General features: G+C 52.6%; 6 protein-coding genes, 1 long non-coding RNA gene and 5 other non-coding genes across 16 annotated transcripts; 3 read left to right on the top strand and 9 right to left on the bottom strand.

The window, feature by feature from the left end:
* Positions 1-5,898: 5,898 nt before the first annotated feature.
* Positions 5,899-5,972, bottom strand: TRNAN-GUU (transfer RNA asparagine (anticodon GUU)). The gene has a single exon. It is a non-coding gene; the product is annotated as a tRNA-Asn (tRNA).
* A 735-nt stretch (positions 5,973-6,707) lies between these two features.
* On the top strand, positions 6,708-13,773 carry PSMB3 (proteasome 20S subunit beta 3). The gene is made up of 6 exons (XM_059670828.1): positions 6,708-6,866; positions 7,196-7,380; positions 9,713-9,820; positions 10,913-11,090; positions 12,747-12,841; positions 13,658-13,773. The coding sequence occupies exons 1-6, from the start codon at positions 6,864-6,866 to the stop codon at positions 13,704-13,706; spliced, it is 618 nt and encodes a 205-aa protein (XP_059526811.1). The 5' UTR covers positions 6,708-6,863; the 3' UTR covers positions 13,707-13,773.
* Positions 13,774-14,636: 863 nt separating this feature from the next.
* On the bottom strand, positions 14,637-41,729 carry PIP4K2B (phosphatidylinositol-5-phosphate 4-kinase type 2 beta). Of its 3 annotated transcripts, XR_009449327.1 has the most exons (11): positions 41,459-41,729; positions 31,365-31,462; positions 29,207-29,303; positions 26,772-26,924; positions 25,382-25,528; positions 24,078-24,116; positions 23,465-23,578; positions 19,972-20,230; positions 19,238-19,341; positions 15,062-18,630; positions 14,637-14,975 (listed from the first exon to the last, which is right to left on the bottom strand). XR_009449327.1 is itself a non-coding variant. In XM_059670825.1 (10 exons), exons 1-10 carry the CDS (start codon positions 41,615-41,617, stop codon positions 18,550-18,552), a joined length of 1,251 nt encoding a protein of 416 aa, XP_059526808.1. In that variant the 5' UTR covers positions 41,618-41,729; the 3' UTR covers positions 14,637-18,549. The 3 variants fall into 3 exon arrangements, 2 of the variants coding, with proteins under 2 accessions (XP_059526808.1, XP_059526809.1); XM_059670825.1 differs by having other exon boundaries at positions 14,637-18,630; XM_059670826.1 differs by lacking the exon at positions 41,459-41,729 and adding an exon at positions 35,897-35,917 and having other exon boundaries at positions 14,637-18,630.
* An 836-nt stretch (positions 41,730-42,565) lies between these two features.
* Positions 42,566-55,177, bottom strand: CWC25 (CWC25 spliceosome associated protein homolog). Of its 2 annotated transcripts, XM_059670829.1 has the most exons (10): positions 54,984-55,177; positions 52,891-53,063; positions 50,183-50,419; positions 49,480-49,549; positions 48,649-48,776; positions 47,923-47,986; positions 47,115-47,326; positions 46,363-46,461; positions 44,741-44,902; positions 42,566-44,011 (listed from the first exon to the last, which is right to left on the bottom strand). In XM_059670829.1, the coding sequence occupies exons 1-10, from the start codon at positions 54,999-55,001 to the stop codon at positions 43,897-43,899; spliced, it is 1,278 nt and encodes a 425-aa protein (XP_059526812.1). In that variant the 5' UTR covers positions 55,002-55,177; the 3' UTR covers positions 42,566-43,896. The 2 variants fall into 2 exon arrangements, with proteins under 2 accessions (XP_059526812.1, XP_059526813.1); XM_059670830.1 differs by lacking the exons at positions 47,923-47,986; positions 48,649-48,776.
* Positions 55,178-56,109: 932 nt separating this feature from the next.
* Positions 56,110-59,106, bottom strand: SPMAP1 (sperm microtubule associated protein 1). Its single transcript, XM_059668288.1, has 3 exons — positions 58,900-59,106; positions 57,178-57,277; positions 56,110-56,331 (listed from the first exon to the last, which is right to left on the bottom strand). Exons 1-3 carry the CDS (start codon positions 59,104-59,106, stop codon positions 56,174-56,176), a joined length of 465 nt encoding a protein of 154 aa, XP_059524271.1. The 3' UTR covers positions 56,110-56,173.
* Positions 59,107-61,572: 2,466 nt separating this feature from the next.
* On the bottom strand, positions 61,573-65,542 carry RPL23 (ribosomal protein L23). Its single transcript, XM_059670831.1, has 5 exons — positions 65,456-65,542; positions 64,831-64,914; positions 64,407-64,535; positions 61,834-61,947; positions 61,573-61,707 (listed from the first exon to the last, which is right to left on the bottom strand). The coding sequence occupies exons 1-5, from the start codon at positions 65,466-65,468 to the stop codon at positions 61,625-61,627; spliced, it is 423 nt and encodes a 140-aa protein (XP_059526814.1). The 5' UTR covers positions 65,469-65,542; the 3' UTR covers positions 61,573-61,624.
* On the bottom strand, positions 64,665-64,800 carry LOC132219453 (small nucleolar RNA SNORA21). The gene has a single exon (XR_009449462.1). It is a non-coding gene; the product is annotated as a small nucleolar RNA SNORA21 (small nucleolar RNA).
* Positions 65,543-67,740: 2,198 nt separating the features above from the next.
* On the bottom strand, positions 67,741-74,757 carry LOC132218931 (uncharacterized). Its single transcript, XR_009449328.1, has 3 exons — positions 74,691-74,757; positions 73,378-73,511; positions 67,741-68,189 (listed from the first exon to the last, which is right to left on the bottom strand). It is a non-coding gene; the product is annotated as an uncharacterized LOC132218931 (long non-coding RNA).
* TRNAC-GCA (transfer RNA cysteine (anticodon GCA)) lies at positions 69,562-69,633 on the bottom strand. The gene has a single exon. It is a non-coding gene; the product is annotated as a tRNA-Cys (tRNA).
* Positions 72,399-72,470, top strand: TRNAC-GCA (transfer RNA cysteine (anticodon GCA)). The gene has a single exon. It is a non-coding gene; the product is annotated as a tRNA-Cys (tRNA).
* TRNAC-GCA (transfer RNA cysteine (anticodon GCA)) lies at positions 74,097-74,168 on the bottom strand. The gene has a single exon. It is a non-coding gene; the product is annotated as a tRNA-Cys (tRNA).
* Positions 74,758-74,857: 100 nt separating the features above from the next.
* Positions 74,858-114,811, top strand: LASP1 (LIM and SH3 protein 1). Of its 2 annotated transcripts, XM_059670834.1 has the most exons (7): positions 74,858-75,070; positions 82,511-82,605; positions 91,236-91,320; positions 97,084-97,191; positions 108,190-108,337; positions 108,916-109,019; positions 111,800-114,811. In XM_059670834.1, the coding sequence occupies exons 1-7, from the start codon at positions 75,002-75,004 to the stop codon at positions 111,971-111,973; spliced, it is 783 nt and encodes a 260-aa protein (XP_059526817.1). In that variant the 5' UTR covers positions 74,858-75,001; the 3' UTR covers positions 111,974-114,811. The 2 variants fall into 2 exon arrangements, with proteins under 2 accessions (XP_059526817.1, XP_059526818.1); XM_059670835.1 differs by lacking the exons at positions 74,858-75,070; positions 91,236-91,320.
* The last annotated feature ends 4,992 nt before the right edge of the window (positions 114,812-119,803 follow it).

Raw genomic sequence — 119,803 nt, forward strand, 5'->3', positions numbered from 1 at the left:
CCTGGGAGGGGTCACAGTCTGGCCAAAGATGACAATCAGCACACATTCTCACCTTGAAGTACGGAGAGGGAGCACAGTCCTCATCCCCCTTCCATGGGGCAGATGGGGAAACTGAGGCTGTCCGGAAGCACAGCGAGCCAGAGTGCACTGTCAAGACTCAGACCCCAGGATCTAGGAGTCCTTTCCTCTCCCAACAGTGTAGGTGCAACTGTGTGAGCCCCATGCATGTGGGAGGCACGTGGGCATCCACCTGGGAGCACGGTCAACCCCTCGATCTTCCTGGATGAGGATCTGCTCTCCACCAAGAGCACTAAAAAAAAGGCTTCTAGCCTCCTGGTGCTGGGCTCACTCCATCCTCCCTCCCTTCCCCACCTCCTAGCTTCCGAAGATCAAACAAAGACAAAAACCCAAAATATACACACACAGCCAGACACACCTCCTCCATCTCTCTCACACTCACTACACACAAGGCCAGAGACACAGCACGTGCGTGCGCTCGCACACACACACAGCCAGACAGATACTTGGCCAGACACACGCACAGACACACCCCATCACACAGGGCCAGACCAGAGCCCGGCCCACGTTGGCCAGATGCATATAGCCACCTCCACCCCCATCCAGGAGCACACAGTCTGACAGCCATCCCCGGCTGAAACCAGAGCTGCAAACACACACTAGCCCTTTGTGCATCCCTGGCCCACCCAGTGTAAATTATAACACAGGTCTCCTGGCAACAAAGACAGTGCGGCTCCTCACCTCCACTCTGGGGGCCAGAGCCTGGAAGAGTGGGGTGGGCATCTGACCTGCAGGAAGATATAACCTCTTCCTGTTCGGATTGTCTCCATTCCCATGGCAACAGCTCCATCCACCAACATCTCTCGGGCAAGGCCAGGGCAGCAAAGAGCCCCCTTCCTTCCTGCCCCCCCCCCAGGACTTCAACTTGAACCCCAAGCTACACAGTGTCTGGATGCTAAGTCCCAGGTCTGTTCCCTGCCTCATTCCAAAGACGGCTCTAAGAACGAAGGCAACCCCCAACTCCAAAGGAGGGAACCCCTGGGAAAACCTCACCAACAGAGCTGGCTTTATGCTTCTTTTCCAAGTGCTAACACCTTGGAACAGAGTGGAAGGGGGAGGAAGGCGAGAAAGAGTTTCAGGAACAGATGCAAACTGCAAGAGGCCCAGAGAGGGAGGCATCAGAATGAAGTGGGAGGCGACCAAGGGACGCCCCCTCCCCTCCCCCCTACAGGAAGCCCTGGAGAGACTGAGGCAACAGGGGTGAGGGTGGGGGATTAAGGGGAAACTCTTGAGAGACAAAGACCGGGGCACTTCCACAATATTTACAGGCAAATTCACCCCCCCCCGCCCCCCCCCGCCTCTTCCAGCCATCGGGGAGATTCTGGGCAGTTGAGGGCCTGGGGGAGGGGGGAGGCATGCCTGGGCCCAATGCGAAGACGGGAAGGACAGGGGTGTCTACTCGCCCGGGCCCCCCCCCCCCCCCCCCGCACCCAGCTAGCAGCAGGAGGGCCTGGGGAAGGAAGGGGCAGTCGGTCAGACCCCTCCCGCCTCCGCTGGCGATAGGAAAGGCCGCGATCAACCTTCCCCCGCATTTCCATTCTACCCGCTCCGCCCCGGCTGCCCCCGGGAGGACCAGAGACCCCAGTGGCCGGGGGGCCGCTCGCGTCCTCCCTGGAGCCAAACTTTGCGCGGGGCCCAGCTTAGGGGGTTGGGCGGGGGCGGGGCGCCCAGTCCAGGGATTGGGGGGAAAGGGACCGGCTGGGGGAGGTGCCCGAGAGCACCGGGCCCCGGGCAGGAAAGAGCGCCCTCCCCCGGCCCCGCAGCCATAAAAAAGCATGTCCCCTTCCTCCCGGCCTCAGGTCTTCGCGCGTCCACGACGCCCGGGGGTCCCCAAGAAAACACAGAGAGCGACCCCTCCCCGGGCCGAGGGGGGCCGTGGGGCAGAGCCGGGTCTCGGGGAGGGCCAGCCGGGCAGAGACCCACCCCACACGGAGCCCCAGAGCCTTTGTGGCTGCCCCGGACCCTCCCCCTCGCCGCCTCGGGGGCAGGTTGAGGACGCAGCGGCGGCACAAAGAGGTGGTGGTCCAGGGAGACGCCGAATCGCGAAAAGGGGAATCGGCTTCGGCCATCTTGGAAGGGAAAGAAGGGAAAGGGGAGAGAAAAACGGGAGAAAGGAAGGCGGGCCGCGCGAGCCGGACCAGGGCCGGCGGGGGTGGGACGCAGACCGAGCAGCAGGCCCGGCCCGCGGCGCCCTCCTCCCGCGGGGATGGGGAGAGGATGCGCCGGCCCCGGCCCGGCCCCAGGCGGTTACGGGGTCGGAGGCGGAAAGGGAAGGGCAGTCCGTGTCCGCTTACCTGGGTGCGGGGTCTGTGGGTCTCGGGGAGGGGGGATGGGAGGGAGGGAAGGGAGGGGAGGGGGACCCCAGCCGTGCCGCTCGCTCCGGCGGCGGGAGGGGAGAAACCTTCGGTAAGAAAGGAGTTTGCGAAAGCGGCTCGGGGTGGGAGGAAGAGAGGGGAGGGGAGGGGAGGGGGAGGGGCGGGGGAGGGGGAGGGGAGGGACCGGGGCTGGGGGGGGGGGACAAAATGGCTTTTTTCCTCCAGACAAGAGTAGGTCCCGCCCACTACCCACCACGTGACCTCATTCCTTTAGGGTGTTTGCGGAGAGGGGCTAAGGAGGAGGGGGTAGGGGCTCTCGCGGCTGCACCCCCCATCCCCGGGACCAGGCTCCCTAAAGTAGGACAGCCCTTTACCCTTCCCAGACAGCCCGACCCTGGAGGAAGGAGCCTCGTCTCTGCAGCTCACTCCTCCTCCCGGGAAACGCGTGTGCGCCCCCCACCCCCTGACCCTGCGATCCCCACCCCTAGTTGGGGCGCCTAGAAAATGGTGACATCAAGACGGGGCTCCACGCGCTGTGGCTCGCTTTGCCGGCCTCCTGCCTCGGCTAAGGGGCGCTGGGCTCGGGCGAGGGACGCGACGCCTCCGCGTCCACGCGTCTGGGCCCTTTCCATTCACTCGAATAAGATCCCCTTAAAAATAACAACTGCATCTGCAGGCGCGCGTCCTCCCCGCCCTCCTCGCCCCTCTCGGCGGCCCGGTCGCCGGCTCTGAAACGCAGCACCCGGGCCCCAGCCGGGGCGCCTCGAGGGAGCAACCCGCCTGGGGACAGAGGGAGAGGGGGGGGGGTGGGGGCGGCCTCGTAGCGAGGGGCTGGGGCGCCGTGGTGGAGGCTGGCGCCCCGGGTGTGGGGGAAAGTGGGACGCCACCTGGGCGGGGAGACTCAGGCCCCGGGCCCGGGACTCAATCACCGGGCCGAATGCGAGCGGCCCGAATAAACGAGAAATCCCGGCGCCGGGCTGGAAGGTGGGCCCGCGCGTTTCCCCGCCTCGCGCCGGTGCCCGCAATGTGCGCCGCGGCGGGGACCGCGCTGCGCGCTCGGCGCGGTGGGTGCGCCTCCCTCCCGGCGGCCGCGACCTCGCTCCCGCCGAGGGTGCGGGCTCCGGTCCCCGGGGGATCCGCGGGGGGGTGGGGGGGAGGAAGGCTTGGACCAGCCGGGAAGGGGGGCGGCGTTGGCGCCGGGGAAGCTAATCGATACTACGTTGCGGCGACGCCCGCGGGCCTGCCTCATGAAGACGGTCGATTCGCTTATTCGTTCGTCGAGATTTGTTGGGGATGGTCACTGTGTCTGTCCCTCCAAAGAGCGCGATCCTCCGGCCAGAAACGCCATTAAGTGCGCTGGCGGTGGCTCGCTCGAGTTAGCAAATTGGGAGACGACTCTTTGGAGCGCCTGCCTCCTCCTCCCCTTCTCGCTCGCAGGCCAGGCCGCCCCGAACCTGGCGTCCGCGGGCTGCATGCTTTCACTCGCTGGCCAGAGACCAGGGTCACCCTTTGGCCGCCAAGTGACCCCAGCTTCAGCCTTCAGCCCACCCTGGCCGAGTGGGGGCGGGGAGAGGAGGGCGGGGGGCGGGCCTGGTCACCTGCTCCACACTGTTTGCATGCAAAGACCAGGAGTTCGCCGCCCCTCTGGGAAAGGGGGTTCTGGGGACGGATGCACCCCCTGTCCCTAGGGCAAGTGTGTCGCCTGAACCTTGGGGCTCTGCCAGGGAAGACCCAGGCATCCTCTTCTGTCCCGGAGTCGCCCTTTGGGGAGGGGAGCGCAGCAAGGACGCTTGGTCTGCCACTCCTTTGGGGCTAGAAGATCCGGAGCAAGAGCAACCTGTAGGGGCTTCGATTTCTCAGTCCCACCCTCAGTGCACACGAGCACCCAGGGGCTGCCCTTGGTTGCGTGTGTATTGGCTGGGGCGGGGGTGGGGGGCGTATCTGCTACTGCCTCTGAGTCCTACTGCGGTTCTTTGATCCTGGGGTGCGGCTAGAAGGGATACCGGGCTCGGTGCTCACCTGGGATCCATTCACTTATTCCTCAATTATCAAGCACCAGCCAGGAGCAAACCGCAAGACAGAAGGAGCATGCTGAAGACCCCATTACTCACGAAAACTTGCATCATTTCTGTCCTAGGCAGCAGGTCCCCATACCCCTGGCCTTTCTGGTTTAGCAGGAGAATCTTCTGACTCAACCTTCCCCACATCTGAATGTGTCTAGGGTTCGGACAAAGAAGCACCTGTCATGTGTCAATGCAAGCACTGCGCTGGGCACAGGGCACAGACGCTGATGAGCCGGGCTCTACCGGGCAGGGCACTCACAGACCCACGGGGGCAAATCCGGAGGGTCACACAGCCCGTCTGGTGAGCTCCCGTGGCACTGTGTACCCTTGGGTGTCCCCCACCAGGGTGTGAGAGCGGGGCAGGGAGGGTGCGCACTGGCAAGGCCTTCAGAAGAGGCCTCCTGTGAGCCCAGTCTTGAGAAGAGACCAGACATGGAATAGAATGGCTTGAGAGTCCTTTGCTTAGCTCTTTCATAAAAATGGGGGCTCCAAAAGAGTGGGGGCTCCTATCCCTGCCCTTGAACGTGCTTCTGGGAGAGGTCAGGCGCCAATTCTTTATCTCAATCGTGGTTGTAGTATCGCGGGTGATCCTCCACCTGACAAGTACTCATCAGAAGAGTCCGCTTCCAGTGGGCAGGGACCCCGGAAATCCGGGTGATCATTTCTGGCACATTCCAAGAGCTATTGCCAGGTCAGATCCCCTCGAAGATGAGGACAGTGGTAGGAGAGAGTGGCTCCTCTCAGGATTTTATGACTGCCTTCCCGGTGTCCTTTCCTTCTGTCCCTTTCCTTCCTTTACCAGTGTCTCCCCAAAACAGTGTCCTTTGTCAGTTTCTGCTTCTATTTCCCAATCCTCCTCACTTATGTGGGTGTATTTCTAGAAAAAAACTTTTGTTGTTTTCCCTTTTCTAATGCTTCTCATATTAACTGCTCTTTTCCTTCTCTCCATGTCCTCTGGGTCTTCCTCTGACCTCGCCTATTTCCTCTGTCATATCCCCTCTTCCTGTGTCCGCATATCACAGCGATGCTCTCCCTTTCTCTCCTTTCTCTTCATCCCTCGGTTTGTCTCTGCCTTTCTCTCACACGCTTTCTCCCCTTCCAAGTGTAATAGTTTGAGATTGTAACAGCGACTGAGGCCGACAATGGAAAACTATCCCACCTCCACTGGAAATTCGTTCTTAATCCTACGAAAAATGCAACCTGGAAGGTATTGGTATTGCCCGGTAAGAGAAAAATCTGTCTGTTATTCCTGCCGTCCAGTTTTGGGGCAGAGTGGTAGAAAAAAGCGCGGAGAAATTACCCCATCACTGAGTAAACAAGAAATTTCCAATCACAATGACCCTCTGAGGTGCTATAGAAAAAGTGTATCTCTGCCATTTCCACACCAAATTTGGGGACTTTAGCAGTTGGGATAATTACGCTTAGGAGGGAGGAAAACAGAGCGTCCCTGGGTGGGCTCGAACCACCAACCTTTCGGTTAACAGCCGAACGCGCTAACCGATTGCGCCACAGAGACTGTCGTGGCTAGTAGGATGGCGGTGAGTCGAGTCAATAGGAGTGAGCTTGCGACGAAGCAGAAGTCAGAACAGAAACCCTCGCAGACGTGCAAAAACGGACCCGCGGGAGAAAGGGAAGGGTCTTGATGCGCGGAAGAAAGCTGGCAGGACAGGCACGCCTTCCTCCACTGGCTCTGGAGGGGTGGGCGCCGGCTGCCTCCGGATCTTAGATAAGGGAAAGCTCGGAACGTCCCTTTTTAGAGTGAGCTGAGATTTGGGATACTTGAAATCGACCCGAGACCAATGTTCGGCCTCCAAACCTCCCCTTTGCGGCTGAACCCCTGCAGCTGAATACTCGCGACGCCCACCTACTGCCCTCCCCTCCTCGCATTATTAAATGTGCACTTGATGGCGCCTCTTAAACACCAGGCACCGGTAATATCCAGAGCCTAGTGCTTGGCACACAACAGATGTAAGGGTTTCTGGAATAAAGAAATGAAACCAGCTCAGATGAGTGATAAGCTCGACAAGCAACACTGCAGCCCTTCAGCTGCGGCGGCAGCCGCGTATCTACGGCTTCAGCAGCCCAAGCGCACGCACGTAGGTCCCGTCTCCAGTCTGTCGGGTCCCGAGACCGGGTCCGCCGCGATCCCAGCCTGCACCGCGACGCCAGGTCCTTCCGCACTCGCGGTGACTTTTCACTTTCCGCTTTACGGTCCCTGGTTTGACTTCTCAATCAAACTTCCCGTGCCGGTGACTGACAGAGACGTTCAGCCAATAGAAAGCCAAAATATCCCGGAAAGACCGGCCTTTCAGCCAATAGAGAGAGAACAGCGAGGGTGGTTGCGCAGTGAGGTCCCCGGCCGGTTTGCTGGAATTGTGGCGGTCGGAGGTCCTACTACACCGCAATCATGGTGAGATGGGAGCGAGGAGTAGGGACTCGGGGTAGCGATTGAGAAACGGGGGTCATGGGAGGTTTGGGAGGCGAAGAGGGCCTGGTGGTCGACTGAAGGAAGCGGCTCCAATTTGAAGGGGGGCGCATCGCGGTGAGGACCATGGTGGGTGAGGCGAATGCGGCTCCTCGCAGCCCCGTAGGGCTGATCTCAGATCTGGAGTTCGAGGCCTCCAGGCGCCTCCAGAGTGGAGGACGGTGTGGACGGGAGCCTCCGGATCAGGGGCTGGGCCGGGGTCTATGGCCGCCTTTGACCTCGCGCGCTGAGCCCTTCCCCCCTGTCTGCCCCAGTCTATTATGTCCTACAATGGAGGGGCCGTCATGGCCATGAAGGGGAAGGACTGCGTGGCCATCGCTGCCGACAGGCGCTTCGGGATCCAGGCCCAGATGGTGACCACGGACTTCCAGAAGATCTTCCCCATGGGCGACCGGCTGTACATCGGCCTGGCCGGGCTAGCCACCGACGTCCAGACCGTGTAAGTGTCGGGGACCCCCGCCCACATCCCGGCCTCTCCATGGACCAGCCTGGCCTGGCGTCGTGAGTGGCCCGGGTGTCAGCCGTCTCCCCAAAGTTCCAGTGAGTTCGATCCTCTGCGGGACACCATGCGTGACAGAGCTGCGTGCCAGTGCCTTACACCGGCATTGACTCTGGGCCAGGCTGTGGAAAGCACCTGACCTGCGTGGGTTTGTTTAATGACATCACCGCGGTGCCGTCCGTCCTATGTTGCAGATCAGGGAGCCGAGGGTCTCAGAGAGCATCTTGCCCAAGATGCAAGCTGTGAAGTTCAGCCAAGATCCCACACACCCCTCGGAAGCGAAAGCCCCGTCTTTGAAAAACTTCAGGTCTAGTTGGGGGCAAGGCAGGCATACAGAAAGAGAACTGACCCGGGTGCCAATGGGCTGCTCGGTTAGCTCTCTGGTTGGCAGTGGTTCTGTGATTTGAGACAAGGGAGGGTCTAGGTAGCCGTTGGGATAGTCCAGGTGTGCTCCTTGTGGTCCTGATGGGAAAGGAAAGGAAAGCATTTCTGAGAGTTGTTGCTGGCCAGCCGTGGCGGCTGCTTGGATAGTGTGAGGCCAAAGAGTCCTTCATTGAGGTGTGGTTCCTCCCTTTTGTCCTTACTAGCGTCTAAGCTAGTACCAGGCATGTAGGCCGTCCAGAAATGTTGTCAAGATGATTTCTGTGTTGGGCCTGTTGACTGACACCTGGGAATTGGGAGGACTTGCAGTGGTTCTCAACCTTCCTAATGCCGCGACCCTTTAATACAGTTCCTCATGTTGTGGTGACCCCCAACCATAAAATTATTTTCGTTGCTACTTCATCACTGTAATTTTGCTACTGTTATGAATCGTAATGTAAATATGATACGCAGGATGTATTCTCGGGGTCGCGACCCACAGGTTGAGGACCGCTGTTTTAGAGGGAGGTGACGGCTTTGATTTTGACACTAATTTTGAGGGGACAAGGCATGCCAAGTGGAAACATCTTGTGAGCATTTGGGGTATGAAACGATATCTCGGGGCTGGAGAGGTGTTGGTGCGCTGGTAAATCTATGGGAACAGGCTTCGGAGAGACAAGGGGGACAAATAATCTGAACTGCATAATGTTAGCAGTGGGGTCAGATGAGAAGCCAGAGGAACAGAATCGAGATTGGGTTCCAGAGGGAAGGTGTGGCCATAGGTGCCGGGTCCTGCAAGAAGCTGGCGGCCTAAGAAGCAGCGGTTCCTGGACTTTGTTTCTGGAAGACCCAGGGACCAGTTCGCCAATGTGGGGGACGCTTGGCAGAAAACGTTCTCTGCCGTGTCCCTGAAAGCCCCCTGAGTCCAAGAACACAGAACTTGGAGATGCCTCCCGAGATCTGACTGCACCTGACGACCTTTTTCCGGTTCGTGGAGTCTGGGATGATAGCTGAGAGTTCCAGTGGGTGTGACGCCCGCCAGCCGTCCCCCTCCAGCCCCTGCGTCCTCCCCACACCCTTTCCTTTTCCTCGGGAGGTGTTCTCACCGACTTTGCTTGTTTGTGGGCGGCAGTGGCTCACCTGGCTAGGCCTTTGCTTCCTCTGTCGGTTGAACTAAGGTCGTGTCCGAGGCTCCTTGTCCTGGGGCCTGGGTGGCTCTTTGCTTTGCTTCCGGCAGGGGTGGCATTAGTCCGTCCCCGCAGGGCCCGTTCCCGGGCTCGCAGATGGCACTGGAGGATTTGTGGCCTTTTTTTCTTAGTCACTTTCCGGTCCCTTAGTGTGGCTGCTGCTTAAGACATCAGACTTTGCAGTTTTCCAAGCACCGTGTCATATATATGCCTGTACATTGTCTCACCACCGGGTGATTGACTTTTTCCTCATCTTGAGGATGAAAAAATTAAGGTGGAGGATGAAGGCTTAGCCCAGGTCAGCTCTCTCAGTCCACTGCTCCTTCTGCTGTGCATTTTATTGGGTTTGATTCCAGTCAAGGGCACATGCCTGGCTTGCAGGCTCCATCTCCAGTAGGGAGCGTGCAGGAGGCAGCCAGTCAGTGATTCTCATCATTGATGATGTTTCTGTCTCCCTCTTTGAAATCAATAAAATATATATATATATGGAAATCTCCCCTCTAAAAAGTACTGGGCGGGGGGGAGGTTATTAGAGTGGTGTGTCCAGGTGTTGTGTTGGGCAAGTCCTGAAACATGGACATGAGGTTGGACTTCTGGTGAGAAAATCCCTAGGAGGGGAGGGGAGGAGTCATGGCAGGGCCCAGGTGGTGTCTTCCCATGTCCCTCCTGACCCCCACAGGTTGGACACGGGGGACAGGGGCTTACTAATTCTGCTCCTGCCGCAGTGCCCAGCGCCTTAAGTTCCGGCTGAACCTGTACGAGCTGAAGGAAGGCCGGCAGATCAAGCCTTACACCCTCATGAGCATGGTGGCCAACCTCTTGTACGAGAAACGGTGAGTGGAAATACAGCAGGTCCTGGGGTGGCATTTTGCTCAGCGTCCCTTTGTCATAACGATGGGATGCCATAGGAGCTTGTTTGTATCAATTGATCTATGGTACAACTGGTTTTGTTATATATCATTTCACTGAAAGTCACAGGATCTATCAATGATGAACCACCCCGGTGCATATGGTAGGCCTGCCTGGTGTCCCTCACCAAGGCCTCCTGAGCACAAGTTCATTTCCGCCATGTTGGCACAGTGCGTTCCTAGCTGTTTGGTAAAACATTAACCCAGAAACTAGGTCACATAAAACTTATTGAAAATGGAAAAAAAAAAAGAAGAAAAAAAAAAGAAACATCAGTGATGAGAGAGAATCATTGATTGTCTGCCTCCTGTACTGCACGCCCCACACTGTGGATCAAGCCCACAACCCGGGCATATGCCCTGAACGCAAATCGAACCATGAACTCCTGATTCATAGGTCGACGCTCAACTACTGAGCCACGCTAGCCAGGCAGGACTACCATTTTGTTTTTAGGCATAAGTTCATTTCCTCAGCTGTGAACTGTCTGGTATATATGGTAACCACATTTATCAAAATCCCACATTGAGAAAGGCTTAACAAAAGATTTTTTAAACTGATTCATATGAGGGGGCTTTATAAAATTTAACTCACATTAAGGTATATATTTAATGGCTCATGTTTATTAAAAATAATAAAAAGGCATCGAGGTCCAGCCAGTGTTGCTCAATGGTTGAGCATCAACCTATGAACCAGGAGGTCACGGTTCGATTCCCGGTCAGGGCACAGGCCTGGGTTGTGGACTCGATCCCCGGTGTGGGGCGTGCAGGAGGCAGCCGATCAGTGACACTCTGTCATCATTGATGTTTTGCTCTCTCTCTCCCTCTCCCTTCCTCTCTGAAGTCAATAAAAATATAAGTAAATTTTTAAAAAGCTGGCCACGGGAAAAGGCGATTTTCCCAAACAGGCCCTCTGTTTTCCTCCCTGGGTCTGGGTCTGGGCCAGGGCCTTGTCTGGACTAGACCTGAACAGGAAAGTACTTGTTCTTCAGTTCTGGTTTCTCTCTGCTCCTGGCCCTACAGGTTTGGCCCCTACTACACTGAGCCAGTCATTGCTGGGTTGGACCCGAAGACCTTCCAGCCCTTCATTTGCTCTCTAGACCTCATTGGCTGCCCCATGGTGACTGACGACTTTGTGGTCAGCGGCACCTGTGCCGAACAGATGTATGGGATGTGCGAGTCCCTCTGGGAGCCCGACATGGTGAGTTGGTGGCGTGAAGTGGGGCTGGGATCGGAGGTGGCCTCCTCTCCTTGACCATCAGGGGAACATGTGTTTGCCTTGCAGATACTGGGGGAAATGGTGTGGGTAGGGGAGAAAGCCACAGCTGCTGAGCCAGAAACTCCATCCGCCAGGGCCTTGGTGTGGGCTGGCTGGCTCCAGGGACCCCAATTAGATATTTGCTACAACAAATAATTCCTCACACTGTGTTTTCAGGGTTCTCACATTCATTCAATTAACAAACATTTAACAAAATGTAAAGTGTAGTTTTAGAGGCAGCTCAACAGAATGGGTTCTGGGTTGGAATAGCAGCTGCACCAACCGCTTAATGAGTTCTGCTCTTGGGTAACTCGATGTACTTCTCTGCCTCCATCTCCTCAGCTGTAAAATGGGGTAATAATAGAACCTACCTTATACATGGAGGTGCGAGGAAACACGAGAAGATGGAACAGGGCCTGGCAGGGAGGGTTGTCTGCTGTGCCGGCTTGGTCAGGCTCTGGGGAAACCAGGAAGTCTGTCTGAAAGGGCTCACTGCAGTCTAATGAAGCAAGGCAGACACCCAAATTCTTGTTAAAATGCGTTTGCTAGGAAGAGGGGGATAGAAAGGGCCTGGTTGGCAGAAGGAACAGCTTGTGCAAAGGTGTGGGAGGGCCCCGTGGTCAGAGACAGAGCTCGCTGTGGCCGCTGGAGTGTGAGCGGGATGTGGGGCGAGGTCATGAAGGAGAGTGAGGTTGGGCTGAGACTGTGAAATACCTTGAATGCCGTGCCCAGGAGTTTGAACTTTTTCTTCTGGTGCGGTGTCAAGGGCAGGAAGGAACCTTCGGGAACCAGAGGCCTGCAGGTAGAAGGGACAAGCTGTTGTGGTCACCGGCAGGAGGCTCTAAGGTCCTGAGCAAAAACCGTGGCAGCGGGAAGGTGAGGCAGCCATGGTCTAGAGCAGTGGCCGGCAAACGCGGCTCGCGAGCCACATGCGGCTCTTTGGCCCCTTGAGTGTGACTTTCCCACAAAATACCATGTGCGGGCGCGCATGTACAGTGCGATTGAAACTTCGTGGCCCATGCGCAGAAGTCGGTATTTTGTGGAAGAGCCACACTCAAGGGGCCAAAGAGCCGCATGTGGCTTGTGAGCCACAGTTTGCCGACCACTGGTCTAGAGGACTTAGTCATTTAAAACAAATGAGGGAGGTGGAGATATTAAGGACTCCTGAGTTTTCTAACTAAAACATCAAAGATAGAGAATGAAGAACAGGTTTGGGTGGAAATGTGATGTCATGGCTGGACAGGCTGAGTTTTGAGTACCAATGGGACACCCAGGCGGAGAGTCCATCAGACAGCTGACAGAGCACATGGGAGCCAGATGGGGAGTCTTCTCCCCACTTTACAGGCGAGGAATTGAGGCTTAGTGAAGGGAGGTCTGACTTGCCCAAGGTCACACTGCTGATGAGTGGAGGAAGTGCAGGGCTTGAACTTCCCCTTATATAACCTGCTCCCTTCTGGGAAGGAACTGAGGGGCCTTTCACTTCAGGCAGAGGAGGGCCACAGCTGGGGTCCTTGAGCCTAGAAAAATAGGGTGCTAAGGAGCCAGACCACGTTGGCGTCCGAGGTTCTGGGGATTGAAAGGCTTCTGCTCCGTTGGCAGGATCCAGAACACCTATTCGAAACCATCTCACAAGCCATGCTGAACGCTGTGGACCGTGACGCCGTGTCAGGCATGGGAGTCGTCGTCCACGTCATGTGAGTATGAGCTGCAAGTCCAGAGCTTTGCAGACACTTCCCTCTCCCCTCCCACACAAACACCCCCATCTTCCCAGCGCCCTGGCAGATGCGGGAGAGCAGAAATCCCTAAGGGTGGCAGCTGGGAGCCTACCCAGGTTCCCCTGGGCTCAGTCAGGTGAGGCTCCATGACCCGAGTCTCCCCTTGTTCACAATAGACATTTCTTTCTCCCTTTAAGTGCCCCCAAAATCTCAGGGACCTGTGTGGTGATGAGCCACAGCAGAGCTGCTGCAGACAGACTGAAATACTGGGTGGCCCCCTCATCTCTCCCAGTTCCCACCAGTGTGGGACTCAGTGTGTGAAGTGCGACGCCCTGGGAACTGTTTTCCTGCCCTCTGCCTGCCACCCCCTTTTCCCTCTTAATTGTTTGGGGCTGTCACCAGGGACCTAGCTGGATAGGTGTCCTCCCAACTGCTTCCCTTAGGTACAACCAGAACAAGTATCTGGACCCTTTCGTTGCGGGAAAGCCTGCTAATCACCGTGAGAAACCGACGGGACAGACAGTGTTATGTCCGTCCGTGAAACCCGTCGCGTGTCCTTCCTAGTTACTTGTTCTCTAGGCCTTGGGGGAGCGCCTTCCTTTCTTTGGACGGCGTCTCAGTCCAGCCCCGAATCACCTCACCTCCTGATGGTCCCACCTACGGAGCTTTCACCAGTTTCCCCACTTCTCCACGCTCCCCTTCCTCAGCTCGGGCTACACTAACGTGCGGGAGCCAAACAGTCAGACCCAGTTAGGGCGCCACTTGTTCTGCAGCCGTATGCTTCTCTCCCCGCAGCGAGAAGGACAAAATCACCACCAGGACCCTGAAGGCCCGGATGGACTAACGCCCGTTCCAGAGCCCGCTGTTGTGTGTGTTTTTGTTTTGTTTTTTAAGTAAAAGTCTTTCTTTCCCTCCTGTTTCCTTGATCTCTCTGCCCAGCTGGGAAGTTACAGATAGGTTCTCGGGGTCTCGCTCAGCCCGCAGGTGGCCTTGACTTACAGCATCTCCACCGACCAGAGGGGATAATGTCTACCCATCACTCGAGTGCCGGCTGTAGGCCCAGCACGAAGTGCTTTACACATGTTGGAGCTTAATCATCACGGTGACTTAAGGGAGGTAAATAACCTGCGCACGGCCCGTGTGGCGAGTGGTGGTGCGAAGGTGTAAAACCCGCACTCCATTTGCCTTCAAAGACTAGGCTCCTTTTCACTCAACTCAACTAGAAGCCCCTTAAATCTTCTTCCATTGTTTCAGGTAGAAATTTGGCCGAGTACCCACAAGTACTCTCCTGTAGATCCGTGTTTCCTAACCGTGGCTGCACATTAGTCACCTGGGGAGCTTCTAAAACAGATACTTTGATCCCATCCCTCAAGATTCTTAATTGGTCTTTTAAAGGGGCCTGAGCACCTGTCTTTTCTGAGTTCCCCAAATGAAAGAGTCTAGACTGAACCTCGGTACAACATGGAGGTGACTGGTTCAAAGCCAGCCTTACAGCTGGTGTGTCAGGTGTGTGGGTCTGCACAGCCGGAGAAGGGAGGGCGGGGTCTGTCCATTTCCCAGTGTGCGCGGGAACGACAGCGGACAGACCAGCTCCAGTGCTTGCTCTTCATAACCACGTCTGCAAGTGGGAGACCAGAATCGAGTCTTTCTCCAAACCAAGCCATACATTAATTTAGCCCAAGCAGCCTCTGACACTGGGACCACAACCTTTTAATTTTGAAAAAAAAAAGGAATGAAAGGCTCATTTCCGAAGGACTCACACATAACAGATGTGTACACAAAGCTTTTTAAGTTTTATTTTCCTCGGGTTGAAGATTCATCGTAACACGCATGCATTTTAAAACAGTAACAGGGTCTCGAACTGTTCCGAGCAGACATTAGACAAGCACAGGGGGGCTGAAAATTCCTATTTAAAAAATGGAAATTGCAGTGGGGAATGGAGGTCACACACACATGGTGGGGTGATAGTTTATCCTGCTCCCCCCGAAATTGAATCTATACTTAATTCACATTTTTTATTATAACGGCCTGACCTGGTGCTTGGGGTGCTGAGCGGCACCAGGCCTGCCCCCGAAGGTGGTTGGTTCCTACTTCCTCTGAGCAGGAGGAGGGGCTCCTCCGGAAGATTCCTCTCCAGCCTCCGAGGATCTCAGCACAACCCACCTGCTGGGAAAGCCAGCCTCTTCCCTTTGGACGCACCCTCATGAGTGGCGCATCTCAGGGAGGGGAGGGCCATGTCCCTGCCCGCTCCAGACCGTGCAGATGGCTGGTACGTTGAGGGGCAGTTACTTGAATGTTTTCCCTTTGATTCCTGTGCTTAGAGTGGACTCCGCCTCCACACATTTCTGACAGAAAGAGGTGAGGTCCCTTGACTTGGAGGGACCTGTGCTGAGGGAGGCCAGAGCTCTAAGGGTTGTTGAAACACTCCCAGCCCCTAGCCTTTTAGTAGCTCGAATGCTGGGGAGTGCTGAAGTCTTTCTCCCAACTTGAACTGGTAAAAAGACAACTGGGGGGTGGAACTGGCTACTGAGAAAAGCCCTGGGTCTTTGGTTCACCTCCCCAGGGCAGATCCTGGCAGCCTGTGAAGAAGGGAAAGCACTAGGGCAGGAGTCTGCAGTCCCCAGTCCTGAGTACTACCAGGGGGCCTGCTTGAGACCTAACGCACAGGCAAGAGGAACAAGGGAAGTAGGAAGAGCTGCCTGTGATGGGAACGTAGGGAGTGCCTCTGAGAATAGCCACAGGGGCGACTGTGGCACCCGCCACAGACCAGTAGCTCCTGAGCAAGATGAGGCACGATGGAGCACTGCTGCAGCTGTGCTCCTGGACCTGCGGGCTTCCCAGCCCTCCCGTTACTCCCACTGCGGGGCCTGGGGAGGAGCGCCCACCGGGAGGGTAAGACTCAGTGGTTCATGAACAGGAACAAGGGCCAGAGGCCTTCATCTAGTCGTCTCAGTGGAGCTCTCGGACAACCCCTCGCTTTGGCTGGGAAACCTGGAGACTAGTCTCTTAGCTGTAGACATTCAGAACAGGTGCAGGATGGGAGAGACTGGGATACAAGTCCTGCCCTCCAGGCCTCACCCAGTCAGCCATGTCCTATTCTTACACCTTTGCTCTTGGGAGACCCAAAACTACTCTAGGATGCCTGCCATAAGGCAGGTGAGTTTCATAGCTCCAAAGAGTGAGGTTGAGGGTAGTTACATCCCCCTCAGATGCCTTCTGCTCAGAAGGGGAATGGTGGGATTTGGGGAAGAAAAGTGGGGACAGACAAAAGCGTGGGGATCAGTTCACTTTCTCTACATTCAGACCGCAAACCAAATATAATATCTTCATCATTATAAAAAGAAGAGAAAGAAAACTTGCATAAACCAAGATAAATAGCTTTTAGACATTTGAATGCTGAAAGAATTAGAGGGCCAAACCCAAGGTTTTGAAAATAGCACAGAATGACCTTTTAAAAAAAAATCTACAATTCACCAAACCACACCTTAATGTTCCGACCCAATCAACAACACTGTCAGAAACACAAAAGAGCATTTGCAATAGGATGCTACCTCTCAAAATGTAAACAATATACAAAAAATAAACCGCACAAAATCACAAAAACTCAATGTTAAACAAGTCATACTTGGTAGCTCATCTTTCACTGATAGGATTATTACATGATTCATACACATCATGGCAACATGATCAGACCAGATGCAGGGAGCCAGTGGGAGCCCGAGACTACGGAGGCTGCTGGGAGACAGCCTGCCAACCTTTGGAGATGCTGGGCCTATGAGCAGATCCAAATTTCTATTCTCGATTAGAAGGTGGGGAAATCAAGTCCAAATGTTATTCCTGTAATCCCTTCCTAAGCCAGTTTTGTTTTCTCCACGTGCCATTTGGTTTCAAGTCCTTCCTCGAGTCCCTTCATGGTCTCACTGCTGATGTTCAGAGCTACCTATGGCCCCGTCCTGGGCCAGGGCAGTTGTCTGACCATCTGCTGCTTCCAGAAGGGTCCCCGGCCCCAGAGGAGTCCAGAGTGCTGTCTCCATTCCCTCCTGACCCAAATGCTGCAGGCAGGGCAGAGACCGGGATGGTTCCTGTCCCAGAGGCTGAGCTTGGCCAAGTTTGGAAGGAACCATAGGAAACCAATCCATTCATTCAAAATGCTTCCACAAACTTCCTTCGAATCCGTGGGGTTACCTACATGTTTAACATCTCTCATCCTAAATCCCGTTCCCGACGAGGGGCTGAGAAGGTGTGGGAATGTACCTCCTCCAGCACAGGGCTGCTTTCTCCCCTGGCCAGACCAGACGGCTCTGATGTCACCACCGGCTCTGATGTCACCACCGAATGACACAGCTCAATTCTGAGGCCTGGATAGCAAGGCTCAGAAGGTGGGTGGAGACCTGAAGGAAGCCGCAGGATGCCACTCCTCAGGACGCCTGTAGGTGGCAGATCTGTTAAAATCTAGATGGGGCACCGAGGAAGGATCCAAATCCAACCCCACCTGCAGCCTCCACATTGGATTCCGCGGTCACATCCTCAAGCGATCCAGAAACGACCTCAGGCTTGGGTGCCACAGCCAAGGTGGGAGGCATCACTCCCCGCTGGCCGTACCATCCAGGGACAAACACAGGCACGGGGAGTCAGGTTACCTGCATGGCAGCCCTGGGACCCAAGGAGGAATCTCAGCCAGAAGCACCCCAGGCACCTGGAGATCTGCCCCCAGCTGAAAGCTCACCTACAAGTGAGGGTGCCTGGGAAAGGTCAACAGGAAGGAAGTGGATGGAGGGCACAGGCCCTCATTTGATACTCATCAGCTTCTGGGGTTTCTCCAAGGGGAAGAAAACCGTTTAAGCGCAAAGGTCCTTTCTTGTTCCTCTTGACCAAGTGGGAGGCAGGCTTTATCGAGAAGACATCGGAACTCCAGGGGCCCAGAGAGCCCAGCGGCTGAGCGACGAGCCCGGGTTCTCTGAGAACCAGCAGTCAGAGCCCCGCAGCAACCCCCGCCCTCGCCAGCCCAGGAGGACGAACTCACTCCCCGCCGAGGTCTGATTCTGATCCAAAATGACCAGTGCTGGTCTGGAGTGTTCCTTCAGGAGGACAGCGTTTAGGTGGAGGCATCACTTGGATCCGAGGAGGAAAGGTGAAGGGGGCTGTGCACAATACTTCATAAAATTAAAAGTTAATCCAGGAGGGATGAGGCGTCTGACCTCTCCTCTGGTGTCAGAGCACTTGGCTCTGAGAGGACCCCTGGCGGGGTCTACAGGGTGCCTCTGTCATTGAAGGGACTAGGGCAGGGATGGGAGGGTGGATAGGGTGATGACATACATCATTATAAATAGCAAACCTAGGGCAATGACATTTCAGAAAAACCCAAATAAACCCACAGTCACCTCTAGCCCCAAGGCATTTTAAAAGGCTACAAGGTAACAAAAAGGAAACCCCTTTTTAACATGGGTCAAATGGGGTGGGGGCGTCAAAGGTAAGAAGGAGGTGAGGCTACATCCTGTGAGCATGAGCGCACAGCACATCCCCCTCCTGAGAACCTTTCAGTGTCACAGGCTGCAGTCTCACTGCTAAAGCCCTCCCGGCCCCCCACTCTGCTCCCACCCCTCCATCAAGCCCAAATACACCCTCTCCCCCTTCCGATCCCCAACCCCACATCTCATTCTCTGGCTGTGGCTGACGGCAGAAGGTCACTACGTCAGGATGTTGGACATGAACTCGTTGAAGCGCTTGGAGTACTGCTCAGGGTTCACAGTCGAGATCTCGGCCCCCGCCTGTAATACAGAGACTGATTCAGGTCCAGCTCCGGGGCCCTCATCAGCAGGCTGCACCTGGGACAGGCCTGGGTGTTCAGGAGCCTCTGGATCAGCACTAGAGCTGAATACAACCCCTTGGACTAGAGAGGTGGCAGCTATGTCTCAGAATTGCCCTGGCCCCCTCCTCTCATTCCCAACCCCAGGGGCGCACCCACTGAAGCCGAGGCAAGTGGTGGGGAGGTAGCAGACAGACTCCTGATCTCTGTGGGAGCCGTTGTTTGGAGAAGAGTAGCTTGAAGTCTGTGGGGAAATGGGCCTCTGGGGCGAAGTGTGGACATGTAAACAAAGCTATTACTGGCAGTCAGCAGGTGCACCACATGCCCAGAGCCCTCGGAAGAGGCACCAGTGGGCTCGGAGTCCCGAGGGCAGAGAACAAAGGGAAAAACAAGTTGGCATATTACCCAGGGGTGGATGTAGACGGCAGAGAGTGAACACCAGGCAACCAGGCAGGCTGCTCTTCCTGTTCCCTGGCCTGGGAGGGGGGCGGGGGAGTGTCTCCTTAAAGCAGGAGGCCTGAGAGTCAGAGGGCCCACCCACTGGGCCTGGCTGGAGACGGAGAACTCACCCCGTGTTTCACTGTTTTGGCTGCATGTGCAGCTTTCTTCTTAGCGTCGTATGGGGTGAGGATATCAATGATGGCCATGAAATAGACCTCCTTCTTGGGGGAACCTGGAGGGGAAACAAGCAAGGAGGAAGGGGTGGGTCCATAAACCTTCAGGCAGGAGATCCAATTCGATCCCTATCATTGTGGATCCGAGAGAAAAAAATGGTTACTGGAATCCTCAGAAGCTTTCATCGCTTTTTAAAATTATTATTATTGATTCCAGAGAGAGTTCAGGAGAAAGACAAACATCAATGTGGGAGAGAAATACCGATCAGCTGCCTGACTGGGAATCGAACCCTCCACCTTCTGGTGTATGAGACCACCCTCCAGCCAACTGAGCCACACTGGCCAGGACCTCATAGCTCTTATCTTATTTGGTCTTCACAGCTCCCTGTGGGGTTGACGTGAGAGTATTTATAAAGTTCTGTCCATCCCATGAGTCAGAGAACTATGCCTCAAATATCCAGGACAAGCAGAGAGGATAAGAAAGGCCTAATGGAGAAGAACCCCAGGGCCCAGAAGACAAAGTTACTGGTGATGACTCAGTGTGGGAGCCTGGAGGCAGAAAGAGGCCCAAGTCAGCAATTAATTAATGAGGTGGAAACCCAGAGACCCACAGGGACAGCTACACAATGGGCCCAGGTGGGAAGGATGAGAGCCAGCCGTGGGCAGGACAGACACAGGCTCCAACTTACTTTCATGGCTTTTCATGGCATAAACATCAACAGAGGGATCGAATTCCCCAGGACCGAAGAACCGAGGAAAGCTGAGGAGGTTGCCGGGGCTGTCCGGAGGTGTGCCGTAGGAGCAGAGCAGGTTGCCGCTCACCCCGTCATTCTCACACTCCTCGTCCTCTGCCCGCTCCTCCACCTCCATCTCCTCCTGCTCTGCCCGGTCCACATCGTGGATGCCCACCAGCAGACTGTAGTCCATGATCTTCAGCTGGGCCAGGAACTAGGGGAAGGAAGACAGAAGAAGTTATACAGGGCATCTCCGGGGCATCTGGAAAGGGGAGACAAGGTGTTCCTTTCAACTCAACTCTCCAATTTGAAAACACAATAGAGAATGAGACATCAGAGTGGGGAAGACAGCCATTCCACAAGGGCACGGAGCTGCAGGGTCCACGGCAGTGGAGAGAAGGCCTCCCTGGGAAAGGGCTGAGACTGAGCCTGGCGGATGAAGGAGAGTCAGGCAGGCAGCGGCTGTGGAAGGAAAGGCAGAACGGGCACTGCAGGAAGAGGGAACAAGGGAACATGCGTTCTGGGACCAAGAGGCCATGGCCAGTGTGCGGGAAGACATCACGGAATGCTGCACATCATGGCATCTGCACTGTGGAAGAGGCTATGGATGCAACATAGCAGCGTCTTTCAAATCATCAATCTCAATCCATTGAGTCCTAAATCCAATTTAGTGGGCTGAGACTAGGACTTTTAAAATTATTATTAAATATTATAAAGTAGAAAAAAGGCTCTGGCCAGGTATCTTAGTTGGTTAGAGCAGGGGTCCTCAAACTACGGCCCGCGGGCCACATGCAAATACAAATATTGTATTTGTTCCCGTTTTGTTTTTTCACTTCAAAATAAGATATGTGCAGTGTGCATAGGAATTTGTTCATAGTTTTTTTTTTAAACTATAGTCCGGCCCTCCAACGGTCTGAGGGACTGTGAACTGGCCCCCCGTTTAAAAAGTTTGAGGACCCCTGGGTTAGAGGATCATCCTGATACGTCAAGGTTGTGGGCTTGCTCCTCAGGCAGAGTACAATACAAGAAACAACTAATGAATGCACGGATAAGTGGAACACAAATCAGTGCTGCTCGCTCTCACTCGCTCTCCCTCCCCTCTACCTCCATTCTGCTATCTATAAGATGGATTTAAAAAAAATTAAAATATAGTGAAAAATAGAGTACATAACATGAAGTAAAGGTAGACAGTATTTCATTGTGTGTATGTATGTGTGCATGTGTGTGTGCATGTGTGCGTGTGTGTGTGTGCGTCCAAATCCTCCATGAACCAGCCAGCAGCCACCAGCAGCCACGTGCCAGGCGCTCTACCACGGTCACAAGCTGAGCCCGCAGCACCTGGAAACTGTCGAAGTGACCACTGTGACTGTGGAACGAGGAGGAGAACGAGAAGAGGACCAGAGAGGCTCTGCACCGGCCCAGACAACAGCTGAAAGCACAGGAAGCCCTGACGACAGCGACCAGCAAACTCTCCTCGATGGAGAAAGATGGGGGCACCATTCCAAGCACCCGGACAAAGCCTTCCCCAGGCCGGGACCCCGAAGAGAGAGAGTCCCTGAACCACACCCCTCCCATCCACTTGAGAACATTTATCAAGCAACATGTACGTGAAAACAAATGAACTCTGTAAACTGCCTTTAAGGAGAAAAGCAGAAAAGGGAGGAGAAAGACTGAACCAACGGAACATCAGAATAAAGGCACAAACAGAGCAGGGAACAATTAAGGAAAAGCTCCCCAGCAAAAGAAGTCTATTAAACCCACGTTCACAGCAGCATTAGTCACAATGAAGCAACCCAAGTGTGATGGTTAATATTATGTGTCAACCTGACTGGGCCACGAGGTGCCCAGACAATGATCAGATGTTACTCTGAGTGTGTCTGTGAGGAGCTTATGGATGAGCTGACATTTGAGTGGGTAAAGTGAGTAAAGGAGATTGCCTTCCCTAAGGGGGGTGGGTCTGAGGCCTGAACAGAACTGAACGGCGGATCCTCCAGCGAGTAAAAGGGAACTTCCTCTGCCTGCCTCTCAGCTGGGACACCGTTTCTCCTCTCTTCAGACGTGGACTGAAACATCCGCTCCTCTGGGCCCGAGCCTGCCGGCCTCCAGGCTAAACCAATACCCGCAGCTCTCCTGGGGCCCGACCTGCCAAATGTGGGTGTTGGGACTTGTCGGGCTCTGTAATCATGTGAGCCAATTCCTTATAATAAACATCTTTCATCCGTCAATCAATTTGTCTATCTACTTACACTCTACTGGTTCTGTTTCTCTGGAGAATCTTCACGTACCGAATGGCCACTGGTGGATAAAGGGGTACAGAATGCACCAGTGCAGTCAGGACACACACAGTGGAGATCCTCAGCCTTCAGAAGGAAGGCCGTTCTGACACATGAATAAAGAGCAAGTACTGCATGAGTCCACATTTACATGAGCTTCTAGGAGTCCATTTCATAGAGCCAGGAAGAATGGTGACTGGGATTAGGGAGAAAGGGAAATGGGAAATAATGTTTAATGGGTACAGAGTTTTAGTTTGGGAAGAAAAAAAAGTTCTGGAGATGGATGGTGATGGCTGAACAACAATGTGAATGCACTTAATGGCACTGAAATGTACACTTAAAAATGGTTAAGCCCTAACCGGTTTGGCTCAGTGGATAGAGCATCGGCCTGCGGACTGTAGGGCCCCAGGTTCGATTCTGGTCAAGGGGCATGAACCTTGGTTGTGGGCACATCCCTAGCAGGGAGTGTGCAGGAGGCAGCTGATCGATGTTTCTCTCTCATCAATGTTTCTAACTCTCTATCCCTCTCCCACTCCTTTCCTCTCTCTAAAAAATCAATAAAGTATATATTTTTAAAAAGGTTAAGATGATAAATTTTATGTTACGCATATTTTACCATAATAAAAAAGTCAAACTAAGCAACTTTTTAAAAGTGTATAGGGTTTGGTTTTAATGAGCAGGCTCCCAATTTATTTAAGTAGAGGAGACTGGGTCATCAGGTGGTCCAGATAGCGCAGTCACTATTGAGCACATGTCCTCGGAACTTCGCCACCAGTGCCGTCCTAATCAGGTTACTGGGTAAGTGTAGAGTCAGAGCCAGTAACAGGCGTGGCTGGTGGATCTCACGGGCTGGCTTCCTGTTGCTCCGATGGCTGGCTGCCCCCTCCACTATGGGAACCACCAGAAAGGAATTCTGAAGGAGTTTGAAGGTGTTGGAGCAGATGAGGGAAAGCATTCCACACTAAGTCACCATGGTTCTACTGGCACAAATTGTGTCCCCAAATGGAATGTTCATTTGCACTGGCTTTAGGTGCAAGTAACTACCCACCTGCTTAAATCCCCACTCCTTCTGCCTACACTCTTGGAAAGCAGTGAATTCAATTTTTCTTAAAGAGGCGCCTGCTCTGGGGACCAGAGACCCTGCTCAACCCGGGTGGGAACGAGTCGCTCAGTACCTCCACGTCCCGTTTCAGCTTCTCCAGGAAGTTCTTCTTACTCTCCTCGCCCACCCGCAGCTTCTGCCCTTCATTGAGGAAGTCGTTGTCTTTAAATGTCGGCAAGTCCTTGGCCTGGGGGGACAGCCGCAGTGTTAGCTGAGCAGCCGATTCATTCACCCCAGGACCCCTGCTGGGGGCCATGGCACAGAAAGGGGAAGGGTCTACCCCGCACAGACGGTCAACCTGCCCAATCAACAGCTCAGCACAGGAGGCTGCAGTCCCAGGCTTCGGGCAGACAGGGATGGCAACTGCGTGGCATCGCCCAACGAGGACCGACCACAGCCTGCCTTCTGCTGGGCCCGGCCTGCCGCAGGATGGACCATGACATGGACACCGCCAGCCCTCCAGGACGATGACGAGCCCAGCAAGGCCCGAGCTAAGAGGCTGGAGACCAAGGCGAGGCTGGGCTGAGGCTGAGGCTGAGGCTAGGCAGGTGCTTAGAGCTCTGGCAGCCTGCACGTCTGGGAAGTGGACTAGGGGCTGTGATGGAGGAAGGGACAGGATGGCCAATAGGTGATTCGCATTCCAAGCCAACCCATTCTACGCTTGATCAGCACCGGCCCCAGCATACCTTCTCCTTGTCACTCGCTTCTCGGGCAACAGTAGAACCCTGAAAGGATAAGAGGCATCAGAAGTCCAGCCGAGGCAAATTCCATTGAGCGAGAAAACATGCCCCAGTCTTTGGGGAGCGGCAGCAGGTGAACGGAAGGAGGCTGGTTAGAACCCTAGAGGGGCCAGGAGGCAGCAACTGGGTCACAGAGCTCTGACTACGCCCACGTCCTGCTCAGCAAACAGGGCTGTGCCAGGAGTCTCCGTGCCTGCCCTTGAGGAACTTCTTCCAACAGGGGAGACAGGCATTAAGCAGTAGCTACACATGAATTAGTCCATGAACCACAATGGTGCCGAGGGGTCCAGGAGAGGACACAGGATGCTCAGAGCCCGAAGCACAGGGAGGGGCCTGGATGGGAGAGGGACGGTGGCCAAGGCCTGCTTCGGGAAACAAGCGATACCTGCGCCGAGCTCAGAAGGGTGTGGGAAGTAATGAGATGGGGAAGGTGGAGGTAGACAAAGGGCAGGGAGAGAAATAATTCGGGCAGCCTGCGTGGCACCTCGGGGAGGAGGGAGCACCAACTCTGCAGGGATGGACCAGAAGCCAGTGCCGCTGCAGCAGGGGACAATGGTGCAAGGCAACTGGTGAAGTCAGGAAGTGAGGTGCCAGCACAGCGAGCACGGGTTCGCGGGCAAAGCGTGCTCCCTTCAGTGCCTAGAAAAGCACTTGTGCTGTCAGTCCACGGGGCCTGGGCAGATGCCAGTGTGTGTGCATCTAGAACAGCCTGTCCTGTCCCACTGCCAGGAGTCACAGAGCATCAATCTATATATATAAAAGCCTAAGCAACCAGCCGACTGGCCAACTGGCCAGTAGCTACGACGTGCACTGACCACCAGGGGGCAGGAGCTCAATGCAGGAGCTGCAGTCACTTGGCAGCTGCGGTTCTTGGGTGATGCACCCGGAACCAGAGAGGAGGGAGCCCGATTCCGGGGTGCGTCACCCGAGAACCACCCTCTCACAATCCGGGACTCCTCGGGGGATGTCGGAGGGCCGATTTTGGCCAGATCCCTGCCGACCAGGCCAAGGGACCCCACCTCTAGTTGTTACATAAACGTGGTACAGTGAGGGCTTAAGTAACCTCCTGTCACTGTCACCTGGACGTCACACAGCCTTTGGCCCACAAGAACTAGACATCATCACCTCCAGAGCTGCCTGTCCATGCCGCATGTGTTCTGGCTTTCCCATTACGTAGCAGTTGGAATCGCGGCCCTTCCGAGCCCCGGGGGGAGAGCAGCCACAGAGCTGGGAAACGCAGACCCCTTTACCTTGAGGTCATACTTGCGGTGTACAGTGAGCCGATGGCTGAACACGTTCCTGGTGACCACCATGTAGGTTTCCACACCATCCACGGTCAGGCGGTACATGCCCAGGAACTGTGGCAAAAGGGTGTTGCCGTGACACTCCACTATGAACTAGAAAGGAAGGCAGGAGGCTAAGGAGCGTAGGAAGGTGCCAGGATGGACGGGGCTCTCCCCAGGCTAAAACGCTCCCTGTCTGGGACTCTAAACTGGGTTATGTGAAGTCACGGGGTTCCTCAGACTTACACAGGCAGCAGCCACCCCCACCCTCAACTGGCATAACAGAGCGGGAGGCTGAGCAAGCAGTGCAGAGCCTGTGGTTTCATATTGCTGGGGTTCCTCTGTAGGAAAACCACTAGTCTAGGCGGCATCTCCCCTGCAGCCTGAAACGGGGAAGCCACAGGGCAGAGCGGGGCTGCAGAGGCCGCTGTGCCTGGCTGTCTGGGAAAACAGAATGCTCCCGACCACACGCTCTCACCCCGGCCCGGCCCCAGGGTTTCCGGCTGTAATTCCCCAGAAACTAGACGTCCCTGTCACCACTTCCCAGGTGCCCCAGAGAGCAGCCAGCTTTCCCCGAAGACGCAGGCAGGCCTGGGGCAGGCACTCGGATCATGCCTCCGCACTGCCCGCTTCTCTCATGGACCCGCTCCAGACGGGTGGGGAGGAGGAACGGGAAGAAAAGCAACCCTGCTGGGCCGACGGGACCGCTTTCAGAAGAAATGCGTGTGAAAACTTCCCAACTCTGGCAAGAAGCAGCAGAGCCAAAACCGGTTTGGCTCAGTGGATAGAGCGTCGGCCTGCGGACTGAAGGGTCCCAGGTTCGATTCCGGTCAAGGGCATGTACCTGGGTTGCGGGCACATCCCCAGTAGGAGGTGTGTAGGAGGCAGCTGATTGATGTTTCTCTCTCATTGATGTTTCTAACTCTCTATCTCTCTCCCTTCCTCTCTGTAAAAAATCAATAAAATATATTAAAAAAAAAAAAAAGAAGCAGCAGAGATCGACCAAAGGACTTGAATGCATGCATATAAGCATAACCAGTGGACACAGACACCAGGGGGGGGAGGGCATGAGCGGTGGGTGGGGGTAGAAGGGGGATGAGGACACATACGTAATACCTTAATCAATAAAGAAAACAAACAAACAAAAAAGAAGCAGCTGTTCAGCTGGGACAGAGTCAGGAACATGCCTTCGTCCTTCCCTTTAAACTTCTCCTCACAGACATGGGTCCAGGAGGGCCATGTGCCTGGCTGTCAGGAAGCATCTCCATCACCAGAGGACCCGTCTCTCCAAGAAGCTCCCCAGGGCCCGCTCCCTCTCCCAACCCACCCTGCGGTCCAGGCTGGGGACTCACCATACCTGGTGGTACTTCTTTAAGATGTTGTGCATCTCTGCCACATCCTCACTGGAAACCGTCTTGATGACGAAGCGCCGGTCATAGGTGGTGAGGAAGCGCGTGCCGCACCGGCCCTGGCTGTCGCTGTTGATGGGGGCGCTGCGCGTCACTGAGTTCTGAGGGACCGAGACAAAAGCGAGCCGGTCTTGGGAGGGGAGCAGGACTCTGACTCTGAGTCTCCTGTTACGGGCCGTTGCTCTAAGGCCAATGACACGGAGACAGATGGGACCTTACTTGCCCTTTTACTCATGGGAAGGTCATATCTCTCCCAAAAGTCTTCCTCAAGAGTGACGAGAGCTGGTCCCCATCTTTGACTGGGATGGGAAGAGGATTTACTGTGAAATACTTCCTTTCTTCCTGATCCCAGACAGCTACCCCCGACGGTAGGGACCTGGGTTCTAATCCTGCCACTCGCATGTGATGTGACCCATGGAACTTCTCTACGCCTGCGTTTCCTCACCTGGAACACCAGGAGGCAGAGCGAAGTGATTTTCCGGTCTCTTAGGATGACAAAAACAAAGCTCAGGAAATGATGGAGAGGCCTCGCATAAATCAACGATAGGCAGTGGTCTCTCTTCCCTGTGTGTGCCCTGCAGCTAGGAAACCCTTCCCTACGCAGGACAGGACGCGGGTCCCACCTCTGCCCAACACCTCTCCCTTCGCCTCACACTCCTGCTTATCTGCGCAGGGCGGGGCGTTTCTGGTCTGTACCTGCTGCTCCTCGAGGCCCCGTCCCATTAGGCTCAGAGAGCTGTGGGAGCCTCAAGAGGAGTCGGGGAAGGTGAGGCAACCCACGGGGATGTGTTCACCAAGCAGACGCTGGGAAAGGCCTTTGGGAGGCAAGGCAGGGAGGGAATGCCAGGGAAACACAGGTCTGCTCGCAGACACGCCTCCTCTCTCAGCCCTTTTCTCGTCTCTTACCTGGAACCGACTCTTTACCTTCACCTCAAGCCTCCTCATGAGAGGGGAGCACCACTCAAGTCTGGAGTGGTGAGGGGCTCTCTAAACTAGAGGAGCACACCCCAAAACAGGGTGTCCCAGCCCTACGTGACTGAGGGCCTCGCTCTCCCAGCCTGGTCCTCCACCAGGAAGATGGAGAGGCCTCAAGCCCGGTGGGAAGACTAGTGTATCCCTGCCTCCTTCTCAGGCAGCGTTTCTGACTCTAAATCACTGGCAGTCCCAGAGGACAGAGTCCCTCATTGAACACCATCCTCCCTGCCCTATTTCACTTGTGAGCACAATCTTTTGCCCACGAGGCTATTAGAGAAAAAATGCAGACACGGAGAGGACGTGGTTAGATGGCCAAGGGGAGGGGAAGGAGCCACAGTGGGAGGAAGAGGTCCGAGCAGGTTACCTGGGTTGCAACTATGGCAAGAAGTTTTCAGAAAGTCTCAGGCTCCAATCGGTCATGATTTCCTTTCAGATTTGCTCCTAGCCGAGGGGTCTGGAGGGACCTCCCAGTACTTCTTAGACCTTCCTGCTCGCCCAAGCCCCTGGCATCTCCTCCTCTCACATGCTCTCACCCTCCCCTTCAGGACATATCTTTGCAGGAGGCCTTGCAGCGTGGAGGAGAGAGGGGAGGGAGACTCACGCATCTGCTTGTCCTGAACTACGCTGGGGAAGGCGGACTGGGCGTGGGGTGGAGGACTTACAGTGTTTTAAAAGACTGGGGCAGCCATTTTAGATTTCCCCAGGCTGTACACTCCTTTTCCCCCAGACAATGGAAAGTCAGCTGAACGTCTTACTGCTACAAAAGTGAAGGGGAAGATTCTCCACCAAAGGCTGTCTACCGAGGGAGGAAGGTGCAGGGAAGGTGGTAGGTGGGGAAGTGACAGAAACCACAGACTGTCAGTTACACTCAGATGTCCCTGGTATTGGGATTCATTCCTCCCAAAAGGACCAAGTCCTCCGTGACACGACCACCCCCTGAAGAGGGCAGTTTCCTGCCTCCCAACATCAGGACAGGGGACAAGTTCAGGAGGTGGCACTCCGATCTGGCAAGAGATTACACTGCCCTTAAAGTCTCCCTCTTCTAATGTGTCTTATGAGCTTTAAGAGGCCTCATCTCCCGCTGGCAGCAATTCTCTCTCTGTAAGTCCAATTGTGAAGGAGAAGGCTGCTTCCGTCTCCACTGGGAATGTCAGGCCAACATGAAGCAGCTCTGCAATCCCTCTCCTCCAACAAGAGGGTCCTGAGCCTGTGAGGCATCGCAGGAAGCACGTCTAAGGCCCTCCCCCTCCAAGAGCCACCAGCACGGAAAGAAGACAGCCTGGGCTGGGGCGAAGCATGACCGGGAGGCACAGCCCAGGAACAGTAGACACTTTTGCTCGACTTGTCCTGTGGCTTCCTGGCCCCACCCCACTCGCTAATCCTTCCGATTTTGCAAAGACACCTGTACCTGGTAATCCTGATCGTCAATCCCAAATCTTTCCCGAAGATTTCGAAACACCATGGGGCAGTACTCCTTGAACTTGAAGCGGCTGGGGAGGTTCTCCCTGGGGAAAAGCAGAGGCAGGTCTTTGTGAACATCTTGCTTATCTTAATTCTCACATCAGAACTCTCAGTGTGTGGTTCATGGACCACCGGGATCTGAACAATCTGCAGTGTTTAACATGTAAGGTTCTAGCCTCCAGAAATTCAGGAGCTGAGCCTGGAAAGCTTCTTTTTTTTTAAATTTATTTTTTAAAATATATTTTTATTAATTTCAGAGAGGAAGGGAGAGGGAGAGATAGAAACATCAATAATAAGAGAGAATCATTGATGAGCGGCCTCCTGCACACCCTCCCATTGGAAATTGAGCCTGCAAACCAGGCATGTGCCCTTGACTGGAATCAAACCTGGGACCCTTCAGTCTGCAGGCCGATGTTCTATCCACTGAGCCAAACCAGGTAGGGCATTTTAAAAAATGTAAACATTTAATCCTCAGCCAAAGATATGTCCTCACTAATTTTACAGATAAAGGGAAAGGGGGAGAGAGAGAGAGAAACATCGATGTGAGAGGAACCTTGATTGGTTACCTCCTGTTTGCACTCCAACTGGGAATCAAACCCACAACCTAGTTATGTGCCTTGACCTTTCAGTGTACAGGACAATGCTGCAACTAACTGAGCCACAACGGCCAGGGCCAGAAAGCTTCATTTTTAACAAAAACTCTAGGTGATTTTGTGCATGTGAGTTTATTTATTTATTTATTTATTTTTAAATATATTTTTATCATGTGGGTTTTTTTTGAGAGACAGGGAGAGCAAGAGAGAGACAGAAACATCGATGAGAGACAAACATCAACATCCATCGGCTGCCTCCTGTACGCCCCCAGCTTCTAGAATAAGATGATGTTATTACTACGGCAGAAAGAGGTCACTAAGGGACATTTTCAAATCAAGCTTCTCCTCCCAGTGAACAGTCTGAGACTGGTGGGGTGACAGAGCCCCGCTGGTGAGGTGGTGAGGACTGTGGAACAATGGAGAGTGAAACCAGGATTCAAATGCAGAAAGGAAGAGAGTGTGAGCAGAAAACAGTTTCTGAGATGACCCATCTATATATATATATATATAAAAGCCCGATATGCAAATTGTCCCCTCAGGAGTTCGACCCAGAGACCAGAAATTCGACTGCTTGCTATGACATGTGCTGACCACCAGGGGGCAGTGCGGAATGAAGGAAGGCCCCTGATAGCTGGCCAGGCCTAGGGACCCTACCAGTGTATGAATTTCATGCACCAGACCTCTAGTAGTAGGATAAAAAGCAAGGTCTCCAAAGGGCTTAGAGCAGTGGTCAGCAAACTCATTAGTCAACAGAGCCAAATATCAACAGTACAACGATTGAAATTTCTTTTGAGAGCCAAATTTTTTAAACTTAAACTATATAGGTAGGTACATTGTTATTAACTTAATTAGGGTACTCCTAAGGCTTAGGAAGAGCCACACTCAAGGGGCCAAAGAGTCGCATGTGGCTTGTGAACCGCAGATTGCCGACCACTGGCTTAGAGTAGACCCCAATCTGTGCCAGGTGAGATGGCTGCTTCCACATAGCCTGAGACAACTTTCAGGCCCTAATGTTAATCCAAGAAGCCACAAGGAACAAAAATGGGAAGAATTACTTTGGATAGCGCCCTCGGGCACCATGCTCAGCCTGCTGATCACACACAGTTGGAGAGAAAAGAGCTTGGGTGCATCCCAGGCCAGAATCGTGGCAGGCAGCTTCTTGCCTCAGACTGAGATCAAGATAGGGCCACTACTGTCCGCCTCATACGAGATACCTCAGCTCCTGGGCAGCTCACTTCTCAAACTGGCCCTGGATGAATCACGCTGGGCAGAGCCACATGCCCTGAGGGACCCTGGAGGTAGCTGATAAAGGAGTGAGATGACAAGACAACTGGGAGAGAGGTCCATAATGAATGCGTTTTTCCAGCCAGTTTTTCAGCTCTGTCATCCAGGTGTCGCTATTACACCCTGCCAGGTGCTGGCTTGCCCTGCCTTACACAAGGTTTCAGAAGCTCTTTGCTTTAAGGGAAAGGATTGCCCACAAAACTTGAGTCCACTCAACAGGCAACTTACTTATTGAAGAGATGATTATCCACCTTGATCTTGCTGTACGCTTTGAAGTCATCTGGCATCAGCATGACAGGAACAGGGACATTGCTCAACTCATTGATCTGCAAAGCAAAGGAAAAGTGAGGTCCGCAGCTCGGAGGCCTCCTCCCTCAGACAGATAATATGCTACAATGTGGATGCCACCATCGCACCAAAAAAACATGTCCAAGGATTCCCTCCTTGTCTTTATTTCTGCTCTTCTCTCCCCAACCTCATCTCCATCTACTGAAATTCTCCCCACCTGATAGGGTCCAGCTCAAAAGGCACCTCTTCCATAAATCGTTCCATGATTCTAGACCATAAATGTTCTTTCCCATGTTAGAGTTCCTGGTGTGTCCATCTTTTGGCCATCTCCCAGCCTCCCTCATTTGTAGTTAATGCTTATAAACCTCATAAGTCTGCTAGACTATAACCTAGGCAAGACCGTAGTATTGATCTTTGTAAGCAAATACCACCTAACTGATCTTTAGGGGCTCTGTAGTACTTGGTCCCAGGATGTGCATATAGCAGGTACTATATAAATATTTGTCAAATGCAATAATGGATCAATGAATAAATGTCACCCAACCTATGTGAGTATTGAGGCCTTTGAACACCTTCATACAAATTGTGGGTCACTCAAGAGATCAGCTTAGGCCCTGGCCAGGTAGCTCAGTAGTTTAGAGCATTATCCTGATATGCCAAGGTTTTGGGTTCAATCCCCAGTCAGGGCACATACAGGAATCAACCAATGAATGCATAAATAAGCGGAAAATGTCTTCCCATCTTCCCCCCCCCCCCCCCCCGCACACACACACACTCTCTCTCTCTCTCTTTTTCTGAGAGGGAGAGGGAGGGAGGGAGGGAGAGAGAGAGAGAGAGAGAGAGAGAGAGAGAGAGAGAGAGAGAGAGAAATCAGCTAGGGCAGGAAAAGAACTGGGTATAGAACTCATCTCCAAAGTAAAGGATTCAATTTACAGTGAGCAGAAGAGGTAGAGATAGCTGGCCACTGTCTCACTTTACTCTCCTGATTAAAGCAGGGCCAGTTCTTAAAGCTGTGTCCTGCCTTATGATAATAGGGGGGGAGATGGGGCGGGGTGCTTTGCCCCCACTGCAAACATACCTTCTCATCGTCTTTCATCCCCCTTGAGGGAGCTGCAGCCAGGACAGGGAGCTGGCTTCCCATTGGTGCAGAACTGAGGGCAAATCCTTCACTTCCCCACTCCCAGTCTGCCAATTAGTGGGCTAATCAGCCACAGATGTCCTCTCCCAGCACAGCAGAGTATTTGACATTTGACCCTCAACTCAGTTGCCACTAATGCATTCATGATTTACAGCGGAAACCTCAGTCCTGACTTAATGGATGGGGGGGAGGGAGAGCATAGCCGGGGTCTCCCAGATACTTCCCTGGCAAATCCCATTATGTCAATGAGGCCCCATGTGGCAACCAGGGAAGAACCTAGAGTCATTAGGGCGCCTCCAGAACCATAAATGGGGGGAAATGGCATTTAATTTGCTGCCCCTTTTATGTTCCAAACCATTTTTATTTAGAAATATCTGAAGAGAGAGAGGAAGTTCAAGTTAATGCAGTAACCGGGCTGGTGAATACCTTCCTGGAGTTGGTGAAATATCCGATTGACAAGTGGGGAAATTCAGAAAGGCAGAGGGTGTGTGGGGGGGGGGAGGGACCGTAGGGTGGTGGGAACTGGCAGTGGGGCAGAGAAACAATGAACTGCTGGGGAAAACTGACTAGCACAGATACAGGAGTACAGGCTGTATGATTCCATCGATATGACGTTCTAGAACAGGAATCCACGTGGGAGAAATCCACTAAGAGGCGGCCTGGGTTGGCCTGGGAGGGAGCTAACGGTAAAGGAAGCTGATAGGTGTGATTCTGAGGGGACAGAAACGTTCTCTATGTCGTTTGGAGTGATGATTACATGGGAAGATGTACATCTGTGGAAACTCATCAAACTTTACTTAAAATTTCCAGCACCCAGCTCTGCGATGCCTAACATCGGCTAAAGGGCCGCACGCGCGCACGCGCACACGTGCACACGCACACACACACACACACACACACACACACAGCCGCACCAGCTGCCACTCCCAGGGTGCGCACAGGGACCCCGACTGCTAAGTGTGCGCCCACGGAGGAAGCCGTTCCACTTCCTTGCTTTTCTGCCAACAGAAACAATCCATGGTGGCTGTCCACTTCCCTTTTCCTGGCATGGTAAGCTTGGCTCTGAGAGTTGAAGAAGTTCGTGGCTCTTCGCAATTCTGCCTTTTCTAGCTCGTATCCTCATGCTTGAAAGAACCACTGGCTCAAAGAGGACGGTTTTACACCAGAATGTTCTAGCGCGTGCTACGAATTGGTTCTGGGTTGGTCTCATGTCCAAGCTCGATGCCGAGGCCAGGGCTTGGTACTGGAGAACTAGAAAAGACTCAAACATTTGCTCGCGAGGGGCCAATGGCCCCTCAGCCAGGAGGAACTGTTCTAACAGGCGCTAGCTACTCAGGAATGCTCTATTCACCAATCCTCTCGGTGACTCTTAGTGCAGCGTAGTGTGAACGGTTGTGAAGCTGGTTAGTTTTTGGCTCTCATTCCATCTCGATTCTTGACCACACAACCTAAGAGTGGGAGATTTCTGAGATAGTATATGGGTCAGCAATCCATACATCTGAACTATGTGGATGCCCCCTCATTCCCCCTGGACCACATGTGGATGATTCACTCTAGGGATTAGCTGTGCCTCTTTATTTTAGTTGTGCTAAATTTTTTATCCCCAGAGTCCAATTTCAACTGAACAAGCACTTACTGAAATACCCACTACATGCTCCATGTATGTTAGGGAAGAGGGGCCACGCAGTGGGGGAAACACGGTGACACCAAAGTAGGGGGCTGAGCCTCTTATCAGGGAGACGACACAAACCCACGCTACAGTGGAAGAAGTCAAGTAGTGTACAAGCTAGTGAGAACAAAGGGCGGGCACCAGGAGCAGCTGATGTTCAGAGAAGGGCGAGGGTGGTATGGGCAGAGAGTCAGACTCCTGGCCTCACACATCAGGCTGGAAACAGGGCACCTCATGCCCCTTCTGCTATTGCCAAGAGCACTTGACACTGGAGGCATCTACAAGATCATGTTACACCCCAGCTTAAAAATCTCCCCTGGCTCATCAACCTCAGGGCCGTTTAACTCCTTCCCCTCTGAGGTCTTTCCTGATCTGGCACAGACTGCCAAACTTCTCTTCAGTTTACTTTTCCACTCAATGTACTGAGGGCCTTACTACAGGCCAGTGCTGTGCCGGAAGCTGGGGACACAAACAGTGGTAAGACGTGTCTCTGTTTAGCTGGGAAGACAGACAAGTAACTAATACAATGTGAGGATGCTATAGTTCTAAAGGGAGATGGAAAAACAGATTAAGAAATGATTGATTCGTCTGGCTGACGTAGCTCAGAGGTTGAGCATCGACCTATGAACCAGGAGGTCACGGTTCCATTCCCAGTCAGGGCACATGCCCAGGTTGCAGGTTTGATCCCCAGGGTGGGGTGTGCAGAAGGCAGCCGATCAATGATTCTCTCTCATCATTGATGTTTCTATCTCTCTCTCTCTCCCTCTCCCATCCTCACTAAAATCAATAAAAATATATTTTAAAAAAGAAAAGATTGATTCTGCCCTAGTCCGGGTTCTCAGTGGTTAGAGCATCGGCCTGAGAACCAGAGTCTCTGGTTTGATTCCCAGTCAAGGGCACGTACCTGGGTTGCAGGTTCAATCCCTGGCCCCTGTTGGGAGGTGTGTGGGAGGCAACTAATTGATGTGTCTCTCTGCAACTGATGTTTCTCTGTCTCTTTCCCTTCCTCCCTCCTTCCCACTCTCTCTAAAAATCAATGGAAAAAATATTCACAGGTGAGGATTTAAAAAAAAAAAGAAGTGATTGATTCTGACTGAAGAGAGAGTTGGTTGCTAAAGGAAGTCACAGAGAAATATACATAAGAAAGGTCTAGAATGGTCGATCTCAAAAAAAATGAGAGGAAGGGAATTCCAGGCTGTGAGAACAGTCGGAACCAAGGCTCAGAGTTGTGCCCAGCCAAGGTGGGTCAGTGGTTGAGCGTCGACCTATGAACCAGGTCAAGATTCGATTCCCAGTCAGGGCACATGCCTGGATGCTGGACTTGACCCCCAGTAGGGGGTGTGCAAGAGGCAGCCAATCAGTGATTCTCTCTCATCACTGATGTTTCTCTCTCTCTCCCCCTCTCCCTTCCTCTCTGAAATCAATAAAAATATTTTTAAAAATATATTATTTTTTTAAAAAGTAGAGAGGTAATACAGGAAAGATTGGTGAATGGTCTAGCATATTATCAATTAAATAACATCTGCTTCTATTTATTGAATGCCTGTGCTTTATATTATTGTATATTAAATGTCATAATGTCATTCATATTCTGTCTCTGCTATTATTTCTATCCTTAATAGTTGCATAAGGTATTAATTTGATTTTGCAGGAGGTTGAAGGTACCTTGCTCAAGGTCACACAGATATATGTGTAGACTCAGGATTTGCTCCCAGGCCTGTCTGGAGCCAACACCTGGGTTCTTCATACTGTGTTGTACAATCTTCTCATGGACAGCTACCTCGACTAAGGTAGTGTTTTCCTTTCCTAATAATCTTCAGGAAAAGTGTTGTGCTCATTTTAGGGAAAATGAAACGCAAGAGAGAAAAATTACTACTCAAAAGCTATACCAACAACCAGGAGGAGAGCCTGGATTTGAACTTAGGCTTGTCCACTAGATGATAAATTTGGACTCAACTACGCAGGCAATGGGGAGTCCTCTCAGGTTCAAGTCTGGCAATTCACATGATCAGATGGGTGATACAGAAAGGTAATTCTGGAATCAAAACCAAGTAAGGACTGGAAAGGGCAAAAACAATAAGCAGTAAGATCACTTATGGGGCCATTACAATAGTTTAGGTGATAGACTGTGGCAGCAAGAGTAGAAGGACTAAAGCTAGAGAGCCATCTAAGATCCGGCTAAGTGACACTTTCTCTGCAAGCGCTTCCTTGCTCCCCCAGGTGGATTTAGTTGCTCATTCCTCTGTGCATCTTTATATTCTAAGTGTCACATTCACTTTGGTAATTATTTGTTTACATGTTTAATTTCTCCACTAGGCTGTGAGCCCCTACAAAAGAAGAGACTATCTTACCCATTATTCTGACTGGCACATAGTGGTTGCACAACAGACGCTGGGTGGAGGGATGGATGGCTAGAAAAAGGGGATTGAAGGATGGCTAACATTAGGATAAAGACAAAAAGATACAGCAAAGCTGGTGTGGCCATGCCAGGGGGTCATGGTCTGGAGGATGGGAAGGAAGATTAACATCAGTTATTGAGGCTATGACCAGACTGGAAAGAATCTTAAATGCCAGGGAGAGAATCAACTTTATTTGGTCGGCAAAGGGGAGTGACTGACTGTCTTGAAGCATGAAAGGTCATGACCAAAGCAACGTTACAGGAAGATGCGCCCTTCCTTCACGATCTGCACATTTCTGGACTAACCTCTTGCACCTTCAGCGGAAGTGCACGGTGGAAGGCTCACTCATTCGAACGTCACACTAAATATAACATGTAAGGATGGTAAGTTTGTTGTATCTCTTTTCATAGAAGTGGTTTTGGATGATCCACACGATTAACTCCATGAGCCATTAGCATAAATACAGAGGAGGTTAACCAAGCTGAATGAGGAACAACTTAAAAGCAGAGTTCACTCTATGCTGATCCTACTGGAGATGAAAATTCAGCCACCAGTTCCAGTCTGATGAACTGCTGATCCCAGAAGCCTCCACTTCCCTGTGTGACCTTCATTGGAACTGCTACCCGGGAGGTGTGGGCTGGGCATACAGGATTCCTGACACGTCCCAGGGTTCCGAGGGTGACTCAGCTATGGGCTGGCTACCACTGACAAACATGCGTTACCTGCCGCCTTCCGAAAACATGACGTATTAGGAACCACACTCTCAGACCAAGAGCCCCAGCAAGACCTGGAACTCCAGAGAGGGAAAGGCAAGAACTCCAGAGAGCCACAGGGGCCAACAAATTCACCCCTGAGTTTATTCCTTGTTTTTATACCTTGGCTTTTCTTCTCCTGTTGAATCCCACTGTTCTCTATGAGGTCGGAAAGCCTGCGAAAGGACAAATTCATCCGAAGGCCTCACTAGAGCAGAAGTATTTCCTAAGATTTTTAAAGAAACAGGTCAAGAGAAAAAGGCAGGAAAAGTAGGTTCTGGGTCTGCACCGAGCAAATAAAATGCATGGACAGAATGGGGGTGAAATGTGGGAGAGGAATGAGCAAACTTAAGAATGAATCTGGCCCTGGCTGGTTTGGATAGAGTGTCAGCTTGCGGACTGAAGAGTCCCAGGTTCAATTCCGGCCAAGGGCACATGCCTGGGTTACCGGCTTGATTCCCCCCCCCCCCAGTAGGGGGCATTCGGGAGGCAGCCAATCAATGATTCTTCTCTCATTGATGTTTCAATCTCTCTATCCCTCTCCCTTCCTCTCTGAAATCAATAAAAAATAAATAAGACTAAAAAAAAAAAAGAATGGATCTGTTCCTCACACCATACATAAAAATTAATGCAAAATGGATTACAAACCTAAATATAAGAGCTAAAACTATAAGAGTTTTTTGTTTTGTTTTTAAGAGTTTTTGCCAAAACTGGTTTGGCTCAGTGAATAGAGCGTCGACCTGCGGACTGAAAGGTCATGGGTTCGATTCCGGTCAAGGGCATGTACCTAGGTTGTGGGCACATCCCCAGTGGGAGATGTGCAGGAGGCAGCTCATTGATGTTTCTAACTCTCTATCTCTCTCCCTTCCTCTCCGTAAAGGATCAATAAAATATATTTTTTTTTAAAAAAGAGTTTTTCTTAGGAGAAAATGTAGGGAAAAAATCTTCATGACCTTGGGTTAGGCAAAGTCTTCTTAGATATGGCACCAAAAGCACAATAAAAAAAAAAAGATAAGTTTGAGTTTATTAAAATTAAGAACTTGAGCTTCAAAAGAAAACACCAAAAAAGTGAAAAAGATAACCCAAAGAATGGGATAAAATATTTGCAAATCATATATCTAATAAGTAACTTGTATCCAGAATATATCAAGTACTCTTACAACTCAGTAATAAAAAGACAAATAAACCAATTAAAAGGTGCAAAAACGTTTTTTTTTCCAATGGGCAAAGGGACTTTTTTTTGCAAAGCATCTTAATAGACATTTCTCCAATGAAAATAAAATATGACCAATAAGCATGTGAAAAGACGTTCAACCTCACTAGTTACAAAAGAAACAAAATGAAATCACAATGAGATAACATTTCACATCCACTAGGATGGATACAATAAAAAAAGACAGACAGTAGCAAGTGTTGGCAAGGACCACACACACACACACACACACACACACACACACACACACTGCTGGTGGAAATGTAAAATGGTGCGGCCACTTTGAAGACCAAGGCTGATGGTTAAACAGAGTTACTTCTAAGTGGGAAAACATAGTTGCCATCAATTGCTCCTATTCCTTCTGATCACCTGAGTGAGGCTGCACAAACGCCTGGTTCCTAACATGGGCAACATGTTATCAAGTCAGGTCTGTCTCTTCTGGTCTCCACACCCCTCTCAAAAGCTACCTCTTCCATAATTCCAGACCCTTTGAACTGGGTTTCATCCATTAAAACTTCAGTTCTCCCTGACAAACCCAAAGTCTCTTGATTTTTCTCCCTGTTTCCTATACAATCTTCCTCCACCAAATTCATGGGCTTCATCCTAGTCCAGTGGTTCTCAACCTTGGCTGCACATGAAAAACACCTGGGAATCTCTTTAAAATCCTGATTTCTGGGCCTCATCCTCTGGAAATTCTGTTTCTTTGTTATGGGGTGGGGCCACAACATTAGTAACAAAGAAACAGAATTTCTGGAGGATGAGGCCCAGAAATCAGGATTTTAAAGAGATTCCCAGGTGATTCTCATGTGCAGCCAAGGTTGAGAACCCCTGCATTACAGGCTGAGTTGAAGCAACAAAACTTGGGACTAAGTGGCCTCTGAAGCTCACTCAGCCGGTCCGGGGCTGTGGTGCCTCCAGCATTTCCCCGAGGTGCCTGCTCATTATGCCCAGAGGCATGGCTCTTGCTTACAGTCAACGCCTTCCCAGCTGGCCCTCAAACAAACTCTGAGAGTTAGTTAGCAAGAGGGTGACCGCTGCACCCACCTGAGTAGGAATCACAGATACACCTGTCCCCCTGCCAGCCCGAGGCTTCCACCTGATGCCCCCACTTGAGCCGATCACCTGCCTATCAGTAAACCAAGCACCACGCACCCGCCCCTGCACAGGTGCACACAGCGGAGCAGACAGTCAGGTTCTCTAACAAGACTATAACTCCCAGCTGTCCCTGGCACTCGGCTGAGACAGGACAAGGAACAGGAGGCAAAGGAGACACGCCACGCAAGCAGCACCACTGGCCAGCACGGCCCACAGCGCCGGACACACGAGCTGCGTCCACAGAGCTCCTGGCTCAGATCTCGACCAGCTCTCTGCACAGAAAGGATGCCTTCTAGTGAGAGGTAGGCAGCAGGACAAAATCAAGGACTGACTTCCAGGCAGTGACACGGGGTTCCCACTTTAATGTCAAATGACCCCTGAGGGAGCACGAAGCAGGAGGAACAAACTCGGCTGGACTGTCGGCCAGAAGCAGTTCCCAGAGGCCTGGCCATTAAATCCGCTGACCTCCCTGCCGTGGCCGGGGCCCTCACCTCAGTGCTGAAAACAGCATCCTGCCCAAGAACCAAGAAAGACCTCGCCTTACACAGGTGCTTCTCTATGTTAGAGGTAAAGGTCTAAAATCATGGCTCAGGCTACGGGTTATCCATCTACCAAACCGAAGCAAAGTCCTGCGGGCCCTGGGGCCCTCCACCACCAGGTGGTCTATTGGCCATCTCAGGTGTTCAGAAAAGCCAGGGGGACTAAAGAACGGAAATGCAAGCCATTAGCTTCCTCCTCCTCATTGCAAACTTTTACTTGGTGGAGCTGGTTGTTTCGGTCCTCTGCCTCCTTTTGCTCATTCCTGGCCTAGGGACTCACAATGAAATGGTGAGTGTGCAGGGGGGCAAGTAATTGGAAGAGGAAGAAAAATAGACCCTGAACGCACCGGACATAAACAAAGCCCTCCAGCTAAACTCTGGACTGGGCCCCAGCTTCCTCACAGGGAGCGTTGGACCATCTCAAAGCACCCCAAGGATCCAGGGCACCCCTCTCTCATCCCAATCACCACCCGTTACCACACCCTGCATGGCCATACAATAGAAGGCGAAATAAATGAGAAGTCAAAGGCTGGGACATGAACAGCATCGGTTCTATGCCATCGGAGAAAGCAGGAAGGCATTATGTCTACCATGAACGGTCCTTAAAACCCGGCCTCACCTTTTCTCTTCCCCCTAACCCGGGAACACCCTGGTCAAGTGTCTGTGGTTCAAGGAAGCCTGTGCTTCTCCAGTTGGCACATCTTGCTCAAGTAGGAAAAAAGGAAACCCAGGAAGGATTGATTCCCCGTAGCCAGGAGGACGGGAAACTTTGAGGAGCCACACCAACCAAGCGACCAGAAATAGAGGCACAGGCGGGCAGGCCAATGCCACCTGCCCTGTCACCTAGACAGTGAGCTGGCAGCGGGGTATAAGGAGCCGGGGTGAGACACATGCAACCCACCGGGCGAGGCGCAAAGAGAGGGAGCGGGCATGCGGGCGATGCCCCCGCACCCAGGCCTTCCCTCGGCGCTCCAGGGACGGCCCGAAGCGAGCACACCCGACGCAGGAAGCCAGAGGGGCTGGAGGGAAGGGGAGGCGGCCACGGCGTTCCACGGAGACACCAGGCCTCGCGTGGCGCACGGGGAGCGCACACCCGGCCGGGACGGCGTGCAAGGGCGGGGTGGGCGTGCAAGTGGCTGGGCGAGGGGTTGCAGGCGTCGCCGGCAGGGCCCGCGGGGCGAAGGCCGGGGGCGGCGGGGGGCGTGGGAGCGCGCTGGGGAGCTGGTTACCGTGTGGTTCACCCCCCACATCAGGACGCTGAGAATCGGCTCGCTGGCCCGGAATAGCTTCACTTTCTGGCACACAAAATGCTTCTTCTTGGTCTTGGTCTTGCTGGCGCTCAGCGGCGCCACCGCCACCGCCGTGGTGCTGGTGCAGTTGGACGACATGCCCGGGGCGGCGGCGGCGGCGGCGGCGAAAGGGGGGGCGGCCGAGACAGCGCACACGCCAGCGGCCCCAGGCCTCCCCCGGACCGATCCCCACCCCCGCTCCCTCACCGCTCCATGGTCGCGCCCGTCCCGTTACCTCCCCACCCCGCCCCGGTGGTTCCGTCCGCCCCAGGCCCCGCCCTCCCCGCCCCGCCCCCAGGGAGCCGGCCAGCCCGCTCGGCACCCCGCCCCCGGGCGGTGGGCCCGTCCGGCCGGCCCTCGAGCTCCCGGCTGGGGTGGTACCGCCCGTCCCCCGGAGGCTGCGGCCGCCCCGGCCGCCCCTCCTCCCGGGGCCCGACGGGAACCCGGCCGAAGCCCCGCACCGGAGCGAGGAGGGGAGAAGGGCTGGGGGGAGGGGTCCCTGTTCGGGCCCCCAAAGCCAGGGTTTGGCTGTTTCCTGCAACCTGACGTGCCAAGATGGCGGCGCAGGGAGGGGAGGAGGGTGGGACGTACCATCCCCACCCCGGGGGGGAGGAGGAGCAGCGGAGGGAAAAGGAAGTCCTGCAGGGAAAGCCAAGGAACGCCCCCTCGCCCCACCCCAGCGTGGGTCCTTCCACTCCCCCGGGCCTAGGCAGCGTCCCACCCACAGGACACGCCCCTCCGCCCCAGGGCCAATGAGAAGAGCCGGCCGGGAGCCCAGGGTTTTATGAATGGGCTCCCCTCTCACCCACCTGCTGCCCGGGCCTCCTCCCGCCAAAGGGTCAGGTGAAGAGATTGCTGGCACCTTAAGACACCTGTCCTACAACAGTCATAATCATCTTATTCTCCGGCTCACTTCATGAAATCTTTGTTACATAATTCCTCTCGGACCAAGGATCTCCAGGTATTTGACCTAAATGATGGGGTCATAGTGCTCTGAATGGAAGGAAATATGCAAATTTGCTTCTCGGCACATGGTAGCTCTTTAAGCAGTTACAAAAATAAATGTAGCCTTTATTACCAAGTAACATAAGATACATTATTAACCCTATCATAGGGGAAGAGGATGAAGTGATTAAATAAGTAACAAGTTTGTTACTTTCTCTCTGAAGACTAGGTTTTAAATATTACAGTGCCTTGTGTTATAAGTGCTCAAAAATATAAATCCAAATTTGTTTTAAGCAGAATTAGGAATTAGTAGAAAAGGAAGAGCTCAGCTAATGTGTGGGTCAAGAGTGCCTATGAAAGAGTTATGGGTCAAATGAGGGCTTGTGGTGAAAGAATAGAGAAGGGAAAGAAGACAGGAGATTGGAACCATAACTTTTTGGGTTTTTTAATAACTGACTAAAAAATAGTAGCAAACAGCTTCAGGAAATCTAGAATTATTGTGATAGGATTACTACATGATAAAAGGAAGCCATAAAATATAAACAGCTTCCATTTTTTTTTATTTTTTAAGAGCCAGGGAGCATACTGCCAATTTGGTCCTGACTCATAAAATCATTTGACTTCATCATTGCACTTCTCACATCAAAGACTCTAAGCACCCAGCCCCTCCTAAACTAGCTCGATTTGCAAAGGGGGGAAAAAAGCTGACCTGCTTTACTGTATTACTAAATATCAAGATACAATGTGGTTCCGTTACATAGGAAAGTCACTTACCAAACAAGATATTCTCACAAAGCTAACATTTTTTAAAAAGCATGTAAAAATTACCATTTGTGTGTGCATACACACACACACACACACAATACTTTTACAGTTTGAAAGATAGTCCAATGGTTCCAACAGTTCATTTAGGGTTTTTAAAAATATTTTCCCCTTCCAGATTCTTTGTCACTTCCTTGGCTCTGCCCTAACCTGGTCTCACCCTGTCCCCTATCTACTAAATCAAGTAAATGTTCATTTACCCCAGTGAGCACAATCTATCTCAGTGCCTGGAGAGTGAGGTTCCTAAAAGGACTGGTATATGCTGAGGTGGAAGAATAGGTGTTCACACAAGTGGGAGGAAAGAGGCATAATATGAATCACCACCACAGGAAGCAGCCCTCCAGAGTGGCAGGAGTGCTCACACCTGGATGGTCCAGTGCCCACCATTAAAAACAGTCAAAACCCACTCTGCACCCAGCAAAAGTTGCTGAGGGTCCCATAAAGCAAGTTCTCAAAGGAAGTAGCTGTTTCAGGAGTCAACGGGGAGAGTCACTTTGAACAGTGGTGGTTTGACGTCTTTGGAAGAAGTCACTTGAACTCTTATAAAGAGAATTTTTAAGGGTCAGCAGCTTCCCTGGAACATTCAGGAAAACCAGCAAGAGAGGATGGTTTCATCTTTTCATAAAGTTCTTCTCCAGGGCTACCGAGGTTCTCTGTAAAGAGTGGATATTCCGCTTCACCCGGTCCTCCAGGGAGGAGGTGGACGCACTCTCAAGCTTCATGCGGCTGGGGAGAGAAGACAGACGAATGTAAGTGACAAACATGTCAACTGGTCATCTAGCAAAATTAGAAGAAACAGGTTGCTAGCCACAAAACAGCTGTAAAAACACACCCTCTTTTAAGCCTCCATCTGGAACTCAGTTATTTAAACCAGATTCAAAGGGAAAATTTATGTTTTGGAAAATAGTCAAAGCCTCATTGGAAAAAGACTTCCTCAGCCATGAATTCTTATTTAAAAGGCAGGCCAAGGCCGAAACCGGTTTGGCTTAGTGGATAGAGCGTCGGCCTGCGGAATGAGGGGTCCCGGGTTCGATTCCGGTCAAGGGCGTGTGCCTGGGTTGCGCGCACATCCCCAGTGGGAGATGTGCAGGAGGTGGCTGATCGATGTTTCTCTCTCATCGATGTTTCTGGCTCTCTATCTCTCTCCCTTTCTCTCTGTGAAAAATCAATAAAATATATTAAAAAAAAAAAAAAAAAAAAAGGCAGGCCAAGGAGATTCAGTGAAAATACCAATTCCCTTCTCCTCCCCTCAAATTAAAAACATCCTGCTCTCTGGCCAGCTCTGGCCAGAAGCTAGGAGTGGTAACAAAGATGGTCTGGAGCCTGAGCTCCATGATCTCTCGACACAGACACAGGCACAGACACACTGGGAACACAAGGAATGAACCAGCTGCCCAACTGCCTTCTTGGGACCATCGCTACGAAAGCCACTGGGCAGGAAGAAGATGCACTCACTGGATGAACTTCCCGTCCCGAGAGTCCAGCTTCTCCAGCCTCTGCTCCCTCTCCTCATCCTTCGCGTGCTTCTTAAGGATGTTCAGCCTCTCTTCCTCCCGCCACTTGGCATTTTCCATCATTTCTTGCCGTTTTCGCTCAAGTTCCTCTGATGAGAGCTTTCTGTTGAACACAAAAACCATCCCAACATGTCTACTTCTCTACTAACAAAAAAACCGGAACTACCTTGGGGAGAAGAGAAATCAGGTAGGACCTCAGGTTCTACACCTCCTGCTCTTTCCATAGACATTAACCTACTGTCAAACTCAGGATGAGTTTCTTTCCTTCCAAATACCTTGCTTGGTCAGGCAGGAAGTTGCCAGTCAAAAATAAATCTTTTTAGCCCTAGATGGTTTTGCTCAGTGGATAAAACATCGGCCTGCGGACTGAAGGGTCCCGGGTTCCATTCCAGTCAAGGGCACATGCCAGGGTTGTGGGCTTGATCCCCAATAGGGGGTGTGCAGGAGGCAGCCAATCAATGATTCTCTCTCATCATTGATGTTTCTACCTCCCTTCTCCCTATCCCTTCCTCTCTGAAATCAATAAAAATATTTTTAAAAAGAAATAAACTTTTAAAAAAAGTTTCTGTTCCCTGGAAACTTAGAGAATCAGGCAATTAATAGTTAAAAGGGACCTAGGACCCACCTCTCTTCTAACAACACAGTGAATACAAGATGTTGTAGACTCTCAGTGGTTCTCAACGTTGGCTGCACATCAGAATCACCAGGGAGCTTTAAAAAAATGCTGATGTCTGGCCCTAGCCGGTTTGGCTCATGGATAAAGCGTCGGCCCGTAGATTAAAGGATCCCCGGTTCGATTCCGCTCAAGGACACATACTATAACTCAGTTGCAGGCTCGATCCCTGGCCCTGGTCAGGGCGTGTGCAGGAGGCAACCAATCGATGTCTCTCTCCCACACTGATTTTTTTTCTCTGTCTCTCTCCCCCTCCATTCCATTCTCTCTAAAAGTCAATGAAAAAATATCCTCTAGTGAGGATTAACAACAACAACAACAAAATACTAGTGTCTGGGCCCACACCCAGGGATTATGATGGGGTGTAGCTAGGTAATGGGAATTTTTTTTTTTAAGCTTCCCAAGTGATTTTAATGTGCAGCCAATTTGTAGGGGCAGTCAAAGGAAGTTAATAAAAGTTGCTCATTCATCTAAACTTCTACAAAGAGCAACTGCAACCCCTAGGGAGAGCCTTTCATGGGACAGCCTCAGATCCCAGGGCTGCACGCCTATATTCTGTCTGGCCCTCTCCACACCCAACTCAAACACAGAGTCCTGTCTGCCCTCAGGAGAGTCCCCTGCTTCCCTTTCAGCTGATGCTCAAGTAAGGGACACGCTCTCAAGAAAAGCTTTTCTATGGAAACCTCTAATTTACACATGTTGAGAGAGAATTAATTTGTCCCTTCAATGTGCCTCCCACTGTGAGGGGCAGATGTTTAAAAGCTGACAAGACGAATAAAAAAAGCTGGTTGGGCAAAAAGGTGATAGAGATTGTCCACTTTGCCCAGGTTTGAACCGCTCCCAGACTCGGGCTACGGGGCTGAAGTTTATCTGCTGGGCTCCTGACTCACCGGGTATATCCAGGTGCGTGCCGCCTTTGGTAGACCTCTTTTTTAGGTGATGGGCTCCTAGTTCGGCCTCTCTCTCTCCTGTTTACCTTAGAGTTGTGCCTGTAACAGACACAGAGGGCAGAGAGGAGAAAAGTTTTTTCAACACAAGGGCTTTTATCATGTTCCTCAAATGATGGAAGAAAAGCTAACTGTGTTAGAATTATAATCCAAATAGAAGAAAACAGAGGGCAGAAGTGGAAGGAAAACGAAGGCATAAAGGTACATAAGATTTGATATTAAACTTGCTCTAGAGATTCCAAATAGATAAATATGTAGTTCTAGCCTGGCCAGCATGGCTCAGTGGTTGAGCATCGACCTATGAACCAAGAGGTTCACAATTCGATTCCCGGTCAGGGCACATGCCCGGGTTGTGGGCTCGATCCCCAGTGGTGGCATGCAGGAGGCAACCAGTCAATGATTCTCTATCATCATTGATGGTTCTCTCTCTCTTTTTTCCTCTCTGAAATCAGTAAGAAATATATATATATTTTTTTTTTAAAAAAGTGGATTGCAACCACTTTAAAACATTTAAAAAAATATGTCATTCTAGGGGCCTGAGCTTTACATTGAGGTGAGGGGCAAATGATGTAAAGGGAGTAACAAAGCAAAGACATTCAGAAACATTAATGAACAGATATCACCAAGAGCAAATCACCTGTTGTGACCAGCCCCCGGCACGCACAGCTTATTTCACAGCGAATTCCAAGACTCACGTTTTGCTTGGCCTTGGGGACCGTGACCTTCTGTCCGGGGATCGAGACCTCCTGTCCCGGGACCCTCCTTCTCTGGTGCTCTTCTTGCTGGCATGTCTGGGAGGTGACGGGGAGGAGCTCCTGGACCTGGAGTGATTCTTCCATCCATGCACTCCTTTTGGCTCAGCCATCAAAGGGCCCTGCAGACGCTGGGTATGGTCGGAGTCCCTGATCTGTATCATCAAGGAAAGGAAGAAAGGCTATTCCTAGGAAAATGCAGCACTCAGGAGACAATGCAGTGAGACACGAAAATGGATGAGCACTGAGGTTCTGTAAGGAGACAACTGGGTAAACCAATCCCTTCACAGCGACACTTAGGAAAGTTATCTTCAGAATTATTTAAAAGAGTGTACCCACCCAACCACCTAAACTCGCTTGGCTTTTCACTGCAGCCTAAGGAGGAGCAAGAGGCAGAGCATGGAGCACAGGGTCTAAAGTTAAACATACTGAGGGAAAAGAAGGAATCCAGAGCGGTGTGCATTTGCTGAACATTACCAACCTGTACACTTAAAATATATGCATTTCATGTAAATTATTTGCAGAGAGATGGACAGAATGCCTAAACACTCCCCTGTGGTTTAGCCTCTCTGCTCAGAGGGCCCTCAGCTCAGGGCTAAAGCATGGGCCTGTTCCCCAGCAGCCCCAGTCTTGGCTGCTCAAACTCGCTCCTTCCCATGTTTGATTGGCTGCTAAAATGCTCTGTATCTAAAAGGCTGTCAAGTTGGCACATTCAACAGTCCCACTCCCTTTGCAAAGCCCACGTCCTTACCTGTAAACCATACCCAGGAACTTTGGGTAAAACAGAGGAAGAATTCACCATCTTCTTTTGAGACCTAAAAGATTAAAACACACACTCATTGAAAAAAAAAATGCAAAAAGGTCCAGTTTACATCTCTTGTGCTGAAATGTGCTTCCTGCTTCAATGGTGACCTTTCCCACCTCCCAGCTATGACTTGGGAGTGTGTCTCTCTATTTGGACTGTCTGTGCTGGAAGATGCATCAGCACAGTCATGTTTTTCCTGTAGAGAAAAAAACAAAAAACATGGGACCAGCTTTTCAGCTCTGATGCCTGAACACATTCTCCTCTCACCTCATGCTGCTATTCCAGGGACTAAGAGTGAGTCAGCAGTGACAATGCTGACTGCTCCCACAGAGAAGATATACAGAATGGGCCCAGATGGGTCCATTAAAGCATTAAAAAAAAAAAAAAAAAAAAAGCCTACATAAAACTCGCTTCAGTCTCAGAGAAATCACCAGCTGAGATGAAAGTCATACCCAGGCTGTCTGACCGAAGACCCACAGGGCTATGGGGTCACGCCAAGATCTCCAAGGAACTCTAGTGCTAGATGGCCAGCTCTGTGGGCACAGGGCCCGTGTATGAGTTCACCACTGAAACCTCAGGCCCTGGCAGTTCCCGGCATGGAGTAGGCGTTCAGTGTCTGTGGAATGAATGAGTGAATGAATCCATGAGGGAGGCCCGCCTCCACATGCTCACCTCCCCCAGTTGCGCTCATCCTCACTGCTGCAACGATCACTACTTGAGCTTCTGTGCTTATGTTTCTTGTGCTTCTTTTTCTTCTCCTTCTTTTTCTTCTTCTCCTTTTTTTCCAGACTCATTTGCAACTAGAAAATGCCCAGAACATATAACCACACAAGATGACTGAGACCCCTGTCAATCCTTCTGAGTGGACTGGGTTATGCACAAACTACCTAACTCCAAGCCTCTGGATCTACAGGGGGCCAGGACATTATCAGAGCAGCCCTGTCAACAGCGGGAGGGGCTTACCCCTGGTTGTACACAAATGCCCCCAGACTAGTGAACAGAATCTCTGGTGGGTGGGCTAGGAATCTGAGTTTTTAACCAGTCCCTGGAACCACTGCCTAGCACATCCATCTGTCAAAAGAATTCCAACTTCACTGAAAGCATGTGGGAACGGAAAGATCAATCTTTACATTTTCCCTGCCAACTGATCCAAGAAATAATCACATATGTCATGTGAATGCTGCATGGACCCTAGGAAGTCTGCCACCTGCTCTCCTGAACACACTGGATGATCATGCTTTCCACAGGCATAACCCATACCCCTCTTTTTCTGGAACCATGCCATCACACGGTACTTTCCCAACCAAAAGACATAAAACAGAAAATCAAGCTTAATTAAGCTTGATAAATTGAGATTGCATAAAATCACCAGCAAAAGGTCTCTAAAAGACAAAAATTTTTAAAGCCAGTTTTCCTTCTCGTAAGGTAAGGGTAAATGGACTGAAGTTCTCATGTTAAAGTAGCTGAAAGATACTCCTGGTGCTCATTTGATGCACTACTTACCAATTCTTTGATTTTCTTCATTTTCACAGGATTATTCAATACCTCTCTTTTTTTCTCTTCTTCCTTCTTCCTAAAGAGAGAAAATTATAAAAATCATAACAGCTTATTTTAGGAAGGAGATTAAGTCACTCATTCCACTCTCCACAATTCTATGTAGCCATCTTTTTTCGAAAGGCATGTAGGCAGGTCCTATGTTGAAATCTACATGATGGGGCGAAAGCCAGAAACCTTCCCCAAACCTGCGTAAGGGGCTGAATCTTGTGAGGAAAGTCCACGCTGGCTCCTGTGGTGCAAGAGAGCTGGTGTATTTCTTGTTGGGCCTCACCCTCAAGGCTTCCCAATAGTCCGGTAAACGGGGTCAGCCTGTGTGTCAATTGATGGCCGCGGATCTCCAAATTCCCAAGAAGCTGCCCGTCTTCCTCACCTTGCTTCTACCTCGCATTTTTTATTAAGGGACAACAGTAAATGAATAAATCTGGTCTGGTTTAGTCTGGTCTGGTCCACTTGCCAATCTCTTCCCATATGGCCTATACCAGGCACCCATAATGGAGCCTCCTTCCCAACATCAAGCAGCCCAAATGGAGACAAGTTCTTTTACATGATATATAAAAGCTAAGAGGAAACCAGCTGTGAAGCGAGAAGCTAAGTAACACTCTACTAAGCATCTCTGTAACAAAACCCCTTCCCAGCCCCTCCTCAGTACCTGATGATGAAGAGTGGGTCCTCGCGGATCTTGCTGGCCATGTCAAGGAGGGAGTTGGCACCCGAAGGGGCAAAGATAGAGCCTGGGAGGAGTCCTGTCTCAGAAGAACAGCCTGCCTCCTTCTCCTCCATCTTCTCAAAAACGTATTTGTCAATGGGGCGCCCCAGCAAGTACTCATCACGGTTCACCATCCCACCAGGACCCTGGTACATCCAATCCAATTTTTCTTCTTTCTTCCTAGATCAAGAAAAAAATAGAAAAGAAAATGTAGACACCTACACACAAAACCTGAACACAAAGGACAGATAACCATAGCTGGTCAGAGCAGGAGTCATTCTACAGGCACCTAAGATGGGCTAAGCACAGTACTCCCCATGGCACAGAGGGAGAAATGGTGCCTGCCAGCATGAAGCTCACCACTTAGCGAAGCTCACTTTCACCACCTAAAGCAATTTATGAGGAAACACTATGTTCCTCAGCCTGGGGCACAGATCTTTTGCCCAGGGCTTCTACATAAGCTTCTATATTGTCCTTTCATTTCTAGAATAATCTGAAACAATAAGCATATTCTGATCATCTCGTTACCAAAACCAATTTCAGTGACCACATATGCAGTTGTGTTCACTGTGTGTTTTGGTGCTCACTGTCATATTGACATAAGCAGTGACACTACAGTTATGGAGACGGTGAAAAAAGACCAGAGATATAACCTGATACAAAATTATACTTTCACGCCAAAAGAGGGGGGCAATTATGTCACAGTATCATGCCAAACAAATATTTCCCTATAGTTGGTGGTGAGAAAACTGAACCCTCATACAACAATAAAGGCATGCTGAATTCATAAAAGCTTATGTTGAAGCAGCTAATACCCCACTCACACTGCAAGCAGCAATGTTTTTTCATCAAAACAGCATTATCTATAACATTAAATTAACTGTTTTTTAAATATGATTATTTTATGTGTTTTTGTTTAAGATTATATAACAACTATGAGCATAAAGAACGTCTTCTTGGTTACATCCTTGGACATTTTAAAAAATATTATTTTTGCTGATTTCTGAGAGAGAGAAACATCAATGCAAGAGTGAAGCATTGATAGGTTGCCTCCCGCATGCTCCCTACTGGGGATCGAGCCCACAACCTAGGCATGTGCCCTGACGAGAATCAGACCAGTAACCTTTTGGTGCATGGACAACGCTCAACCAACTGAACCACACCGGCCAGGGCTTTTGGACATTTAATTTTTTATTTTAAATATATTTTTATTGATTTCAGAGAGGGAGAGAGGGAGAAACATCAATGATGAAAGAGAATCATTGATTGGCTGTCTCCTGCACGCCCCACACTGGGATCAAGTCCGGAACCCAGGCATATGCCCTTGACTGGAATTGAACCCAGCACTCTTCAGTCCACAGACCAATGCTCTATCCACTGAGCTAAACCAGCTAGGGCCAGACATTTTTTTAAAATATACTTTTTTAATATACTAGAACTGAACTATGGACCTCCTAGTTCATAGGTCAACGCTCAACCACTGAGCCACTCCAGCCGGGCTAATAAGAATAATTAATGCCCGACCAGTTTCATAATTCCATTTCCATGAACTGAAACTAGGTCTCACATGCACACAATCTTGAATGTCACAAATCCTCCTGTCATGAAATTAGTAAGGAAAAGCCCTGTGTATCCAATGGGGGACACATGCTACACACTACCCAGGAGACGTGCCCACGAGGACATAAACAAGAAAAATGATAGATGGCCCTAGCCAGTTTGGCTCAGTGGATAGAGCGCCAGCCTGCAGATGGAAGGGCCCTGGGTTCGATTCCGGTCAGGGGCACATGCCCTGGTTGCAGGCTCAATCTCCAGTAGGGGGCGTGCAGGAGGCAGCCAATCAATGGGGGGCGTGCAGGAGGCAGCCAATCAATGATTCTCTCTCATCATTGATGTTTCTCTCTCTCTCCCTCTCCCTTACTCTCTGAAATCAATAAAAATATATTTTAAAAAAAGAAAGAAAAATGATAGATTACTCAATTTTAGTCTCCTGTGGCTTTTATTCAATTCTGATTTAGAAATGCCCTGCATATTTCATGATTTTAATTTTCCTCAGAACACATTTACTCCCACCTCCTTTCACAAGGTGGGTAATTATTACCTGCTACTCCTATCCTCTGTTACACAAGAGGAAACAAGCAGGGTAACATCGAGTGGGACTGTCCAGTCACACAGCTTTTACTGGCAGACACACTATCCACCTCCTTCCCTGAGACCTCACTGCCCCCCTAAAACGAGCCTTTAATACATAAACAAAAAAATAAAGCAGGAAGGAGGCGTTGACACATACCAGAGGCAGGTAGCAGCAATCACCCTCAGCTGTGGTTACTTGCCAATCATCCACCATGAGCTTGGCCTACACCAAGCCTCTACATGTTATCTCAGTCCATCTTCCACAAACCTTGGAAACTGGGAACTCTCGCTCTCCTGGGTCTAGTGAGGTAACCAAGGCTCCCAAACTTGCCCCCAGTTACATGGTGAGGCTCGTCCATGCAAAGCCAGCCTCAGAACCCAGGTCAGTCTGACTCCAAAACCCCTGCTTTTAACCAGCTATGGTGCAAGAGCTGGATGCTGCACCTGTGGGCCAGTCCTGCAGTTCCCTACACCAGGACACCCGCAGCCCCCCATGCCCACCCTCAGCCCTGGCTTACTTGACAGCGCCAACATCCTCCGCGTAGCGCTGCATCTCCTCCCTGGCCCTCTCCTCCCGCAACTCCCGCTGAAGCTCCTCGATCTTCTTCCGCTCAGCCTCATGCTTCTGCTCAGCCTTCCACACCTTCTCCACATTGCGGAGTGTCTGCGGGTGCCAGCTCTTCTTCAGGTTCTGTGGTAATTGAAAGGAGGGAGAAACAACTCAGGGAGTGTATGGGTGGTAAATACAACTGGCCCTGCCTCACCCACCCCTCTCTACCCTAATCACACCAAGGCAGGCGTATGGTAGGTCAAGACCGTCTTTAACAATGACAAGGTTGGCACCCACAATCTCTCACACACCAGGGGGTTTTTGGTCAAGTGCATAAAGCTTCAGGATACAAAAGGCCCTTCCTGAATTCCCTTCTAATACTTTTAGCCTGAAATGCATATAAGTCTGACTTCCATTGGCTATGTCTAAAGTGAGGGTTGGTGATGATAATACAGAAGGAATGGGGCAAGGAGATGGAAAGGTATAGACTCTGTAAAGCAACATTCATTGTTATGAACACAGCCTTCTTTTTTCCTTCAGCTCATTTAACCTGCCTTACACTTGCATGGTTTACAACCCCATCTAGTACCTCTTCCAACCTTCCTTCCCAGGAATCTCCCCTTGGTTCTCATCTCCCCCCACCCTTCACCCTTCTCCTCTCCATCCTCCCCAAGAGCCACTGCTCTGGCCCAGCTTTCCCAGTCAGGGAGAGTTTCCTGGAAGAAATGACATCTCAGAACAATTATAAATTAACCCGATAATGTAGAAAGAGGGGAGGCAGGGGTAGGATTTCCAAACAGAATAGCACACACAGGTGAAGGCACAGTGGTGAGAAAGACTATATATAGTACAAACAGTTCACTGTGGCTGGAGATGTGGGGAGGCAATGTCTAGAGACATTTTGGGTTGCACAACTGGGGGAGAAGGGTGGTACTAGTGGCTAGAAGCCAGGGATGCTGGTAAACATACTACAATGCACAGGAACACACACACACACACACACACACACACACACACACACAACAAAGAACTATCCAGCCTTGCATGTCAATAGCACTGAGGCTGGGAAACCCTGGATCAGAGCTTTCCTGTTCCACATGCAATTAGGTGGTGAGAGCCTGGGGCGGTGGGGGCTGAAGGGCGTTAATGGGGGGGGGAGAACATATGTAATAGTTTTTTTTAAATTTGCATTTCCCATTAAAAAGAAAAAGAGCTTTCCTGTCTCTAAATGCAGTTTTCCGAAGAACACACCAAATTTGAGGAACTTTGATGGAGTACTGGAACTCAGTAACATCTGACAAACTCTAACAGCTACTGGACAGGTGACTTAATTGATGTGCTGATTCGATTAGCTAAACTTCCAAGAGGTTAGCGTTTTCCTGGTGTTGCCCCATGCTCTTGTGGGTCACTGCCCAATTTAGGGCCTCAGCCCTCTACAAATGAGCTATTCTGCTTAAGAGCAATGGCCACTTAACGTATATTAAGTGCTATAAATTCAGGAGAAATCTCTGACATTATAGATAAGCATGCAGCACTGAAGGAGAAACGGAAAAGGTGCACATGAACATCCTTTCAGGCTTAAAATGGGCCCCAGGACATGGCTCAAGGGAAAGAAGGGGGCATAAGCCACGCCTCCTACAGCCCAGGACGTCGCTCTGAACTCCCAGCTGAGAAAGACAGATGTGTCCCCAGACAAGATATACAAAATAATGCCTGCGGGACCCGTCCTCGAGACCTGCCTCCTTTCCTACCCATGATTTCAACCCTGGCCCCCGGGCCTTCCCCTGGACTCAGTTTCCAGCCGAGGGTCCCCCTAACACACACACACAAACACCTGCCACCATTGGGGACACACCTGGCCCACCTCCCCAGGTCTCCGCTCAGTCCTTCCGTGGCCTTAGCGATCCGTCCCCTCCCCAGGGCTACGGCACCCCCGCCCCCCAACTTCACCCCCGCGAAAGCGAGGCTGCGTTGCCACGGTTACCCACTCCCACCAATTCCGTCCCGAGCCCAACCCTGTCTCCAGCCTCAGTCGTCCCGGCCGAGGCCTCCCTCACTTACCAGGTCTCCGCCCCCCATGATAGTGGAGACGTGTCCTCACTCCGTGGACCTGGAAGACTCAGGAAGGAGCGAGAGGAAACGTAGAGAAATAGCTCAGGTGCGACTGCCCCCGGTCTGTTCTCGGGGGCCACCGGCGGCTGCTTTCACAGCCGGATCTACATTCTACTTCCGGGAGGGCGTTCCAATACGGCGACGGCGTCGCGGGGTGATGACGTTTTACTCTGTGACGCTACGTAGCAGGAGCATCACGTGGGGTGTTGCCGTTCGAGGCCCTCAGGTCGCGGCGTCCGCGGCCTCGTTTTGGGCCCTCGGGTTGGCACCACGTCTGCCATCGCGATGGGTGTGTTCAGACGCCGCTGCTGTAGTCAGTTACGTGGCTAGTAGGCCTCGCCCAGCAGTTCGGTTGTCATGGCAGCGCGCCGCGGCGTCCCTCTCGGGGCTTCCATCGGTGTCTCGCGGGGTGGCCCCAGCGTGGACCAGCTCAGGTCGCCTACCCCACACACCCCGGTTTTCCAAACGGCTTTTCAAACCCGCACTCTCGGGGGGTGAGGTGGAGGATAGTCAATTGGGGGAAAAGGAGACATATGTAATACTTTAAAAAAAATTAAATAAGGATTTTTAAAAAAAACACGCATTCTCCTCAAACCTGGACACAGCACCGACTGCCTTAAATCAGATCTACTTTATGGAGGTTAAGTAGAAACAATCAAACCGAAATTCCATCGGCCACCCTGCACCAAACCCTCGGAATGTACCAGCTTCCCCGCTTCCTTTCCCTTAGTTTGTGTGGCCACCCTGCTTGCTCCATTCGTGGTGGAAACAGTAGCCAGCTCTGACCTAGCCCTGCAGATGTCTCGGGGAGAATTGTTGAGGGCTGGGTCGTGTGGTTCCTCCTTATCACACTGGCAAGGGAGGACTGAGGGAGGCCTCGCAAGCCTGGCACTGGTTGGCATGGAGTGTAAAGGCACAAGCCTGAGATGCACTTTCTCCTCTCACCTCCTCTCCACTGGGGAGAAAAGCTGAGACTAGAGAAACTAGTCCCCCTCCCCCCGAAACTCCAAACTCGGGGAAGAAACAGCACACTTGGAGGCACAGATTTAAAACAATGTTTATCTAAAATGGTATTGGGAGTTCATCTAAGCAACTGTCATAGAAACTCAGTTCAAGGGGTATGAAAGGAAGAGCTGCTGTTAGAAGAGAGGGAGTCGGGTGACCTCTCCGAAAACAGATGGGCACTGGCGGAGGGCTGGGGTGTTCCTGCGGTAGCCAAACAGACCGTTGTACCCCCTGATCGTTTTCACATCAGCATTGTAGTAGTCATGGCCGATCACCTGCTGGAAGGAATGCCCTGGCGGATGGAGAGAGAGGCCTGAGCCTGCAGGCAGCCCCCTCTTGCTTTCTCCACTTCCACTGGGATTTCCTAATACCAGCCCAGCTACAGCTGCTGTGCTCCCCATGTCTAGCGGAGCCCTCCAACCTCAAATGTCTCAAGCCTCTTTACCGAAAAGCCAAGGGTTGGTGAAGTCAAGGAAACAGATGGCTACCTAGAAACCCAACCTCATACCAGGAGGAGTATGAGTAGCGTGCAGGAGGAGTATGAATGGTACATAAGGGTCAGACATTTCTGGGCTTGGCCAAACTTGCCTTGCTCCGAGAACTGAGAAAATTGTATTCTTGCCTCTAACCCATCTGGAGGACACTGATGTGCTCAGTGTGGCCAAATGTTACAGAGGGTCATGTGACTATAGAGTGTGGCTACAGGGTGGTGGGATTGGGGCGGGAGGAGTGTCAGAAAAGTATCTCTCAACTCTCCCATTCCTGTTGCTGCTCAACTGTGCCTGTAAGATAAGGAGACAGCCTGCCCAGGAGCAATGAGAGGGATAAAGGCTTTAGAGTTAGAAAAGTAGAATCCCAATCCTTGCTCAGCCCTTCTGAGCAAATCACTTTAACTACCTCAGTCCTAGTTTCCCAGGTTGTAACATGGGGGTAGTGTGAGGGTAAAAAGCACCCGACATGCAGTAGGTGCTCAATAACTACCTATGGGGAGTACTGTTTCAGCTTCTGCTCTTATCTAAGAAGAAAAGCTGGAGGATGCAGTCCTTGGCCCTCTTCTCCCCAAACAGGTCTCTCTACACCCACTTTCTCTCTCTGAACTGTGGGATGCACACCACTCTTCCTAGGTGGGACCACTTGCCTGCCCCTGCCCAGTTTCTCCTGTTGATGTATTTCTGTTCTTCCCCGAAGATGTGGAAATAATCCACTACCCAGCCGTCCCTTCCTGTACCTCCATGATCCTGAGAGTGAGGGAGAGAATACAGAAGACGGTTAGGGAAAAAAAGGACTGTCAGCCCCCATGCTGAGATATGCATAATGCGGACTCCCCTGTGGCTTGTGGGGAGCAGGTAGAGGTCACAGCCAGGGGTAAGAGGGCCAGAAAGATTAAAGATACTTATGATCTCTATTGCCTCTCAGGGAGAGGCTGTGTGGCTTGACCCTTGGGGGCTCAGTGTCTGCTGCCAGACAGTTTCCAAATCCAGCTCTGCCACTAACAAGCTGTGTGACCTAGGCCAATGACACAGCTTTTCTGGACCTCAGTGTCCTCATCAGTAAAGGGAGGGTTGCTGTGAGATTTAAGTGAGATGTTTCAAATAAAGGGCCTGGCATAGTAAAGGTTCAATAAACCTTATCTTTTTTTTTAAACCTTATCTTCATTTAAATGAAAATAATACCTACCACAAATGGTGGTTGTGACAATTAAGCTACTTACAAAACGGAACAGAAAATTTCAAAAGTGTGTAAGCCATATTCTTTTCAAAGGCCTCCCCATATGACAGCTCCTTCTGTCATAAAAGCTATATGAGTAAACAGCAAGTACACACTCAAACATGGCATGCACAGATGTGTCCATATATACTTGTACTAAACATGCACGTGCACACACAAACACTTGGGATTAAAAAAAACCCTAGATTTGTTCATGGAATAACCCCCATTAAGTCGTATTCATACCACTGTGACATATAGGCACCAATATTGGAGGCAAAAGGGGTGAAAACAATGTGGGTCAGTAGTTGGGTGTGGGCACATGAACCAGGAGGTCACAGTTCGATTCCCGGTCAGGGCATATGTCGGAATTGCGGGCTCCACCCCAAGTAGGGAGATCAATGTTTCTCTCTCAGCGATGTTTCTACCTCTCTATGCCTCTCCCGTCCTCTCTCTAAAATCAAGAAAAATATATTTTTTAAAAAATGAATGGAACCATTAGCAAATAGCCTCAGAATCTTTGACGCCAGGGAAGTAGTCTGCTGGGGAGGGGCAAACCCCCCTTTCTCCCCCTCGTCCCCCCCCCCACCAGGGAAAGGCCTGGGGAGAAAGGAGATCCAAGGAGGGTTGGGAGGTTTCAGCTCAAGGTTCCTTGGAGTGAGCCCCACTATAACTATGAACTATGACGTCACCGAACAGAGGGTGTGGCACTTGGTGGGTCTTTGTCTTGTTCACTGAGGTCACAGATTTTCGAGCTTTTAGAGAATTTGCAGTGTGAGGTCATCCCAAAGGGCGGGTCCATGACGTCAAAAAGGACAATGAAATCGGTTTGGGAGAAGCGGACTTTGAGTCAGGTTCCTAGGCTTGCAGAAACCCAAAATGACATCATTCTCAAGTTCAGGGATAGAAGGTGATTCTGTGCGCCCAGGGAGCTCACGCTCAATACTGTCATCACCTGGGCCAGGTCCGTGTGTGCATGAAGAAAACTGAGGTGTGTGTTGGCGGTGGTGGTAGGCGGGGGGGGGGGGGGGGGGGGGACGGGACTCCCTGGTAGGCGGGCGCTGGAGTGAGCTGCCAGGATGTGGGAAATCAGTCCGCCACCAGGGACAACCCCTGCAGGCAAACAGTGGGGTGCTTTGGGGAGTTCCTATACCTGACCGGTTTTCTGCAAAATGGGCGGAATCACACGGCTCGTGAAGTACCGACGCGCGTGGTAGTCCTGCTGCGCATTGTAAGGCGGAATCGCAGACCAGACCTTGGGCTTCAAGTGCTCATAGTTGCGGGCCATGGTGCTCAGGGCCACCCCATCCAAGATGAAGCCCTTCTGCAACCGCAGAGGGTACTCGCGCAAGTGCACCATCCCGACCACCGCCCTCCAAGGACCCCTCTGGTGGGAGTGGGAGGGCCCAGGCAGAGGGCTCCCCCGCGCATTGTTACGTGGTCTCAGGACAGGACGCCTGCGACACAAACCCTATTGTCCCATCCAACCGGGTGGGCGCTTAGAGCTGCGGGGCAAGTTGCTTGCTTGGCCCAGTGGGATGAGCAGGAGGCGGCCATGCACGAGACTGAAGGGGAAAAGGGATTACTGAATGCGTGCCTTGTGAGGGCGGTCGGGCCCAGCTTCCCGCTTTCCTTTAAGAACAAGGTTCTGTTCCCACCTTACATGCATTTTCCCAACTCAGTTCTGTTAAAAATCATGTGCCCAGATGGATCAGAAGGAGTTCAAATAGCATCTACTTCCAACTCATTTTACAGAATTGGAAGTTGAAACTAAATTCATTTACTGGTGGACCCAGAACCAGAACTCAGTCTCCTGACTTCTAGTTAAGTGCACTTAAAGCACTTCCTCCCTCCCCACCCAATTCTTCCCATCAGTATTTCTCTTCCTGTCAGCCCCCCTAAAAAAACAGGTTGACATATTACCATGCTTTTTCCTCTGGCTAACTTAATGTATATGATAGGATACAGCAAAACCTAAACAATGATTTTCTTTAGTTATGGCTTCAGGCACTTTTTACTTCCCAAATTTTCCCCTTAAATCCATATAGGTGCTTATATGTCAAAGCACCCTATACGGACTGCTCACACAGGCTCTGAGGTGCTATTCATCCTTTTACAGGCTCAAGGAGGGATTATTTTACTCACTATTAACATATTTTTTAATAAATATATTTTTATTGTTTCAGAGAGGGAGAGAGATGGAAGCATCAATGATGAAAATCATTGATCGGCTACCTCCTGCACACCCACACTGGGGATCAAGCCCATAATCTGGGCATGTGCCCTGATCAGGATTCAAACCGTGACCTCCTGGTTCATAGGTCCATACTCAAACACCGAGCCATGCCTGCAGCAGGATTCTTTTTCAGTAAAGGACCTGGGGGCTTGTCACAGATTTGAAGTTCACCAGGCTGGAGAATGCAGTAGCAGAAAGTCTATTTTAGAGACTTCAGTATTCCTGAAACCAAGGCTCAGTCTAAACAGAGCACTGGTTCTTAGTCTTGGCTACACCTTGGGAATCTGGGCAGCTTTTAAAAGTACTGATGCTACCTCCAGTCTGACTTAATTGGTCTGGGATATGGCCTGGCCACATTAAAAAAAAATTCCTCCAGTTGAAAATCACTGCCCTCTAGTCCTGGTACATTCCATCCCTCATCTTGGACAGAAGGTAGTCATCTCAAGTGACTGAGCTAGGCCGGGCCTTCATGTACTCTAAGCTTCAGCCTTACATTGTACCCACCTTAACGGTAACATTTAAGGCAGAGTATTTTCATATACTAGATATGAGGCTGCATTAATCCAAACCAGCAAAGTGTTCTTTCCCCATACCCTCAATATGTCACCTAATTCAGTTTGGAAAGAAAAGCTGCAATAGAAGTCAATACCTTCAGGCACACTTGCCAGGATTTATGCCTATTGCGCTGACACAATTATATCCTCTCCTTTTATTCTCAGAACAGAGGTTGGCATATATATGGCCATCCTGTCAAAACATGGCAGCCCTAGCTGGTTTGGATCAGTGGATAGAGCGTTAGCCTGCAGACTGAAAGGTCCCAGGTTTGATTCCAGTCAAGGGCACATGCTGGGTTGTGGGCCTGATCCCCAGTAGAGGGTGTGCAGGAGGCAGCTGATCAATGTTTCTCTCCCTTCCTCTCTGATATCAATAAAGATGTTAAAAAAAGATGTTATGGCAAAAACTGCTGCAGATATTAATCATATACAAGAGGCATGGCATTTACCATGTGTTAGGCTTTACAAATATCCTGGTTTACATGCAAATCTCCAAGAAAACCTATCAATGCATGTGTGCATATAAGTGTGTACATGGTTCCTACTGACATCACCCCTTGGGCTCCATAAGCATGTCTAGGATCTGAGCAGTCACTCTACCTATCTATAATAATCAAAGCATAATATGCTAATTAGATGAGACATCCAGAAGGACAAAACCAGCTTCCCCGCTGGTCCGGTGGCTGGTCTGGTGCCGGCAGCCAGGGGAAGGAAGGCCTATTCTTGCTCGAATTTCGGGCATCAGGCCTCTAGTCTTGAATATCTTTCTCACTGCACAGCAGTTTTCTGGGGTATCCTATCATCAAGCAGTACCTGCCACTTATTTACGGACTCCAAACCCAAATATCTAGTGTGTTTTTTAACAGCAGAAATTGGGACGTTGCAAAAGTTCTGTACACTCACCACAGTGCAAAGACTATCTTTTTTTTTTTACATACATCCACGGAAAGTTTGCAGAGTAGTTTGTTTTACAAAGGAGGGGAGAGTTACATGGTATCAAGAAGAGTGCCATGTAGAAATGAACAGAAGGCAAGCATTTCATGTCATCAATTTTTAATGGGTTTTTCCTTTACAAATACACCAGAGGATCATGCAATGCTGCCAGCATTGGATGCAATCCTGGGCCACAAGTCTGCACACTCTTTTGCAACTGGTCCTGTGATGGCAGAACCTGCATAAAAGAAGAAAAGGTGTCGGGTAAGATCAGAGGGTCCCTCCTTTGCCTGTACTCCTCTAGACCCAAGAATGAAATCACCCAATCTCAAAGATCTAAGGAACATTGTGGGTCCTTTCTTACCTTTCATTTCCCCTTTATTGTTTACTATAACCCCCGCATTATCCTCAAAATAAAGAAACACGCCATCTTTTCTCCGGTATGACTTTCGTTGTCGAATTACCACCGCTGGATGTACTGAGGAGGAAAAAGGACAGCAGCCATTAATCTCTCAAGTCAGGTCCCAGTGCCACCATAAGAAAGCAGTTTACACATCGTCTAGTTCCCCAACATTTCCGACTTGGACAGATGTACGTACGCAGGAAACTTGCTAAACACTTCCTATACTTTTTCCCATTTCACCCAATGGGTGGATACTGTCAAGATCCTAGTATCATAGAAGAGGGAATAGCCTGCCCGCCCCCCACACTCCAGACTGAACACGTGGAGAGGCCAAACTGTTAATTCATTAGGCAATATTCCAACCAGTACATATCAAACCCTCAAGAAAGTACATACCTTGATCAAAAAGTTCATTATCACTACCCACCCAACTATTGAATGGCCTGACCACATGGTATATTACACCAAATCCTTTAAAGACAACTATTCCAAATGTTATTTCTCAGCATAGGCGCTCTTCGTGGCAGGACAGCATGATCTTAATGAAATCCTTGTGAAGCATCCTTGGAAGCACCAGCCTGTCGTTTCCAAATTCAACAAATGCAATGCCATGCCTCTCAGGCACCAAACATACTTCCTTGAAACCAGCATAGGTAACATCTCATTAGTCTCTTTGGCTAAATTATTAAGGAATAAAATATAGTTTGGAGGGTAATCAGGGACCGGAGTGAGAGCTTGATGTTGCATTTCCTTGGGTATTAGCTGAATTTGGTTTTCCCTGACCAGGCCTTTTCTTTGCAGTCACTGCTGTCTGTTTCAGTTTGGGCTTTTTTTTTCTTTGTCAGCAAAAGTACCATGCATTTTTGGTATTTTATCAGAATCTGTTTTTGCATGCTGGATTCGATTTGCATTGGCATTCCTTGTAACTCTCAAGATATTCCAGTTATTTAAACATAGTAAGGTGCCCTAGCCAGTTTGGTTCAATGGATAGAGCGGCAGCCAGCGGACGGAAAAGTCTCAGGTTCGATTCCAGTCAAGGGCCCAGGTTGCACGCTGGATCCCCAGTAGGCAGCATGCAGGAGGCAACCGATCAATGATTATCACTTGTCATTGATGTTGGTATCTCTCCCTTCCTCTCTGAAATCAATAAAGGCACACACACACATACACACCACACACCGTCAGGGAGCCTGACAATCCTTGAGTCAAGTTCTATGGACACAGACATTACTGAGCACCACCTGTTGGACCCTGATCTACTTATAACCCATTTACATTATCACAGGTGAACCTACAGATCTAACCCAGGACCCTGGCCTTCCAGTCTTGCCCCTTTCCACACTTCTGCATTACATGTTAAGTCTAAGATGAGAAGTATTTGGTTAGCAGAACTAAGGGCCAAAGAAGACATTAACAGAGTGGAAAACGCACAACTATTTTTGGAACCATGCAGTGTTCTCTGGTCTGTCCCAATACTGATTGAGACCCACAGCACATCCTGCTGCCAATCTCACCCACAGCCATGGCCAATTGCTCTGCCCTTCCCTGACAGCCCCCCAGGCCACACATCAGACCCAGCAAGTGTTCTAAAAGGGAAGCCTGTCCACCCCAATCCACACATTGATTAACTCATATACCTCGCAGGAAAACTTCTGGGAAAGGCAGCTCCCTGTTTTAGTTTCTATCAGAAGAAATTCAGAAGCAACCACAAAGGTTACATCTCATCTAAAAAAAGAACCTGTCTTAAAGAATGAGAAATACCATGTGATACTCGTACCTACAAAGTGCTAGGGAACAGGCCCAATGCTCTACACAACAGGGGTCTTCAAATTACGGCCCGCGGGCCACAAGCAAATACAAATATTGTATTTGTTCCCGTTTTGTTTTTTTACTTCAAATTAAGATAAGTGCAGTGTGCATAGGAATTTGTTCATAGTTTTTTTTTAAACTATAGTCCGGCCCTCCAACTGTCTGAGGGACAGTGAACTGGCCCCGTTTAAAAAGTTTGAGGACCCTTGCTCTACACGCTCAGCACCTTGCCTGACTGTGCCCACCTGAGGAAGTACCACCATCTCCTTTGAAATCAGCAGTTCCAGAGAAGGAAACCTGCCTGAGGACAGGCCAGGTCCTAAGGCTATGATCTCACCTGGGTGAACTCCAAACCAGCATCAAAAACAGGTATTTACTCAGTACCACCATACCCACCTGTAGCCCAGGGAGTCAGCAATGAACTCAAGACCTTAAGAGACAACCCTACATGTCACACACACAGGGCTTTTGTTTCCATGTGTGTAGGTAGGTGAGGTGGCCTATAATTACCAGCTGAACTTGCTGGGGGAAATGACAGAGTAACTATTTGGGGGGTGGAGCCCCTAGTGTACATGGGAAGTCAATGAAGAACTTAGAATATTGATCTCACATTGCCTCTCTAAGGAAATCAAGCTTTAAGAGGCCTGGAGAACGGTAAAATTACTCAGTAACGGGAGAAGTCTCCGGCTGTCCAACAAGCAAGGAGGGCTCGGTCACTCACTCACCCTTCTTTCTGAGCTCCGGTTTGCCTTTTTTGACTGTGGCCATCACCATGTCACCCACACCGGCGGCAGGAAGTCTGTTCAGTCGTCCCTTGATCCCCTTCACGGAGATTATATACAGATTTTTGGCTCCTAGAAAGGAGTGTAAGCAGAAGTGATGTTCTTCCGAGGGTCTATTAGGCAGCTCGGCCGTGGTAACGTTTCCCCCAACACTTCCAAAGCCCCCCCCGCCCGCCACTCACCCCCACCCCAAGGCGGACACCTTGTCACACCACCGATTGAAGCAAAGCAACACAACACGCTGCCGCTTCACCCAAAAGCGGTGTTTTTCCTTTGCCCTTTCTTGACGGCTCAGTGGGTCATCAGCAAGAGGCCCAACGAGTGCTTTTAAAAGGGGCGGGTGGGCAGGCGCAGCCGCAGGTCTCACCGGTGTTGTCAGCACAGTTGATCACGGCTCCTACCGGAAGACCCAGGGAAATCCGGAACTTCGCCCCGGAGGACCCGCCGCGTCCTGTGGGTGAAACAGCAGAGCGCTCGCCGTCCGGCCAGGGCTCGGAGTCCCCTTCATTCTCAGGCTTTCAATTCATGCGCATATGCACGGACTCGCTCCCTTCCCATGTGCCAACCAGTCCTCAGGGCAAACAGCCAACTCATTACAACCACCTTTAGGTTGAGATGAAGGGGCCTGTACGACTCAAGTCTCGCTCCGACTTTTGCACCACGGCGTTCCCCCTGCAAAGCGGGGGACCGCGCAAGTCCCCCCCTTCTCGGGCCTAAGTCAACCGGGATTCAACCCCATTCCCGCAGCGCTGGGCGCGCAGCGAGCACGCGGGGTGCGGTCCGGCATCATGTCCGAATCCCGCAGCTCAACTCTCCAGGCCCCCCGACCGCCACTTTCGGGGGCCCAGCCAGTACTCTCGCGGGGCCCCTCCTCACCCTCTCCGGCTCGGACGAGAGCCAAGCGCCCCAGCTGCCCATGGCCGCCGCTCCCGGCGAGGCCAGCAGCCACCACGCAGCAGATGGAGAGGGATCACCCAGGGCCAAAACCTCACCTCTCTTCGACATCTTGGACGCCGGAAAGGGATGGAAAGGAAGTGCTCACAAAGGATGCTGGGATATGAGCCTTTGCGCCCCGCCCACGATCGTCACGTGGTCCGGAGTTTGCTCAGCCCGCCCCTTCCCCCAGCGCGGCGTGCTATGACGTAATAAACCCTGGAAGTGGGCGGTTACGGGGTGGAGGGCTGCGGGAGCGCATGAAACCTAGAGTCTCCCCTCCACGAGTTCGAAAGTAGTTGAGAACACGGAAACGTTGGTTTGTTAATTTACCCAACAACCTGTTTTTGAGCCCTTAGTGCCAGGGACCTGGATACTACGTTCTGAAATGGTAAAAACATCTGTGCTGTGCGGGGGGCCCCCAAAGATCAGGGTGTGGGAGGGCTAGGGGAAAACGCTAAATGGGTTCATTAGGCTGTGATATAATCGAGAAGTGCCATTCTAGGACTACAGATCATTACAGCTATAGGTGTGCCTGGCCCCATACCCATCTTGCTTTATTAATTACCCCTTTCACAGCGTCAGCCTCCTCCATTCTCCTGGTTTCTTTCTGTTAGTACTACATTCATTTAAATATTGAGTGCCCACTTTATGCCAGATACTGTCCTGGGCATACACTAGACTATATCAGAGGACAAAACAGATCAACATTCTTGCCCTTATGGAGCTCACTGCTGGGTGGTGGTGAAGATGGATATTAGACACTGAACAATCTATCTATATATAGAAATCTCTCTCTATATAAAAGGCTAATATGCAAAGTGTTCCCTTGGAAGTTCAATTGCTCGCTATGATGTGTGCTGACCACCAGGGGGCGGCACAGGATGAAAGAAGGCCACCGCCAGGCCTAGGGACCCTACCCATGCATGAATTTCGTGCACTGGCCTCTAGTAGATACAATAATTGCAATATGTAGTTAGATGATGTTAAGTAGTATGAAAAAAAGAAAAGCAGAACAAGGTAAGCGACATCAGGAAGTGGGAGGAGGGGTAGCTTGCAATTTAAAATAGAATGGTTAGTGTGGGCTTCATGGAAGGAGTTGACATTTAGAGCAAAGACTTTAAGATAAGTGAGTTAGTAATACCAATGTCCAGGGAGGAGCAGTCCAGAGCAGCGGTTGCCAACCCAACCTTTCGGACCTCACGGACCACCCATGGTCCTCGGACCACTGGTTGGCGACTACTGGTCTAGAGTCATCAGCTAATAAAAAGCCCTAAGGCAGGAGTGTGCCTGAACTATAGGAACGGCAGGGAAACCGGGTGTGTCTGGGTAGAGCAAGTGAAGGGAAAAAGAGTAGGACACAAGGTCAGAAGCTAAGACGTGATGGAATCATATCATGTCGGGCTTTGTATACCACATGGACTGAGAAGAGGAACCATTTCCCTGCTTAAACAGGATCTGACTACTATGTCAGAAGGATCTCTCTAGTTGAGACTAGACTGTGGGAGAGGACACAAAGATACAAGTAAAGAGATCTGTTAGGAAGCTCTGGCAGTAACCCAGGAGAGAGAGGATAGTGGTTTGGGCTCAAGTGGTAGCAGTAGAGGTAATGTGATGCTGTCAGATTCTGGATGTGTTTGTGGGGTGTGGAAGAAAAAGAAGAGTCAAAATGTTTCCAAGGTGCCCACTGGTGTGGTAAGTGGTTGAGCATCTGCTCAGACACCAAGAGGTCACTGGTTCAATTCCTGATCCGGCAGGGCACATGCCCAGGTTGCAGGCTTGATCCCCAGTGGTGGGTATGCAGGTGCCAGATGATGTTTGTCTCTCTCTCTCTGTCTCTACTTCTTCACCTCCTGCATTAGCACATTACTTAAAGACCTGTAATCTAGTTTTTATACTCACTGTATGACTGAAGTTATACTAGAGATTATATATACACTGAAATTGTACTAGAAAAGTCACCATGGCCTACTTGTTTTCAAAACCCAAGGACACTCCTCTGTCTTTACCTTACTTGACCCACAGCATTTCACACTGAGAATATTCCCATCTTTTTAACACTCTTCACTCATGGTTTCCATGATACAAATAATAGAAAAATACTATTTATGGAGTTTTAATAAGTGCCTGTCATTGAGTTTAGCATTTTATAGGAATATGCCTTCCTGGATCCTCCCAACAGCCCTGTTATATAGGTAGCATTCTCATTTTACAGAGGAGAAAACTGAGCAGTAGGTCAAGCCATGAGTACAAGATCACACAGATCATGAAAGGCAGAGCTGAAATGCCACCGAATCTGGTTGATTCCAAAGCATAGGCACTAATACCCACCCAACAGCTTCAATTACTGTCCATATGCTGATCACTTTCCAGTCTATATCTCCAGCCCAGACATTTCTGCTTAGCTGTGGCCAGTAAGGATTGTCCAAGATTTACAATGGTTCAACTTAAGTTTGTTTGTTTTTACTTTACAATGGTGCAAAAAGTGATACATATTCAGTAGAAACTGTAGTTTGAATTTTGAATGTTGATCTTTTCCTGGGCTAGCGATATGCAGTATGAGGCTCTTAGGGATGCTGGGCAGTGGCAGCAAGCCATCGCTTCCAGTAAGCCATGTGATCATGAGGGTAAACAACCATACTCACCAATTGTAGTATTAAATGCATTTTTGACTTACAATATTTTCAGCTTATGATGGGTTTATCAGGAGGTAATCCCATTGTAAGTCGAGGAACATCTGCATATGAACTGATGATTGGGACACCTTCACCCTACGGGCACTTGAAACCCAAGCTGTCCAAAACAGAAACCACAATTTTCTCAGAAAACATGCTCTTCTGCCCGTATTAGTTTTCTGGGCTGGTGCTACCACCAGTGTCTAAACCGGAATACAGGGGCACAATGCATTCTCCTCTTCTCCCAAGTTCACGGACCTAATCAGCAAGGTCTACTGACTTAACTCTACTTCCTAAGTTTTTCTATCCAAACGTCTGCCTTTTAGAGGCCATTGCAACAGCATCTAAATGGCCCGACCATAATCTCTCATTGCTTAAAACCCTGTGTTGGCCTTCTAGTGCTTACACAGTCCAAGCTCCTTAGCACAGCATGAGAGACTTCCCTGAAATGACTTCTCTTCTTCCTGGCCTCATCTCTTGTCACCTTCCCTCTTACACTTCACACTTCGACAATACCAGGCTGCTTGGATTTATGGACTCTTTCTTGGTTTAACCACTATTTATTCTTTATAACTCTGTTCAAATGTTATCTTTTCCTGGGTCATCTCACAACCCCAACATTCTCCGCCCTGAGCCACCTCTTTACTGAGAGCAGTGCTTCTCAAATATTTTCATCTGAAGACTATTTTACATTCTCAAATTATTGAAGATCCACCCCCAAAATTTTTGTTTTATATAGGTTCTATCTATTTTTTTAATATATTTTACTGATTTTTTTACAGAGAGGAAGGGAGAGAGACAGAGAGTCAGAAACATCAATGAGAGAGAAACATCGATCAGCCGCCTCCTGCACATCTCCCACTGGGGATGTGCCCGCAGCCCAGGCACACGCCCTTGACCGGAATCGAATCCAGGACCCTTCAGTCCGCAGGCCAACGCTCTATCCACTGAGCCAAACCGGCCTCGGCGGTTCCATCTGTTGACAGTTACCAGTTTAGAAATTAAAATTGTGAATGTTTAATTATTTGTTAATTCATTTAAAATAATAAGCCTGGAAAATAACTACAATTTCCCAAACAATAAAATTTAATGAGAAGAATGGCTTCGGGGGGCGGGGGGATTGTTAATGGGGGGATGAGGACACATTTGTAATACCTTAACCAATAAAGAAATTAAAGATTAAAAAAAAAAAGAATGACTTCGCACTACATGCTTTTGGAAATCCCTCTAATATCTGGCTTAAGGAAAGACAGCTGGATCTTCATATTTTTACATTTCATCTGTTGTGATATCAAATGTCTCGTAGCCTCTTTAAATAAAGCTCCATGTATAAGAACCATTGCCCTAAAGTTGTAGATATCACATTGTACAGTACTCCTGTTGTTTGCAAATTGACCCTGATACTGATTGTGAAATCTGTAAGAATTGGTTAATGTTACCTTTATTTCTCACCATCTTAATGGTTGGTAAGGCTTAAAAGTGACACAGTGAGGGGGCACCTGGATTTGAACCAGGGACCTCTTGATCTGCAGTCAAATGCTCTACCCCTGAGCTATACCCCCTCTGCTGGGAAGGGTGAGATTTACAGCTTAATTGTAGTGCTTACTGACCAGACCTGTCTCAGCTGATTAACAGTAGTCTGGCATTTATGATCAACTGCTTTGGTTTTCCCAGAAAGATACTAAAGAACTAAGAAAAGATTACAGAGGCAATCAGGACTCAAGTGCTAGGGGAAAAGAGCGAAGTCCACTTTGACCTGTGCTTGAAGGTGCTGGGGGTGGGGTGTGTGTGGTGGGATTCCTCTCCTACATTAACTACGGCCTTCTCTACCTCTGGCATCTGGGAATTCTTGAAGATTCATTTCCATCCTGTGCAGCCCAGTACGCTGCGCCCAAGCGGAAGTGCTTCCCTTGTCTTTCTCAAGACCCTCTCTGCTCCGGTGCCAGAGGTGCCCCTATTCTCTCCAGTCACTTCCTCTGCTTCCTTGGCGCCTTCAACTTTCAACAGGCTTCCCTTAAATTAAAAAAAAAAAAATCCTTCCTAAAAACAAAACAAAACAAAAAAAACCCTCTCCCTTTAGCTGTGATTGCCTGTCCATTTCTTCGTTCTCACCACCGATTTTAAAGGAAGTCTATACTTCATTTTTCTCACTATCAACTACCTGTCTCGCAGTTCTGCTGCTCTCTGTATTAGCGTTGATGGCCAGTCATCTTTCTCCCCTTGCTGTATATGTATTGTTTCTCCAACTAGACTGTAAGTTCCTTGACGGTAGGGCCATGTTGCACTCTTTTTCGTATTCCCTACAGAAGTTGGCACAGTGCCTCGTTCACTATACTAGTAAGCCTTGGGTTGTGCTTGCCGGCCAAACCACAATCCGAATTAAACTCAGCTATCTCATTACACCCAGCCCGCACCCAAAGCAGCTGAATGTTGTTGGAAGAAAGCTTACAAGTTTGTGTCCCTCCAGGCCAGGGGTCCTCAAACTCCGGCCCGCGGGCCACATGCGGCCCGCCGAAAACATGTATCCGGCCCGCCGGGTGTTTGCCGTCGCTGCCTGTCCTGCTTAGCAGCCGACTGGTCCCGGGCCCGCAGTGCGCATGTGTGGAATGTCTGAGGGACAGTGACCTGGCCCCGTTTAAAAAGTTTGAGGACCTCTGCTCCAGGCTCTCTGTCTAGTACTCCAACGGCTAATTAGGTTCCCTTTCCCAGTCTCCAAAATGACTAATTCACATACTTTCTCCTGTCTCAAATCTTCCACACCTTCTCTCTCCTCCTCACTCTCTTAGCTGAAGAGCTTGACTCTTCCTTTTTAGAGAAAATCAGAACCAGTGAGAAGCAGTGGTATAGTGGTCAATGGCTAAGAACCAGTCTTGGGGGCCCTGATGTCCCAAGGTGCAGATACTCCCACCTGCCAGGTTTAAGTTACCAAAAAGAAGTCAACTGGAGCCCGGTTGGCATGGCTCAGTGGTTGGGTATCATGCCTATGAACCAGGAGGGTCACTGTTTGATTTCTGGTCAGGGTATATGCCCAGGTTTTGGGCTGCATCCCTGGTAGGGGGGCATGTAGGAGGCAGCTGACCCATGTTTTGCTCTCACATGGATGCTTCTTTCTCTCCCTTTTACTCTTTCTAAAAATCAATTTTAAAATCTTAAAAAAAATAAAGAAATGGGGAAAAAAAGCTTGATTCTTTTTCTAATCGTACAAGGCCTTCTCCAGCTCTCCTGAATCGACCTCTGCTTGTCCACCTTTCTCCAGCCCCCTAGGCCTAAGGCCTTTGTAGGAGCCATTTTCTCTGCCTGGAATATGCCCTCATTCAGGTCTGAACTCCAAATTCACCTGCACACAAAGGCCTTCCATGACTCTCCAACCTGAAATAGCACCCCTCACAGCTTCCTAATGCAGACTCGTAATTTTTAAAATTTTATTTTAGCCCTAGCTGGTTTGGCTCAGTGGATAGAGTGCGAGCCTGCAGACTGAAGAGGACCCAGTTTCCATTCTGGTCAAGGACATATGCTCGTACTGTGGTTTGATCCCCAGTAGGGGGCGTGCAGAAGGCAGACGATCTATGATTCTCATCATTGATGTTTCCATCTCTCCCTCTCCCTTCCTCTCTGAAACCAATAAAAATATATTTTAAAAATAAATAAAAAGTTATTTTAGCACTGGCTGGTTTGGATCAGTGGTTAGAAGTCGGCCCACGCAAAAAAAAAAAAAAAAAAAAAGTCGGCCCACGCACCAAAGTGTTGCAGGTTGGATCCCTGTCCTAGACTAGGGGTGCCAGTGGGAGGCAACCAATCCATGTCTCTCCCTCCCCCTCCCCCTATCCCTTCCTTCCACTCACTCTCCCTCTTTAAAAAATCAATGGAAAAAAAAATATCCTCAGGGAGGATTAAAAATTCAGTTTTAATATTTCCCTTATCACTATTGTGCATTTTCTTGTTTATTCACTTGTGCATTTATTTCTAGTCTGTCAGCGAAGAGTCAGGACTTTTGTGTCTTTCTTTCGAAAGCATGTTCCATACCTAGAAAAGGTGGTTTGGTACCTAAGTTAATGTTTTCAAAGGGCCATATTTTCAGGCGGTCTTTTAATTTCGTTTCCCATCATACATGAATTTGATATAATTTAGGAAGAAGTACCTAATGTTGAACAAGTAAACATTCCAGTACAAAAAATTAGGATTGGCATAAAAAAGAATGTATCAAACACTTACCAACAAAAGAAGGCGGGGCTTTAGAACACAAAGCTTGCCAACACTCTGGTGTGGGTGGAACCTAATTATATTGAGTCACCACAAGTGGACAGGGAGGACAAACAAAACACGTCCTGGGGGTATAGCTCAGTGGTAGAGCATTTGACTGCAGATCAAGAGGTCCCCGGTTCAAATCCGGGTGCCCCCTCATATGACCTTGATGTTTTTCTCTCCTCACTCAAGCGTAACCCATAGTAACACGAATGCAATCCCACTAACACAGGCACTTCCAAGCTGTCCCCGACGCAGCAGGAAGAAGCTTACTCTCAATAGGTGGAAAGAAAAAAAAAAAAAAGGTGGAAAGGAAGCAACCAACTCTTACCTCCTTACCCTCTTTGAGACTGGAGGTGGCCAGGGCAGAGTTATTTTGCCTAGTTTATACTCTGACAGGGAAGACTGGGAGGATGAATCCAAAGTTCAATAGGTTTATATAACTGCAAAGTTAGCCCAGCCGTCGTGGCTCAGTGGTTGAGCATCGACCTATGAACCAAGGTTCGATTCCCGGTCAGAGAATATGCTTGGGTTGTGGGCTCCATCCCCAGTGTGGAGCCTGCCGAAGGCAGCTGATCAATGATTCTCTCTCATTGATGTTTCTCTCTCCCCCTCTCCCTTCCCCTGGGGGGGGGGGTGGGGGGAGAATACACAGATAAAAGGTGAAAAGTGGACAGCTTTCTCCTCCATATTAGCTCAAAGAAAAGCCTTAGGCCTGGGGTAAGTTTGAGGCCTCGTGTCTAGGAGGGTCTAGGTTTTGCACCAGGAGGACAGCTTTGCCCCTGTCCAGCCTCAGACGCACCAAACAGTAGTGGGAGCCATGGGGAAAACGCACTGGAGTATTCCCCAGGGCCCGGAGGGATGACACAACCAAATTCCGGGTTTAAAATATCGCAGGTGCCCTCTGACCCCAGCAGCATGCCTTTTCCTTTCTCCTTTATTTTTTCCTTTTTTGGGGCAAAGCCTAGTCGAAAGGGCTGTCCTTACTCCCTTCACATTTACTGTTTTCCTCTGGCTTAGCAGCCATACTGTCAGTGATGCAGCCAACAAATATCTGTCCCTACCTTTAGGCCATGGAACTCCATCGCCTTGAATTACTGGTGTAGTGGTTCTCAAAGAGTGGTCCCTTGACCAGCAGCATCGGCATCTTCTGGAAACTTGTCAGAAATGCAAATTCTCTCCGGAGCCCACTCCAGGCCTATGGAATGAGAAACTGGGGGTGTTTTAACAAGTCCTCCAGGTAATTCTGATGCACACTCAAGTTTGAGAACCACTGCATTAGTGTATGTCAGTTTGTATTAGGAGGTAACTTTATTTTTGTAAATTAAAATGAGCTTATGGAAGTGCATGGGGGCATTTTAACCTTCTCAAAAGTGCTGTGACTCTCTACCTGTGTTATGAGCAATAGCACCTTCATGTCACCGGTAATTAAAAAAAAAGTTGAAGTTTGGAGAAAGGCTGTGGGTTTCTTCCCCTTGACCCACCCACATCCCCATCCGAAACGGAACGCCAACTGGGGGTAGTCATTTTGTCCGCGGAACCCGTGGCCGCGGAAATCCCGACACCTCCGGCGCCAGTAATCACGCCAGATTTGCCCACATGTCCACCCTTCCTCCTCCTGCTAGGTGCAAAGCAAAACCGAAAGCTCTCCGCTGAGGTTGGAAAACGAGAAACGCATTTTTGAAAAAATCGTTTCTGTTTTCTTTTAATCCAGGACTCAATGTTAAAATAAAAAAGTCAAGAAAGACGATGCTATATTAGTCACAGGGAAGAAAAGCCACCGAGGGGGCACCCGGATTTGAACCAGGGACCTCTTGATCTGCAGTCAAATGCTCTACCACTGAGCTATACCCCCGCACCGTTCTGTCTCCTGGAGATGGTTCTTTGGATGCACCGAGGGTGGGAGAAAGGCATAAAGGAGAAAAGGAGGCCAAGCGGAAAGCGGAAGGTGCCCGGATCAGGGAACTCCGGGAAGCCTGTGCGGAGAGGGGAGAACTAGCCCGGGCTGCGAGGCGCTGAGAACCGGCGGGAGGGACAGGTTCCGCCCCGCAAAAGTGGGAGAAGACGTGAGGGGGCAGGGAGGCTAATGTAGGTGCGGGGCAAGGGGTTCCCATTCCGTCCGTGGGTTCATGCCAGGTAGCGACGGGTACAAAGGAAAGGCCCCGAATGCGGTGAATCAGTTCGGGCCTTCAGGAGTGTTCCAACCCCACCCTGGACCGGAGGCGAGAGGTTTGCCCGCCTCCCGGCTGCCCCAGATGTCCCGCCACACCGGCCCCGAGGCGCCTTCAGCGCGGGAAGGGCTCCGGGCATCGCCGGCGTCTCTCCAGGGCGCCTCCAGCTTGGGAGCACCCGGGCACCAGGAGCCCTCGAGACTCACCTAGGCACGCACCCCGCGCCCCACACCCCGGGCCGGAACCCGCCTCCGCGCAGCACCCCGGCTCCCGGGGAGCGCGCTTGGCCGCGCGCGCCCCCGCCCGCGCCCGCGGCGCGTCCCCGCCCCGGTGCAGCCCCTCCTCCCCGCTGTGTTTATTAGGGGAAGGAGGGCGGAGGCGGAGGCCAGTTCCCTTGCTCCAGCCGCCGCCGCCGCCGCCTGTGTAGTTGCATCCGCGGCCGCCTCCCGCCAGCTCGCTCCGGGGAGAGAGTGCGCGCGCGAGCCCGGGCGTTCCCGCCCCAGCCTTTCCCGGAGCCATGAATCCCAATTGCGCTCGGTGCGGCAAGATCGTGTACCCCACGGAGAAGGTGAACTGCCTGGATAAGGTGAGCCCGGGACCGGGAGACGCGTGTTTGCCGTTCCCGACCAGTGCTCCGGATCGGGGGAAGCCAGAGGGGCCGGGTCCACGCCGCCTCGGCTCCGCGATCCCGGGAGGAGGAAGGAGGGCGGTGTCATGGGGTGTTCGGGGACAGACCCCAGTCTGGAAACCCGGAGATCCGAGGCGAGGCAAGGAGTCCACGCGTGCCGGGTAGCCAGTATTGAAGAGTGGGCTCTGTGCCCCGGGGTTGGGAGAAGGAAGAGGGGTAGGGAAGCCAGGCCACGGGGTGGGGGCTGGGGGAAGGTTAGGGGTGCAGTCCCGCCCCCTAGGCCCGGGAGAGTGAGAGAGACGGCCGCTCCCTCTCCCGGCCGCCCGGAACGCCAAGTAGGCGGAAGCTCGGGGCTCTGGGGGAGGGGGCGGCGGTGCGGGGGGCGGGGCAGAGGCTGGGGGGAGCCCGCGCAACTGTCCGCTGTGACCGCGAATGGCTGGGCTTCCTGGCCTGGAGACTGGGTTTGGGGGCTCCGGCGGGCGAGTGTTGCATCTGGTGAACTGGGCTGCGGACAAGGACGTGAGCCCCACTGCGAGACCCCCTGTTCTGGACGATCTGTAGTCCCCTTGGCGGCTCGGCGGCTCCTAGACCGCGGGCTAATGGTAGCTTCCCAGCCCCCACCTCAAATTAGAGGCCAACTCGCGGCGCTGGGCTGCTCCGCGCGAGCGGGGCGGGGTCGGGTGCTGGAGTAGGGTGGGTGGCGGGTGCTCCGCGGAGATCCCCTGAAATTGTGCTCAGAGCTTGAGACCGGCTTGTAGAACAAAGAGCTAACTTTTCAAAGCAGGTTTTCCCAATGGAGGGTGCGGTTGGCTGAATTCAGGGAAAGGCAAGAAAAAGGGGGAGGTGTTTGGGGGGAGGGGAGGGTGGCCTTCTGGAAATTCACTGTCCCCTGGGGCCCTGACGATTGCGCCCCCCCCACCCATGCTGGACTTGTTCATCTGGTTGCCATTAGGCTTTTGGAAGGGGTGGGGGTGGAGAGGAGGACTGGGTGTTTCCAGCAACTTGGGGAAGGATCTGGTCCTCTTTTTAGCTTCCTTAGATCCCGAGGCAAAATGTGTCTCCTCTGCACCCCTCTTCAGTCTGGAGGAGGGGGGCTTTGTGATTTTGTCCCCTTCCTCATCCGGGCCACTTCCCAAAGCTGGCTCCAAGTCCACATACTCCCTCTTTCTTTTCTGAAATGGCAGGAATGGGGGGCATGGGATGGAAGAGGGGTGCAGAGCCCTAGGGCCATGTTGGTTTGGGAAAGGACGGTTCATTGGATACTTAACTCTCCCCTTCCCCTTGGGGTTGGAGCTTCCCCAGTGACCTTTGGCCTCTGAGTGAGGGTGAAAGGGTGTGGGGTTCCAAGGTTCTGAAATACTTTTGAACCTGTTCTTGCAGGAAGGGGCACGCGGGGCTGTTGCAGTTCCACTGTCTCTCCTGGGCTTGGCCCGGCAGGAGGAAAGGAGGGCCATGTTGTGGACACAAAGGATGTGGGCCCTGACCTTCCCGATGACTGTCCCAGCCTCTGGGGGGTAGGACTTGAGCTTGGGGGCAATAACTGAGGGACTATTTGTCCTTGCACCCGGGTGTTTTGCCTTACCCTGGTGGTGGGGATTTTGGCCTCTGTAACTTGAGTTCCCTGTGCTCTCCTTCTCCATAGTCATGAATTGGCAAGAGGCTGTGGGCACTTTAGCCCATATAAGGCAGAAGCAATATAGGTGAGGAGATTGCTAGCCCATCCTGATTCCAGGTGTTCTCCCACCAGCTTTATGAATGGCTCTCGGCCTCAGTGTTCCATATCTGTCAGATGGGTATGATGTCATTTCCTTGGAGGAGGGGCAGTGCACTACAGCCCCGGGATGTGGTAGAGGCTGTGCAATCCCTGTCTTTCTGGGATACTCTATCTGGCCCCGCACCAAGGTACCCTTTCCCAGTAGCTGTTCTCTCGTCCCAGCTGAAGAGGACAGTCAGGTGGGGGTTGCCTTGGGAAGTGGGGATTTAAATATGTTTTTATTGATTTTTAGAGAGAGAGGAATAGAGAGAGAGAAAAACATTGATGAGAGAGAAACATCCATCGCTGCCTCCTGCATATCCCTCCTGGGGATTGAGCCTGCAGCCTGGGCATGTGCCCTGTCCTCGAATCGAACTCCGAGATCTCCAGGTTCCTGGGTCGACACTCAACCAATCACTGAGCCATACCTGCCAGGCGTCCTCCGTCTCTTTTAGAGCTTTCCCTATAGGAGGTGGTCCTGGGGAATCCTCACCCCCTGCACCCAGCTGGAGGCCTGGAATATCCAGGTATCAGACCTCTTCCTCCCACCTCTCTCCTGGCAGTAAGGATTGGCACTTCCTACTGGGAAACTGGTGCCCCAAGGGCTGAGACCTGCAGAACATTCAGTCCCATAGGCAAGGTTGCTAACCAACTTCCCCAGGCTTTCAGTTTACAATAGGAGAGAGTCAAATTAGACCCACCCAGTTCACTATAATTTCCCTACAGCACTCAGCCCACAACCTGACCCAAAGCACAAGGTATATCCTTGGTGTTAACCTTTTCTCCTCCCTGAGCCTTATCTCCCAAAGGCTTAGGTGAGTGAAGGCCATGTTACCCTGATGGCCACCCTGCCCCCAACTGGCAGTACCCAGTGTGCTCTGCACGCCGGATAAATACGTATGGCTGATGACGGCGTTTGAGCAAGGAGACCGAGGTTTCCTTCCCCAGAGGACTTCTGGGATTAAAGCTGGGGGGGAAACAGGGTGACCTCATGCGCTCATTCACTGGACAAATATTTATCGAGCACCTACTTTGTGCCAGGCACTCTGAAGGGTTGCCCTTGCAAGGCCTTTGGGGAGGGAGAGAGGGGCTGTGCCTCGGAATGTCCTCTGGATTTGGAAAGGTGGATTTGTATCCCAGACCCTGTTAGGAGGTATTTGTAGGTGGGAACCTGTGTTGTCAAGAATCTTGCCCTGCCCCTGTCCTTGGGCTTGCTTTCCTGGGCTCCTGAAAGCAGGTGGAGACAGCCTTTCTGGAAGGGTAGAGGACTGGTGGGTGCCAGTTTCCCTGGAATCCCCCAGGAGGAGGGCTCTCTGCCTCCGGTTGTCTAAATTGCCCCCTACCCTGCCCTCTCGCTTCCAGAGGGGGCAGCAAGATAGAAGGAGACTGGGCTGGACACACTAAAAAAGACAAGTCCTTGTAGCTGTGGCGCCCCATTTTACCAGCTAAAGCTGAGTGCCCCACGATCCCCTTGTGGCCACCCAGTCGTAGTGGCTACTACTGACGGCGAGGGGCCCGGCTCAGCCTTCCCAGCTGCTTCACACAGCAGATGTGGTTGCTTCTGTAAACAGGAGCCCCGAACACGGCGGCTCAGGCTGTGTGTGCGGCTCATTTCCCTCTCAGCCAGAGGTGGGATTCAAACCTGAAGCTCTCTGTGCTCCGCTCTTTTGCCTGTTGTGTTGGCAAAAAGGTACTTATTGCCCAGCCAGCCTGGCTTAGTGGTTGAGTGTCGACCTATGAACCGGGAAGTCATGGTTTGATTGCCGGGCAGGGCATATGCCTGGGTTGTGGGCTCGATACCCAGAGTGGGGCATGCAGGAGGCAGCCGATCAATGATTCTCTCTCATCATTGATGCTTCTATCTCTCTCCTCCTCTCCTTTCCTCTCTGAAGTAAAAAAAATATATATTTTAAAAGAATATATATAGTTTTAAGTACCTTTATTTACACTATCTCGTTAGTGTCCCTGACCCTGGCCTGAGGAATGCCCTTGGCCTGGGCCTTTCCAGGAGATGGGATACTAGGAATCATCATCTCCCCTGGGAATATTTGGAGATGCAGCCGAAGTCTATGACTTTAAACCAGCGCCCAGGTGACCAACTGAACTAGGTTGGTGACCCAACCAGGGTGGAGCTGGTGTTACCCCTAGAGAAGGGAAAACCGTAACCCTGGGGGACAGGAAAGGAGAGGAAGGTCTCATCCTCCAACCCTGAGTCGGGTCGCCTGGGTGCAGAGGGCAGGATGCCAGGCTGCGGGCACCGTGACCCGAAGCTGGTGACCCGAAGCTGGCCGTGCTTCCCTCACCCAGGGCTGTGAGCAGCACTGCCCCGCCTCCACAGTGATTACAGAGAGATAGGAGCTGGTCCAGGCCACGCCCACGTGCGGGAGAGCTTACTTCTGACCCATTAGCCTCTGTTTGTCTTTCTGTGGAGTGGGTTTTCTGCGGACTGGGCTTCAGCTTTGGCGCTGCAGGCAAGGAAGACTTGAGGGCAGGGCTGGAGCCTTGGGGGAAGGGCTGACAGGCTGCGAACAGAGGCCTGGTTTTTTGCGGAAGGCAAACAGTGGCCTTCGGGGCAGTGGGAAGGATTAGAGTTGCCTGCCTGCCAGGAGGTGTACTTTGCTCCAGAGTCTCAGGAATGCTTCCCTGACATCTTCTTCCTGGGGCCTTTAAGAAAGGGGGACAGGAGGGAGAGGCAGACAGAGAGGGTCATTGTGGGGTTTTATTGACTTATTTCCCTGACTGAGCGGCTCACGACCTGATTGAGACGGGGGTGGGGGGTGGGGGGCCGGGGGGATAGGGGGGTTTCGGGGGTTTCCTGGGGCTGCCCGGTCCAGGCTTGGCCCCTGGGCTGTTGCGTGACTTGCCATATTCTGTCCCCCTGCCCTCCACTTTCCCACCATAAAGAGGACACAGTGGCAGGCGCTGCTGATTGTCCTGAACCTGGAGCCCTTCTCCAGTGAGGGAAGTGACCTGACGCAGCAGCTAGCTCCCAGTGCAGCCAGCTCGGAGCGTGAGTCATCTCATCGCTCCTCCCCGCACCTCTGTGGGACCCTGGTTTTAGTTCTACTTTACAGCTGCAGAGTTTACTCATGACCCTGAAGGCACTCGGACCACCTGTGCTTTTATTATTCTGCTCTCGAGCCCCCGTAAGGGAACAGAGAGCATCACCCCCAGACCCTAGTATATCTAGCTGAAAGCAAGGGGTGTCTGGGGGTGAGGTGGGGAAGAGCTACGGATGGAAATGGGTACCATCTCTTCATATCGGGGCTCCCCTTCAAATGGCAGCCGGAAGGGGTTTTGTGGAACCCCTGGATTGGGTGTTGGACCTGAACCCCCAGTCCAGTCAGTATACCCTTGACACCAGCGTGAGATCCTAGCCACCTGCTAGGGGAGGGGTATCTATCTCCTTCCCTTTGTCTCCCCCAAATCAATCAGGAGGCAGCTTTGGAGGCCCCCCAGACGTAGGACAGTGTGTCTTCCTACGTGTGTGTGTGTGTGTGTGTGTGTGTGTGTGTGTGTGTGTGTGTGTGTAAGTGGGTCATGGTCTGGATTCCAGAGAATATTTTTCCTGGCAGCCCCTGTGGGGGTGGGGGGAGGCAGGGGCCTGGGCAGCTGAGCAGGCAGAGGCAGCAGGCTGGGCGGTGACAGGGTTGTGGCGCTCTGCCAATGCCTCCCAGGTATTGGGGGAGGGAGAAGGGCTGCCACTGTGGGCACTGACCGGGAAGGGACTACCCTCTTTTATTTAATTAATTAATTTATTTAAATATATATTTTTATTGATTTCAGAAAGGAAGGGAGAGAGAGATAGAAACATCAGTGATGAGAGGGGATCATCGATGGGCGGCCTCCTGCACGCCCCCTACTGGGGATCGAGCCTGCAACCCAGGCATGTGCCCTTGTCCGGAATGGAACCTGGGACCCTTCAGTCCACAGGCTGATGCTCTATCGACTGAGCCAAACCAGCTAGAGCAAGGACCACCCTCTTTTAGTTTTTCTGGTGGGTTGTGTGTTGGGGTTTTGCACCTGGGGTCTGGGCTGGGCTGTGCGATAGGCCTCGGTTGGGGTGGGGGCTAAGCTGAGATCAGCCAACCCTTTGCTTCCCACAACAGTGGTTCTCCTATCACTTCATTTACTGTTGGCCGCTGGGGATTCCTCGCTGGGGATTCCAGGGGTCCCCCTGGCAGGGGAGCACCCTATTAGAAGGTGATTACCTCCCAATTTACCCCTGGGCCTCTGGTATCCCAACCTCCCAGCTTCTTTTTTTTCCTGTCCCCTCCTCCAAGGTGGCAGGAAAGCATTTTGAAAGGCACTGCCTTGGGGGAAATTCCTTGGCAGATGGCCAAGAACCAGCCGGTGCTGGTCACCTTAAACATCTCCCTGGGCCCTCCCCTGGCTTCTGGCCTTCCCTGCTCCCTGCGGGCTGAGGAGTGGCTCCCTTGACTTCTGGGAAATGGGGCAGAACCAGGCCAGTCGGGTCACCCAGGCAGCCTGGATTCCGGGGTCCTGGAAGCTGGACTCCTGGTCAGTGCAGATCCCAGGGCCAGACTTAGATCGCATGTGCGTGGGTTTGGCCCAGCGTCAACATTGCTCAGGGTGAGGTCCCTTCTGTTGCCTCCTTTCCCCTCCCTCCTGGTCCCCTCCATCGGCCATGCTGGATTGGCCCTGGTGGCTCTCTGCTGGGTCTCTTGGCTTTGAGGAGTCTTACCTGTCACTCACCCTCTCCCACATTGTGGCTGTGGCGGGGCACAGTGAAGCCCCGCCTGCACCCGACACACAGAAAGTTCCCGTGTGAGTCTCCGGGCCCTCTTGGTCGAGGTTCCTGTCTGCTGTGCCCCGCATCTAACATTCGGGTATTAGAGGTGCCAGGTGCTGCGCTGAGGGCTTTGCAGGTGATTTCTCATCGAATCCCCAGCAGTCCCAGGAGGAACAGATCTGGAAACGGTTCAGCGGTGTGGTCCCTGGCCAAGGCCACGTAGCCGGTCAGGGGGGCGCTTCGATGTCCACTATGAGGGTTCCCCTTCCAAGGCTTTTAGGCTGAGCCCTTCAGTGCCTCACAGAGAGCTGCTGGGTGCCCTCCTGAGTGAGGGCCTGGGAGAAGGGTGAGGGAGGGAGAAAGGGTGCAGGAGTGGTGGTTAGAGCTAGGGCACCCACTCCTACCCTCTGGTGGGGGGTCCCACAGGAAGTGGCAGGTGTCAGAGCTGGACCCCCTGGTGTGGGAGTTAGGAATGCCTGGGTTCTGGGCCTGGGGGCTCCGGGCCAGGCCCTCCTCCTCTGCCCATCATGTTCAGCAGCGGCCTCTTAGCAACCCTGGTCCAGCTTTGCTCAAGCAATGAGGCTACTCCAGCTTGGGGGCAGCGGGAGCGGTCTGGGAGGTGGAGCTGACCTTTGGGGACAGCTCAGCACTACTATTACTGGCCTCTTCCCACACACCCTACACATCTGCTCTTCTCCCCATCCTTACAGCTCAAATGACTGATTGGGGGGGAGGGTAAAAAGGGGGAGAGTGTCATTAGCTGCCAGAGCTGTGACCTGCGATGCCCCCAGCTCACCCGGTGGAGCTGGAGTGCTCCTTTTTAGGGCCTGAGCCCCCTTCCTGAAGCCCTGTGTCTGACAGGTGTCCTCCCTCTGCCTCTGTCTGTCCGCAGTTCTGGCATAAAGCATGCTTCCATTGCGAGACCTGCAAGATGACACTCAACATGAAGAACTACAAGGGCTACGAGAAGAAGCCCTACTGCAACGCGTGAGTCCTGCCTGGGGCAGGAGGCTGGGCGGGTCCCTGGGTGGATCCCCGGGCGGGTCCCTGGGCCCCCTTCCTCATTCTTCCTTCTGTTCTAATGACCACAAGGGGACATCACCGAGCACGTCCACACTCTGCTTGATCAGTGTCAGTCCCATGTCATCTTCACCACAGCTGGATGAAGTCAGGGCTCTTATCCCCATTTCACAGAGAAGGAAACTGAGGCTTGGGGAAGGGAAGGGACTTTCTCAAGATGACATGTCTAGTGAGAGGCTAGTGCAAACCCAGTAAAATAAGTACCGTTCCTCCCTCTGCACCCGCGGGGGAGGGCGGGATCCAGAGGAAAAAGCGAACGGCCCTGTTTCTGCCTATTTTTGTTCTCTGCTTCTCCTTTCCTCCTCTCTCTCCTCAGAATAGCCGTGGAGTGTCTCCATCTCTCTCTCGGCCCCCTGCCAGAGCCTGGGCACTAATTCTTTGGGGGCTCCTGGCTGAGCCCTTCCTGGTGGGGCAGCAGGAAGGGGTGGCCTGGCTCCAGGCAGAGCTCTTCCCTGTCTGGTGAGGGAGGCTGTAGAGACCTCCAGTCTTTTCCGATGGTGTTGGCTTGGACTCCCTTCCCTCTGCACCGGGACCTGCAGCCTGGCCTGCTGCGGGGAGGTGGGCAGGGTAGGGTCCCTCATCCCATGCTGTTCCAGAGAGTGCAGCACCTTCCACCTTCAGGGTGACCTTGTGGGTGTAACAAGTGCAAACTCGTGCCCGGTCGGTCGGTCGGTCGGTCGAGGGCACATGCAGCACCTCACAGCCACCCTGCCAGGTAGGGGTTTTCGAAGGTCAAGTCCCTTCAGGTAGGTGGCAAGACCAGTATTCAAAACAGTTCAGCAAAACTCCGACTTGAGTCCAGTTTTTCTTTAAAATTCCTAGTCAGGAGGCTCTTCGCAGCTGAAGGAGGGGAACCTTGGGACTTGTCTAAGTGGGGTTGGGGTCTTAAACCCCTTTGAAAGGCTGCCTCCCCCTTTTTGCACCCCCAGTGCCCTGCTGATCCCACACAGCCTCCTCTCCTTGGTGTTTTTTTCACCCATTAGGTAAGGATTGCCTGCCCGCTGCTACGTGCTACCTGTGCCAGGTGCTGGGAAAACAGATTTCTGATAAAATCTTACACTCAAGAAAAACAACATGTGTGCTGTCCCTTCTGGGAGGGCTGGGCCACTGGGAAGGCTGCCTGGGTCCCCCTCTCTTCCCTCAGCTGCTCCTTCTGGTCTATTAACTTACCCTGGTCCTCTCCCCCCAACCTCCCCCCCCACCCCAAGGGAAATGGGACATTCCTCGAATTCTTAAGGACTCACACAAGCCCTGATTCTCTGCCACTTCCTCCCTCTGTTGGGGAGTGGGGTGGGGTTCAGCGAAGCCAGAGGCTGGGGCAGTTTTAACCCCTTGATTGCTGGACCACTTCAGGCTGGATTCTGGGCACTGAGGCTCCTCTGGGGGCAGCTTCTGACCCTCAGCCTCTCCAGGCAGCAGCCTGGCTGAGCCCCCAGCTCCGTGGGTGGCAGGGACCCGGGCTTCTCTGCGGCTCTTCCCTGAGACTGCAGTAGCCTAGAACTCAGGGAGCACTGGGAGTTGGAGACAGAAATCAGAGGCGTGTCCTTGTTTTCTCTGTATTGCCTCAGCCTCGAGCCACAGTCCCAGCTCACTCTTCTCACTCTCTCTTCTGGGGAGGCTGCAGGAGGTGGGGTGGGGGGCTCCTTGCATCGGTGCGGGCTCCGGGGGAGGCGGAAGACAAGCACCCCTCCTGGCTTGGATGCCGCTTCCAACCTGCCTAGGCAGGTCTGCCCCCTGGCCTCCAGCCAGAGCAGCGGGTGGACCCCATCCGTTCCCCCAGCCTTTCCGGGCCTTGGCCTATGCCCTGCCCAGTTGACCCTCGGCCCAGCTGGGATGTTACCTGGGAATTGCCCGCAGGCATTCACACTCCTCAGCCAGCTTCTGCGGAGCAGCTGTCTGTGCCAGCGATCCAGACAGGGAAATTCCGGGAAATTCCGGGATACACCAGATGCAGGCCTGGCCTGCAGGAGCTCCCTGTAGACCTGCCCGAGCCTCGGTTTCCCCAGGGTTCAAGCTTCCTACCCTGGGACGCTGGACCGGACACCAAAGGAGACTGAGTACCTGCTCTGTGCCAGGCACCATGCTGGGGGTTCACTCTCCTTCCGGCCTCTGGCCCCCTCCTCCAGGGACATTCAGGTTCCGAGTCCTGGGGTGTCCAGGGTGTAGCTCTGCCCTTTGCTTTGGGGGACCAGGCCTGGCTTCCTTCTCTGCAGCACCTCCCGCTCAGAACCCAGAGAGGCAGGTGGTTCCTCCTGGCACTTTGCCAGGGAGTTGGGCCCACCCAGTGAGTGAGTGTGAGGCCCCCCTCTTCTGCCCGTCGCTGGCTCGTCCCTCGGCCAGGATCTTGCAGGGGGATGATCAAGGGAGAAGAAGCCTGTCTGTCTTTTCCCGGCGGCATCTCAAGACTAATTTAAGTTCGGGAAAGTGACTGTAAGCAGCAAAAAGGCCTCTTCTCTTCCTCCCCTTGCGCCAGACTTGCTGCAGAGTGAGGCCTGGGGGAGAACACGGGCCAGAGCCCACAGCTGGCCTGCTGGGCGGTGCCGCACCCCTATGGACACGCACTTACACATGTGCCTGGTATGTATCCAGACACACGCGCTGCCGGACGTGGGGCTGGGGAGAAAAGCCAGGGAGGTCGACTGGATAGGGTGTGCTTGGGTTCACACTTCCCAGGCCACAGCCACCCAAGCGTTGCTGTGCTGTGGGCAAGGGAGAGGCGTGCATGCCTGTTTTTGCACCATAGCCAGCAGTAGGAAGACCCATTAATTGAATTCTTTCTTGAAGTTTCTAGGTGGGTGGGATGAGTCTGCTCCATTTTGGTTAGAGGGATAGTTATGCCCTTGGTTATTTGTTTTCTAAGCTACATTTTATGAAAGTGGGGCAGCTCTGTCGCCACTGCAAACCAGCTGCTTTGTTTTCAGGCAAATGGTCTAGGAGTCTGGAGGGCAGGGGCAGGGGCAGGGTGGGGGGTGGGGGTTGGGGAGAAATGTGCTGGGGGTGAAGTTGCAGGCCGAGAGGGGAACTGGCTTTTGGGGTGTCAAGTGGGGGAGCAGACATGGGCCGGGGAAGAAGGAGGGGTGCTCCATCGTATCCTTCCCCTCTTCACGGACTGCAGATATCGGGGCCCATCCTCCAGGTTCCTTGAGCTGTGGGGTGAGGGGCTGAGCAGGATGGAGATGTGCCTGGTTTTGGGGAACAAGGGACTGTGGTCCCGCGCCTTCCGCCAGGCCTCAGGGAGTGGGGTGGGCCTGTGCGGGGACTCGAAGTGTCTCTGGATTCTAGCGGACTCTCAAACCCCAGCTGCTCTTAGGGGATGGTGGGGCAGTAGCGGGCAAATCCCGGTCTGGGGCGAGGGGCTTTTCCATCTCCCCAGAATTTTCTGCCTCTGACTGAGCAAAATGGGATCAGATGTCTTAGGGAGCCCGGTTGGCGCCAGGAGTGGGAAGGGTTTGTGTGGTGTGTGTTTGGGACAGGGAGACATCCTCAAAGGGGCAGCCTCCAGGCAGGCAGCCCCTGCCCCTCACTCTCACTCTCACCCCCATATCCTTGCACTCAGAGTTGCCAGGGCCCCCAGGAAACTCAGGGTTCCTCATACGCCCATTTCATAGATGAGGAAACTGAGGCCCCGTGTTTCCAACCCTTGGCCAACTTGGCAGAACCATTCCTTTTTATGTATTGCCGTCAGGGGCAGTAGCTGGCTTTGATTTTACAGTTTGTCTCCAACCCCTGAGGGCTGGTAAGTTCTTCTTCATGTCTAGCCTTGATCTTCTTGGCTGCTGGTTTTTCTTCCTCTGGTCAGACAATGCCTCCTTGTTGCTTCCTATCCCCAGCACTTCAGCCCTGAGGCCTGGGGGACTGGTGAGAAACTGGGTTAGACGGGAGCCCTCCCTGCGCCCCTGGGCAGTGTTCCCAGCTGGGGATCAGCGGCTCCTTCCAGAGGCAGGATGTCGGGACTGGTGTTTCTCGCCCCCCCCCCCCCCCCTTTTGGTAAAACCAAAGGCTCCTTGTTGCTTTTGTTGATGTATTTTTGTTCCTCTTTGAACAAAAAGCTGTGGTTTTTGAATGAGTCTGAGTCTGGAAGAGGCGAGGGTTCGTGCAGAATGGGGTGCGGGTCTGTGTTTGCTCTGCCTCTGGAACAGCTCATGGCAGGACTGGGAGTGGGGCTCTGCCCTGCAAGCGGTCCCTGTCCCAGGAAGCCCGAGGCCGAGCCCAGCAGCTTCTCAGCATCCTCCCTGCCCGTCCTTACAGGTGGCTCAGAGGCCCTCTCCTGGGGCAGGCCCCTTGTCCTGCATCCCTGAAGGTCATCGTTTGAACTCGAGACACCCTCTTTAGAAAAGTTATAAGGAGCAGGTGGCTTCTGACTGGTGGTGACTGAGACCCCAGAGGGTCTCTCATCATGGCCACGCTTGGAAACAGGTTGGGTTTGAAAGATGAATTCCTTTGTTCATCTTTCCCCAGAGGCCTGAGAGCTGGGGCTGAACTGGGGTGTCCCTGAGAGAGAGATGTCAGCTTGCCCTCAGCTGGAGGGGTAGCGATGGTGGAGGGGAGAAGGCACTGGGCAGTGCTCCTGGACACGGAGCCTCCATTTCTTTCTCTGTAAAATGGGCACATTGATCACACACACTGACTTTTCTAGTCCGTGGCCTGTGGCAGATTTCAAGAGGGAATGTGCACGGGACACAGTCCCTGTTCTTGCCCCCATGGATGCAAGATCCCGTCCCCTGTCCTCCAGACCCCCTGTCCTGTGCTGTGCTCTCTCTCAGCCTCTCTGCCTCCGAGCAGCTGATCCTGCTACCGAGGGTGGGGAGGGACGCTGCGGGGGGCCCACCGCTTGGAATGATCAGCATGGAGGCTGGCCACGAAGGGACAAAGAGCAGCTGTGCTCTGGGCCCAGCTCCGGGCCAGGGTGAGGACGCCTGGTTCTCCCCATGCTGGCCCCTTGTTCCCTCACCAGGGCCCCATCTGTTGGTGGGGCTGGGGTGCCAGTGGGGTCACTTGCTGGGGGCGGGTGGCCCCTCTTTCAGCCTCAGTGCCCACAATGGCATACACACACATCCATTCATCTCTGGGTGAGGGTAATGGGTGGGCAGAGCTTCAACCTGAGGACGGAGAGGGAGGGAAAAGGTAAAATTCCCAGCAATTGTTTCTGGAAGGAGGTCAAAGGAGCCCTTTCCAGGGCAGTCGTGCTGGCGGGGGAGGGGCGCAGCTCTGCTGTTGCTGTGTCCACCCCTCAGAAAGGCAAATTTCTGGCACCTGTCCTCCTCGCCTCAATGTCTGCAAGGATCCTGCAGACACAGTCTCCTGGGGTTGTCCTCAGGGGTCCTCCGCAGTTGAGGACACCCTTGCTGCCTGTGTCCTCCCCACCCCCACAGACCCTCTCTCTCTGTCTGCGCTTCCTGCTCTCCTGCCTGGAGCTGAGGATGAGGTTGCCATGGGAACCTGAAGCGCAGTGAGCAGGGGAAGGGAAAGGCAGGGTTGTCAAGCCAGGGCTGGGGGCTGTGGGGAGGGGACAGGGTTGACCCAGCAGGGGGAGGACAGCCCGAACCGCATGTCTGCCTGCCTTCCTCTGGCCTGGGGTTGGGTTTTAGGAGGCGGGGGTAAGAGGTGGGAGGCTCTGCACCCCTCTTAAATCTGGTTCATCTGATGCAGGATTAAAGTCCCTTCCCTCTCCTGCCACATGAAACCGAGCCCACATGGAGGCTGGTTACCCCTTCCCTTCCGATGGGGTTAGCGTTCTGGCTTGGGGAGGACTGATATTTGGGGGTCATATGACTCCAAAGAGGGAATGAGATACCTGCCAACCCCACCCACAGGTTCTTGCTGCATGTGGCGGGGGGGGGGGGGAAGGGGGGCTCCTGAGACCCTTGTGGGGGAGTGTGTGAGTGTGGCCTGTAATGCGCCCTGTCCTGGGTGGACCTGCTGGCCTCCGTGTCTAGGAGACGCGCGTCACCGCGTCAGGCTCATCCATACGTTTATGGCGTGTGAGGAATGCGGTGCGTGGAGGAGCCTCGGAACGGCGGGTGGGGTGCGTGTCAGGTACACGTGTCTGGCTGTCCTTGGGCCACCGGAACCGGCACTCGGTTTTAACCGTGCACACTCAGGCAGATGGGAAACCCCGGGTGTGCAGACTGGCTCCCGTGCACATGGGTTTGCCTTTTGCCGAGGCTGCTGGCTCCCCTTCCCCACCAAATGCTGACCAGTGCCATCTTCTCAGGGTTAACCCTTCAAGTTGCGGGCCAGAGCCCCCCGGAGTCTCCCTGGTCCCCCTGCTTTAGGACCCCCTCCTCCCCGCCACAGGAGTCTGTCCTTACAGATGCTCTCCTCACCGCCACCCCACCCCACCCCACGATGCCTTCACCATGGCTCTTCCTTGCTGGGGGGGTCGTCTCTGAAACTCTCCCTCTGAGGACCTCAGGGCCAGCCAGTTCTGCTAGAGAGCTGACTTGGATCCCTCTTGCTGTTCTCGTCCTAGCCTCTGGGAGCAGAGTCCCAGTGGATCCTCCCTTTCCCTGGGACAGCTCAGGAGTTTTGAATGGCGCACCTCAGCTGTGGGTGGCCCTGGTTTCATGGAACTGGGCCAAGCCCGGGGACCGGACCCACAGCCGTGGCCCCACATTCATCCGCAGGCCATGCCAGCTGCAGGCACCTGTGTTTACTCTTCAGTCTCCTCTCTTTCCTCCCTCTGCTGGGGCAGCTGCGGGCCTGGGCTGACCTGGGAGGCAGGAGCCAGGCTGGGTCCGGGAGGCTAGGGGTTGGGACACAGCTAGACTCACTTAGGTCCAAGATGGCGAAACGAGCCCAGAGGGAACAGGGACTTGCCAGGCCACCCAGCGAGCCCGTGGCAGGGCCAGGGTCCAGCGCCGTGCCCCATCCCCTTAGTCCCCCTCCAGACTCCAAGCCCTGCTCTTCACGGAGGGAAGTCACGTGCTCACCAGTAGCCCTGGTTCAGGGTGGGGCGGGTTTGGTGAGGACACAGAGACCGGAGGGCTGCTCACGTCCAGCTCTGGGGTGTGTCAGCCGACTGGGGTGGCACGTGCCTGGAAGGGGGCAGTCCTGACCCGGGACCTGCTGGGAGTCACAGCCGTGGTGGGTGTGGTCACCCAGGGCTGAAAATGGCCGGATCTCAGCCTCTGCTGAGAGAAGCCACCGCCATTCCCTGAAATAGTTGGGGCCCATGCCGATCCCCAACGGTTTCACATTCCAGCACGTGTACACGCCCCACAGCGACTCAGGACCTCCTCCCCTTCGGCTGGTGTGCTGGGGACCGGGTGATGCCCTCGTGGGATGTAGGAGACCCGAGTTCTAGTCCCGGCCCAGCTTCAATGCTTGGTGTGACGTTTGTTTATTCAACAAATATTTGTTGGATACCGGGTTCTATTCTCGGAGCCTGGGTACGTCAATGACCAAAAGAGATAAAAAGCCACCCCCTCACCTTATAGAGAAGCAGTAGAGATAAGACAGTAAACCGATGGGAGAAATAAGTTAATTATAATGTCACCTAAGTGCTGAGTACTTGGTGCCGGTGCACTGTGTCCAGACGTGTGCATGTGGGAAACGAGGGCGTTGGGCCAGAGGGTCTGAGAGGCCCCTGCAGATTGGCTGCCAGGGCTTCCCTGGCTCCTGCTCCCTCCACGCCAGCCCTCTTTCTGGGGGACAGGACTCTGGTCTGTCAGGTGCCTGGAGACCGAAGGGTTTGGTTCAGGGTGCTGGGCCCGGGGGAGATTGTCTGGGTGCCAGGAGACCAGCCTTGTGCCTTGTGCCTTGGCCACATTCTCTAACCTTTCTCAGTTCAGCCATCTGTCGGAGGGGGACAGTAGGGTGCGTGTGAGAATTTGATGAACTAAGGCATGCATGCCTTTAGCACAGGGCAGACATGGGCCATGGTGGCAGTGTTGTCTGTCGCCCGAGGTGGGGGGGCGGTGGCCTCTTTTCTGGCATCAGGCTGATCTCTCACCTGTACTCCGTTAGGTTGGACCTTGTTGGCCCTTTGAAATACCACTCTGGATGTGTGCACTTTCTCTCACTGCCCCTTCCTCCTCCTTTTTCTCCTCCTCCTCCAGGAAGCCCCCCTGGATACGCATGTCCCTTTCCCCTTCATTTCTGGCTCCGTATCCCTCCTGACCTTCCTCTCCTTGGTTGGCCTCCGTTTCTGGTTTTAGCTGAAAGCTTTGTCCTGACCCCATCCTCATCTCCGCCCCCTTCTGGCCCAACGCCCTTGACCTCCCTGGTCGGTAGACTCCTAAGGCATGGATTATCCCCAAACAAGGGTGATCTGCCACCCTCAGGGTGTCCCTATGGCCTCCCTTTGGCTCAGGTTAGCTCTCCATGGCCCGCCAGCCACTCAAGCCATTTGTGTCTCCCAGTTCAGCTCAGGCCGAGTCTGAGCGACCCTTGCCTCCCTCTCCGTGGCTGGTGGACACTGGTCCTGCTCCGGGGGCAGGGGTAGTTGCCAGGAGAGCGTCAGGGGTCTGTGAGGAGCCCAGAGCTTCCTGCCCTTTCCCCAGAGTGACCTCCCCTTGTTCTTTTCTGTCCCGCAGACACTACCCCAAGCAGTCCTTCACTATGGTGGCCGACACCCCTGAAAATCTCCGCCTCAAGCAACAGAGCGAGCTCCAGAGTCAGGTGAGGGGCGGCTGGTGCGGGGCCTGGCGGGGAGGGAGGGCTGTCGTAACCCCTGCATTTGGCAAGGGCTCCTTCCCCCTGGGGTTACTCAGCAAGGCCCAGCTGCTGAAATCCTGGCACTTGCCGGGTCTCCCTGCCCCCAACCCTGTACCCAGTTACTTCATATTTCCTGACTTGATCGCAGGAGGGGAGCGCATGCCCCGCTTCTTCCCTAAACTGGGTTGGAGAGGTGTCGGTGTCCGACTCTTTCTGCTCTGGGGAATTTCACGTGGGGCCCCCGAAGCTCCTCCCCACTCACCCCCACCCTCAAAGGAGGAACTCACCTCTCTAGGCTCATGCCGTCTGAGGTTACCAGCCCAGCCTCTGTAGCCATGTCCCGAGGATCCTCTCTCATCATTCATGTTTCTGTCTCCCTCCCTCTCCCTTCCTCTCTGAAATCAATAACAATATATTAAAAAGAAAAAAAAGGAGAGAGGCCGTCAGAGCCCTGAGGAGCTTGGAGGAAGAGGTGTGGGCGGGGAGCGGGGAAAGGTGCGGTCCAGAGGTGAGGGCGTGTGTGCACACCCTCAGGTGGAGGCAGGGGAGACACACACGGCCAGACTCCCAGGAGGAGAAATTCAAACCGCACTAATTCCCCAGCCTTTGTTGGTCTCACAAAAAGCTTGGCTTCAGGTCTTTTTTTGTCCCTGGAATCCAATCCCCGAGGGGAACCCCCTGCTCCCCAGAGGCCCTCCTGAGTCATCTGGGTTCCAGGCCTCCTGACTCTCAGGCAGGCTGGGGCAGTCATGAGAACGGCCATCACTCTGCGGTAGGTCCAGGCCTTGACCTCCTCTAATCCTCACAACCAGCTGATGGAGGGACTCTTGCTGTCCCCATTGTACAGATGGGAACACTGAGGTTTGGAGAGGCCATGCTACTTGCCCAGATGCAGGTTTCAAGCCATTTGCTCACAGCAGTTCTGCAGCCTGCTGTGGCCCCCAGCCCCATGCTCTCAACCCGCAGGATGCACCAGAAGGGACCTGGGCCTTGTTAGAATGCACCCAAGGGGCTGGATGGGGCCCAGGAATCTGTGTTTTGACCTCCCTGGTGATTCAGGTGAAAGCTGTTAGTCTCACAGACATAATTTGAGAGGCTTAGAGCTGGGCTGGGGATCAGGTGGAGCTGAGGGACCTGAGCTCACCCTCTTTCTGCTGTGACGGGTGGGTGGGTGGGTGGGAGCCCTGGGCGTTAGGGCTTGGCATTGGGGGCATAGCTGTAACCTCCTGTAGTTGGGCTCCTGAGGGGCTGTGGCTGCGGTAGCAGAGGGTGGAGGCAGGACCTGCCCTCTTTGCAGGCCCCTCCCCTGCCCCCAGCTGTGTGGTGGGAGCTGGCTGCTTGCCTCCCCTGGTAAAATGGGGACAGCAAACCCCAGTTGCCTCCAGGTGGGGGTTGGGCCTGCCGCTCTGAGGCTTGGAAGGGCTGAGCTGGCCTGGCTGGGGGTGGTGACAGGTCTGTTCCTGTGGCCGCTGTGGGGGCAGGGCCTGCTCTAGCTGCCTGTGGCTGGCGGGAAGGGAAGTGGGAGCCTCCTCTGCCTACCCTGCCCCACCCCCGCAGGGCATCAGCTGGGCTCTCTCCAGGGCCCCTTCCTGGGCTGGCATCCGTGCGTCTCAGCCCTTCTCAGTCTCCCGGAAGCTGCCTGTGCTATTTCAACTTTGTTTTCCCGTCTCCAGATGGGTTCCCCAAATGGTTCTTCGGGTGTCGGGGCACCTGGAGCCTTCCCGCGGGGTGGTCCAGACCCGGCTGGGCTGAGGCAGGGAACTGGCAGCTCTCCCAACCCCCACCCCAGGCTGTAGGGAGGCAACAGCTTTGGGGTGGGGCTGAGCCGGGGATGTCTGTGTCGGCCCCTGAGCCCAGGCAGAAGTGCCAAGAGAATGTCTCTCATTTTCCCTCTCATTGTCGTACCTCCAGGACTTACCCAGGGGGACGGGAGAGCCTCAGGCCTGCCCTGGAGCAGGGTCCCTACTCCCTTCCTTTGGATCCAGTGACCTCAGATGGCATATCTGTGTCCTGAGCCGATGGCCAGAGGTGACATCCTGGATGTCCCACTATTAGCTACTGTGACCCTGGGCAAGTTATTTCAAGTCTCCGAGGCTGAGTGCCTTACCTGTAAAATGGGGATTCCCTATAGGTAGTCTCTCTCCAAAGGTTCTGTGAGGATGTTAGTATACAGCAAGCATTGGGAACAGTTCTGGTATACAGTCAGCACTCAATAGCTGTTTGCATTCCTATTGTCCTGGGAAGGAGAGGGAAGCGACCTTGGGCATGATGCATCCGGGGCACAGACAGGGACCTGCTGCCCTCGTCCAGCACCGACCTTTCTCATCAGGTCTCCCCTTCTGTGTGTGTCGAATTTCAAACCTGACTTCCTTTTTTTGTTAGAGGGCAGTGGGCTACATAGTACATGGGCCCAGCAGGTAGGAGGCACAAAATCAGTGGTAAAATTGTTGGTATTGTATTTTTTTCAATGAATTGTTAAAAATATATATTTTATTGATTTTTTACAGAGAGGAAGGGAGAGGGATAGAGAGTTAGAAACATCGATCAGCTGCCTCCTGCACACTCCGTACTGGGGATGTGCCCACAACCAAGGTACATGCCTTTGACCGGAATCGAACCTGGGACCCTTGAGTCCGCAGGCTGATGCTCTATCCACGGAGCCAAACCGGTCAGGGCTTCCATGAATTTTTTAAAGTTCCGATCTTTCCTCTTACGTTGGGTCAGTAAGGCAGTTATTTTCCAAACTGTGCTGCGTGTTTGGAAAGTTTGTGTCTCCCTTCAATTCATTCATCATTTAGTCAACAGATCTTCCTTGGTACCTGCTGTTTGCGGGGATAGTGATGAACAGGAGAGACCCTGGGAGAAGGCTGAACACATCCTCATGTAAAAAGCAGAGGTGCAGGGGTGGTGGTTGTCTGGGCTTGAGGAGCCTCCAGCATCAGTCCTGGCCCTGCCTCGGGGGTTTCCAGGACGAGGCCCAGGCGCCTCCCAGGCCGAGTCGATCGGTCACAGCACTTAGTCTCCTGACCAACAGCTGGGCTGCGTGAACTCGGGCAGGTCCTTTCCTCCACAGAGACCCTCGTCGCATCCTGGTGAGCCGTCCCAGATGCGGGGAACACTCCTGAGTGGGCGACGAGGAGCCCTGAGGAGGGACTCCTGGCAGGACCCCCCACACTCCTGGCTCCTCACTTTTTACCTGTCACCCACTCCAACACCTAACAGCCTTTCCGAGAACCTTCCCCACCTCCATTCTCCGTAGTTAAGGCCACAGGTACTTAAAAATGGTCACAAATTCCAGAGCGTGGAGGGCTTTTAGGAATCAGCTAAGTCTCTTGAGAGGGGGACTGACTTGTCTAGGGACACGCACCTCTGAGCCCAGGCCTCTGCCTTTTCTCAGCTCGGACTCCATCCCAGCCCTGCCCTCTCGGGACCCCCTGGGCCAGGAGTAAATGAATTACCTTCCCCAGCAGGGGAACTCGCTGGGAACCCGCTGATGTCACCACCGTGTCGCCATGGCAGTTATTCCCCTGGATTGGGGGCCTGGCCCTCGCCAGGCCAGGAAGTAGAGGAAGGGGCGGAGAACTGGCATTTGTTCAGCACTTCGGCGTTGACAGAGCACTTTCACAACTGCCCTTATCAGAGTGTGGTGAGCCGGCCGCGCGCTCCACAATGTGTTGGCTGCTGTAGAGCAACGGTCCATCATCTGCCCCGTTGACCGGGACGGGTGGTGTGATTGTCCCCTTTCACAGATTTGTAAACCGAGGCCCAAAAGGTCACATCATTTGTCCAAGGTTACTTGGCAGATGGAGACTGAGCCTGTGCTGGCACCAGCTCCCTCTGGCACTTTGCCTTGGGGATAGGAAGCCCCCCTCCCCATGATTCCTGTGACAACCCTTTTACAGGTGAGGAAAGCGCAGTCAGCGGCCTTGCATTCGGGGCTTCGGTATCCAGAGCTACATTTTTTGGCTCTAAGTGCCTTACCTGCCCTGCTGCCCGCTTCTCACAGGGTTTCTGCTCCCACCCCACGAAGAGGCACCACGCTGGCCCAGGTCTTCCCGGATGGGCTGAGGCCGGGCAGTTCTGGGCTCATGGGTGGGTTGGTAGCTTTACCATTGTTAAGTTTTCTGTCCAGGCCTTTGTCTTCAGTCTGGAGCCAAACAAAGGAATGTCTGGAACCTTTTAGGAAGGAGCCCGTGGACGGATGAGCTGGGGCGCTCGGGGACAAACGAGGACGCCTGACCTGGGCGGGGGGGGGAGGGGGGGGTCGCAGGGAGCAGAGGAACTGACAGGTGTGGCCGTGGCTGCAGACAGGTGTGGCCGGTTGGGTGGTAGTGCAGCTCGGCACCGTGGCCAGAGGATTCCATGCCGGGAGCTGCCTGGGCTCGTCATCCTGGAAACGGCCAGGGTCCTGGGCCTCATGTCCTGGGCTGACCTTCCAGGACGGGGCAGCCCCCGTGGAGGAAATCCAGGCAGCTGGTGGGGTTTGGGACAGCTGGCTGCCGAGGTGCACAGGGAAGTCCCTGGAAGCCAGGGAGCAGTTCTCCGCCTCATGGGCATTTTCAGCCTCCATTCTGCTCTTTAAACCCCAGGGGAGGACAGGAGAATCCTCATTATTTCTATCCCTTGAGTGTCTGGGAAGTCCTTTCTGCTGTCTGACCTGAGTCCCTCTCTAGGAGGATCCATGGGATTCCCAAGAGAGGAGGGCAGTGGTGGGGTGGCGTGGCGCCCTGTTGTGAAGTGCTGTCTGTCCCCCAACAACTTCATCCTTTCCTGAGGCGCTGACCTCAGAAGCCGGCTCCAGGAAGCCGCCAGAGCCCGTCAAAGGCCCATTGATCGAGTCTTCCGAGTGGCTGTCTCCCTGCCCTCCTCTCTGGGCACCAACTTTGTCCCTTGGCACAGCCCTCACTTAACTGGTCACTCAGAAACTCCCCTGGGCTCTCGACCTCGACAGGCAGGGCCACATCCTGGCGAGGGTGAGGGCTGGGGCAGGCGGTGGAGCTCTGGGAAGAGCCTTCTTCCGGCAGCTTTGTGGGAGGATGGGTGGGCGGGGAAGCGTCAGGGGTCAGGCAGATGAGGCTTTGCATATTGGTGGCTCTGGACTTTTGCTGCTAAGCTGTGTGACCTTGGGCATGGACTCTGTGTCTCTGTGGCTGGGTTTCCTTACTTAAAATGGAGTTAAAAGCCCTGGCCAGTGTTTCTCAGTGGTTAGAGCATGCACGGAAGGGTCGTGGTTCGAATCCTGGTCAAGGGCATGTACCTGGGTTGCAGGTTCGATCCCCAGCCCCCGTTGGGGCATGTGCGGTAGGCAACCAATTGATGTGTGTCTCTCACATCAATGTTTCTCTCTCTCTCTCTCTCTCCTTCCCTCCCTCCCATTCCTTCTCCCCCTTTGCTCTCTAAAAGTCAATGGAAAAAATATCCTCGGGTGAGGATTAACAACAACAAAAATGGAGCTAATAATAGTGTATGGTAAGACTTAAATGAGGCAGTTCGTGTGAAAAGCACTTGGCACTCAGAATGCACTGAGTATGTGTTGATGGATGATCATCCTTATTTTAATATTTTTTGGTTAAGACTTCTGCTTTGAGTTGGGGGGTTGGATGTCGCTACAGGGGGAGCTCTGGTCAGGATCTCCCTCCTAGCCGGTTGCTACCTCAGGTGGCCACAGGCTGGGGCCCTTTCTGTCCCCCGGCTTGACCCTGGCCCCTCTCCCATCTGCTCTTCCAGGTGCGCTACAAGGAGGAGTTCGAGAAGAACAAGGGCAAGGGTTTCAGCGTGGTGGCCGACACACCCGAACTCCAGAGGATCAAGAAGACCCAGGACCAGATCAGTAACGTGAGCTGCCCTGCCCCTGTGCGGCCACACCGCCCGCCGCCCTTCCTCGCCGGCTGCCCCCTGCCAGGCTGACGGCTGCTTGAGCAGAGGGAAAGGAAGGGAAGGGTTTGGGGTACAGATACCTTTTCTTTGTAGCCCAGACTCTCCCTCTGCCCACAGACCAGAAATGGACTGTACGTTGGGGAGGGTGCGGGGGGCCTATGTTTAGCTCAGTCATGCCCCTCTCTGTGAGGTTCTGTGGGTGGGTTTTTTCCTGGCTGGTGGGTGTTAGGGTCCAGAGTGGCTGTTTTGTCTGAGCACAAAGGTCAAAACTTCAGAACTGGGTGGCAGGGAGGGGCGGGCCAGCCTCCCGGTCTGCCTTTGGGTGCTGACACTGCAGTCATTTCCGCCCTCCCTCAGCTTCCTCCCCCACCTCGCTCACTCTTCCTTCCTGTGTAAAAACCCCAGCCAGCCCGCCTGCTGGCCCTGCACCCCTGGGCGCAGGACGGTCAGCAGTACGTGCTGTGGCCAGGGAGCAGGCCTCCGTTTCCTGCTTGGCTGAGCCATAGACCTGCAGCCTGTGCGGCTTTGGGCTTGTGGGAGGCTGTCCGGGGGGCTGTGGGCAGGTGGGGGTGGGACGCCGCTGCGAGCCTCAGCACGGAATCTGGGTGCAGCCCTGTGCGTGGGGTGTTGGGCACGGAGCTGCAGGAAGTGCCTCGTCCGCTGGGCCAGGAGATCCTACAAATGAAGGACTGGGCAAGCGGCCGTCTTCATGTCTGGAATGGGAAGGGGTTGGCGCGTTGCCCGGTGTCACTCTGGGCCGAGGGACTGGCGATAGAGGCTGTGGAGGGCCTGGGTTTCAGGTGGCCCAGCCGGCACCCACCCCTGGGCTCCCCATCCCTCTCCCCGGCCCCGTTGTCAGGACGCCCTTAGAGCTTGGCTGGGCTCCAACAGTGGCTCAGGTGGCTGTCAGGAGCCAGGGCCCACGCCTCGAGGAACAGCCGTGCCCAAGACCATGGCTTTCAAACGTTGACTGCAAACTGCCCTCTGGAATACATTCCACGCCGGGACCCCTACCCCAAACCGGCCTGCTTATTTATGTGGAGGGAAACAGAATCGGAACTTTCCTGAGAGTCCTTACTACCGGAGGGCATTCGGATCTTGTCTATTGTATTTCGTAAAGATGCTCGATGCAGACTTCGCTGAATGCGTTTCGCAACTCGGTCGTTGACCTGCAGTTTGAGGCTTGGGGAAAGGGGGGGCTGCCCTTGGGCTGGGAAGGCTGCCTCACGGGGCTTGAACCCCCGCCCTCCCCCCAAAAAGTCTGTCTCAGTTGCTGCTCTACAAGTCAGGGCCTGGCCAGAGGGAAAGAAGAGGGACAGAGGGTGTAGCTTAGAGCTCACCAGGGGGAAGGAAGCTGGAGGGAGGTGTGTGTGTGTGTGTGTGTGTGTGTGTGTGTGTGTGTGTGTGTCGGGCGGGGGGGGGGCAGGAATAATGGGGAAGAGCAGGAATGGCTCACAAAGCTGGAATCTTTTTTTTTTTAATGATAAATTTTATGTTCTTTTCTTTTTAAATATATTTTTATTGATTTTAGAGAGGAAGTTAGAAGGAGAGAGAAACATCAGTGATGAGAGAGAATCATTGATCGGCTGCCTCCTGCACACCCCACACTGGGGATGGAGACCACAACCCGGGCATGTGCCCGGAATGGGAATCGAACCGTGAACTCCTGGTTCATAGATCAACACGCTCGACTACTGAGCCATGCTGGCCGGGCAAAGCTGGAATCTTAACTCTTTTTTTTTTTTTTTTTTTAAATATATATTGATTTCAGAGAGGGAGGGGGAGGGAAAGAGTTAGAAACATCAGTGATAAGAGGTAGAATCATTGGTTGGCTGCCTCCTGCATGTCTCCTACTAGGGATCAAGCCCACAACCCAAGCATGTGCCCTTGGCAGGAATTGAACCTGGGACCCTTCAGTCTGCAGGCCAATTCTCTGTCCACTGAGCCAAACCAGCTCGGGCAGGAATCTTGACTCTAAAGCCTCTTTGACTTTTCATTGTGAAGACTCTTGCCTGTTATCATTGATCCTTGTCCCCTGTCTATAACCTTAATCTCCGAATACCTTCACTCACTGCTTCTAGCCCAGTGGTTCTCAACCTGTGGGTCGCGACCCCTTTGGCGGTCGAACGACCCTTTCACAGGGGTCGCCTAAGACCATCCTGCATATCAGATATTTACATTACTATTCATAACAGTAGCAACATAACAGTTATGAAGTAGCAACGAAAATAATTTTATGGTTGGGTCACAATATGAGGAACTGTATTTAAAGGGCCAGAAGGTTGTTCTAGCCTGTGGGTTTGAGCCAGATATATATATAGGTGCGTGTGTGTGTGTGTGTGTGTGTGTGTGTGTATGGGGGGGCGGGGTGATGACAAGCAAGCCCAGTCACTTCTGCCTCCCTTTCTGGAAGACTTCCAGAACATTCCACATCCAGACTATGGTACCTGCTCTTCTTCCCTCCCCCACTCACCAGTTACTGGAGGTGTTACTGTCCCAGGAGTCCTGGTAATAGAACTCACTGTGGCCAAGACATTCACACCTAAGCAGATAACTATCTTATCATTAACCACAGGACTGCAATTAGCTGATTGCCCTCTGCTCTGAGGTGGGGGAGATGAATTGAACCTGACCTGGTTCTGCGTTTGCAGCTTTAGCTGGGACGCGTGAGTTGTGACCACAAAGATGGAAGACTTGGTCTTAGTGAATGCAGTTAGAGCCTGTCAGAGGTGGGCCTCCCACCGACTGTACTAGAATCGCTGGGGAGGGCTTATTGAAAATGCCGGCTCGCAGCCCTGCTCCCCAGGCCGCCCGAATCAGTGTCTCTAGGGGTGGGACCCAGGGACCAGCATTAAAAAGAATCCTTATGGAGGATATTTTTTCCATTGATTTTTTGAGAGGGAGAGAGAGAGAGAAAACACATCGAAAGAGACACATCGATTGGTTGTCTCCCAAACATACCCCAACAGGGGCCGGGGATCAAACCTGCAACCCAGGTATGTGCCCTTGGCCAGGAATCAAACCCGGGACACCCTTTGGGTTGAGGGCCGATGCTCTAACCACTAAGCATACTGGCCAGGCCTCAGCAACCAGCATTTTCTGTTTACCTACTTTGGTGCTCACTGAAGTTTGAGAACCATCACCTAAGAGTCTGGAAAAAACTTCAGGCCTAGATCAGAGGGTGCCGAGCCTGGCTGTGTCCCACACCCAGAAGAGTTTTGGGAATGATGGTGTTTAGAGCCACACCTTTTGTTTTGAATCCAAGTATATAGCCTGTCGCTCAGTTGCGAGGTCAGCACCCAGTGACTCCCAGCTGTTTCCAGAGGTCAGACCATCTTGCAAAGAGATGATTTGCCTCCCTGGAGGAATAGACTAGGTTTACCAGTGAGAGCATTTTATTTTATTACTAGAGGACTGGTGCACAAATGGTGCACAAAATTTGTGCACGGGGGGGGGGGGCGGTGGTGGTGGTGGTGTCCCCTCAGCCCAGCCTGTACCCTCTCCAATCCAGTACCCCTCGGGGGATGTCTGATCCCCAGGATCAGGCCTAAACCGGCAGTCAGACATCCCTCTCACAATCCGGGACCACTGGCTCCTAACTGCTCACCTGCCTGCCTGCCTGATTGCCCCTAACTGCCCCCCCCCAGCTGGCCTGGTCACCCCCAACTGCCCCCCTGTGAGCCTGGTTGCCCCCAACTGCTCTGCCCCTGTCAGCCTGGTCGCCCCTTACTGCCCCCCATGCCGGCCTGGTCGCCCCACGCAGCCTGCTGCTCGGTCGTTTGGTCACCCCTCACTGACCCCCCTGCCGGCCTGGTTGCCCCTTACTGCCCCCCATGCCGGCCTGGTCGCCCCATGCAGCCTGCTGCTCGGTCGTTTCGTTGCCCCTCACTGACCTCCCTGCCAGCCTGGTCGCCCTATGCAGCCTGCTATTTGGTTGTTTGGTTGTCCCTCACTGACCCCCCTGCCGGCCTGGTTGCCCTATGCAGCCTGCTATTTGGTTGTTTGGTTGCCCCTCACTGACCCCCCTGCCAGCCTGGTCACCCCACGCAGCCTGTTAGGTTGTCTGTTCAGTTGCGATGGTCGCTTAGGCTTTTATATATATAGATTATTTTTTAAATATATTTTTATTGATTTCAGAGAGGAAGGGAGAGGGAGAGAGCGATAGAAACATCAATGATGAGAGAGAATCTCTGATCGGCTGCCTCCTGCATGCACCCCACTGGGGATCGAGCCCGCAACTCAGGCATGTGCCCTTGACCGGAATCCAACCCAGGACCTTTCAGTCTGCAGGCCGACGCTCTCTATCCACTGAGCCAAACTGGCCAGGGCCAGTGAGAGCATTTTAAAAATGTGTCTGCTTTCCCCAGGTGATGTTAATGCTTTGATATGTGTGGTTTGTCACCCGTCCTGCCGAGAGGCAAGATGGTGAGGTGGAAAGAGCCAGTGAGAGCAGAAACCCAGCTTCTATCATTCAAGAGCTGGGCAGGCCTCGCGAGCCTCGGTTTCCTCATCTGTAAAAATGGGAGCATGGACGTAAGGAAACTGTCGAGTGCTTGGCATTCGATAAATAGTGTCCATTATTATTACTTCAAAGGCAGGCCTGTTTGCTTTCTATATTGTGGCTAAGGAACATGGAGTAAAGTTTGGCTGAAAAGTTAGACCTTTGTCACCCTGGCTGGTAGCTCAGTTGGATGGCCCATTGATGGATACGCCGAGGTTTTGGGTACATACAAGTGAAACAACAAATTGATGTTTCTCTCTCTCTCTTTCTCTCTCAAATAAATAAATAACTTAAAAAAAAAAAAAGTTGGGCCATTGTTTAGTATGGAGAATGTTTGGGAAAATTTGAGGCAAGATACTGGGAAGTTATACATCTGGTGAGTGATTGTGTCATCATTAAAGGCACCTAAAGGGATGAGAGGCAGGGCCACATGCTATGGGATGGAATTTGTCCTTTCAGAATCCTGGCCTTTGGCCATGAGCTCTAATGGCTGTATGGATGGGGAACTCTCATAGCTGAGGCCCCTTTGTGGGAGCCACTGCCTTCAAGCAGAGGAGCTATGCTTTCATTTACCTACATATTTACGTGTGTAGTGATTTTGTGTATACAGTGTTGTCTTTCACTGTATATTTTTTGTCTGTGAAATATAACACCCAGTCACCCCCTCTGTGTGTACTCAAGATGCAAGTCAAGAAACCGAACATTCCTGCACCCTGTAAAATAGTTTTCAAAGTTAAAAAACATCTCTCATGCAGTGAGCATCGACCATACATTTTACTTATTTATGAGGAACCAGCTGGAGGACATGGCAGGCAGAGGTGATGCCTTGTCAGTGAAGGAAAGTGCCGGGTACAATTAGATACAGACCTGGCCAACTGTCCTACAGGACCATAAAGCCATAAGCCTCAGAGATACCCTTGTTCCAGGCAGAAATCCTTCACATTCCACAAGACAGAAATAATTAGCTGCTTATCTTCCTTAGGTTAGCTGCAGTCTTTAGAGCCTGGGCCTAAGCAGGAGTAAACAGTGAAGTCAATTACAATTCCAGCCCCAGAGTCAAATGGCCTGGAGGCAGGCTCGTTGGACAACTCCGTAGTTTAATTTTTGAAAGTGTGTGCTATCCTTTATAATGTTAATACGTAACTGCGTATTTTTAGACACGACAGTTTTGTTTCGAACTGATTTTTTATCTATAGCATGTACACTTTTATATCTTGCTGGGCAAAGTTGGGTTTAAAGATAAATCTACACGGTTGTGTTCATCCCTTTTCATTGCTGTATAGTACTCCATTTTAGGGTTATGGCAGATTTTGTTGATTCTGGTGTTGATGGGCATGTGGGTCATTTCCATAGGCTATGAACATCTTCATGCAAGATGCTCCCCAGCCCTCTCCCAGCGTGCCCCCTTGCCCTCTCCCAGCATGCTCCCCAGCCTCTTGCTCTTCATGCTCCCTGGTTCCTCTCCCAGCATGCTCCTTGCCCCTCTCCCAAAATAGAATAAATAAATAAATAATTAATAAATGAAGACACCCTCATTCTTTTTCCTAGTGTGAGTGTGGAGTGGAATTGCCTGTTCTTAGATGTGTTCCATCAACCTTACCGGCTAATTTGAGCTGTTTTCCAAGCAGCTGTGCTGATTTACTCTCAACAGTGACGAGCGTTCCCCTCGATCCACATTCTTAGACTTGTTCACCTTAACCATTGTGATGGTGTGGAGTGGTATCTCATTGTGGTGTTAACTTGCACTTCTCTGATTACTAATGGGATTGAGCACAGGTTTCCGTTTGTTTTAAGAACAAAATATTGTTAGCCTCTAATAGGGAGCTGTATTCGTGGAGAATCGAGGACCTGATGTTCGAACTGGATTCTGACTCACCCACCCTTTAACCATCGCTTGAGCCCTGGTTTCCTCATCCGGAAAACGGGGATGATAATGAGCATTTTTCTTGGACTGTCTGAGAAAAGAAGGTGAATAAAGCATCTAAGGACACAAAATAGGCCCTCAACAAGTGGGAGATGTTGTAGAAATAGACCCTGGCTGGTGAGTTGATTGTTCCATTCACAGCCTGATGCTCCCTCGTTAGCCATGATGTGGAGTCATGTGAGAGCAACATGTGGAGTCAGACCTTTGGTTTTCACCGCAGTCGGCCTCCCTCTTCTCACCCACCACCCCCTCTGTGCCGCCTCCCCTGAGTTTGCCTGCCTGGCGCTCTCTTCTCTCAAAGTTTGGGTGGCCTTATGATTATCATTCCTGTTGAGAGCGAATGGGGTGCTATTCATATTTATTCCAGACCAGGAGACATGATCCAGGGCTAGGGGCAGACGTGGACCTGTGGTCACCAGCCTCCGCGCTTACTGGGTAATGAAAGCTCTGCCTCACAAAGTCATTTAACTGCTGAGCCTCATCTTCCTCTTCCGTAAATGGGAATTGAGGTGTACCTGTCCGACTTATTCTTTAGGGCGATTGCCCTGAGGGCCAAGGGAGATCATGTGCAAAGAGCATTTATGAACTTAATGTGAAGATTATTAACAGCTAGAGGCCTGGTGCACGAAAAATGTGCACGGGTAGGGTTCGTAGGCCTGGCCGGCGATCAGGGCCGATCTGTGGGGTGACTGGCGGGGCAATCAGGGCCCCCGCTCGCACCTGCCTTGGCTGGCCTGGCACTGCCCACTCACCGGCCCCGCACCCCTGCCACCTTGGGTTGGGGCCTGTGGGCTGGGGGCAGCTTCTGCATTGAGCATCTGCCCCCAGTGGTCAATGTATGTCATAGCGACCGGTCGTTCTGCCAGTCGTTCTGCCATTCGGTCGATTTGCATATTAGGGTTTTATATAGATAATAATAAGAGGTGGTACCCGCAGGGGGCGGGGGAAGTTCCTCCATGGTCAGGCTGTTACTATGCCATCCACGTGGGTCAGCTGGCCCTAATTTTAGAAGCATTTGTCCACATGTAGTGGCTTTTTAAGGATCAAGATCAAGCCCACTAGCTACTTGCGAGGCGTACACATCCGTATCTGCTTTCAGCTCTAGTTTCATTTGGTTCCTAGAGATGCTCAAGAGCCTTAGGGCCACCTGGGAGCAGATGGTATCATGGTGTTTACAGATGAGGAAACTGAGGCCCAGAGGGGAAGGGATTCTCCCAAGGTCACACAGCAAAGGTCACAGGGATGAAGCATGAGAGGAACGCCCCGGCTTGCGATGAGTCTGTAGGATACAGACTGGGGATAGCACCAGGCCGCGGCTCAGAGGAGCTGGGACCAGACCTACATTCTTTCTCAGGGCTCTCGGTCACTTCTCCGCTAATGCAGATAGAGAACGGGCCCCCAGCATGAGGGATCCTGTCCCCCCAGCCCACCTCCTGGCACCCTCAGGGCCCATGCAGGCCTCTCCGCCTCCACATACGCACTCTCCCTCCCCTGGTCACCGGCTCCTGGTTAGGCCTCTTTTCACGAACAGAAAGTAAACATGGGAAGCTGCCCTTTCCCACTCCCAGGACAGAAGTCGGAAGGGCAGCTGTCTGTGAGCCCAGAGGCCTCAGAAGGGGTGTCACCCCCCTTCTTGTCCCCTCCACCCTACCCATCCCTGGATGGGGGACAACTGAGGGAATGGGGCTCGGGGAGACTCGCCTTCTGTCCTCCCTTTGTTTTAGGAACCTGAGAACACGGCACAGACCCTGTGTCTGAGAACTTCACCCCTGGGTGCCCTCCTCAGAGGGTATTGGGAGATCTGATGGGTTTTCTAGTCAAGGCTGGCTCCTCCCCCTCAGGGGTAGACTCGGCCTATTCTTCTCCCATCTGGGTGTGGGTCCCTGCTTGGGCAGGAAGGGGAAGGGCAGGAAGGGGAGGGGCTGGTCCTGACGCAAACCCCTAAGAGAGGCTCTCTGCCTTCAGAGTGGACCCATTCTGAGCTTTGATGGTGCCAGCTGGTCCTTCTAGCCCAGGCTGCAGTGAGGAGCCATCCTGGGAGCCAGCAAGAGGATGTAGGTGTGCCCAGTGGGCCACCCCCTCGGACCTTTAGCCCATACTTTCCATATTTGTAAAATGATTAGCCCAGTTACTAATGTGTTAGCCCTGCCCAGCCTAGTGTTAACTCTTGTCCTGTGGGAGGGGGTGGGCAGAAGGGACTCTGGGGGCTGGACAGCTCGTCAGGCCTTGGCCAGGGGTTCCAGGGCGCAGGATCGCAGGTTCCTTCTGCTCCAGGACTCGGCAGGCTCTGCCCCTCCTTGCCCATTCCTCCTCCGGCACCCCATTTTCTTCTCTTTAAAAAAAAATTTTTTTTATTGATTTCAGAGAGGAAGGGCGAGGGAGAGAGAGAGAGAAACATTAACGATGAGAGAGAATCTTTGATTGGCTGCCTCCTGCACACCCCTCACTGGGGGTCAAGCCCCCAACCCAGGCAAGTGCCCTGACTGGGAATCGAACCCGCAATCTCTTGGTTATAGGGTCGACGCTCAATCACTGAGCCATGCTGGCGGGTCTGCCACCCCGTTTTCCACTGGGAGAATCACAGGGCAGGACCCTGGTGGACAGGAAGTGAGAACCAGCTCCTAGGCAAGTGGTCTGAGGCCTGGAGAGAATTCAGGGCCTGGGCCTGCCTGGAATAGGACCCGCTTTTCTCAGGGTCCTGCTTTCTGACTTTCCTCTGAGGGTGAGGGGGGCTGGTCTGTGTCTCTGTCCCACTTCCTCCCCCACACCCAGGCCAGCCCAGCACTCCCGGAACACTCAAACCATGGGCCTTAGCACCCACAAGTCTCCTCTCTGACGAGCTAACACCCCCAGGGGCCTGCAAGGTGGGGTGTGGGCAGCGTGCCACTGAGAGTGCAGGGAGGCAACCTTACCGGTAGAACTCCTGGCCCTTGCTCTTTCTCATCTCATACCTTTTTTTATTCATATTTTTTTGTGTACGTTTTATATTCTACTTTCCATATTTGTAAAGTGATACTTGTATTGAATTTATAAACCAGGCGTCATTTGGGAGGGTTGTGCTAACACCTTTTACATGTTGCAGTCCAAGTATTGGGGCGAGCAGGGGTCAGCAGACTCCCCCCGTAAAGGGCCCTTTGCTTCTACCGCAGCTACTCAGCTCTGCAGTGATAGCGCGAAAGCCGCCACAGATAATTGGGAAACGAATGGGTGTGGCTGTTTCAATAAAACTTTATTTCTGGGCACTGAAATTTGCATGTCATAGGAAGTTCATGTGTCACAACATAGTATTCCTCTTGGACCCTCCCCATCCCCCAACACTAAAGAAAAAATGAAGTAAATTATTCTTAGCTCACGGACCCTCAGCAAATGGGCTACAGCCCCTGTACTGACCAGTTTGCCGACTTACTGGTGAGTCTGCTTCAGGCTCACCTGGGGAGCTTTCAAAGATGCATAGTCCAGCCCTGGCCTGTTCGGCTCAGTGCACAGAGCATCAGCCTGTGGACTGAACGGTCCTGGGTTCGATTCCGGTCAAGGGGATATGCCAGTGCTGCGGGCTCGATCCCCAGTAGGGGGCGTGCAGGAGGCAGCTAATCAGTGATTCCCTCACATCCTTGATGTTTCTGTCTCTCCCTCTCCCTTCCTCTCTGAAATCAATACAAATAGGTTTCTTTAAAAAAAGGCACAGCCCAGAACCCCAGCCCTGGTTTTGCAGGCGCTGTGGGAGGCCCTGGAGCCTGCGTTCTGACCAGCGGCACAGGTGGGCTGGGAGCAGCTCACCGGAAGCGCCGACTCTGAGCAACGCAGCCCTGGGAGGTCTCCAGGGTCTTGGCGTGTTCTTGCTGAGTGGTGGGGCCTGTGACTTCTCCGGGCCTCCTTTTGCCCATTTTTGGAATTCAACCAGCGGAGGAATGCATGTCCAGGAAACCGTCGGCCTGGCGTCTCCTCTCCCCCGGGGCTGGGGTCCTCAGCAGAGCATTCCTCGGCTCTGGCCTCCGCTGCTCATGCCTGTGACCGGCAGCCTCCCCTAGTGATGAAGGACACAGGCTCTGGATTTGTGTGCTCTGGGGCAGTTCTCTTTGCTAGTCAGTTTCCTTGTCTGTTGCAGGGGGACTGTAATACACCCCCGGGAGGCGCTGACAGGTCACATGAGCCGCGATGTGGAACCCGTAGTACAGTGCCTGGCACCTAGCAGGTGCTCAGTCAGCAGAGTGGCTGCTGTTGCTGCTCTTGACCAGGTGGAAGCAGGGGAGCCCAGCCCCTGCCATGGCACCATCCGATTTGCCTGGTGCCGTAGTGCACATGGCCCTTCCCATCATCTCATGGCAACCTCCAGCCACCCCTGGGGGAGGCACCCGTGTCCCGTTGGAAACTGAGGCCCGGCAAGGTTATGTAGCTCGTGCGCCCCCATGAGAGCCTGGCGCTTGCTGCCTGCAGCCCTCGAGTCTCTCTCACCCGGGATCTCGGGTGACCGTGGGAGGAGCTTAGGTTGGTGTTCTGTGGGTCCTTTACCCGGTGCTTCCTGCCCTTGCAGATAAAATACCATGAGGAGTTTGAGAAGAGCCGCATGGGCCCCAGTGGGGGTGAGGGCATGGAGCCCGAGCGCCGAGATTCCCAGGACGGCACCAGCTACCGGAGACCCCAGGAGCCGCAGCCTCACCACATCCCGACCGGCGCCCCCGGTGAGCATGGAGCCTGTGGGGCAGAGGACCTGAGGCCGGGCCAGCTACCGGGTGGGGAGAAGCCTCATTCACACACACACACACACACACACACATGTGCACACACACACACTGTCCGGTCTCATCCCCCTGAGGGCATGAGCGCTGGGGGCAGGGCCCCTGCTGGGCCCCGGGTGGTGAGGGGGAGGTACCACCCTTGCTGTAGAACAGTGGTTCTCAACCTTCCTAACGCCACGACCCTTTAATACAGTTCCTCATGCTGTGGTGACCCCCGATTTCATTGTTACAAATTGAACATGATGAAAGCGTAGTGATGAATCACAAAAACAATATGTAATTACATATATGTTTTCCGATGGTCTTAGGCGACCCCTGTGAAAGGGTCGTTCGACCCCCAAAGGGGTCGCGACCCACAGGTTGAGAACCGCTGCAGTAGAATCTGCAACACCTGCACGTGTGCACACTCAGACCGCCTTTGGGAGGTGGGCCTTGAGCAGGCCTGTGGGCTTCTGGGAGGCCCTGGGAGGGGCTGGTTTTGTCAAGACAGTTTCTGAGCCCTGCCTCCTCCCATCCTGCAGTTTACCAGCAGCCCCAGCAGCAGCAGGTGGCCCCCTCCTATGGTGGCTACAAGGAGCCTGCAGCCCCAGTCTCCACGCAGCGCAGCGCTCCGAGCGGGGGCGGGGTGAGTAGCCCCGGCCCAATGGAGAGGAGGGAGGTGGAAGGTGGACGGTTGTGAGGCCTGGGGCAGCCAGAGATGGGTGGGCCTAGGGAAGAACCTAGGTCATAGATTCTTCTTAGAAGCCTTGCCCAGCAGGTCTGGCTTTTCCTGGCTTTTGACCCCAGTCTCTACATCACCTGCAGGTGTTAGGGATCTCAGCCTCTAGAGCAGAGGGTCAGTGTGGGGTGGTGGGCAGAACCCTGGGCTGGGACAGGGGCCCTGGGCTCCAGCTAGACCCGTCGCCCCGGGTATCTTACTCCGGCTGCCTGGGAGCACGTGAAGCACCTTTCTGCGTGGGGCCACCCGGACCTGGTGCTTGGTCCCCACTCTTCATGAGGATGCCCTCCTCTCCCCCTGTGTTCTTCAGCTCTCAGCCTGCTCCTTCCTCAGAGGGGCCCTCCCAGACCATCTCATGTCAAGTGAGCCTCCCCTGACATTTCTGTGGAAGGTGGACGGTTGTGAGGCCTGGGGCAGCCACTCTTTCCAACTTAAAACGATTCTGTTGAGGAGCTTCTGTCTGTGTCCTCCACTGGACACAGCGCTGTGCAGGCTGCACACTGTCCCTTTGGGTCACTTGCTCTGAGCTGGGCACAAAGCGGCACTTGTCAGCTTTGCTGAATACGTGATGAGTAGGAAGTGAGGTGTTCTTACCGGTCCCTTAGAGTCGAAGTTCCTGGGCTGTAAGTCCTGCTACTCACAGGTGTGGCTGAGCCGCCCTTATTCAGCTCCTGGCTGAGCTCAGCTCTGTTCTGGGTGCCTGGACATTTGAGTAGCTCCTGTAGGAGCAGGAGGGACAATACTTAGAGAAATGAAGTAGCCAGTGCTGCACATACTAAGCATGTCCTGGACAGGAGAGATATAGCTCCGAATAAAAGACCACCTTTAGCCCTAACCCGGTTTGGCTCAGTGGATAGAGCGTCGGCCTGCGGACTGAAAGGTCCCAGGTTCGATTCTGGCCAGGGGCACATGCCCAGGCTGCGGGCTCGATCCCCAGTAGAGGGCATGCAGGAGGCAGCCAATCAATGATTCTCTCATCATTGATGTTTCTGTCTTTCTCTCCCTCTCCTTTCCTCTCTGAAATCAATAAAAAAAGACCTCCAGTCTGAGATACAAACAATGAAAGGTCAGATACATGAAGAAGGTAAGGGGAGAGAGCAGCAAAGTCCTCAATAAAGCGAAGGAGCGAGTAGTGAGCGAGTGGTTCAAAGGCCCTGGGGCAGGAATGTGCTCGGAAAGTTCAAGGACCAGCAGGAAGGCTCAGGGGACTAGAGAGGGCAAGAGGGTAGGAGATGAGGTCAGACTATGCAGGGACCTGGGACTGGACGGCCTTCGGGACTGGTGAGTTATACAGGGTGACGGGTTTGACCTGTGTTTTTCAAAGGTTGCGCTAACCCCTGTGTTGAGAAGAGGCAGTAGAAAGTTGAGGGTAGGACAGGGAGATGAGGTAGGAGGCTGTTGCCGAATATGGACATAGATGGTGGCTACTCAGCCCAAAAGATACAGGCAGATTGGTAGTATGAGAGACCAAGGTCACCATGAGTGGGCTGGGATGCTCATCCCGTAGACGTGGGGGCTAGTGGAGTAGGTTTCTGTTGCTTGGGGGGGAAAGTTTGAAATTTGGTGCTAAAAAGGATGGGGACTTTTGAAGGACTTAAAGCCAGGGAGTAACACGGTCAAGTTTGCATTTTGGAAAGTTCCCCTGAAATGACAATGGATGAACAGTTTGAGGGGCAGACCAGACCAGAGACTGGAAAGAGGTCTGAGCAGGGTCCTGGCAGGGGGGTGGAGCAGTGGACATGGGAGGTCCCCCAGGGGCACCTAGCCCTCGACCAATTGGCAATGGGGCCCCACTGCTGGCCCCATGCAGTTCCCAGGGCCTGGCCTGGGGGGCCACAACGTCTGAGCTGACTTCCAGAGAGCAGTCAACATCAAGGGCAGTAAGGTCAGAGTATGTTAGAATCTTATCCACCTCCAAGACCACAGTTGGATTTCATGTGTTTTTACTGGACATTTCCTAGAGCTTAAGGAGAATTTGGCTGAAGTTGCAAGGTGGAAATCTCTTGTGTCACCTGGAGATTTTTCTCCCAAGAATAGGTCTTTGTCCTGAGCTTGGGAGTGAAGCCAGACTTATCACAACTTCGAAAAAAGAAGACTGGTGCACATGATAATGCAGATAATAGCATACAGGGCACAGCCTATTTTGCAACACTAACTGGCAACGTGTCCGTGGGACCTCCCTACATTCCTGTTTTGAGAGGTGGAGCAGGGCTATTGTAAACTCAGTTCCTGTCTTGTGCCTGCCTTTATTTTATATATTATTACTTTTTTAATTCTCACCTGAGGATATGTTGTTATTGATTTTAGAGAGAGAGGAAGGGAGAGGGAGAGAGAAACACTGTTGTGAGAGAGAAGCATAAATTGGCCGCCTCCTGCAACCTGGGTATGTGCCTTGACCGAGAATCGAACCTGTGACCTTCCGGTGTTTAGGGCAGCGCTGTAACCAACTGAGGTACACCGGCCAGGGCGTGCCTGCCTGCCTTTTAGCAGATGCCAAATAGATTGGACACGCTCAGAAAGTGACAGTGAGAAACCCAAGGCAGGGCCCAGCCCTTCCCTGTCTCTGGCTCCCGGGTCCCTGCTCACCCAGGCTCTGCTCCTGGGTCCCGGGCAGTTAGGAAGGAAGGCTGGGCCTGGGACTGACTGTGCGCCGCACCCCCCCCCCCCCCCCCCCCCGCCCTCTGCAGAAGCGGTACCGCGCTGTGTACGACTACAGCGCCGCGGACGAGGACGAGGTCTCCTTCCAGGATGGGGACACCATCGTCAACGTGCAGCAGATCGACGACGGCTGGATGTACGGGACCGTGGAGCGCACCGGTGACACGGGGATGCTGCCGGCCAACTACGTGGAGGCCATCTGAGCCCGCTGGGCCCTGCCCGCCCCGCCCCATCCTTCAGTGCATTCCACGGCATCGCATCTGTCCTGGGCGTGACCTGCCCACCCGTCAGTGTCTCTGTGTGTTTAAATCTGCGACAGCTTGTTTCTTCCCAACCTCCTCCGGCTTCTTTTGCCAACCGAAGCCTTGTTCGGCCACTTCCTTGGGCTCCTTCCTCGGGCAGGTTTCCCCCCGGACCGACTTCTTGGTTTTCTCTCTGGCGGAGCAGGTGTGGGCCTTCGGGGGTGGCCGGGGCCCCGGGGCTGGTCTGGAATGGGAGGTCCATGGGCTCCCAGGCCTCCGCCTTCTCTCTTCTCGGCCCCTCAGACCCTCCTGCCCACCTCCTCACACACCCCACATTCCAGGGCTGGGGTGAGCCCCAGCCCCCCAGGACTCCAGGGAGGGGCTCCATGCATTCCCAGGGGTGGAGCCCACCGCCCTGGCCCCTGGATGGGCACAGGCCGGGGACTGCCACTGTGTGGGCACCAGTAAGAGGGCTTTGCTTCTCAAAGATGGGGCTGCTGACCCTCTGGGGGTCCCCTCACCACCCTCTCTTTTCTCAGAGACAACGAAGGAGGGTCAGGTGCCTGCCCTGGGGTTCATTCATCCTCCCCACTCGTGTTCTCCTCACACTGTGATTTTGCCCTCCTGCCCACGGAGACCCGGTGTGGGCTGGGAGCTCCCTGGGAAGCACGGCTGGGTCACGCTCTGGCCTTTCTCACTTTCGGGACAGCTGCAGGAGGGAAGGGGACAGGCTGTTCTCTCCGGAGCCCCTTTTTCTCCGCACTCCCACCCCCAGCCCCCAGGAGCCCTGGCTCGCCTCCTTGGCCGGAAGCCGAGGTCCCTGACAGGTGGGGCAGGAAGCCCTGAGCTCTGGGCTGGGCGGGCCACTACTCCCTACTCCTCCAGGGAAGATACCCCCTCCCCTCCCCTCCCCCCCAAGTGCATAGGAACTGCAAAGCCACAGGACCCTCTGCGTCTCCAGGACTAGCGTGTGGGGGAAGGAGCGTGTGTGTGTGTGTGTGTGTGTCTTCAGGAGTGTCAGCGAGTGTGAGTGTGAGTGTGAGCGTGAGCGAGGGGGCAGGGTGTGGCCTGCAGGAGTCTCTGGGCTTAAGTGAGGGTGCACAGAACTGTTTCCCCTGATATTTTCCTCAAAACCCACAGTGAGGGGACAAGGGAGGCCCTAGGGGACAGGAGTTCCTTATACTTTGGAATGAAAATTCCTCCTGTCCCCCAAGTGGAGGAAGCCCACCTGCCTGCACTGCAGTGTGCTGGGCGAGGTAAGGGAGGGACTGGAGATGGGGGGGAGCGGGGGGCTGGTGCAGCTGTCTGGGTGGGGTAGGGAGAAGGCTCCGTGCCTCCAGCATATTCTCTCCCCCATCTCTGCCCTTCGCTGCAGACCAGGGGCCAGAGGACCCTGTGTTACCCACACTGTGGGTGCCTTACTCTGGGGGCTCTGCCCCCCAGGCCTCTCCCTTACTTACCTAAAGCCCCTGGAGGTGTTAGGAGAGGGTCCCAGGGCTACAAAACTGGAAGCACAGGCCCCGGGATGCGGAAGGGGAAGATGGTGCTATCTCCCACCCCTTCTGTCCCTCGCTGGTGGCTGTGACAACCCCTGCCTGGCTTTATTCATCTCTGGGAGTCCACTCAGGCCCCGGCGTTAACATCGTTGCTTCCTTGTTCCCTGCGGCGGTGGCTGCAGGCATGATCGCGTCCTCTCTGCTTGTGGGTTCAGTTGGGAACAGTTAGCCCAGATCAGAGAGCTCAGGAAATGACTGGGGGGGAACAGGTGTGGACCTTTCTGGGGGAGGCCGAGGCTCGTCCCCAGCCAGGGGAGGGTGGATGGAGGGTCTTCTACTGGGCGATGTGGGGGTGAGGGAGCAATATTGGAAACCTGGGGAGCGGCGCCGGTCCATTCCATTTCCTCTTGATCTCAAAGCACAACATGGATTCTGGGACCAAAAGGTCAGAGACACATCCTGTTGGAGGAGCTGCGGTTGGGAGGGGAGTGAGAGGTGGGAGGGCCCCGGAGGAGCGGAGGAGCGAGGAATAGCCTTTTCACTCCGCTTAATTTTCCTCCCAAAACAAGGCGAGCCAGCCACTGGAATCTTGCTGCCCGGCACGCTGCTCCTCCCGCCCTAAAAATAGGGGACCTTTTTTTATACAACCCACAGAGAGGAGGGGCTGTCACACTGGTGCTGAGGGACCCAGGGGCTGCTGGGAGTCCTTGTTCCTTTCTGGAACCATCCATCCCTAGAAGAGCACAGAACCCGAGGGCTGGGCGGAGGCCCCGGTCTTCTCTTACAGTTCATAGAGGTCTTTTAGCCAATATCCCAGGAAAGAACATCCATCAAAGCCAGAATGTGAATATGACGTTAGTGGGCCAATAATTGCAAGAAGCCCAATGGTGAGAAAAGTGAATTCTCTCAACACTGCTTCCTGTTTTCTTCCCCATGTCCCTCCAGGGAAAACTACTTTATTGCTTCATTTCTGCATTTGTTTTCCCCTTCACGTATGCACTTTGGGGCCTTTTTTTTTTTTAATAGCTGGAAAAAAAAATACCACCTCACAAACCTGTATTTAAAGAGAAACAGAAATGACCATGTGAGATTTGCCTCTGTCCGAACATTTCATCCGTGTGTGAAGCCGTCGTTCATCTTTTTATACGGGGTGGTCGTCTCTCCTTGGTTTGTTTGGTCCCCTCCCTCGTGGGCTTGTGCTTGGGATCAGATCCTCTGGCCTGTTATGATTCTGACCGTTTGACTTGGACCACAAGTGAATCTTTCTGGTGACTCAAATAAAAATATAATTTTTACCTGCGGACTTCGTTCTCTCTCTGGCTCTGACGGCTGCTGTGTGTGTGTGTGTCCCTCTGTTTGGGGGCATTGGCCTGAACCCCTCCCGGGAGCCCTGCCATCTTTCGGGGAGAGAGACCAGTTTGGAAGCAGTCAGCCTGGAGTGGCAATTTGCCTTGGCACCTACTCCCTGTCGAGAACGCCCCACCCGTCTGCCCCTGGCTACATCCCTCTGCCCATTTGGTGACACGCCCAGGAACTTCCGAGATCCCATATTCTCTTACCGTCTGACTTCACGATGCACCTGTCTCCCCACTAGCCAGTGCGCTCACAGGGCAGGTAATGGGTCTAACTCATCTTCAAACCCCCAGTGTTTGCCCAAGGCCAGGCTCAGAGCGGCTCAACAAACATTTTTGAATTAGTGGATGAGCTCAGCTGGTGGGCCGTTTCAGCTCTCTGCCTGCACCTCGTAGGCGTACACTTGAAGAATGAAATGACAGAGAGACTGGGACAGTCTGCCGTGGGATAAGCCAGGGATGAAGTCATCTGTTCGGTGATCTGACAACCCAGAGCACTGTTCATGATGCCTTACAACTGCGATCTTTAGCACACATGTTTAAATTGGATCTCATTAGCCACGTGAGAGAGAACTGCCGTGGTGTCCATCTTACAGATGGGGTTCACTGAAACCCAGAAAGGCAGTGGTTTGGAGGAAGTCACAGCTGGGCTGGAGGTCTTAGGACCCCCGATGTGATGCTCACAGTCTCCTGCTACCTTGCTAGGGTGGGCTGTCTACCCAAGCCCTTTGCACGTCTCATTTGAGTATCTCCTGTGCTCTGTTCTTTGCTCCAGGGGCCCTGGGTCTAACGCCTGACCAAAGGCCTCCTCTCCTCTGTCGGGCTGAGGAGGGGGCAGTGGTAGAGAAGGAATCCAGACCCTCCCGCCCTGGCTCAGTGCCACCAGTAGCCTGTCCAGCTGTTTGGTGGTGGGGGGGGGGTGGGGGGCTCAGCGTGAAGGCATTCCCTCCCTTCAGGGTAACGGCAGGGTGGAGAGGAAAAGGGCCTTCGCGGACTGAGCCTGAACTGAGCTTCCCAATGAAGGGAATGGTGACAGTCAGGGGAAGGACAGGCCGGTCAGCAGGGCTGAGCAGTGTGGGCAGCGTCAGGCGGCAGCGGTGGGATAATTAAAGATAATACCGACAGCTGCTCCTCTGAAGGAGCCGCTGCCTCCGTGTTCCCACTAGCAGGGAATGAGTCGGCAGATCTTGCCTCCTGTGGGCCTGGCCCCTTTTGTCAGAGAGCGGAGCCCCCTCGCCCCAGGAGGCTGGCTCCCCTGAGCAGTTAGAGGGGGCAGTCCTTCCGCTTGGGAGGGGACCAGCGTGCAGCCTCCTGGGCTCAGGCCAATGGGAGGAGTTTCTAGACCCCCTTCTAGAAGTGGCCTAGCAAGAGGAGGGGGGGTTATTAATGCTTCACCCCCAGACCCTCCCAAAGAATTACTTGGGGGTGGAGCCATGGACACTAGGGCCTCAGAGATGTCACAGGAAATTTTTTTTTAATTTAATGGGAAATAAGACATAAAAAGGCATAAGAGCAACACAATACATAACTGAGCACCCACTACCCAGCTTAAAGAAATAAAACATCAATTTTTTTCCCCTTTCCCTTCAGAAGAAGCCACTTGAACGTGCATTTCTAGGCACAGGGGTGGCCTGAGGATTCTTTGGTGTCTCTCTGGGGTAACAGCATGGGGGACCCTCGGAAGAGGATACAAAAGAGGACAAGAACGTGGGCGATGGCCACAGAGAGACGGGCATAGAGGAGGGGGAGAGGCTCTGGCGCTCACCCTGTAAATGGAATGACCTGAGCAAGGTGCCTCACAACCCCAGCCGAGGGGGGCAGTTCAGACTAAGAAGGTGGGCCGGTCTCGGGCGGGGCACACGGTGGACTCGGGAGTGTGCAAGCCGAGTTTTGAGTCCTGGCCTCTGCCATTTCCAGTGAAACACTGAGACCATCTCTGAGCCTCATCTATAGAAGACCTGTAGGGAGGTTGAAATGACACCATCTGTGCAGTATCTGGCATAGTCTAGAAATCCCGCATGTGTTAGCCTCATCCCAGAGGTGCCGGCTGAGACTCACCTTTTTCCACATCCCTCCATAACGGGACCTTTACACCTTGCGAATGGCCCACCCAACTCCCAACCATTATTCTTCTGAGATCATTTGCTGGGGGCGTGTGAGGAGAAAGGGGAGACGAAAGGCAGGACGATTCATTCCTAAGGGATCTGGCTGGAGATCAGATCTCCTCCTCCGGCCACATCATGCAGACTCCACTTAGATACAAAGGGGTGGGATTGGGTTCCTGGGGAGAAATTGAGCCTCTTAGGTTCTGCTTGGTCTCAACCCAGCAGTTCCTTGGTTACCCGCTCCCGGGCTTTCTGATTGGCTGGCTGTGGTGTATGGAGGGGTGGGGTAAAGTAAGCTGCTGATGGAATTGCAGCATCCCTTAGTCTCCGGCCCTGGAAGGGGGAGGGGGGAACCGAGGGCTGAGCAGTGGAGGGAGGAGGGAGCCATTTCTCTCCACTGACGGCAACCTCGGTGCGCACAGCTCACATTTCCCTGCAATCCAGAGGCCTCCTCGGCCAAGGACTCCATCATGCTGGATATTTTCATTCTGATGCTCTTTGCCATCATAGGCCTGGTCATTCTCTCCTACATCATCTATCTGCTGTAGTGCCTGCAGCTGCGGAGCCAGGGGAGCTCAGCGCGGGAGGAGGATGAAGCTGGCCGGCCGAGCATCCTGCTTGCTGACGCACCGCTGGATTTTTGCTTCTGGTCATTATTTCGGGTATTGATTCAAAAACAGAATTAAAAGGGATCTTGTTTTTGTATTTCCCCCCCTCGGATGCATTGAGGTAGCATTTCTCAGACCACTCTGAGAAGAATAGGAAATGCCAACTTCTTTCTTTGCGACCTCATTTAAAATAGGATTTAAAAAAAAAAAAATGAAACCCACTCGGTGAAGGATTTTTAGGTAGAATGAGTTGGGAGTGGTGTGCCTGGTGGGAGGGACTATAATTTTGTAGTTTTTTTCTTCAAGTTGCTCAAACTCCAAGTTGTCCGTTCTCTTCCGGTAATTAAAGGTTTAAAACACATCATTATATGCCAGCAGAGTGGTTTACAATTACGCTTGCACAATTGCATTAATGAGTGACTCATTCTCACTTGAGGATGAGATAGGAAATGAAATTCACTGAGGAGTGGGGTTTGGAGGGAAAGGAGAGAGGAACTCCTATTTCTTTTCTTAGTCCCCAAAGACTAAGTACTAGGAACTGAGAGCTTTGCTGCCATTCCCATCTGAACCGTGTTGTTTCTGGGTTTCCCACAGTTCCTGGTCTCCAGTCAACAAGAGGCCTCTTGTCAACAGCAGCTGTCCTGCCGCCCAACAGACCTCCTCCCGAGCCTTCCGGATATGGCGAACCCCTGTCAAGCAAGGGACTTTTTGAGTTCAGAGTCTGAGGCACTCGGCTGGGACCGTAGGAATTCACGGCACGGCTGGCAGGTGTGCGTGCTCTTGAGCTATAAACTGAAAAGGACACAGTTGGCTGAAATGTAGACTTACTAAAATGCTCATGGAGAACTTCTCAAAATCCATTTTGATAGGATAGCCTTTCCTTCGGTCTTTTCTTTCCCTCCCAGGAAAGGTGTTCCTTTGTTAAGTCCAAGACCACATTGTCTCTGGTGACCTCGTCACTTTATCACTGTCTATAGATGGTACAATCTGGGGTTGTGCGGTTTCCTTTGACTTCGTCTCTAGCCAGAAGGAACTTGTCATTTGAGCTTTTAAGATTTACTTTCCCCACTCCCTGCCCTACCACTTGCGCTCCAGCTACCCATTTAAAGAGAGAAACAGTTGGTTCTATAGTTCTCATTCTTTGTGCTTGGCTGAGTCATAAATTATTGGAACAAGATGGCTATGCTTGGTATTTGGGAGAAATCTCTCTCTTACTGCAAAGTAAATGCTTTTTTAAGTTGTCAAATGTTCCTTTTCTGGGAAAAAACCTTTCAATGTATTTTCTGTCCAATTAAGGTTGAAGAAACCATATATTTTGGGGTCCAGAAAAGACTTTGAAAAATCCATCATAATTGTTTTACATTTGATTTTTTAGCTTAAAAATAAACAAGAAAGATGAACTTAATAGTTTTTACCCATGACATTGTGTTCCATTTCCATGTTTTAAAAAAAAATAAAATTGAGGCAGTATACTATAATGTCAATTAAAATGAAAAACTTGCATTTTAGAATTCTGGCCAAGAAAAAACACTGTTCTAGAAGCTTTTTGTCTTGGCAACAAATTATGTGACTTTCAATAAGTCATTGAACCTTTCAGGGTTTCATTTTATTCCTACAAATGGAAGCAATGGACTAGAAAATTGTTAATATCCACTTTAAAGTTCTACAATTCTAGGATGCATTATCTTTGAAAACTGCATCTTCGAGAACAGAAATCCCATGAAAAAAACTCTTAATAGTTACCAGCAGTCCACTTTACTGCTCTCCCCAAATGACATTTTATGATGAAAACTCAACTACAAGACTTTTTTGGCACACTGTGAGGGAAAAAATGACTATTTTTTACCCCAAACATATATCAGTGATACTTTGCCTAAGGTGTTTACATACTACATGGTGGTATGTAACAAAAATAGGTAATCTGACAGACACACCAATGCAAAAGCCTGGCTCTGAACATTAATACATTCAGGGATGATCTTTAGTTATCTGTGGAGTCCTTGACATGACATTTCCCAGTAAAACATTCCTCTGACTCTTTGGCATAGCTTTTCTTCTTCAAGTCAAGATAGTAGCTCTATGTCCTTACCTAGGTAATTGGGGAAGTGTCGGTATTTTGGAGGGCTCCAAGTAACACAGTTAATTATTGTGGTCTAATCTTCATGGTATAGTCTCTAACCAAGCTCGCTTTGAAGTTTATGAGGTCAAGGCTCTTCAGTCTGTATCCATA

This window comes from Myotis daubentonii, chromosome 16 (assembly GCF_963259705.1).
Source record: "Myotis daubentonii chromosome 16, mMyoDau2.1, whole genome shotgun sequence".
NCBI lineage: Eukaryota > Metazoa > Chordata > Mammalia > Chiroptera > Vespertilionidae > Myotis > Myotis daubentonii.

Coding starts and splice junctions, on each gene's coding strand:
- PSMB3 (XM_059670828.1), top strand. Junction 9,821..10,912: donor AACCTCTTGTACGAGAAACG/GTGAGTGGAAAT, acceptor CTGGCCCTACAG/GTTTGGCCCCTACTACACTG. Junction 12,842..13,657: donor GGAGTCGTCGTCCACGTCAT/GTGAGTATGAGC, acceptor CTCTCCCCGCAG/CGAGAAGGACAAAATCACCA.
- PIP4K2B (XM_059670825.1), bottom strand. CDS start 41,617: ATGTCGTCCAACTGCACCAGCACCACGGCGGTGGCGGTGGCGCCGCTG. Junction 20,231..23,464: donor AGCTGAAACGGGACGTGGAG/GTACTGAGCGAC, acceptor TCCTTCCCCTAG/TTCCTGGCCCAGCTGAAGAT. Junction 18,631..19,237: donor CCAAAACAGTGAAACACGGG/GTGAGTTCTCCG, acceptor TCTGTATTACAG/GCGGGGGCCGAGATCTCGAC.
- CWC25 (XM_059670829.1), bottom strand. Junction 46,462..47,114: donor TCCCCAAGGCCAAGCAAAAC/GTGAGTCTTGGA, acceptor TGTCTGTTACAG/GCACAACTCTAAGGTAAACA. Junction 44,903..46,362: donor CACGCACCTGGATATACCCG/GTGAGTCAGGAG, acceptor TGTGTTCAACAG/AAAGCTCTCATCAGAGGAAC.
- SPMAP1 (XM_059668288.1), bottom strand. CDS start 59,106: ATGGTGCACTTGCGCGAGTACCCTCTGCGGTTGCAGAAGGGCTTCATC. Junction 57,278..58,899: donor TTTTGCAGAAAACCGGTCAG/GTATAGGAACTC, acceptor CCTCACTCTCAG/GATCATGGAGGTACAGGAAG. Junction 56,332..57,177: donor GAGAAACTGGGCAGGGGCAG/GCAAGTGGTCCC, acceptor TCCATCCGCCAG/GGCATTCCTTCCAGCAGGTG.
- RPL23 (XM_059670831.1), bottom strand. Junction 61,948..64,406: donor ACCGGAGCTCAGAAAGAAGG/GTGAGTGAGTGA, acceptor TTTCCTCCTCAG/TACATCCAGCGGTGGTAATT. Junction 61,708..61,833: donor CAATAAAGGGGAAATGAAAG/GTAAGAAAGGAC, acceptor TCTTTTATGCAG/GTTCTGCCATCACAGGACCA.
- LASP1 (XM_059670834.1), top strand. CDS start 75,002: ATGAATCCCAATTGCGCTCGGTGCGGCAAGATCGTGTACCCCACGGAG. Junction 75,071..82,510: donor AGGTGAACTGCCTGGATAAG/GTGAGCCCGGGA, acceptor GTCTGTCCGCAG/TTCTGGCATAAAGCATGCTT. Junction 108,338..108,915: donor CATCCCGACCGGCGCCCCCG/GTGAGCATGGAG, acceptor CCCATCCTGCAG/TTTACCAGCAGCCCCAGCAG.